Source organism: Myotis lucifugus, unplaced genomic scaffold, assembly GCF_000147115.1.
Source record: "Myotis lucifugus unplaced genomic scaffold, Myoluc2.0 scaffold_53, whole genome shotgun sequence".
NCBI classification, from domain to species: Eukaryota; Metazoa; Chordata; class Mammalia; order Chiroptera; family Vespertilionidae; genus Myotis; species Myotis lucifugus.
In genome coordinates this window covers 3,203,812-3,347,990 of record NW_005871101.1, presented here as the reverse complement: position 1 = coordinate 3,347,990, position 144,179 = coordinate 3,203,812, and the positions used below count along the sequence as shown (strand labels likewise).

The window sequence follows — 144,179 nt, the reverse complement described above, 5'->3', positions numbered from 1 at the left end:
GGGTGTGTGTTAGGGGTGGAGTGTAGTTGGAAACCCTTTCAGCTTTTATTCTAAATACAGAATTAAATTCTGATCCTGGAGTAAATGTTTCAACCCTGTTAAAAAGGGTTATACTCAAGTCTGTCCAAGACAATTCTGATATCAGGAGTGGGCCAAAATTACAGTTATTTGAAACTAAAAGAAATTCACCTCTTCTTTTTTTTCCTGATCTTTGCAAAGCATATACCTATTTCAAGGTAAAATTAAACTCTTCTGATTATATTTCCTTAGCTGCAGCCCTGAACTGAACATAATATCAGCATTTAAATAGGAATTAGTCACATTTAGAAAACAAGCAATAAAAGTATTTTAAACTATAGAAATAAACATCAATTAGAGTAGATTAGGTATAGTTAAAATCTAGTGTCTGTATAAAAAAAAAATCTGTCAGCCTACCATCATTTGAGTTTGATAATAAATATAGTGCTTAGCAGAATGTGGGAATAACATTACCATGGACTGACAAGTCTATTATGCTTTGAAAAGGTACAATACAGAAAGTGGGAAAATGAGTGTCTGTCTTCACTGTGGAGTCTGCATTGTAGAATGATCCCTACGAGGAGGAAGGAAGAGATTCAGACTCAATAGGTTATTCTCAGTGTAATGGTGTGAGTGTAGGTCCCTCTGCAAGAACATGCCCACCTTCTCTTGCAGTTGGTAATATGTCTCTGTCTGCTAGTCAACTTCTTGGTCTTTGCTTTAAAACCTGACCAAACTGAAAGACAATGGAAGGTCCCTTCAAGCCAGACAATGGAAGGGTGTCCCAGTGCAGGTAAGATTGCCACTATCCAGGCTTTCATAAGTCCTATCATTGGAATTTTCAACCTGTATTTAATAGTCTCTGCACTCTGCTACCCCATGTATTGGCTTGAGTATGAAAGGGAGGAGGAGGGGCACTGTATTTAACAAAGAGATTAATGGGAGAAGTGCCCCACACATAGGAGAACCACAATAGACCTTTATTCACTGGACATGAAAGGAAGTCTAAAAAACAGAAAAGAGAAAATGCTAGAAAAATAACTAGTCATAGGTGTGTGTGTGTGTGTGTGTGTGTGTTTAAGGGGGGAAATGCCTACTTTCAAACTTCCCTTGCACTTATCACAATTTGTGGCCACTTTTTTTCTCACCTTACTATGGAAAGGCCACATCATGAATTACATAAGCTAGAATAAAAAGAAAGAAAAAATATTTTTCCAAATTGGGATTGCTAAGGTGCTAATTAAAATAATTTATTTAAATAGCAGTCCTTCCTATATTCTTTGGTCCTAAAATCCTATTTCTTAAGGAAATAATTACAAATATGCACAGAGATTTAACTCTAAGTCTATAGAAGAATTTCAACAAAAAATTAAAGTAGGTGAATTACTAGAAATAGAATAATATATGCATATAAATAATGGAATAAAATGAGATAATTAAAATAGCATTATAAACAATTTTAATTTAGTTTGTACATACCTATTCAGTTCTTACTATGGCCCAGATCCTGACCAGGCACTGATTTACAGTGGTATCTGCTTTTGTGGACCTCACATTCTATCAGTAAGACAAAAATGGAAATAATTATTTATTTGTTCTTGAGATGAGTGTGATCATATTTTAACTGGAAAAAAACTGGTTAAAGGACATTGTGCTTCTGATTTTTAAAATATGTATATGTATGTGTATGTATATGTATATGTGTACACATAGTCACCAACACACATATGCACTTTGTATCTGTTAGCTATTGCTGCATAACAAATCACCTCCCCCCCCAAAATCACTTATTATCACTCATGCATGTGTGCATCACTGTAGGTCCATGGATTGGCTAGAACAGCTCTGCTCCAGTTTTCTCATCTGCCTTAGAATAGCATGCTAGCCTGAGCCTGTTTTTCTTATGGTAATGTCAGAGCTACATGAGAGAAAATAGAAGCAGAGGAAGTCTCTTCAGGTCTAGGCTTAAGAATATACAATGAAAAAAAAAATAGAAAAACTGCAAGTCACCTAAGTACAATATTAGTTACTTGGGTGGTAGGATTGTGTGTAATTTAATTTTTTTCTGTTTATCTTTTCTAAACTTAAACAAAAAAATGTACTTTTCATCATCAAATTACAACCAAAAGTTATTTTAAATATTTTACCAAACTGAATTTTCACAGGTTTCTATTTCTTATGTCTTAAAACCAAAGGACTTGTATGCATGCATATAAGCATAACCAATGGACATAAGACACTGGGGGGTATACCAAACTGAATTTTCACAGGTTTCTATTTCTTATGTCTTTAAAAAAATAATTATTCATATAGAAGGGAAGACAACTGGAGAAAAAGATCTAATATTTTATGATGCCTGTATATCAATTGGTCATAAGTACCTAATGTGTTCCTGGACTGCCTTTGAATATAAACTTTTTATATTAGGGGGGAAAAACAGCCTTTCTTCCTATATGTCTTCTTTACTTGTGCACAAAACACTTCACTTCTGATACTCTGGTCAGCAAATGTGTGGGGTTTTCCTCCCACCAAGCAATTCTCTGAGACACCAGCTGGGTGTGCTACAATTTAACTCATTCTGGTACTATTTACCCAGAAATAACATCAGACCCCATAGGGTAAGAGCTCAGTCCTTCAAGATTATGCCCACCCCACTTCAGATGTCAATCACATGTCCAGGTTGTCACCTGAGTATCTACTAGATCAGCTACACATCTGAGGTTCCCATGACCCCCTCCTCAGGTTTGTGTAATTTGATAGAGAAGATCAGAGAACTCAATAAAACACTTAACATTTTCCAGTTTATTAGAGGATACAGATGAATAGCCAGATGAAAAGGTACATAGGATGAGGTCTGGGAGTGTCTTGAGCACAGGAACTGTTCCCGTGCAGTTAGGGTGCATCACCCTCCTGTTACTTGGTGGTGTGCACAAACTTGGAAGCTCTCTAAGCCCTGTACTTTTGAGATTTTTATGTAGGTTTCATCACACAGGCATATCAATTATTAATTCTGTTTTCAAACCCTCTTTCCTCTAGAGAAATAGGGGGTAGGATTGAAAAATTCTAAGTTTCTGATTATGGATTGGTCTTTCTGCTGACCAGCTTCCACACAGGAATCCATCCAGAGTTGCCTCTTTTGAACAAAATAGTGCTCTTATCACTGAGGAATGTATAAGGATTTTAGGAATCCTGTGTCAGGAACTGGGGGAAGAGACCAATAGATATATTTCCTATGATCCTTCATACCCCTGATAAAGTGGTAAAGAATTAGGAAACTACTATTATCCTAGTTTATTTATTTGCTTTCCTCATTGAAGAGAAACACACACTCAAAATAAAGAATTTTAATTGGTTTACAAAGATAAAAAATCTCATTAAATTTATTTTTATTTGCATGTATACAACTCTACAATTCAGTGTTTTGACATGGAAGGAAACTAGATAACACCTTGAGATGTTGATTTGCAGAGGATGCATGGTCCTTCATCACACATCATTCCTCATAATGGAACATAAAAGGAATGCTTAATGTTCAATCTCTGATTTTTTCCCCTTCCCTTTCTCTTGTAAGTGGGTGTTTTTTTTCTTGTCCTATTGACTGGTTCAAGAAACCTTTTTTTCCTTCTTCTTCTTTTTTTTTTTTTTGGTACCATGATTAGATTGAGTGGTAGATGTTTCTAGTGAATCATTCCACCAATTAGGCTAAAATATTAAAAGACAAGTAACTTGAGAAGGAAACTTGCATTTCTATAGCACTTTGCAGCAGATGTATCCTATTTACTGCTTTATTTTATTGCTTAATGACTGGATCTGCAGTAATTGCACCATTTGACAGATATTTATTTGTAAAATGTGATTCATTCAGTCAGACACTTTTAGAATGATTTTCATGCCAAGTGTTAAAATGGTGTAGGCTTGAGTAGCTCTTTCAAAAGATGCAAACACGCATGTAAATTCCATGCACCAGGCACATCTACTTTCGGCTCTTTTTATTATAGAAATATTCCAGTTGACAAAGAGTGCTAGTGAATAGACGGCAGGGACTTCTGGACTTTAATCAACCGCAATCACTGGCAGGGTTCAGAATTAATTTCCTAATCATGAATCACCTGCAGACAATGAATCACGTTCTAGAGAACTTTGCCAAGTAAAACAAGCCATCATGCCCTGTACAACTTTTGAGGACAGGGCCATGGAAACTCATTTGACTAGCATAGTTGAAATAGTGAAAATAAAAGAATACTGGAGAAGAGTGGAACAAGCTATCCAACAGTGTCTGGTGACTTTCAGCTGTACAGAGACAAGCGAATCAAGAGTTCAGCATGAAACACGCTTCCTGAAACAGTCAACTCACTGGTTAGATTCTGTTCCTAAATTCTAGCTGATGAAAATCAAGGTAAAGGATTTTTTTGTTAATAATTTTTGGCTATGAATGTTTCTACACATTATAGCACAGACACCAAAACATTTCCACCCAATCTTTAACCAAAGTATTAGAAACGTTTTCTTCAGTTTGTGGTTCAGGCACTGTCTCTCTATGAAAAGAGAGGAATGGGGAGATTCAAACAAATATGCAATATGCAGATAGCTCCCATGAAGAAACACTTTTGAATGAAAGACTTAAGTCACTTATATATTTAAATTGTTGTTATGACTGCCTCAATTTTTTATTTATTTTCTCTTCCAGACATGCAAACAAAGGAACCAGTGACCTTTATTTGTTTCTAGACATTATAGAAAAGCTGAGATAAATTTCAGTTGCAAAACACACAACACAATGTTTAGCATTTTACATAATGTCATCAAAATAAGAACTGATCACTTAAAAATTAAATATTTGTATTGTTAAATTTGAATGACATTAATTTCAAACTACATCAATATAACATCAAGTAAACAATATATAATAGTAAAAAAGTAACAACCCCAAATATTTGATATATACTGCTCCAAATCATGCATGGTATTGCAAAGAAAAAAATAAGTAGAAAATTCTTATTTAGAAAAAATACTGATAAAAAGAATTTGTGAAGACATTATTAGACAAATATAAAACTCAACCAAAGACTAGACAACAGCTATGTTTGTAAACTGACTTGAATTTTTTTAATTGATTGATTGATCATTGAATGGGAAATATTTACCTTTATAGATTGATCCAATTTTGGTATATAAAAAAAGAAGCAAGATTCATGTCATATGGCACAGAATGAAATAATTTTCCAGACGGGCAATCAATATTTCATTTTAGACCATGAAAACAGGTAAATCGAGCTATAAAGTATCCATTGTCAGCCACTTTAGGCAGGAGAATGGAACACATTAACCATTATTATTATTGAGTGAAACTAGCTGGAATTTTTGTCTTTGACTATATACCATTCTCTGTCCTTCACAGTGTTTTGTTTTCAGACCTAATAATTCCCCCTTAGCTATTGATTGCCTTGGCACCTGAGCTTACAGTTCTTCACCCTTCCACAGGTTCTGTTATCACTGAGTGCCTGGAAAGATGTGTATTCAACCCAAACAAACCCTTGGCTCCCAGCATGTTGGCCTCATCTCCAATGGTTTTTACTTTCCTGTGCTGTGTCCTACAGGCACCCACCACCAAGTTGTAAATTTGAGACCTTACTCTCTACCTGAAGCTATTCTAGCTCTTAAATTATAAATTCAGACTCTATGATTATTTGACCCAAAATGCTTATTCTCTGACTGTTGCTTAATTATTTCCAGTAGTTTAGTCTTTACTCTCATTGTTTAGCCACTTAACAAATAGTATAAAGAGTTCTATGGGTACTTTATACTATTCTAGACACTGAATTTCCCAGAGTTAGCCCGGAAGTCACTGATGCCTGCTTTTATGGAGCTTACATTCAAACCCTGCTTCATTCTCTTGATCAACTTTTCCACACTTCTTTCCTATGCAGCTTACATCCCATAGTCTATCATTCAGTTACTGCTTCTAATATCCTAATTTCTTTGCTCCTTATTTGTCCATCATCTATTGGCAGACGACCATGCCTGGAGGACTCCAACCACCTCCCTTCTCAGTGTATTCACCTCAGTGGCTGAACATAATTTGGAGGAAATTACATAACTGTGCCGATAAATGCCACAATAAATTCATGATATCCGCAAGAGCAATGGAGCCTCACCACATCCAAGAAATCCTTTCTTCTATGTTTTCCTAGCTATTTTTCTAGATCCCTTGGTACTTACTTATTTCAAACAGACAAGCAAGCTTAATAATGTTGGCATCCAGGGCAAGCAGTTCCAAATGGACCCACAAATCAACTCTATAATTCCTGCTGTTACTAACAGATGACAGTGATTATTATCAATGATCAACATCTGGAAGCATCCTTCTTTAAGGGCTCAGAGACTAAGGCAAATAGAAAAGGTTCTGGGCTTTTGTGAAACAGCTATTTTACTATGCCTTGAAGTTAAACATTTTATTGGGTCTAACTTTAATATTCAGTTTATATTCAGCAAGAACAGTTAAAGTAGAAAAGCTTCAAGTGTTGTGAGTAGAGAAACAACAAGCATATATAACCTCCCTAGACTACCTGACCAGCATCTGAAATACAAGTTGGTTAAGGGTACACCAAAACTTAGTGACTGGCGAAGTGATTTGACATCTTTGTGCCTTGGTTTTCTATAAACTATACATAGTAAAACCAACCAGTTTAATAGGGCTGTTATGAGGATTCAGTGGGAAATATGTGTAAAGTGTTTAGAACATTACCTGGCCCCTCAGAAAATGTTAGCTATTATTACTGATCCCATTTCCATTCATAATTCTGACTCCACTCTCTCCTTCCTGCCACAGCAAATTTATTTAAAATACCATATGGCCCTAACCAATTTGGCTCAGCGTCGACCTGTGGACTGAAGGGTCCCAGGTTTGATTCTGATCAAGGGCATGTACCTTGGTTGCGGGCACATCCCCAGTGGGGGGGTGTTCAGGACTCTCTCATCGATGTTTCAAACTCTCTATCCCTCTCCCTTCCTCTCTGTAAAAAATCAATAAAATATATTTTTAAAAATAAAATAAAATAATAAAATAAAATACCATATGTTTTTAACCTCCATTTCCTCATCTCTCTGCCATCTCTTCACAACACCACTCCCCTGAATCTGTCCTCATCAGGTCACCAATGACCTTCTTGACATGAAATCTTCTAGCCTTTCCTCCTGATTCTTGCTTTGTTGACCTATTAGCATCACTTGACAGTAGTGGCCACTCTCTTCTTCCTGAAACAGTCTTTCTCAAGCTCATATGAAGAGACACATCCTTTGATTTCTTCCTGTATTTCAGGAGACAGCTTCTCACCCCTCTTTTCAGGATTGTCATCTGCCTACTTTTCAATATTGGTTCTGAAAGGTCCTATCATAGTTCTTACGTTCCCACTCTCTACTCTTTTCACTGGTGTATCTAATACACTCCCATAGAATTGTCATCTCCACTTTGTAGGGTGAAGGCTACGCTCCTATCAGAGAAAAGGAATGAGGTAAAGAATGAGGTTTCTCTCTTTCTCACCTAAAGTCCACGTGCACATGGCCCAGCATGGCAGCAGCTCTGCTCCATGCAGTCACTCAGGGACCCAGCGGCTGTCATGTGGCTGCTCTGCTTCCCTGCATCATCTGTGTCATCATTGTCTGCTGTTTGAGTCTGCGTTTCTGTTAAGTCCAGGGTTCTAAGGGAGGGAAAAGAAATGAGGAAAGTCAGGAAGAAAGTCTGAAGCCATTGTCGGCAAACCGCGGCTCGCGAGCCACATGCGGCTCTTTGGCCCCTTGAGTGTGGCTCTTCCACAAATACCACGTGCGGGTGCGCATGTACAGTGCAATTGAAACTTCGTGGCCCATGCGCAGAAGTCGATATTTTGTGGAAGAGCCGGTATTTTGTGGAAGAGCCACACTGAAGGGGCCAAAGAGCCGCATGTAGCTCGCGAGCAGCGGTTTGCCGAGCTGCAGTTTGCCGACCATTGGTCTAGGGTATTTAGTGTCAACAGGGTCATTGGTAAACCTGGTGAGGACAGATTCAGGGGAGTGAAGGTGTGAAGAAATGGCAGAGATGTGAGGAAATGGAGGATACAAACAGGTGTTATTTTATTTTATTTATTTTTTAAAGAGGTGGTATTTATAAGAAATGTGCTGTGGCATGAGGGAGAGTGAGAGCTGGGAGGGTTGGTTTTAGTGGATAACTGGCAGTCTCCACCACACCATTTAAAGCCAATAGCTAGAAATGCTGTATTTGAAGTTAAGATCTGTTTTCTTTGCTTCAGACTCAAACATGTAACTGTTTACTGGACAGGTCCACTCCAAGCTCCCATTTATACCTTAAATTCAGTTTCTCCCAAATGGAATTTATAATCTCCTACATTCCATGATTCCTTTACTTTAGTCCTCCAGAAACAACTTTTCATTCCATGTTTCCCATCACAGCATGGATTTCCCCAAGACAGAGAATTTTGTGCCATCCTTCGTTCTTTTGCCTCTGTCACTCTTGACCTCCTCTCATATCAAATTTATCCCAATGGCCTAGTGACACTCTATTCTAAATATCTCTCAAGTCCTCAGACCACTGCCATTTTACCACCTTGATTATGTGTTCAGCCTCCATTGTTATCCTGTTTAAATTTACAAATACTCTTTATTTTCTGAATCAATTTGATTCCTCAGTTTGGACAGCAAGTTCAGGTAGAGAAGGAGATTAAGTTACTGAAATCTATTTAGTATAGTGACTAGCAAAACTTTGGCGAGTGGGGGATTTATATAAAAACTAGAAGCCTGATGCACAAAATTCATGCACGGGTAGGGTCCCTAGGCCTGGCTGGTGATCAGAATGATTGAGGCCTTCAGGCTGACGGCTGGGGCCTCCCTTCCCCAGTTGCCAGCTGCCAGCCGGGGCCTTCCTTTGTTTCGTGCTGCCCTCTAGTGGTCAGCGCACATCATAGCAAGTGATAGAACTCCTGGTCTCCTGGTTGAACTCCTGTGGGGACACTTTGCATATTAGCTTTTTATATAGAGAGATGGATCTGAGCCCGGCCAGTGTAGCTCGGTGGTTGGGTGTCAATCTATGCACCAGGAGGTCATGGTTCAATTATCAGTCAGGGCACATGCCCAGGTTGCAGGCTCAATCCCCAGTTGTGGGCATGCAGGAGGCAGCTAATCAGTGATTCTCATCATTGATGTTTCTATCCCTCTTCCTTCTTCTCTGAAATCAATAAAAATACATATATTTTATAAATGTATCTGAGTCTCTTCATGCCTGAGTTGAGGCACTATGAGCTCTACTAATGACTGTGCAGATAGCGAGGAATTCTTGCATTCTCCAAAATGAAGTTCAAGTGATCTTTCTAAAATACAAATCCAGTCCTACTACATATGTAACTTTTCAATGGCTTCCTGTCACCCTTAGAATAAAGTCCAAATCCTTAACATGGTTTAGAAGTCTCACACCCTCTGGTTTCTACTTAATCTTGCCACTTTTCACCCTGGACTTTTGACTGGAGATAAATCATTCCTTCTAGTTCTTTGCATGTACCATCTCTCCCTTGTCTTGAGACCTTTGCACATGGCATTCCATTTGTCTTTAACTCTCTTCCTTAGCCTTTGACCCTTTGGCCTAATTCCTAATCATCCCTCACAGAGCAACTTAGCTATTATGTCTTCCAAGGCAGTCGTGGGACTTTCACTGGCAGATGGGATTAGGTGCATTTTACTAATTGTCCCGTTAGCACCTGGTTCTTACTCTCCATTACATTTATAAAGCTTAGTTATATTTTTAAAATCTATTTACCCATTAAAAATGTATACTCTGATGACAGTTTTTCTGTTCACTGTTGTCTCTGCAGAACTTGGATCAAGTTTAGAATGTAGTAGATGCTCAAAAATGTTTATCAAATGTTCATTTACTATTTGTATATATGGATAGTTTGAATTGAGAATAAAAGTCTTACAAAGGCATTTCATGGTAATTAAAAGTTCTTGACACAATTATTTACTCAATGATATTTTTAATTAGAAAAATAATGCAATGACATTTTGAGAGTAATGAGCTAAAGTGAATGATGTCAGGATAGACATGGAAATGTCAGAGTCTGCCCGACCTTGGTCTCCCTCCCTTGCCTGAGTCTTCTTGCACAGTCCACATGTATAGAGCTCTTGCCTTAGCCCCTCAGTCTGGGTCCCCAATAGCTGCATTTAACTATTTCAGTGAAGGAGAAACAGCGATTCCACCAGTGGTTCCAGCAAACATAAATCAAGTAATCATCTGTTACCTACAAGAAGAAATATGAATGTTGTCTTCATAGGACTAACTGGGTGTAGTCATGGATATTTTGCAAGGGTATTTGGGGGCTTGACTGCCGATGAATCAGTAGCATACTAGTGTTTTTAAATTTCATTGCTACAATTAATTACACTGCTATATTTTGAACCTAACATTGAGTCCTGCACTCAACTAGAGCTGTGTTGCAGCATCAAACTCTTAATATCAGGCCTCCAGGCTTAAATTCATTTAGAAGACAATTTATGTCCAAAGACATAAGAGAAAATCTTATTGTGAAGTATATTGACATGGAGTAAGACACTAGGCTCAAGGTCCCCTCCTAATAATACAACATATGTGTAGCTAAGAGAAAGAGAAAAAGGAGACAGCCCTCTGATACCTCTAACAGCAACTGTTCTGGAGCCCGGTCCTACCGGCATCCCTGTGGTTTTGCACTTGGAGACATCCGGGACATGGTCAGGGAAAGCCGGTCATGCTCTAGGATGCTACAGTCTGTGGAACGATGATCCCTTAGAGATGTGAAGAGAATTCCCAATAGTTGTGTATGTTCCGCATGAACAGAGTCAGATCCTTTCTTAATTGCATTATTCTTCTCTTTGATTCATTTGCTGTGTTCGTTATTGTTCTTATTTGTTTTTGTTCAGTTGAAAAGTCCATGCTTTAAAAATATATGTTAACGAGTCACATACACTTGAAGAAACTTTCAGAGGACATTGTGTAATGTCTGAAAGAGCCATGGGTCTCACTGTTTCTAAAAATTTAAACATTCTCAGACTTGCTCTGGATGAAGAATCTAGTCTATGCAGACATCGATCAGCTGTCTTTCATCTTCCTCCACTTCTTGCTCAAATTATGTGTGAAACTATAGCATTGCAGAACTGGCTGCTCCCCAGTGAATCCTAAGCTGTCCTAAAGATCATTTTCTACCACCCTGAAGGTTTCACTACAACTACATTTAATTGGCACTGGTGGGCAATTCATCGGGGGCGTTGCAGTGTGACTACTCAGGAAATGTCTGCCTGCCATAGTGCTGGCAAGCTTGTTCCTCTGAAATCTCACAAGATCACTTGTCGAAACGTTTTGTGCTGCAGCGTTGATGATATGCCCAGTTCAATCAATCAGCAAATATTTATGTTAAAGGCCTGTTCTATCACTACTGCTAGCATGAAAGCTCCCCTCTGTTGGCCAAAGTGCTCATGTGAATGGTGTTCAGGCAAGGGTCAGGGTGATCTTTGTCTGACCCCAGTGGATAGAGGCTATTGTTCCTAGCCCCTCCCACATGGAAAAATCAATTAATCCACCAACAAATAATTATTGAACATCTACTGTGTGTCCACATTTTAAGTAGGCTTGTATTTCTTCTAGTCTGGAGAAACTTTCAAACCGGGTTATTCCCTCCTTCTTTCCTTCCCGCCCTCTTTCAATAACAGTTGATGATATAAGCACTTCATATTTATATAAAATTGAGAGCCAGATGCATTTCAGACCTCCTCCCTCCTGTTCAGCTAAAGATGGCCCAAATCTGTGGAGTCTTCCACAGTTGTCTGGCCTCACACAAGTCCTACTTGTATGGCTCGAACTTGGGACTGATTCAAACTACATTTCTCAGAGCCACACCACTCAGCAGCTGCTTATTCGGCCGTGTCTCAATTTGGTATCCATTTCTCCACCCCCTGCCCCACTCACCAGCTCTATGATTCACTTCAAGGTGGCTGTTGGCCTGGCCCTACATTCCACTCAGTTCGCCGTATGATCATGACTGAACTTCTTGTCACTCACATCAAAGACATGTTTTTTCTCTATCTTTGACTTGTCAAAAGGCAGAACAGCATAATAGTACACAAACCTTGGAACTCTGAGGTCAGACAGCCTTGGGTGAATCCTAACTCTTCTACTTACTAGTTATGTGATTTCTAGAAAAGTACTCCACCTCTCTGGGCTTCACGTTCTCCTTCCATAAAATGGGAATGATAATAGTATCTGCATCATGGTATAGGTGGGAGGATTTGAGGAGTTAATATACACCCTGAGAAAATGTCTGATGCATATTAAATGCTACAGTTCTTAGCTGTTGCTACTTATTGTTACCTATACTGCTTAACAGGTTAACCATTTTTTTTCTTTAAACCCAATCTTCCATTGATCTCTATGGCATCATGTTCTTGTGTCATTCCATCCTCTTCTATAATTTTTCTCAGACTCTTTCTTCTTTTACTTAACAAATAAATGTTTTTCTCCAACTTTCACTAACAAGGTTCATTCTGTTTATCAGTTTTTTTATCTTGCAGCATTCTCGTAAAAAAAAATCCCACATTAGAATATCATGTTCACTCAAATGAATACTTTCATGGAAGGCTCTTCACCTGAATTCTTGATTGGCATATCCACTGGCCTTGACATCTCCACATGTATGTCTCACATATATATTAAATTTAATCTTTCTCCCCAAACTGGTCAGCTTCTGGTACTCCTGTCTTCATAATATAACCAGCAGTCAATTGGAATGAAGTCAAATGAATTAGACATTTGTCAGACAGTGTCATAATTTGCATGACTGACACTCATGCCTGGAAGCCTAGGCATTTCATTCCATCCGTCTTCTTTAGATTGTGAGACTGCAGGCCCTGGGTCCTGTCTACTCCTGGACAGTGCTACCTGACCCAAGTGCAACAGAGTCACTTCATTTCTTAGCTGTATCTTACTTATGCTCTGATGTGTAGCCACCCTTTGAATTATTTTTCCCCTAAAAAGAAACTGTTTTATATTATATTTACTAAACTTAGACCCTACTGAGATTCCCAAAACCACAGTAATCAAATGGGCTGGGAATTGCGTGATTTTTTTTTTTACCTTTAGAATGGTCAGAACTATTTCAAACTTCAGCCTTTTGATGATTTCATAGATGAATAACAATGTAGTTGGTTTTACTAGAAATAAATAAATAAATAAATAAATAAAATGTAGACTTTTCTATTCTGCAACCCCAATCACAGTAAATACTTAATAATTAAATAAACATTTATTTTGTGTCCTTGATGTTCAAATGTCAGAGACCCAATTTACTATAAACCCAAAATTTTGTGATTCTGCTTTAAAAGGGTTTTTTTTCATTAATATTATAGAATCTGTGTTTTTGTGTATGTGTGTGTGTGTTTTTAAAAAAGCATCTGGACAGTTCATTTGAGTGGCCACAAGAGAGCAGTAAGAAATTAAATCTTAGGAAGATGACTCATAGTCACACTTTACGTATGTGTCTTTTGCTAGTAAAAATAATTGAAAGACCCACTTCTATTTGTTCTTAAGCTTAGAAATATAGTTTAACATTTCTTGATTTTTAAAACCCTTTAGGAAGGACAATATAGATAGCATAAGTAAATTAACTGAAAAGAACCTTGATTTGGGGCTTTTACAAACCAAGTTCACATGTGAAAATAGAAAATAATCACTCTGGGCAAAGGAACATCTTGGACGCTCACCCAGCCCATCCCTTCCGATTACTCAAGCCAGAAAGAAAGGTATGTAACCCATTTACAAGGCCTCTAGAAGAAGATCTTGACATCCTGTTCCAGAAATGACCAGCACTTTAAAATGTCACTGTTGGGAAATATACTTTAGGGGACCCCTGGATCTTTTCCCAAGCCCATTCTTAATTCCTTATGTGTCCCTGCCCTTCCTTTTTCCATACAAATTTTGCCATTTTTAACTTGGAATTTTGGATGATAAATTTTAAAAATTAATTTAAAAATGGTGAATTTGCAAAATGACCAGCAATACCCTCAAAATCCAAGATACTATTAGGAACCAGTCTGAAAAAATATTAATGACCAGGGGAAAAATAGACAAAGTACATGAACAAGCAATTCACAAAAGTAGAACCTCAGATAGTCAATAAATATATGAGAAAATTGTTTATGCTTAACAGTAAACAAAAATACAAATTAAAATTGGATACTTTTATATTACTAAATTAGGCACATGTTAAAAAGAATTATAATATCCAGAAAAGCCACCCACAAACACAGGATATGTTGGAAAAACTCATGCGGGTAGTTTGGAAATATATATAAAAAATTAAAAATGTGAATTTCCATTATCCTAGCAAATTCACTGCTAGACAAATACAACTATAGGCTTTAATAATAAAAAGAATTGGGAAAGTAAAACCTTAAATTGTCTCAAAAGAAAAACGGATTCAGTAAATTAGGATAAAGACATACAAATGTACTATTATACATATAATTAAAAACCCTACAAATGTGTATTTATTGGCATCAAAAGTTCATGGTATATTTTAAGTTAAAATAAGATTGAAAGCACGATAGTAGGATTTAACTTAGGAAGAAATTCTTAGTGACTCCACTGAAAAAATGCCTGGATTGTAGTCACCAAATAACAATTATCTCAGAGTAACAGACTTATAGATAATTTTTTCTTTCTTCTATAGAGCTTTCTGTGAATTCTACATTTGTAGTTGTTTGTTTTTAATCAATTAGCACATGTCACTTATAAAATCAGTAAAAACACAAAAAGTTGCCTCTGCAATGGGAAAAAACTCCTAGAAAATCTTAAAAGTTGGTTTAGTGACAACATGGCTTAATAAACTATGATCTATGATTATCTACATTTTCTTAATAATCTGAAAGAAAAATTCATAATCATAAGCTACCAGGCTATATGCAGGTTCTGTCTATATACTGCCAATTACTGAGAATTTAAAAAACAAAAACAAAAAAATATTCAAATTGTTGATTCATTTCATAATGTAAAAAGTCTTGCTGAGGAGAAAAACAAAACAAAACAAACAAAGGAAAACCCTCCTCATTTCTTTTACTCATAAACAAGCCAGTGACTGACATCCAACCTATTTCACCTTGTCTAGATGTAAGTGATTATAATCTTGTTGATTTCTCAAGCCCATATTTAACCTACAGTTAATATAATAGAATAGCTTTCAAAAGGATTTCTATAAATGTGGCTTCTGTTGAAGCTAAAGTCTCCTCTGTAACAACAGTTTTCCAATCACTGCAGGTTGGGAAAGAAATACTGTTTTCTACTACAAGCTACTAGCAGTTCTTTATTTTTGACCCTGTTCATATTATCTCCTTGACTTCCAAAATTATCAAACTGAATATTTCCTTGGTTAGAACTCAAAACAAACTGTAAGAGAAATATTATCTTCAATGGAAGGTGGCAAACAGGGGCAGAGAGAGGCTCAGTGTGTGGTTGGTGAATGGCACAATGAAACTAGAAGGGTAACCCCTGAACCCTAGAGGCCTCACATTCTCACACCTTTTATTTTTTTTTTAAACATGGAAGAGGTCCTTCATCCCAATTGCTCACATTTTTTTCCACAGCATTTTTCCTCAGCTATTTGAGGCCCATTTTTCTCCTACCACTGACCCTTTCCAGATGAAAAAAAAAAAAGTCTATGAGAGCAAAGGTTATATTTTGTAATTTTCTCCCTGCCTATACCTGTGGGAATTGAGAGTTGGGCTGTGGTGCAAGGCAAAGCAGCCCGGTGGGGCCAGTTCAGAGGCCCCTCCCCAGTTTACCATCAATGGCCTGAGTCACCCTGAGGGAATCGCCCACTTGTACTTTATGGTTCCTAGTTTGTGAAATATGAACAGGTGTCATTGACACCCTCGTTGACACCCTGATGGTTGGTTAGCACTCCACTCCCGCACCCTTAAAAACGTATTTTATCCTTCCCAGAAAAATAAAAAATTGTGTCATGGAGATGTGAAAGCAGAAAAGGAAGTAAGTGCCTCTGTTTTATCCATCACATCTGAAAACAAGTCTTTAGCAGCCAATTAAATTGTGCTTGGTAGCCAGAGCTTTTAAATATCCTCAACTGTGTGGCTCACAGGATGGCTTAGAAGCAGGACACTGAATCTCTGCTTGCGCAATAGAGACAACATTGTCAGCAATGATGAGTACATGCAGTTGTCATGCCCAGACTTCTGGCTTCCTCTGAAAAGGAATTACTTCACTGTGCCCTGGCCTTTGTGCTCTTCAGTAAGGAGGTTTCTTGAACTTCTGAGGATCTCCTGATTCTTAGTACCATCTCTCCCCTTCCCCTTTCTTTCCTATGCCATGAACACCACGCTCTTTCCACTCCCAGGCCTTTTGTTCGTGCATCCTTTTAAACAATATGTTGAAAATAAGAAAGTAAGTTTGAACTTAAAAAAAAAGGCCAAAGGAAACCAAACAGAGCAAAGATAACAGCAAATGGGCAAGAAGGTAGAGATGAAGGAGATGAGCAGGGAAGGGCTGTGGGTGGGGTGGGGGATTAGACATGCAGGGTGCTTCCTTTACTACCAGTTTGCCGGGTCTTTGGGTGAGTCACCTAACATTAATCCCATCCCGAAAAGGAGGTGAGAGAGCACTTCCTGAAAGAAATTCCATGTGAGTAGATACAGTAATAGTTAAACCCCTTTGAAAGGCATTTCTATAAAAGCTCCAAATATTATTTTTATCTCTCAGCTTGCTTAGCCTTCACCTTTCAGGAATCCTATAGATATTCCTTGCTGACATTAAAACAGGGGGAGTGGTACTATGTTGAGAAACTTGGCATTTTTAGTAGAGATAATCAATTATATGGTGAGTATGAGGTTGTTCAACTTAATTCAAATGAAATGTCAGATTCCAATTCCACTAACATTCACGAAGTGCCTCGCATGTGTTGGGTTCTCTCTCCAGGCACTAGTAGAAACTAATGAATGTAGGGTAATAGCAACTAGGTGAATAGAAGGCTTCAGGAGGAATTAAGGCAACTATAGAAAACAACGGAATGAAAATTAAAGAACCTAGAGTTAGTTGTTGTAGATCAAGACACTGAAACCAGTCCTGAGCTTTTTCTGGCTGGTGGGCTTACATAAACTCAATAATTTGGTCTTTTACTCACCCATCCAACAAAACATATATTGATTGGTTATGCCAAGCCAGACAATGGCTCATTGGGAATAAGATAAAGTTCCTTTCCTCAGGAAGTACACATTCCCACGTAGAAAGACAAAAAAACTAAACAAGTACAAAAACGAAGCAACTAGAGAGCATTACAGTAGTGAGTGTGTAAAGGAATTAAGGAAGCTGAAGAACTCCTCAGGGGATTCCTTAGGTAAAGTGGCCCCAGGAGGAGTTGTCTGTGTCGGTGATATTATGAGTCAGCTGAGACCCAAAGGATGAAGGAGAAGTCAGTAGTGTGGTGAGGCAGGAGGAGTCTTCCAAGAAGAGGGAACAGCCAGGTCAAAGGCTTGAGGCAGAACCAGGAAGAAAGCCATTGCGCATAGAAAAGTGTCTGCAAAGAGGAGAGTAGTGGGAATTGAGGTCAGAGAAGCGGTACAGCCCAGATCATGTCAGGCTTTGGATGTCACAGAAGGGAGTTTGGATGTTGATCAGAGGGCAATGAGAAGTCATTGGAGAATTCTGGCAGGAGAGAGCAACGATCTTATTTATATTCATTTTTGGAAGAAAATTCAGGCTATTCTGAAGAATGGATTGTAGGAGAGCAAGAATAAAAGAAAGAGATGAGTTAAGGTGCTGTACAAATCAGCTTAGAAGCTTGCACAAGCTTATTTGAGAAGCTTATATAAGTTTATATAAGAAATTGTGTAAGTCAAGTGAGCAAAGATGGTGCCATGGGCCAGATTGATCATGCGACCTTGACCAGTTGGGGATTTTTGTGATACATCTAGAAATGTTTTTCAGTGTTCTTTTGAAAGATAATTATGTTGTCTCACCAAGTGACAGAATTAATGCACAAAGCAAATGAGCCACAGCTCTATACCAGAAAAATACTTTCATTTTGAGTCAGTTCATCATGAATCTCTTCTCCAACTTTAGAACATTGTACCACAACTTAGAATGTGGGTAATACTTACTTTGCCTTCACTCTCCTCACGACAACCCCTGGGATTCTCAGTCTCCCCAACCATTGCAGGCAAAGAAGAGGAAGGTAGGTCAGTAAATTGTTCATGTTAACATGGAAAATCAGAGGTAGAGCTGCTAGCAGAACACAGGTACTGTGTCTGGATGTCAATAAGGCTGTAATCAGAACCACATTGCTTTGTAACAGGAAATCTGGGCTTCTAAGAACTGCAAAGTGGAGATTTACCAACTGAGCTAATCATGCAAAGAAAATGTCAAACTGCAATAACAGATTTCCATATTCCTGTCTGCCTAAAGAGCAGAGGTTGGGGCCCCTGCCCAGCATAGATCACAAAGCACACAATTATTCAGGCTCCACATTTCAGTAAAGAGTTTTGCTTAAATGTGCCAGATATTGTTAAAAATACAAAGAACCCTGTTCATAAACACCGGGCTTTCTACTGATCCAAAAGTACATGTTTATTTGTGTGCTCAGTGGCCTGCATATTTGAAGAATCATGTAAATAATAAAGTCAAACTACTTGATTTGGAAAGAGTGAAATCGATGGCCCAGTAATCAGACACATTTGTGGGTGGTTGTATCTCTACATCTGCTATTGATGAGAAATAGTTACTCCATACATGTGAGAGAATTTATAAACACATAACGCAAAATTTATATCTTCCTTTATGGGAAAGAAGGAACCTTCTCTTCTTTGCTTCCTGAACACAATAAGGAAATATTAAAATTAAAACAACAACAACTATAACGACTATTCATTAGCTGTGCCTCCAAGTAAAAAGAAATACAACAGTTTAAGACCACTTATACCTGGAGTGGAAAATGTATCTAACCATTAAATATAATCAGAATTTTTGAAGGATTTCTAACGTTTTACTATCAGGAGAAAAAGTAAGTCAGTCTGCTTCTAAGACTGAGACAATTATAGTTTCCATTTGAACATTCACCAGAAAGAAAAATAAAGTTGAAAAAAATCTTCAGTCTCACTGAATAAAGTGTCCCATCATAACTAGTTTGCAGAATATGCAGATGTTTCCTTGAAATGCTGTAACATTTGTGTTAGACCAATAAATGACTGTCTTTCAAGCCAAGTGTTTGACTGAGTAGCCATTTTTTGTATGGCCCTGCTCTTCTATCCATGGAACCTACAACCTCGGAATACCTCTCACTACAGATAGCTGAGTCCAGCCGACCAATCACCAGCCAATTTTTTAAAAGTGCTAACAGGAATATCAACATGAATTTTTGTTTATTTATGCATGTATTTTTATAGTCTATTTTATATATTTATTTTTCTCAGATCAAGCCAGAAATATGTTGAAATTAGCATATAAACAACTCAAAATCATTTTCTGATTTTTGGCAAAGCATAGTTGGTCCTTTGCCCATCTTTGCACTTATATTTTGATGGCAGACTTGTTACTTTTGGGCCCAACAATGGGCGTCTTCAGTTTGCTCTCAGCATACTTTCTCAGAGTCTGCATGAGAACTCCCCACAGCCCACCAGGTAGTTCTTATACAGAGATGAAAGCTAGTTAACCAGATGAAAACTCCTTGCTCTTCCTGACCTATGTACAATTAGAAGTGTCTTAATTCATATGATAATAAATGTACAAGACAAGTTCTCTAGATCTCATTCATGTCACACTCAATAAACTGCCAAAGAAAAAGATGAGAGAATATCCAGGATTGAAAAATATGGAAGGTCAGAGAACCTGGACATGGTAAAAAGAAAAAAAAAAGGTAAGTAAATGTAGCTCAATTGAATCATGCATGTATTATCTAAATAAGCTAATCATCACTGCAGAGTAATTCAATGACAAGATGGTCCAAATGGAAATGTCAGGATCAAATCCACATCCCCCCAACTCAGCATGTTTCTCCTGCCAAGTCATGTGGTATGGTATGACTTTTGTCTGTGCGCTACAACATTCAGGGGCAGGGTGAGTGTGTCTAGTGGCATTGCTTTAAATTATAATTTTACGGGGAGAGCTGATTAATGTAAGTCACAGACCAGATGAAATGTTCGACTTTGATTTGAATCAACTGTACAGAGGGTCTCCTGGGTATCAGAACTAATAACAAGTAAAAGCAAGATACAATAGCTTTGATCATTAAAGGGGTAGGGGGAGAGAAAAAATAGCAATTTCAGGATGTATTCCAAGAGTTAGGACTCAAATATGACTTATGAATGGACATAGATCCAGGTTAAAACAAGGTCAATATTTAAACAGATTTCTTAATTCAGTAACGTGAATTAAGAAATCTGTTTAAACCTACTCAAAATAAACTTTCTATAGGTTCATGGTTTTAAAAAGGTCAAACATATACTCTGCTAGGAAAACTAATTGACTTACAAATTTGGAAATTTTTATTGAGTTATATAAGATAAGAATTTAGCTTTTTCCTGAATGTTACAGGTGAACAATGTGTGTTTTTCCCGATTAATTACAGGTTTAACATCACCATCACTCGATAAAAATACTTAGTGTAAATAATCTGAAAATATGAATATAAAAATTAATTTTAAGAATATATAATTTAATCTATGATGTTACTGAGTTATTTCCATAACGCATTTAGCTCACTATGATTCGTTATTTTTATTTGAGATAGTAAGGTAATTTAGATTCATCTAATACCTAAATCCACTGATAAATATATTTATAAGTATTACCTTTATGTCGGTCCAGGGAGCTAGAACAAGAGTTCCTGCCTTGAAAAGGGGGTTGGAGTAAAACCAATTTAAATAAATTGAAGATGGATGGTTCCACTTATATAATTATCGGTTGCCTCCTTTCCTAATGAGATCTTGAAGAGGAGCCTATTTTACTTGAATGCTGATCCTAAAACAGTTTTGACTGCTTTCCATTTTTCTATTTCTAAATTCACACCACTAACCTAGAGATGATGAAAAATAAATAGTTTGCTTCTACATCACTGTTCAATTTTAGAATTTTGATTGGCCTACCTGGATAAGTGGTTTTGCATCTATTGTCAAGTATCTCCAATAATCCTTATCCTAAAACTATGTCAGGATAAGGAGAATTTGTTAAATACTTGGGTGGGGCGGTGGGAGAAGCAATACCTCATCTTATTTTTGTACTTATTTTGTGAAAGGGAGACTCTGGACTACGATGCAAGGTTTGGATTTACTTTTAAAAATATAGAATCATATTATCAAGTAGTTTCTGGGAGTAGACTGGTGTTTCTTACCACTGAGTCATACTGTCTGCAAGAACTAGAAAGGATTCTTTATATACGCTGTTTGTGTGTTTTAAGTCTTCGAAATTTTCTTTTCCAAACCAATGGAAGCATACAAATGTTGCATTGTAAATGCACACAATGGTGTGAGCTAACCTGAAATAATATTACTGTTGTTGACTGTGATTCTTTTAGAAAACACCCCTCTCCCCCGCAGCTGCTTCTGACTTCAGTTTTGAAACATTATTTCTACACACATTCATGAATTATTTAGAATTCTTTAGTTTGTAACTCTCCTCTGCTCTTTTGGTTGCAATGTCAGTTTTGAACCATTGTCCTAAGAAAGACGGAGCATATATAAGACTGAATCCCACAGGCATCCCCTATTTATGTCAATAGAGTTCTCTATAAATGCTTTTACTTTCCAAATTGACTTGGGTGAATAGTTCAGTAGTTTTGATATAGACCTATGTAAAATGAGAGCTTGGGTAGGGACAGTATCTCTAAATGTAATGGAAAACTAAAGAATAAACTTGCATTACAAAATTAGATATAGAAACATAAAAGTTATCCAGCTTTTATCTAATTTAGAATCATCAAGGATAATTCAGTTCTCTCAAAAGTTTTCCACCCATATTTTTCAAGTTAAATTTTTATGTAGTATCCTTTTTAAAATATCAAAACATCTGGCTTAGAAACATGCTCTTTATTGATATAAGTGATAGTCTCAATTTTCTCAGGAAAGAAAAAGCATTAAAACATCACTGTTATCCAAAGGAAAAATAAAAAACGTAATCAACTGTCAAATATTTCCAAGAAAAATGATCACGTACCGTCTACATGTAGACTAGCTCTCCCTGTATTTGTGGGAAGAGAACATCATTTGAGTGGAAGGGCAGTAAGAAACATGTATTGGAGTCTGCCTTTCCAAATCAAACCTAGCTTTCACTGCTTTCTATTTTTATTTTTGCTTTTTTTCCTTTCCCCTCTTTCTTCTTGCTCTTTACTTCCCACAACCTTCTCCGTGAGCCATGAAAATGTTGGCCTTCTCACTACTCCACACAAATGGAGCATCTACGACCAAGCAGATTTTTCTATTTGACTTGAATTTTCATCCAGGAGATTTGCCTCCTACAGACACAACAACATTTTTCAAAATAAGAACTGGCAACACAGCTGTGGGAGACTCAACTGTGGGGCTCAATGGTAATGTCATAAATGCAAGTTGCTACGATGGAGTCTTAAAGAATCTAGTGGAAAAACTCATAAATTGAATTCTTTCTCCATCAACGTTCTTACATTAGAAGGAGCAATTTTTAAAAGCAACAGGTTTATGGAAGACTCATCAAAAACAAAGGCATACATGAATCCTCAGGGAAAAGCACCTCAGTTGAGACCCGTTTTTACAGTTTGCTTGTATTTGAAACATTTGATCATTTTACTGTGTTTGAGGGATTCAAACTGTCTCTTCTGATGTTTCTTGCAATCTCCAAAACAATGTTGTTTATTAAAAAAATCTGACCAAATATAAAAAATTACCATCCAAGAATCAAACCTAATATAATTATTTTCAAAAGTATTCAAATAAAATACAAGGTGGTAGTATTGCAGATTCTTAGTAGAAAACAGATTTTGGAAATTCATCATGATAGTTCAGCTATGGAAAAGATATTATTGATACATTTTAATACCATACCAGATTTTATGACAGACATTAGTATGTAACAATATAAAATATTTTAGGACATAATTAAAAATATATATATTATTTTTAAATTCTATTAAATTTTAATTTGCACTAAACTTTTTAAGTCAACAAATTTTAAAGAAATTTCATGTGAAACTTTAAAGAGTTTTGATATAAATATGGATTCTTTAAAGGGAATCAGATTGCCCAAATGATTTTGAAAATTGTTTTAGAAATGGTCTTAACTTTATAGTTCAGTGTTGTCAATAGTATTTTAAAAATTAAATTGAAATTTTTTAAACTTAAAGAAATATTGTTAGATATTTTAATAAGCTATTAAGTAAGAAATTATTTGTTATCTCCTTCCATTACAGAATAAAATAAAATAATATAATATACTTAGGGAAATAACATTGGCAGTTTTTTTCAATAATGTAGACCGGCATGTACTCTCTCCTCCTTCCATAGTGTAGACTCTAACAGGAAGCATAAAATATATTTTTGTAAACTAGTTTGAAATCTTTATTCAATAGCTGGAGCATACTTTGCATGTATGACTCTCAGCTATTTGTTTGTTTGTGTCTTAGACAGGATATAGTAGTAACTTCCTACAATTTAAACTCATTTGAAAAATATGCTCATTTCAAAAGCCTTAATGATAAAAGCTAAAACCAAGAATCATTGACACATTTATAGCAGAGAATATAAAAACCACATACGGTTTTTGCAAGGAAATTTTGCTTTTTCTCCCAAATATCTTTGCAAATGAGAGAGAACACAGGATAAACAAAGTATAACTCCCAATAAAGATCACATATTTAATAGGTAGTTAGTTCAAGGTGCAATATTCCCTACTTCCTCTAAATTATTTGAAAATACTTTGCAGTGTCAATGAATCGCTCATTTGTTTATATTTATGTAATGTTTATAAAACAATAATGCACTATTAACCAAGAAATTATTTAAATACAATTATATGACTTGTGACTAACACTGTGTGCTTTTATTTTTAAAGGAAAAATACAGTTATGTTCATTGTTGGGATGTATTTATAGAGCATTTTTATTGTTAAGTTATGCTTTTAGAGCTTAAGGAACATTTGAGAACAATAATAAGCAGTGTGTAATGGTATTGTTAGTGGAGTCCTTTCTATTGAATTTTCAAGATGTTGTAAAATGAGATTATGTGAGTAGCACCTCTGGACACTTTTTCCCATCATTGTGTTGGTATCAATCGCTGACTTCCACCATTTCTCCGGGTATTAAATAGAAACGCCGTTTCCCACTGCCTTAATTGGAGGGTTTATAATACCTGACAGAACTGATAACCCTGCTGAGATTAAGCATGTTAAGCTTAGGAAGCTAAATGGAACCTCCACCGCGCCAGAGAGTGTCTCTGAGACAGAACTGAGAAGATACAAGTCTTACTTTCATTTCTTATTTTCACACAGCACGTCTCTCCCGAAGCACACCTGACTCAGAGAGACAGCGAGAGACCCTCTGTCTCCTTTTAACTCCAGCCACAGTGGGGCAGCCATTCCACTGGCACAGGCAGCCTTTGCCAGATGCAGACACTAATGCCTCCCGGCAGAAAGCGCGGCTCATGATCACTTTCTGGGCACGGACATAGTGCCAGCACACACCGGATCAGTTTGCAATTGGCAGGGCTGGGCATGGCTAGAAATGGAACTATGTATGAAAAAGAGGTGTCTATTCCTGGCTCTGCTCCTGGCGTCATCTATAACTATGGAAAAAGCCTTCTCACATTTGCTTCTCAGTTTCCCACATGCACAAAAAGAAAATGAAATTTAACAATCAATCATTGACCCTCCTCCATAAAAGGTGTGGGACTCAGATATTAAAATATTACCTAATCTGATATAGTGAGGGTGGTATACCAGCTCCTGGGGCCTGGCTGGCTGCAGAAATCAATAAATCTACAGCAATTCACAGCATTTTAAAGATTTTTGCTACACTTTATTATTTTCAGTATTCATAGGCAACCATCCATGATGAGAAGCACGGGCATTGCATGCCCTCTACGTTCTACTCCCTGGGCGAATCTTAAGAAGGCCGCTATCCCAATGCAGTTCTAGAGAATGCCTGGTGACCAGAGAACTGATACCTATAACTGAATGTTTTACATCTTTCACCTGTCATTTTCTGTCCTCACTGGTACTTATCCCTCTTCCAAATCCACTCAATCCACCCAGTGTTCTCATTGACTTAGAAGCTTAGTCCCCACCCAATATCTGTGAATTGCTACATGGGTTCTGGCTCTGGAATCCTCTTTTCTCTCTCAAAATGTACAATGTATTATGTTTCATCTTTACAGGGAGATATCAGCTGACCCATTGGAAAGACTTTAAGCTAATGTTTGGGTACTGGTGACAATATCATTCCCAGTTGTACAAGAGTATTTTAATTTACCAGTTGACAGTGTCTTAACCCAAAGGAATTATGTTTATGGTATTTTTTTCTGGAAACTTATTTATGCTAAAAAAAAAAAAGCTCAAGTACATAAATGTTCTGGCAAGGGATTTAGTCAACTGCGAAGGTATAATAGTGATAGCCTTATGCTACTCTGAGCTTCTCAAATCAGATAGGAAGTGTTTCATTTAATTCTGGGCCACTTCTTCCAAAAGGATTGGCCAATCATAAGGTACTCAGAAGAATATGACAGAATAAGGAAGAGGTGTGAAAACCAAATTACACATTAGGAACAACTACAGGATTGTGGATATTTTGTGTGAAGAGAAGACTTAGAGAGGAGGCACCCCTTTGATCTTCAATAAACAAAGATATAGTAGAATTGGATTTATTCAGCATGGTTCCCAAGGTCCATAAAGTTGTAGGAAGAAAGATACAGCTCAGTGTAAAGAAAACTGTATCCACTGGATCTGTTAAAAATGAGAATCTCTTCTTCGTGAGAGTATATGAGACAGGCATAAAATGGTTGAAATGAACAAAGTCCCACTCTATCATAATTTTTAAAAGGAGATTATTAAAAGAAAAAATAATGAGATACTTCCAGAACTCAAATACAGACAGTGTGGTCAGGCTTCCCAGAAATCAAAATAGTATCAGGCATCTCCTCTCCATACCTCTTTCTCTGAGGAACCACACAGTCTCTTTTCTACCTTTATCTCCTTGAATCTGCTACATGCTTTCATCTGTAGAATGGACTGACCTTGGAAATTTCTGGTTTCTGTTCCTCCATAATTTCACTTACATGTAGCTTTGGCTTGCCATAGTAACAATTCTAGTATGTTTTCATATTCCCTGAGCATTTCAGGCCTTAATGGCATCTCTCTGCTGTTTCTGGGTCTTATAGTTCACATTCTTCCAACAGGATTTTGTTGTTTCGTCTTGAGTCCAGCTTCCAACCTGGTTCAAATTTCTGTGCTAAGTATGTTGGTTCTATCAGTTACCAACACAGTCAAGTCCTTCAATCAAGTGCAGGAACAGGGAGCAGATTCTTTCTGAAGGGAGTATGGGAAGACACATTCTAGTATCTCTAAAATAAGATAGTGAGCATCCTCCTACTGGAAGTGGAGTACATGCTGAACCCCCACCCCCCACCCCAGCATTTTTGTAGAAATATATACATTGGGAAGTTTACCTACAAAATCCTTTCAACTGTTAGATTTTGATCTTGTAAATTTCAACATAAGTAGCAGATTATAGGAGAAATCTTTGCAAGTTCTCAGGTCACACCAAGTAGGTTAGTAACCATATTCCCATTTATCCAGCCTAGTGTTTCCCGTCTTAGTATATGTGTCTACCATTCAGTCACTCAGTCATTCTTGACCTTACCCTTTGTTTCACTTCCTAAATCCAATCAATCAACAGAACCTGGCAATTCTATCTCCTAAATAACTCTTTGTTCCATAGACATTTTCATTAGACTACTAATACCACCCTAGTTCAAGTCACCATTGTCTCATATCTGAAAGGTTTCAAAAATGTCTCCTAAGTTATTTTCAACGTCATTCTCACTTCATTTCCCACACTGCCGCTCAACCAACTTTTCCAACCAATTCTGATCATGTTGACCTTGTTTAAAACAAGACTTATCAGATTCTAAGTTCAGATTCAAACACCCTTTTGAGAATAAAACCAGTCTGGGTCTTGACAATCTCTCTGGCCTCATCATATACCACCTGGCTCTTTGTTCTTAGAGCCCCAGCCATACCATTTACTTTCAAAAATGGAAATATACCAAGTTTCCTATCCCCACAAGACCTTTTGAACTTGCTAGTTTCTGTACTAGGAACACTTTGTTCTACTACCCTTAGGCTAGGTAATTGCAACTCAGCTTTCACATTACAAATTAAGTAATATGACTTTTGGGAGGTCACCCCTGTTGAATGTTTGTTCCCACAGCATATTGTTATTGCTCTTTTGCAACATTCAACTCAGTCAAATTCACTAGTTCCATGTCTGCCTTTCCCACCAAAGTATAAGATCAATGAGAACACCTGCTACTGTCTTCAAGGCAAGGACAGCACTTAATGTAAAATGTAACTCAATAAATACTGATGGAGGGAATGGCTTACTGATAATACTAGGCATTCTGAAGACTCACAATTCTAATAACGTTTTTTTACATTTTCAGAAATGGTGAAAACTTCACACTTCTTAAAACCTATGTAAACATGATTAGGGAAAGCAAGACACTTGGTGAAAACTTCTACAATCAAGAGCATATTTTTTAAACTGTTAGATTATTTCCCCACTGAAAAGAAAAGCAATAAGAATTTTATGTGGATTCTGTTTGGTATAACTAAACATTAGTATAAAGACATCTCATACAAGCTGGAAAATAACAGGTTTTAATTCTTTTAAGAAATTTATGTATCAAGTTCCTAATATATGCCATTAACTAGTCTAGATATTTTAAATATAGAGTAAAAAAAATAGAAGTTTTGCCCTTATGAAGTTTACATTCTGGTACTATGTAGTATGGTTAATCAAAAGGGGAACAAATGAAAACACTGAAGTGTTCATGCAGACTTCGCCAAATTTTGTAAAGCTTAAATTTTTCTGAAGTTGATCTAAGAAATAAGAGTTGACCTAGGCAGTAATTTTCCCTCCCATTCATTAAACATCTAGGGAATCTCTTAGATGCTGCATAGAGACACAAAGATAAGACTTTGAGTAAATGCTGAAGCATAGGTAGATAAAACCTCTTTGTAAATTTGTCTTTACAGAAATTTATATCTAAATATTATTTGAATGTGAATAACTTAAGAATTTCAAAGAACACAAAGGCGAATATTCTCATGCATCACACACTAAATAATTCTACCATCAAGGTATACAAGAAACAAGTTAATTTCTGTGACTTTGCCCTCTTTGTGCCTTCTAACAGCTAGAGTTTAAATCAAGAACAATAATAAGACTGGTAGCAGAGAGATGAAGGTGCCTGATATTCCCCAGGACAGATTGGTCGTGAGAATCTAGAGGCTGAGAGCTGAAAAGGAACCATGGAAAATGGGGTGATATGATATCCCCTTTGTTTTAAGTCCAAGGGATTCTATGTTGGTGCAAGCCAAACAATAGACTCTGTAAGAGCAAAGTTCACAGCACAATAGGTGCTCCAAAATGGATGTCAATGCTAAAGGAAATTGGGCCACTTAGAAAATAGAATATTGCCTTTTGTCTTAAAATTCCAGCCAAATTTAACTCAGAGAAGATAATTTGGAACATAAAAGAGTGCCGTGTTTTCTCGCATTGGTTCAATCAGAACCCACGACTATGTCTAACAAAAGGCATTAATGTAATATCTGATAGTACTAAAAAGTAGTCAATAATTAATTCATTCATTTGATAAATATGTATTCAGTGCCCACTGTATATCGGGCACAGTTTTAGGCACTGAGGATAAAGAATGGAATAAAGCAAATCCTGAACTTACATAGAATACAATCTAGTGTGAGAGATAAACATATAACAAGTAAACACATGGGTAATACAATGTCAGATTCCAAGTGTAAGGATATAGATAGTGCTAGGAGGTGATATTTAGGATGAGGGAAGAAGATATGGCTTGTTTAAGGTGACATTTATGTTAGATAGGAGAGAGGCAGGAGAAGTGTGTTCAGAGATGAGTTTGGAGGGGTAGCTGGGGTTCAGATCATAAGTGCACTATGGGCCATGATAAGATATTGTGGTGGCTTGGACATGAGTAATAGGAGGTGGTATACAGTCATCAAATTAGGTGGAAAGAGACAGAAAAACAAAGGGAATCTAGTTAAATTTGTTGACAAACTTCTGGGCTGGTGCTTGAAAGACAGAATTATGGTGCTTAAAATAAGCTTTTCAAGTAGATAAGGTGTATTTGAATATTCAATAGTTGATATAGACAAAGTAGAGGTGTTTGCTTTTTCTTTGTCCCTTTCATGGTGGTAGCAGAGGTAAATTGTGAGATGGTGCCAAATATTTGTAAAAACATATATATGCCCCCTAGAGAATTTTCATACGATTCAATTCCATTATTTAAAGGGGGTTTTTCTATAAACCACCCCCAGCTTGAAGCTTGACACAGTAACTAGACTAGCTATTCTATAACTGTCTTAGGACAACTTTGTCAACTGTGCTTTAATTTACAAAGGGTATTATTAAAGTGCATTCTTTTGAGGGTTATAAAGATTATATGCTCCAAAGTATTCTTTTAAAAACTTGGTGCTATATGCTTACAGATTTTCCCATTACAGATCACTTTAACTAGTAAGTTTTACCCTTTTGACAGAAAACAGATTAATGGATTCCTAGGGATCAGGGAGGAGTTGGTTGTAGAGGGGCATTTGGGATTTTTGAGGAACTATTCTACATCTTGATTATGATGGTGATGCACACTGGTCAAATTTGGAATGTGTTTTATTGCATGTCAATTATGCTTCAAAAAACAACTTTAAATACTTAAAAGGGGGTAGAGAGATAGAAATGATGAATATCTAGATTCAAAAGTAAAATTTTGGGACAGATCTCTGCTGACCAATTGGCAATGAAGACCTCATCAAGGAAGATAAGGAGATTATCAGTGACCCCTGACTTGTAGTGGCACAGTCATTAAAATGTTTGTTGGTAATATATTTGGATGGGATGTTGAAATAGGCAGCCTCCAAGATGGTCTTCAATATCCAATGCCTCATATTCATGCCCTGGTGCAGTTTCCTTTCACATTGAATCAGGCTGATCCATGTGCCTAATAGCATGCTGCCAAAATGATCATTTGTGACATATGTGGTTGAAGTTTCCACCTTAGTACCTCAGATCACTCTCTGGGGGAAGCCAGTCGCCATGTCATGAGGACTCTCAAACAACTCTATAGAGAAACCATGCAGCCTAACCTCAACAGTTAACATTAATTTGCCAGCCAGGTAGAAGTGAATATTTTAGCTTCAGTAAAACCTTTATATAAGTGTAGACCTCGCTGACATGTGACTGAACCTCATGACAAACTCAGAACCAGAGGCCACCCAGACAAACCATTCCCAAATTGGAGGCCCAAAGAAATTATGAAAGACAATAAATATTTATAGCTGTTTTATAGAACTAAATGTGGGGAGTATTTGTTATGGAGTAATAGATAACTAATACAGGTACTGATGGAAGAGAATATATTAAGAGGTGCAATATAGCAGATGTTTGAGAAGTACTGGGGAGATAGTAATTATGAGGCTATTGATATGGGCAATAGTACATTGAAGAAAGGAAATACAAGGCTTGTCAGGATTACTCACCACTTAAAGACTAAGTGTGAAAATCATTGGATCTCTTTGGCAACATATAAAGAGATTCTCAGTTCTAAGCCCCTATAATCAGAAGGCAGAAAAGGTAAGGATCAGTCCTACAGCTTAATTATAAGAGTAACAAAGCTCAAAAATAGATTAATTTTCAAACATGGAAGGTCTGCAATGCCAAGGTTGAGATCCTCGGTGAGAAGCCATGGGATGCTAAGACTTGGGATGGGATATCAAAGTTGATGTATTAAAACACATTCTACACATTCTCCTGAATCTCCCAAGTCTGCATAAGTGGCCCACTCTCTAGGTCAAAGCCGACACTTCTCTTTTATTTCAAAATCTTGCAAAAATCTCTACCTTATAGGGCAGCCTATTCCTCCTCAAGGTCTTCTAAGCCAACAAGTAAAGTTGAGCGTTGGCATAACCCAACCAAAAGAGTAAGCACAGGGCTAGATCTGGAGGATGCTGAATTAAGGAGGGTTAAGGAGGGTAGGACATAAAGTTGGATAAGAAAGAGTTTATTAATATGAGGATGCTCTATCATTACACAGGATTTAATACCCTGGCAAACAACCTCGGAAGATGGAGCTAACCTACTGCTAAGATGACTCTGGGAAGTTTGTTGACAGTGATGACTCATGCTAAGTGAGATGAGGTACATTTGCCAGGTTCTTACAGCAGGCAAGATAGAAAGAATAAACAAGGCTGGGAGAAATGGGCATGCTACAGTGAATACATCTCATAAGACTAGAAAGCTCACCAGATGGCTAGTCTATGGGAAGGCCAGGGGACAATATTTCTCAAGATGATAAATAATGGGCAGGTCAGAGGGGAACCAGCATTGCTGAGAAGCTCAGGAGTGGCTGTCATCTACAGGCCATGTTGATGATAGAAGATACGTCTATAAAATTGTGCTCCCTGATAATAATTGGGATGATAGGAGCCAGATCATAACAGAAACAAGATGGGAACATTTGTTATAATAAGAACCAACGTTAGTGACTCAGCTGCTAAGAGTGCCTCTAACAGTTATTGAAATGTTTTTTACCTTTCCAAGTGAATGATGTAGGCTCAGGTTTGGAAACTGAGAAAAACATGGATCCTGGAGGATGACCATGGTCTATTAAAAACTCAACTGAGTAGTATCCCTACTTGTACCTTCTATGCCATATATGGTATCCCTGATAGAGCAGATTAATAAAGTCTCCAGTACATTGGATATGGCCATTGATCTGGTAAATGCATTCTTTTCTAATTTTATCAGAAAGGATGATCAGGAACAGTCTACATTCACTTGAGACAGACAATAGTATATATGTATAATCTTGTTCCCTTATGTTAACTCTTCTACCCTCTGTCAGGGGATTGTCCAAAAGGATCTGGACCATATGGATATTCTGCAGAAAATCAGATCAGTCCAACATGTTGATGATGTCATGCTAATTAGACAGAATGATCAAGAAATGGCAAGTATGTTGGAGATCTCATTAAGGAACATGCATTTTAAAGGTCTAGAGATAAACCCAACAAAGACTCAGATATATGTCATGTTAGTAAATATCTTTGGGATGCAGCAACCTGGAACATGTCAGAACTTTCCATAAAATGTAAAAGACAAATTGTTGTATCTCACACCTCTCACCACTAAGAAGGAAACAAAGTGTACAGTATGACTCTTTGGGTTATAGAATATCATATTCTATCTACATTTGGGGATGCTGTTCTGATTCAAATACCAGTACACATTAAAAGTTGACAGCTTTGAGTAAATCCAGTGCAGGAAACGGTTCCATAAAGGTACAAGTTATGAAGCAAGTGGCTCTGCTCATTGGGTCACATGACACAGAAGACCTTATGAAATGAGCAATATCTGCAGAGAGCTGAGATGCTATACAGATTTTAGGCAAGCCCCAGTGAGAATATCACATCATGGATCCTTGGGTTTCTGAAGAAAAGCTATGCCATTTGCAAATGAGAATCATATACCTCTTGGCTGCTAGTTTCTGAAGCTTTCTACTAAGACATAGTAAATACCTGGCCATGGTATATCAAGTGACCATATGGCCAGAATGACCCTCACACACTGGGCTCTTCTAGATGAACCATGTAATCAGTTTGGGTGAATATAGCAGAAATCTATAATTAGATGGAGGTGATGCATCCAGGGTTGTAATGGGTATGACCAGAGGGCACTAGAAAACTTTATAAACAGGTGTCTCAGACCCCTATGGCATTCAACACTGCTGTACAAGGCGTGGCCTCAGCTCACACCTATGGCCACATGATGAGATGAGGGAGATCCCTTATAACACCATAAGGGAGGAGGGAAAGTGTTGAGAAAGTTTCACAGATAGATTGGCTCAAAATTTTTGTGTAGGCCCAAAATTAATTACAACTGTACTACTGCCTCACTAATGGGTAGCACTGAAAAAAATTAGTGATGGAAAATTCTTTTAATGAGAAGAGCTTTGGGCAGTGAACTTGATTGATCATCCTGGTCACCAGGTCACCCCCTTTATATGGATAAAAAAAGCAGTTCAGTTTAGAATGTATACAGCCTTATAACTGATTTGATTCATTACTCTAAAACCTGATGGAGAAATATTAGCAGGTCAGGGTCAGAGAGATTTATGAAAAAGGAATACGGATGGATTAACATGAGTGGTCATGGAAAATGAAGATCATTGTATCACATAATGTCACTCACAAGACAACATTTGCCTGAGAAGAAGCCCTAAAACAACCAAATAGAAAGAATGACTCAGTCTGTTAACATTGCCCTACCTGTCATTGGCAGCCCCAGGTTCTTGAATAACAGTTAGATACTTGAAAAAACAACAACAGCCTGATGGGAGGAATTAGAGGTTCTGCAGCAAACCAAAAGCATAAGCTCTCCCTCCGTATTTGATCTGATACTGCCAAATGTCTAAACTTCCATCAGTGGAGACAAACATTGAATTTTTGGAATGGTACTATATTTCAAGAACAATTTTTGGTTTCAAGAACAATGGTAACATTGGAGACCGCTTTACCTTGAAAAGAGAAGCAATTCATCTTGAGTAGAATCAACATATATTCTAGAGATGGATTTGCCTTTTAGCTTGAGGGGCTCAACCAGCACCGTTAGCTGAAGGTGTACAGAGTTTCATCACCAATATAGGATCCTACACAGAATCACATTGAGCTAAGGGACACTCTACAGCAAAGGAAGTATGACACTGGGTACATGACCACAGGATCCATTGGTCATATCAGATATTGACCACTTAGCTGTCTGATAGAATAATGGAAGAGCATAGTTAAGGAGCCAGCTTGGATATACCAGTGTATACTATGATGATGGGGCACCATCTTCCATGATGGACTATATAACCTAAATCAATGATCATTATATGGTGCTCTGTCTTCAATACACAGAATACCCAAGTCCAGGGTCTGAGGAGTAGAAGTAGAAGTGGTCCCACTGCATGACTCCCAGTGACTTGTGAAGTGAAATTTGTATTTTTCATATCTGCTTTTCCCAGAAGCAATTGTTTTCACCAGGGAACATTAAACTTTAAGTAGCTACTTTGGGCTTGTCATGTCAAGAGGCCAGCAGCAAGAAAAGAGATGTCTATGCTAGCAGGGATAATTAGCCCTAAACATTAGGAAGAGGGAGAGTTGCCATCACACAAAAACAACAAGGAAGAAGATGTTTGGCATTCATGTGATGTGTCTCTTGATATTTCCTTGCCAATTTCTATGGCAAATGGAGAAGTGAAGCATCATTGACTGAGAAAGACATGGTAACCATGAGGTCAGACCTCTAAGAGATGACAGTCTGGGTCATCCCCACAAGGTAAGTCATCTAGACCTGTCTATGTACTAACCAAGAACATTTAAAATAGGTGATAGAGGTAGGAGATTATGAGTGTCATTTGTAGCCTTAAGACCAGTTACAACAGTACCAGCTATAGTTCCTTCTGTTAATGGTTTTCTTTTAAGTTTCTCCAGGAAAATATGTCCACCAGAATCATGAAGGAGCTGCATCCAGAAAGCAAATTTGAGCAATGCTGATAGTGATCTATTTGGATGGTGTGATGTTCTGTGTATATTTCCTACTTCAGTGCTAATCACTCATTCCTTCAGCTACTGGAAATTTCCTTCTGATAAAGTAGCCACCTTTCCCCAGACCCTGCTCTCTTCCAAGGACCTGCCCTCATCCCATGACTGGTTGATGCTAGATAAAAGGACCAGCTGCCTTGCCATAACTTGGGACAATTGTAAAGCCCATTTCAGTTTCAAGCTCTCCACAAAATGGTGAAAATCTTTGTTGCAACTGAATCACAGTTCAACTTTTCTCTATTCCTAGTCCTAGAGTCTTCACTCTCAAAGGCTTTGATTCCAAAAACACTCCCCAATAAACTTTCTACGTACAAATTTCCATTTCAAAGTCTATTTCTCAGAGACCCCAATCTACACATCAGGATTAGGTGTTATTATTAGACACTTAGTATATATTAATTTAATTAATTTAATTCCCCCCAAATAAATGGTAAGGTTAATATTAAATAAAACCCATTACATTGAGAAAAGTGAGATTTAGCAAAGTTAAATATCTTACCCCATATCACACAGTCTATAACTGATAGAGTCAGGAAATCCAGTTCAGCAAACTTCCCAAGCCTGTGAAAAACTATGAATGGCTGAGTATTGCTGTCAGAAGCAATAGCATGAACAAAGATATAGATATATGATAAATAGATAATAGATTGTTAAATGGATAGATATATAATAGATAGATCTTCAGATAGGTAGATAAATAATAGATCAATAAGTAGATAGACAGATAGATAGATGACTTAAATGCTGGAGTATTCAGGATAGCAGTGAATGGTGGCTGTAGTTTGTGGACAAGAAAAGACGTAGAGGGAGACAAGCCTGAAAAAGTCAGAAGAGTTCCAATTGAGATAAGCCAATAATACTGCAGCAGACATGGACTTGACCCAAAACTGAATTAGTTCTGTAGAATTTTCAATGATATTCTAATCCTCCAAAACAAACCAAACAAAATAAAGCAAAAAACAATATGGCCTCTTGACAAAGGGAAAACTAATGGAAAATGTGCACCTTCCCCCTTAATTCTGTTACATCTTTGCCAGGTGTGAGAATAGACAGAGGGTGGAGGTAGAAGTTTATGGCAATAGCATAGAAAGAAATCCAAAACCCCCTCTCCAAGGTGTTCAGGGTAAAGGTGCCAGTCATGGAATGCTGCACTCCTCCCCTCCTGTGTTTATTCAGCCCTGGGGCTGAGGTTTGCCTTGGAGTTGTAACCTTTATAAGGGGTTTGCTTAATGACAGAATTATTCAGCTGCATACCTCACCCCAATTAGAAAAAGGCTGTTTGAATTCTAATTGGCCTTGACACAAGTCTGCTTAAAGAGATTCCCCACGAATTATAGAGCTACTTTCAGAGTTTGGCTTGGCCGGGAATAAGAAATGTAACACGGTTTTTCGAGTTTTCTGCACTTACCATGAAACGACCAAGCCACAGGTATCAAACATGCTTTGTTTTTGTGTTATAATCACATTACAAATTGAACATTTCCACATGTGAAAGTTGGCAAATCTAACATGAATGATTATGAAGATCGTAATTACATATATCAGGTATATATGGCCTACATATTTTCACTCACATGAAATTGTATTTTCTCAAGTCCCTAGACATCCATGTGTAGTGTGTTTATAGGATGGAAAACCATCATCCTATATATAAACCAAAAATGTATATTTTTAAACAGTTATTGCCAGGTCAGGTGATAAGTTGACATAATATTTGGAAGGTGCAAATACCAGGAAGGGATAGAGATTCCCAAGTTAACCATGAGGAAATGACTAACAATAATAGGTTGAAATCAAGAAGAATATAATTTGGACTAAATGTCAGGAGGAGAAAAAAAATAAGCTTCCTGGCTATAATAACTGTTAGGCTAGGAAATAATTCCCAAGGGAAACGGAGATCTCTTCCTTACCCTGGACTCTGGAAATGAGGTGTGCGTTCTTGGAGTCCCTTATAACAGGTCGTTCCGCCTGTGGAGAGGAAGGATATCTTTCTGTTTCTATGTTCTATGACTTGGCATTAAGGGGATAAATCTCAAAAAATAATCATATAATTACCCACTAAATGTTCACCAAAGCACCTTTGAGTGAGATCCTGCATTTATTTACCTTGCGATGAACATTATGTCTCCTGTTCCTTCACAGCCACGAAAAAATCCCACAGTCATGCATTTGTAGCAACCTGGAATTCTTTTACTCCAAACTCAGCTTGGTCCTGATGACCATGAGTGGTCTCTTACTCATCTCTCCTGCCATTATAATGGAGATTTTTCTCTAAAAAAAGCAACTATATAAACCAGAGGTTCTCTCCTCATCCCCTTATCGATGCCCACTGCTTTCTCTCAACAGACACTATGTCCTAGTTCACAGAGAAAATGAAAACATAAAGGATGAGCACTATCAAACTCCCTCCCCATCTACAAATTAATCTGTATTCATAATTTCCCTTCTTTCCTGTGGAAATCCTTCTTCCTGTCCCTGCTGTGTGCTACATCCTGACCCCTATTATCTCCTACAGGGACTTGTTTTGTCTGTCACTCACACTTTTTTCAACCTCTCAACAACTCCCCCAAGGTTAATTATTTCCTCAAGCATGTAATATGATTTTGTTCACATTTTGGGGGCGGGAGGGTTGTTTCCTTTGGGCCCTGATAAGCAGATCACATTGTTGTTGGGTACACCCCAAAGGCCAAGGGGTTGCCATAGGGTATATGTTGGCAGGAAAAGAGGTGTGGATGAAATTTGGACTTACAGGCTGGGTGACCACACATATGTATGTCTGCAAGGTTCCTCACAGTATGAAGATTCCAGAGGTGGAGGAAAAAAGAAGGGGCCCCTGTTGGTTGTAGGGGGCTGGGGCCAACCTCTCTAAGCCTCTACATTGCAGAGCAGAACTCTGAGGAATTCAAGAGTTCACAAATCAAGCCTGGCCTTCCCGATGGTTTTATAGATATATTTATCAAGTTAGAAGGGTAGAGGTAGAACATGTTTAACAGCTCGTTCTATTGGTTCACAGCTTTTCCATATTAGACATACAATATATTTGCCTCCACTGATATGCTTTCCTGGGCCCTGATAAGACAAAGGTTGACCAACCTCAAATTACTATAAGCTGGCTTCATATATATACCATTCTATTGCAAGATTTACTGTTAAAATAAAATAAAAAATCAATGATCCTTTTCCATTTTTTTCTATTTGACACTACTAACCAATTCCTCTGCCAGACTCTTTTCCCTCAACATCCCACAACTGTCCCCCAGTTTTCCTCCTTCTTTCTGCCCTTTCTTGTCTTCCATGGGTGCCTCAGCTGCCATTAGTCATCTAAATAGTATTATTTCCCAGAATTCTGTCCTTGGGCTTATTTTCTTCTCATTGTACATTCTCCTCTATCATTTGTAGATTTCTACTTCCAAATCTATACTTTACATCAATGAGTCTCAGCCTAGGCCCATCCTATATAATAAAAGGGTAATATGCAAATTGACCCTAACAGCAGAATGACCAGAACGATTGCTCAACCAGTCACTATGAGGCACACTGACCACCTCTCGGTCCCTCCCCCAGCCGGCAGACTCTGATCACCCAATGGCAAATGGGGAACTGGGGGTGGGTGGCAGCGGGGTACGGGGCCGGCTGCCAGCAGCTGGGGAAGATAGCCCTGATTGCAGGCCGGGCCTAGGGACCGTATCCGCACATGAATTTTGTGCATCGGGCCTCTAGTTTTCTTATGTCCAGGTAACTCTTTCAATTGGGCAATACCATATTAATGTCTCACATGCACCTCAGACTCAAAATGAACAAAATTGAACAGTTCACTCTCTACCCCCCAATATACACATTCCTTTTATTGCATTCCTTATGTCTACAAATGACACTACCATCTACCTAGTTCCCAAACAAAAACCTGGAAATTTTTCTTTAGAATTATCTTCTTTATGTCTCCTATCTAATTCTTCACCAACTACTATTGATTGACACTACTTCTTAAGTCCAATTAACTGCCAGTCCCTTCTCTTTATTATTCCAGACAGTTTTAAGATATATTTAGTTTTTAATACATACTCACCATTTCCTCAAAGATCATTACAACACCCCCTAACTTATTGTTTACCATGCTGTGAGATGAGATCCATTAGTGGTTATGAAATCATTGTAGTGGATCATGACCAGCACTTTTTTAAAAATAAAATTAATAGAATAAACTGGAGCAGAATAGAAAATGTCAGAGTGAAGTGCATGAGTTAAAGGCAATTTTTATTGAAACTTTTGATTTATTTGTATTTATGTATATACACATTCAAATGTACAGATATGTAGATTACATCTTACCTGGTATGGATTTTTTTTTAATATGTTTTATTGATTTTTTTACAGAGAGGAAGGGAGAGGGATAGAGAGCCAGAAACATTGATGAGAGAGAAACATCGATCAGCTGCCTCCAGCACGCCCCCCACCGGGGATGCACCTGCAACCAAGGCACATGCCCTTGACTGGAATCGAACCCAGGACCCTTGAGTCCACAGGCCGATGCTCTATCCACTGAGCCAAACTGGTTCTGGCTGGTATGGATTCTGATACCAATTCCAGTGTGTATACTTTGGGTTGGGGCTCGATTTCCCACATATTCAAGCGATTTTTCAACACCAGCTGGTGTGTAATTCAGTTCAACTCTGACATCTACCCAGCAATAGCATCAGATTGCACAGGTTAGGGGCTCAGTCCTATAAAACTGTCTTCCCACCCCCACTTCAGACACCAGTCACTTCTGATCAACTAGCCGTAGATTAGAGATTTCAATTACCTCCTTTTCAGGTTTGATTAATTTGTTAGAGTGGCTCACAGAACTCAGAGAAACATTTTACCTACTAGATAATTGGTTTATTATAATAAGGATATAACTCAAGAACAGCCAAACAGAAGAGATGCATAGGGCAAAGTGTAGGGGAAGGACTGATAGCTTCCATGCCCTCCCTAGCTAGTCACTGTATCTGAATCTCCAGATATTCACCAACTCAGAAGCTCTCTGAGCCCCATATTTTGGAGTTTCTTATGGAGGCTTTGTGTAGAGCAAGAGTAGAGAGGACTTTTTAGACACCTTTGACAATCCAATATGCAGTCACTGTCAGCCATGACAATTATGTCAGGTGATGTGATACAACTGAGGTAAAGGGATGTAACTGGAACACCCTTAGGAGGGCCTAAAACACCCAAAACCACAAGTCTGGACACTTGAATAAGGACTCCATCTGGACACTAATGTGTGTGGGACATCCAACTGCTGTGAGCTATAAGAACTGAGAACTGCTCGACCAGTGTGGCTCAGTGGTTGAGCATTGACTTATGAACCAGGAGGACAAGTTTGATTCCAGGTCAGGGCATATGCCCGGGTTGCGGCCCGATCCTTGATAGGGATGTGCAGGAGGCAGCCAATCAATGATTCTCTCTCATCATTGAGGTTTCTATTTCTTTCTCCCTTCCTCTCTGAAATCAATAAAAATATATTTTAAAGAACCCACAAAACTCAGAACTCTGACCACCCAATGCTTGAACTTGGCTGTACCACACCGGTCACTCTCAGATCCCTGCCAGAGTTCCACTCCATGGGACATGTGCCACGTGCCACCACTGTAACCACCTGGCTTGAGACCAACACCTGCCTCGCCACCTGTGGATGCCGCCAATGACTGGGACTTTGTGCTGGATGCTCACTTTGCTCTTTTCACTTCTATCTCATAAGCTCCCCCTCTCTATGTGTAAGCTGACCTCTCTAGAGGTCAGGAGGTAGGACTGAAAGCTCCAATTCTCTAAGCACTTGGTTGGGGTTGGCACCGTCAGCAACCAGTCTTCTTTCTTAAGTGCAGTCTGAAGGCCACCTCATTAACATAACAAAATAGACTTTTTTGCCTTTGACTCTCATCACTTAGAAAATTCCAAGGGTTTTAGGAGCTCTGTGCCAGAAATGAGGGTGAAAAGGAAATATATATTTCTTACTGTAAATCACAATATCACATTTGGGTTTCAATTTTTTTTTTTTTTTTTTTACTATGGATAGCTGTTGCAAAAGTTTGAGAACTACTCAGTTTCTAGTCTTGACCACCTCAGTTTCTAGTCTAGACCTTTCTCCTAGGGTGAGCTTTCTAGATTCTAAATCTGATCACATTCTGGCACTGATAACTCTTTTGTAGTTCCTCATAGTCACCTGTGGGATACATGCAAAGTCTTCACATAAATTTAGAGATTTGTAATCATCTGGCTTCTCTAGCCTCATCTGCTACTCCCTACCCATATGCATCCAGCTCCTTACCCAAACAGTCCTCCACAATTCCTTGAACTCAGCATTCTTCCCCATGGCTCTGGGTTTTTATACTATTGTTTCTTTTGTTCAGATGTGCCACTCTCCATTGTCTGCCTAACTAAACCACACACTCTGTAGGCTTCTGGTTATTAAAGTCCATGAAGCATTCTGACCATTCCTTGGGTATAATTTTGAATGCATGCCCATGGACAGTTTCATGGTAGTCAGCAAAAGTTCCACACTTTCCCCTCAATGCAGGGCAGGGAGAATACCTCCAAGCCTCACATACCCAATGTATATTTTGATGTATCTCCCTCCAGTGTATATGCTAACTTTTACAAAATTTTAATTACAGCTTATATTCAGTTCTGTTTTCAACATCTTACTTTAACATGGTATCCTAAAAAAATTTTTTCCCATGTCATCTCCCACTGCAAAGTAACTTGCTCCAGGCCCACTTTGCTCTAGTGTCTAGGAGATCCATCTGCCACCAGAACTATGATTCCCAGCATTCCTGGTGCTCCCCACGCTCTGGGCTTCCACTTCTGGTCCTGGTGCTGCCACCAAAACTACTATTCCCAGAATTCCTGGTGCTCCCCACGATCTTGGCTTTCCCTTCTTGCTCTGTCTCCATCCCATGGCCTCCCACTCTGCCAAGTTCTCCAAGCCGCCAGCTCTCCCTCTCTGCTCTCCGCCTGGTGCCTGATATGCTGGGTTAATTTGCATACTCACTCCTGATTGGCTGGTGAGGGTAGAGGAGGGATGGTCAATTTACATATTTCTGTTTTATTATATAGGATGAAAAACCTACATTGATTAAAATTGTTATTGGCTTCTTAATAGGTAGATTGATTACTACAAAAGAGGGAAAGTTTCAAATTATTAATAAATAATGTTGAGGAAACTAAATAGAATCCCTACCTTACAACTTACAACAAAATAAACTTTATATAAAACAAAATATATTTTAAAAATAATCAGAGTGGGGACCTTCTGTCTCTACTTGAGCAAACCAAAAAAAGAAAGAAAAGATCAATGAATTCTACTGCAAAAAATAATCTCTGCAAGGTAAAAACAGAAAACGGATAAAGATATGTTAAAATTATAATTATTATCACAAGTAAAAGGCTGTTTACTTAAGTAGGAAAACAAAACCAATAAATCAGTAAAAACACAGGCAAAAGACAGGAACAGAAAACTAAACAGATACCTTACATAAAAAAAACTGTCTTTATATACTGTATGAAAATATTCACCCAATCTCACTCATAGTGAGGTTTTATAATCTTGGATTAACAGAGATAAAAATATTGGATTATCTGTTGTGCTCCTATGGGGAAACATTCATTAATGATGGGATTATTAATTTCTGACAATAATCAGGAATTAATCTAATGCCTATACTGTTTGACCTTGCAATTCTATGGCTACTTACCAGTGTATTCATTGAAGTATTGTTCTAAATAGTAAGATATTGGAAATAGCGCTAAATTTCTATTGGTAAAGGATCAGTCAATCGAATTATGCTACAATGGAATATTATGTACTTAAAAAAGAAGAGGAGGAAGAGGAAGGAGCAAAGGAGTAAAAGAAAAAAGAGAGAACTTTATTTGAATTTATATGCAACGGTGTCCAAGATAAGTAAAAAAAATCCAGGAGATATAGTATGCTACCATTTGTGGGAGAAATAAAAGAATATGAATGTCTTCTGTAAAGATATCCAAAAATCTTACTATAGAATTTGTGTTTATGGAGAAGAACCAGGTTTCTGGGATGCAATGAAAGAAAAAAATTAATTTTTTTTTACTATTCCCCCTTTTATAATGTTTGAATATCTACTTTGAATAGACTTTACCCACACAAAAAGATAAATGAAATAACAATGAAAAGTACAAAGGAAAAAAACAAACAAACAGGAGGGAGTACAGTGAAACTCGATACTGGTAATTTGTTGCTACTCTTTGTTGCACATGGATTATGCACCAAAATCTTCATATGCATCAATGTTTGAAGACTTCATGTAGTAGTTGTTACTATGTAGTAGTTGTGAGCCTTTTCTGGCTGGGTCTGGGTCGAACTGCACATTTTGCACTATGCTTTTTCTTGATACAACACATTTTGCTGAGAGTCTTTTTAACTCAATGGTGCCACATCTCACTAGCCAACTTCTAAGCCATCTATCTTTTTACTTGCCCCTCTGCATCCCCTCTCCACCCTCTCAGGCTCACACAAACCCATGTACATACAGAAATGACTGTTTGGAAAGCAAGCACCTACCGTGAAGTGACCCAGAACTTTGTACTGTTCCATGGATAATTGTAGGAAACCAACAAATAGTTTTCATGCTCAAGACATATGTGAGTAATTGGTCAAAGTTAAGTGGCATCCATCCTACTCTGCATAGCTGGACTGTTCATGCAACCCTCAACCCTTGCATTCCTCTGCAGTGTTCTGTTTACACAGGCGAAATTCTAAGCACATGGCTATATCTTAGGCAGTCTTCATGATCGGATTCCAAATGGTCAAAAGACAAGGAGCAGGATAGAGTTCATACAAAACATGTAATTGCTGGTTAATCAGCGACAAGGTAAAATGGCGTCTTGTCATCAGGGTGGAAGAGTGTGTTCACAGCCATGGAGTCAGATACACCTAAGTGGGGTCCCAGTTCTTTCAATAACCTGCTGCTTAACTTGGGTAAGTTTCTTAACCTTTTTTAGCGTTAGTTTCCCAAATGACAAAAATGGGGAGAATAATAATACTGGCTGTCTCATGGACAGAATTGTTGTGACAATTAAAAGAAATAAAAGCATTATCCTAGATATTCAAAAGTGCTAGATAATTGTTGTTTTGGGTACTATTTGAATACCCTACCAGCCAAACCATCAGGAAGTCATATTGGTTCTTCCTCTATAACATAACCCAAAGGAGACACTTCTTCCCTCTTCTGCAACTTGCTCCCTGGGTTACCTAGTTTCCCGAATGCCATTCACTTCACATATCAGAATGTCTGAGGCTCTTTGCACACTTCTCTCTACATCTGTGTAGCAGTTCATTCAGATCATTTACTTCAGGTCCTGACATGCACATCACAAGCTCAGAGAGGCTTGCCCCAACCAAAGTAAGCTTTTGTTTCGTATATCCTCCAGCGCCTAGAACAGTGCTAAATAAATATTTTCCTTCAAAATATTCCTGTACTACATTGCGTAATGTCATGTAAGTTTAAAACAAATTTCTTAGTATATGCTGAGTAATTGCCATTCTCACGTGTTTCTCTTTCATCAAAAAGCAAAATACTTCTTATCATTGCCCTCTTTTTGTTTTTTCTTTCTTTATTTCATTTCATTTTTTCCCCATCATCATTTATCTCCTGATACCCTCTTCCACTTTCAATCCTACCCTCCCTTCCTCATTCTTGATCATTTTCTTCATAAGGGAGACTAGTATATTTCAAGACAGAGGTCACTTGAAGTACGTGAAAGAAGTTGTTCTCATTTTAATTATTTAAATTTTTTATCATAGTCAAAGAAAATCTCAATTTATAGCTAATGTTTCTCTGGCATCTCTCTAACACTTCCTAAATTTCTTCCTTTTATTCAATAAAGAGCAAGTAGACAAAGAGACCACAGTCGTAGGTGGGCAACACTATTGTATTAATTAGAATAGGCTTTGCTATGGGTTAAAAAGAAACACACACACACTCAATGTCTCAGTGTCTGAACGGAACAAAAATATATTTCTTATTCACAGTTCATATCTTAATGGGCTTGTGATCAGGATGGAAGCAATTCTATGCTACCATTCATCAAGGACCAGTGCCAAGGCTCTACCATCGTATAGCTGCATCACCTAGAACTTGCAGCTTTCTTCATCAACTCAGAGGAAGAGAATTGAGAGAACTGTTTATCGTCAATTAACTTATTTCACCCAGAAGTTACCAGGTATTTCCAGCGAGGTGCGATGGAAGGTACTGGTGGGAGATGAGAAGGCACAGGAAGGGTGACTCCATTGGCAGTAGCACCAGGTGATGTAAGCACTCAGGGGTAGAGGCGGCTTCTGAAAGGCAGCAGCAGCCATCCTTCCCCAACCCCTTGGTGAGCGGGGTGCAGGCCACTTCCTGGTCTCTGGCTTACAGGCCTTTTCTTCCTTTGGCTCTACCAGCCCTTCCAATGCTTTGGGATGCAACCCGCTGCGTTAAATCTTTCTCTGCTTAAAATATTTGGAGTGGTTTCTGGTTTCCTTTCTAGACTTCTGATTCAGGCAAACGCTTTCGTTTCCTACTGACCATGATTATGGCTTGCACCTGAAAGTCTGCAAATCCTCTTATGAGTCAATCTGCTTTCATTCCGGGTAACACGTGGCTGCTTGGCTACAATTGTATTGCCAGTCTTAGTAGAGCAGTCCTTCACTAGGAGTCATAATTGGAGCCTTTACAAAAATAATTTTTCCTTCAAGAAATTCTCCGAAACAATTACTCCTGAGAGTATTTTAGACCCTATGTTTTCTGAAACCGTTCTAATTGTGCATGTGCTGCATGCTAGTCCTCTCATTGCTCCTGATATTACTAAATCCTGTGTCCTGCCCTGAGAACACTGCCCCTTGCAAAATTCTTAGTTCTCCTATCATACAGGTGGTGTGGACATTTATTGTCTTTGAAGTCCATCATTTATTCCCACTTATTCGGGAGGAGCCTCTCAATTTGGCTCCAGGAGACCTGGCCTGTTCTGCCTCGGGCTTTTAGATGAGTTCAGTGGTGCTCTTGATCAAATAGCGTTTCAAGTAGGGCCAGTTTCATGGTTCTCACCTAGAACTTTAACCTGGACCCAGACTGACAAAGAAGCCTGAACAAAGTGTCATCTTGATGACAGCAGCCTAAGAGGCTGTCCACTGGTTCTTGCTATTGCCTACCTGCTGGCTGTGGGCCATGTTGTAGGCCTGGCCCCCCAGCTTTTCCTTTCATTTTTATGGGCTCTCCCGTATTCACTTGGTAATTTGCTTCTCTGTTTAAGTTGAATAGTATTACATTCTTTCAGCTTAATGAACCATATAAACAGAGAGGAGTTATATATTTTTTCTTTTTAATTGTGGTAAAATATCTATAGCATAACATTTAGCATCTTCACTATTTCAAGTGTACAGTCCAGTCCTGGGAAGTGCATTCACACTGATGTGCAACCAAGATCTAAAACTCTTTTCATCTTGAAAACTGAATCTCTACACCCGTTAAACAATAACTCACGTTTCCCCCCTGACCTCAGCCACTGGCAACCACCATTCCACTTCCCAGCTCTATACATTTGACTATTCGAGGTGCCTTATATGGGTGGAATCATACAGTATGTGTCCTTTGGTGACTAGCTTATTTCACTAAGCATTATGTCCTCAAGGTTTTTTCATGTTGTAGTATGTGTCAGAATTTCTTTCTTTTTAAGACTGAATAATATTCCATTGTATGTGTAGACCACATTTTGTTTATCTATTCACCCATCAATGGACACTTGGGTTTCCCCTACTTTTTGGTTATTGTGAATAATGCTGTTATAAACATGAATATACAAACATTTTTTGAGACCATGCTTTCAATTATTTTTGGTATATATTTGCAGTAGTGGAACTGCTGGATCACATAGTAATTCTGTTTTTAATTTTTTGAGTAACATAAATACTGTTTTCCATAGCGACTGCACCATTTTACATCCCATCAATAATGCACAAGGGTTCCAATTTCTCCACATTCTCACCAGTATTAGCAAACAACTTGTTATTTCCTACATTTTTTATAGTTGCCATCTCACACCCTTTTTCTAAATACATGTTGCACCAAGGACAGTCTCTTGTATTCAGAAATGAGTTATGCAGGATAAAATGAGCAATTAAATACTAGCCGAAGTCTCTTGGGGAAGACTTGGCTGGCTTTCTCGCTGGGGCTCCTGGACCCAGTCTGTTGTTGTTTTTCACACTTCCTACTTCTCCTCAGATTCCTTCCATTACTAATTCTTTAAAATTATGAAGAGAATGAAATAGTACACTTTTAACTACACTTGCTTGCACATTTGCTTCTTCTCATGATGAGTCTGTAACCGTTTTAGAAAGGGCTTAACACATGCCATGTTAGCAATTTCAAAATGAAAGTTTGAGGAAAATTTAAAAAAAAAAGTTAAGCTTGGCTGGCATGGCTCAGTGGTTGATCATTGACCTATGAACCAGGAGGTTACAGTTCGATTCAGGGTCAGGGCACATGCCCAGGTTTCAAGCTTGATCCCCACCCAGTGTGGGGCATGCTGGAGGTAGCTGATCAATGATTCTCTCTCATCCTTAATGTTTCTGTCTTTCCCTCTCCCTTCCTCTCTGAAATCAATAAAAAATATTTTTTTTAAAGTTAAGAAGGAAACTGGAAACACCTACTAGGATCATGCAAACAGGATGACTAAGGCCCTTCTCTTCTTAAGGAAGCATTTAGGATCTTTCAAAAGCACTAGTATTGCTGGTTCTGACTTGAGATAACCTGAATAAAGAAAGGTTGGAACCAGTGCTTGGCACTCACCTTTCAAACTCTTCACAGCCAAGACTCAGACGCCTAAATGTCTCCCAGGGAAGAGCTGCATCTCTGACAGCCTCACTCTCTGCCGGCACATTTCGTAGGTTTGCAACATTTTTGGATTTCTTTAGCTGTGCCTGAACCAGAAGGTCTGAAAAGCTTGGCTAAGTGTGAGCGAAGGAGCCAGGCAACCCTTAGATTCTCAGCCAGCCCGTTCCCAGCCAGATGACTTTGAACAAAGTCCTTCAGCTCGCTGAGTTCCAGTTTCCTCATCTGTGAAACAGGAGTGATTCTTCCTGCATGCAGGCCTACTGTGATGATTAACTGACACTGACTTAACAGGCTTGTTACAAATGAATAATTCATCTTATTTATTCTGTACAGAAGTAAGAATGGTTGGTGGTCATTATCTGAAAATAAAAGCAGGAGTGTGCCTAGTCTTTGATTGGGCCGTAGCTGTCCTTGAATTTTTTTTTTTTTTGAGAGCTCTCAACAACTATACTGGATGTCTCATGTTTTTCAAAAGGCTGAGAGCTTTTGGTTATTTTTTTCCAAGCCACATATTTATTCAAGAAACATCTCTAATTTTTTTCTTTTTTTAGAAAACATCCGTTTCCACTTTTGTATAGCCTACAATAGATTTCTGTTATATTCTACTTTTCCTGTTAGCATAGTGCTTGCATATGTGTGCTTATACGCTACATGCACACAAACACACACATATTCTATTCCCTTAACTATAACAATGAAAATTAGAAAATGCCTTTCATGTATAGAACTTTTACCAAATATTTCCAAAAATGTACTCTGATAGTTTATTTTTTATTTATTTCAGAGAGGGAGAGGGAGAGAGATAGAAATATCAATGATGAGAGATAACCATTGATTGGCTGCCTCCTGCATGGCCCACACTGGGGATCAAGCCCACAACCTGGGCATATGCCCTGACCAGGAATCAAACCATGACCTCTTGGATCATAGGTGGATGCTCAACCACTGAGCCAAGCTGGCCAGGCTACTTTTATATTTTTGATCTTCACAGAAACCTAATGCAGTGGCAGAAGAAGCAGGTAATATTCCCCTGGTTTCACAGATGAGGTTTTGGGAAGCATGTGACTTGCCTGAGACCTCAGAGCCAGTAGAGCTATATCCAAATCCAATATTATCTTCTCCATATCTTGCCGCCTCCCCACAGGGCCATGCAGTGGAGGGCTGCTGGTGAAATGAATGGAAAGGAAAGCAGAAATGGAAGGCTTGAAAGCCTTTTGGATTTTGGAGGGACTAGTATTAGCAAACAACTGAAAAGTCAGGCTCAAAGTCCAATAAGAATTCAGTGCATGGGGGGCATTTGAATTGCTTCAGAATTTATGGATAAATTCTTTAAAAAAAGAAAAATGTGCATGTCCCAGATCTCCACTTTCTCAAGTGTGTTGTTCTTCTGTCACAAATACTAGATTCGTCTTCTTCTTTATAGACCAGATTTACAGCTTAAATGTATTTTCTGAATACTTCTTCTGGTGCACACTTTTTATTTTTTAAAAATTGATTATTTATACCCCATATATTTAATTCCTATACTACTGACATTTAGAAAGGATGTGAGGAAGTTTATGTATCTGGCATTGTGGTTAAGAATAAATAAATAAATGAATAAAGAAAATGTGTCTGGATCTATTTCCAGGTGTCATACTTATTTATTTTTCAGGCCTTAAAACCTCTACAACTGGCCTAAATTGCAATAGCCATATTCTAAGACAATTGGCTTATATTTAAACAGAAAAATATGTTCATAATTGGCCCCCCACCAGAGAATTTATCATATGAAAACACCACTCTTCACATTCCAACCCTGTGTGTACATATATAACACACATGCAATTATGATCATAAAAATGAGAGTACTACTACTTACATAAGTGAGAAGTAGAAAACTTAAATTTTCAACAAAATTGAAATGATTGAAGAAATTATAGATCAAACCTGATGGATTATGGAGCGACTGCTAACTGATCATTTTGAAGAATTTGTAGCACTATACAAAAAATACAGGGGTGTTTTTTGCCTTAGTAAAGAAAGAAAACACAAAATTATATCTATCCTCTGTTTATAACCATGAAAACATGACAATTGCACATGGGCAGACTTAAAAAGATCACAGAAAATTTAAAGGGCTTGTTTCTTCCCCCTTGTGAATCAGTTAATAGTATTTATAGAATCAAAAGCAAAAACTCCTTTGGCATGCACTATGTGAAATTCAGTTGAAAAACTGTAAGTTGTTCTGCCCTAATTAAAACAGGTGCTGCAGACATGGAGTGATAGCAGAGAGCTGTGCATGAGCACTGATTTCGTACCACAGAGAGAAAGTTGAGAACGATGAGTAGGAGATACCCCAACTCCTATGGGCCAAGGGCTATCCCTTATGTCATCTCAAAACAATAAAAGCAGGCTCTACATTCCATGTATCTGGTAGGGCATCAGGGCCCCAGACATCGTATCTTTAAATCACTGGATCCCAAAGGGAAACTAAAATTGTACGAGAAGGGAAAATACCACACAGTGGGAAAAAGAACCATTTTTGTAAGTCTTTATTTTTTAGTTGCTCCTCCCATAGTAATGCACTGAAAGGCATAACAGTTTATATTGTACAAAGCATTTGAAGAAAGTACCTCAACTTGCCGATTATTTCAAAATGAGATTACAAACAAAAAGAAAACAAATCTGGTTCCTCAATAAAGGGCAAAATAACTGAATACAGTCTGTTATTTACGTCTCTCTTTTAACATAAGGTCTGGAACACTTCATTTTACAAATAGGATTAACATGAACATAACATCGCACAAGCTTGCAGACAACCAGCATAAAATATGGGTACAGTTTTTAATCAGAAGAATCATGCTTCCATGAAAGAAATTATAATCGTTTATACAATTGAATCGATTTCAGTATTACAAAAACTAAGTTGCATCTATTCGCATTTAGCTCATTAAGAAAGGAAAACAAAACAACAACAACAACAAAAGGAATGTTAAGAAAAGCCAAACACCGTTTGGCACTCCCCATACACAGGTCTAGTCACCTTGGTCCTTGGAAATTCGGAAAGGGGCGTGCCTCAGACTTCAGAAAGTAGTGGCTGACTGGAACAGTGCTATTTTAATCAACAAACAATAGTTTGCCAACAAATAAATACAGGATACACGCAACACACACAAAAATTAAACATTAAAAAAAAACAGTGACATGATTGTCTAAAATAAAAGATGTTATTACAAGGATTTGGCAAACATGTATTAGTGTAGTGGTACAGTGATACTGGTGATGGACAGGTTACTTAACCTTTTTTTGAGCATTGAACATCCATAGTTTACAATATACACATACCCTTTCTCCCTAATTTTAAACAATGTACGTAAGAAGGCAAAAAGTTAATGGGAAACAAGTACTCCCTGTTATCAGTTTCTCTAATAATCGAGTGTGCATTTCATCCAACTACTTCCATCTTCAAAGGGTTAAATTACAGAAAACTTTAACAAAGAAAAAAAAATTAAATCTGTAATTAAAAGCAACTGTTCCCAATCATGTGTCAGGTGATCTTGGACAAAAAAAAAAAAAAAAAAGAATTCAGTTTCTATGGAGTGTTGGTTCCTATCAATGCTGCCATCTCAACTGCCCCTCCCCCCACCCCCTCTCTGGGGCAGGGTGGACTGGAAGATGCCTTTTCCCCAGCAAGGTTTTCATGTTCATTGAATCGCTCTCAGTCGCATCGATCCTCCAGAAGTCAGCAGCTGCCTTTGCTGTGCAAAACAAAATATCGAGAATAAATAGTTTCCTTTTTTCTTTCTTTCTTTTGCTTTCTTTCTTTTATTACTCATTCAGTTTAAGGTCACCGGACTTTAAATGAGTGACCCTTTGGGTTTCTAAGGCATTCTGCTCAGCAGTCTTTTAAATAGTCCTATAGGAAAGAGCCGTGCTACTGCTGGACTTGGTCCCACTCTGTCAACCTTGGGAATGTCATACGTGGCTTATGGACTGGATGGCACTGGATTCCGCGGCAGCCCTTGCCATACTGTGCCACACGTTGGAAGAACTGTGGGATGTTGAATGGAGGGACTCCTTCTCAGACAATGACAACATCATAGCATATGCCTGGGGTAAAAAAAAAAAGGAGAGTCTCAGTAAATGGCATTTGAAATACATCACTTTTAATTTGCAGAACAGTATTGGTGAATGTCAGAGAGAGAAGGCCTGAGTAGGAGCTGCCCCATGGGAGGGTTTGAAAAAGCGTGGAACATTTTTGTATGCTTGTGTTTTAATGACATGGAATTACTGCTGGCCTTCAGTGCCTAGGGACCAAAACAGTGATATGATCTACAGAACAAAACATTAATTACCCTATCTAACATTTCAGTAGTGCCTCCATTAAGAAACAGGAGTCATCCCCCTCCAACCATAAATCAATCATGCATCCACTGTCCCTGCACACATTCAACTCACCAAAAATATCATTGTGTGCTTATGATGGAAACTGCAAATATGAATAAGACATAGTCATATTTGACAGCACTGTGGTCTAGTAGAAGAAACAGTCCATGGACTCCTGCACTTTATAACTGAGAGCACTGAAGGTGAAGTGACTTGCCCAAGGTCACTTGACCAGTTAGTGAAGAGGCATAATTTAAATTTACTCCTGCCTAACTTTTAATTCAGTGTTGTTTTTCCAGTTCCCTTCCATACTTGAAATAGTCAATGTCGACACCCAAAGACTTTGAAAGCTGAGGTAGATCAATCAGGTCTATCAAACAATAAAATAAGACGCAAGACCCAACAGCATTCTGACCCACGTGTGCTCCAGTGCCTGCCGCGCAGTAGGTGCTTGGAAGTGCTCTGTGCGGAAGTGCCATTTCTTCCCTGTTATCATGTCAAATTCTAAATAACTGTTCAGCGAATCCGCCACTTGCTGCCAAGTAAAATATTCAAATGAAATGTTTGGTCTTGACTTGGGAGTGAACTTTTCACTGTTGATTTGCTATTGTTGGTCTCATCCATTGCTAAACTTGCTTGTCAAAATGCTGCTGAAGTGGAATCATTAAAGTCCTGCCAAAGACATTCCACTGTCTGTAAACAAAGACAAAATGCCTCTGTTGTGAAGCAGAATTTCATCTCTGGGAGTCATGCTGAGACATGTGGCTGGTCTGTGGTTTCTTCCTAATCATGGCATTCAGTTAGGAAATCTGCCCTTGCAGGCTGCTTTTGATTTGCTGGGTCATCGCTCTAAATGTACACATTTGACTCTTATGTATGCAAGTTGCCTTCTGGACCTCTACAAAGTCTCAGCAGATATCTAACAAATATGTCCTAAGCCTCTACTCTATTCCAGGCACTGTGTTAGGCCTTGGGGAACCAAGGATAAACAATACCGAGTCCCTGTCCTTTGTATAGTTTAAAGTATGGATGACATGAGCATGGAAATGAAACTATCTATTCTAATTATGTACCCAGCGTTAGAGGGAAAAGATAAAAACTATTATGAAATGGTTTTTAACAAAACCTATTCTGATATTTGGAAGGCTGAGTACAGAGACAATTTTGGAATCCTGAGTTTTAGTCCTGGCTTCTCACCTCAACTAGCTGTGTGACCTTTGGCAAGTTGCTTAACCTTTCAAGGTCACTTTCCTCATATAAAATGGAATAATAACAAAATCCTGCCTCCAAGGGTTATGGGGGAATCACAAGCACTAACTTCCATACAGTGCTTAGCTCTGTGTACCTAACATCAATAGTACCTAGAATCACGAAATTCATTTTTGTAGGATAAGGTTTTTCAGAGAGGATTCCAGGTAACATGTAGCCGCTGTTGTATTAGTCAACTATCTGGGACTCGATCACTATGAAAATCACAGAGTAAATAGAGGAATGTTTTGAGTAAAGCATCTGCCTTTTGGTAATCAAAGGAAATAAACATTTTCATGCACAAGGATCAGTTTCCAGCACATAACTGAAAGCTAATAACAGTCGAATAAATGAATAAAGAGACTCATGAAAGACAGTTTGCAGAAAGGCCTGACTATTTTCAAACCAATACATATGACATTATCAAGTAACAATAAAAATATGAGCTAGGATTGCAAAATGCTATTATTTCTGGTGATGGTAATTGTTAGCTCAGCTGGGCAGTCACTTTATGTCAAAAATGCTGGTACTGAGATATATCACACCAATTATCTCTAGATTTTCAGGCCCTTCTGCTTTCCATTCACTTCTGACAGCTTAAAGGATTTTTAGATCTTATGTCTTATAATGAAAAGCATTTTTGTGGAATAATTTTTAATAATTAAAAAGACCAAAGAAAACCAGGGTCCCCACTATCTCTGATCAACTAGGAAGGAAGAATGGAGAATCGAGGGTTTAAAACAACATTGGCCACCTCTTATGGTTGCCTCAAAGTGAAAATGAGGTCTACTCTGGCTAGTTTACTTTTCATGTTATAAAAGGAACAATTCATTTGTATCCCTATTGACTCATCGAGCAGAAAGAGCTCTTAGATATCTTCTCCACTCACCCCACTTTACAATGAGGACATGGCACCTATAGCCATGGTGCTCTGTTCTCAAGTTCATGGAGTTTGGAAACTCCAGTGTTGGGGCAGGCTGCTCTTACTTCAGTTCAGAAAGAACATTTATGTTGCCTATTAGCATACATGATATCTTAGAGGTTTTACTGAATTTACTGATATGTAAAAACGTATATTATTCCGTTGGCAAAATTTTTCTTCCACCTTAGTTGATATATGACCACATTTGCTCTTAAGAGCAGCCCAAAACATCTCAGTCAAATAGAAAATTCATATGATCACCACTTCCAAAATGAATTAATAAGTCAAATACGTAGACCAAAGTGCCCAACAAATATGGTAATAATAGGAAGTGGTTTTTTTTAAATTGATCTGAATAAACAATCTGGTTGAGTGCGGATATCACACAGAAAGTGCTGACTTCCTCTTTTTGTGATAAAAGATCTGAGGCTCTTTTAATTGGTATTTAGGGATCATTAAATGGATTTATTTTAGTTACCACAGAGCTGATAGAATGCTGTAGAGTCCAACGAACTTTGGCACCACTCATTAATTCATTCAACAAAAATTGATACATTGTATTTCCAGATCTGTGTTTAAGTTGCTGCAGACTATTGGCAACTCACTTTATCTCTGATTTTCAGTTTACTCCTAAATTCTATAATTAAATGACTTGTAAATTAACTATATATAGCAAGGCACACAAAAATAGAGGATAGACTTTACTTTCTAAAATATCTTAAAATATAATTAGGTTGACAAAAATTATAGACACAAGGCAATTAGAAAACAATTCTGATGTAATATATAAGTAGGTGCAAGCAACATTATGGACCATCAATACAGGAGCAAGGGAACTGGGACATAAAGGAGCGATTATTACAGGATAGGCTTTGTCACAGAGTTTCTGTGCAGAATGCAGCCATATTAATTGCTGTGTTGGTTAACTATTCTGGATTCAGTCACAGAAAGTAAAGATTTGAACATTGTGAGTAAAGCATCTGAACCTGTTCAGATTCTAGAATACTGCAAACCAAGAATAGCTGTCTTTCGGCACCAAAGGCACGCTGTCACCAGGATGCTATACTGCCGGAAGATATATACCTGTGATTTGGACTTTCTGTGTAACGGCTGCTTAAGTTCCTCTGGCACATGGGAAGTACTAAAAGAAGAGAGCTCAGCTTCAGTATATTGATTATCTTCCATTTTCCTCATTTTGAGGCTATCTGTGAAGTGCCTTATATGATCTAGAGCAGAAAGTCCAATTTTGTATTCTTCCTCTTTATACCTAAAATGAACCAATAGGAGAGCACAGAGGATTTTTTTTTCTTTTTCAGTTTGTTATGCAACCAAATCACTTTTCATTTGAATCTATACAGTTGTCGAATGTCATATTATATTTGCAGGAAAAAGTAGCATGCATCAATTATTGGGTGCTTTAAAAGGTTCACACATATTGTATATTAAGATATATTTCTTTCAAAATTTTGTATAATTAAAGCAAGCATATATTTGACATAAAGAGGTAAAGTCAATGACATGTGGAATCAGCAATGCAGTGGAGACAGAATTCATACCTTTATCATTTCCATTTAAAATAAAGCCAGTTATGATAATATTTAGTTAGCACCCACTATCCATATGAAAATATAATATTCCTATCAATTTAACTATTTGGTTAATTTTCCATGTAAAAATCTGTCATCTATATGGATTATATATATATATATATCTCAAGTGAAGTGAAATTTATCTCAATAATATTTAAGTAATAACACCAAATTATTGAATGAATTAGATAATGTTGAAATCTCTATTTTTCTTTAAGTTTTTTAGATGGTGTCTAAATAAATGCTTGGGTACTTGTGTAATTTTCATTTACCCTTCCTACCTCAGGTTAATCAGAGTTCCACAAACACTGATATATTTATATGCTAGTGGGTTATGTTGATGGCCACATTATCCTTACTCCACTGTGTACGCTTTGCTAACTCAAATTCAATTTTTATGATTTATTACTCACAGACTGTGTATCACCTGTAGTATTGCTCTAATGCAGTGGTTCTCAACCTTGGCTGCACATTAGAATCACCTGGGAATCTTTTTAAAATCCTGATTTCTGGGCCTCATCCTCCGGAAATTCTGTGTCTTTGTTAAGGGGTGGGGCCACAACATTAGTAACAAAGAAACAGAATTTCTGGAGGATGAGGCCCAGAAATCAGGATTTTAAGAAGATTCCCACGTGATTCTAATGTGCAGCCAAGGTTGAGAACCACTGCTCTAATGGAAGAACAGAGACAGAAGAATTATAATCAGGTGTATCTACTCTTGCTTATTTATTGGTGTCATCTGAGGCACTTACCTCACTGGGGATGTCTTGCAACTCATCTCCAGGGTGCTGGTTTCCTCATAGTCATCCTCAGGGTTTCCTTCGTGTAAATTACTCGTCACTGGGTCCTTTCCTGTTTTTCCAGTAATATCATTGTCTTCATCCTCCTCATCCAACAGCACCTCATCTTCTACTTCTTCATCATCCAGTAAATCTGAATTTTGACTGGTCACTAAAGCCTTCTCATCCTTAAAGTGACTGCCATTCATTCTTTCAAAACCATAAAAAAGAAAGGGGTCCAGTTACTGGTTTCCTGTTTAAACATGCATTTAGCTTTATTATTGTGTCTTCGTAACAACAGTTTACCTTTTTAACACTTCGATAGTAATTTTATTGTTTATGCTTTATGGCAACCATGGGAAAATAATGTAACCTCACAAATAAGAAAATAAAGAAAAAAATAATTGGGTGATTATTCAGATTATAAATAGAGCCTCCAGCAGAACTGGAAAAACAATCCAGTCTCCGATTCCTTATCAGGCTTTTGCCTGATAAATGATATCGTTATATATGATATAAAAAGCACACCAATGTTTTCTCTACATAATGTTACCAAATCATCATATAAGTACCCACCAATTAAAATAATAGATTTCTGGAAAACTCATATTCCTGAGCAACATTGAAAGAAGGCCAACACACATGTCTAAAGTGAATCTAAGAGTTCCAAAAAACTGGTAAGGTTGCTGCCAAAGACCAACCAGTATTAGACATTTCTAGGTAACATTGGTGGCATATGCCACTTAGACATCTATTCACACTTTGAAATATTTGAGGGTGCACTTCTTTGTATCACTTTCAAGTTACCCTTGATGGCTTGAATGTAAAAAAGTTCCTTTATCCCACGATAACATTGAGGTGGGAAATTATCTAAAAATGTAATTGTACAAATATCTTTTGAAGCTTACTTAAGCAAGCATATCAAATATAATGATAAAAAGGAAGACTATTATATTTAAAAAGTCATTTGTAATATTTTAGGTTGTAGCTAGAAGGATTGCAATATGTGATTCAAAAGTTTAATTATAAAAAAAGTTAAATTATATAGACATCCGAATTTAATACATTTGAGAGCATTTATGAAACCAGGATAAATTTTTCCAGCTTTAAAGTAAACATTAAAATATGTGTAAATTAAAGTTAAATTTCATGGTAAAATTTAAAAGTTGAAAATAAGCTACAAAATAATTATCACTTGTTTTGCATAAGTTTTGGGAATGCTTTTGTTCATCCAACAAGGAGAGAGGGTGAGGCAGAACAGACTGGTGGCAAACGCTTGGGCTCTGGATATTTCAGAGAATGTCTTCTCCTAACTATCTCCTTTTAAAGATATATGGCCAGGGAAGTGAAGACACTTGCCCAAGTTCAGAAAGCTTTTTAAAGATTAAACTATCATAGGCATCTAAGTGTTCCGATTCCCGGGCCATTCAAAATCTTTCCATTTTGTTTTATTTACTAATTAAAAAACTTGCTGACACTGTTATGTTATTGTTACAGTCATGTGCAATTTTAACATTTAATGTAACTATTTTCCAGATTATGGAAAATCAGGTACCAGTGATAAATCCATCACTTTCCCACATTTAGAAATATAAGAGCATTTAAAATTTAGATTCCCAGGGTAAACAATAAATAAAACAATCTTGGGTGTGACAGATGCACACAGTAAAAGCCTATTTAACCAGCAAAAATCATATCATCATTAGTAAGTTTTTTATACAACTAATCTCTTAACCTCTTTTATCAGAGAATGATGAAAACATGTTTTGCACAGACATAATTATTAGTTTCCAGTTACACTGCCAACTTGCTCTTAAATGGATTGAAATTGTTATTTTAAAAAATGAAAGAAAAAGTAAAAGAACAAAAGAGTGCATGGATGAAAACCAAAATTAACAAAGCCAACATGATTAAGAAAGCCTATTTGTTAATTATGCTTTCAAATGTGGCAACTTATCGGGGATAAATTATTCATCAAAAGTAGTCTGATAGGAGATGGGGGGGGGGTAGTTAGATGACTCAATCTTCTTACTTCTGTGCTGTTTAGACATGTTGAAGCCAGATGTTGCAGCTATAAAGTTCACAAATCTCCAATTAAGGGCTAGAAAATGTGAATAGGCATCTCAGAACCCAAATTTTTTTTGTTTGTTTACTATTTCTTCTTTGCATCATGTAAATATCATTATCAAAATGCAAGATTATCTTTCTTACTTGTTACTAGTTTTTACTTTTGATTCTCCCCCTGCCCCCTCTCTCATGAGCAGAGGAAAAGATACATCCAACTGCACTTCTTAAAGGCTAAAAAAGGCCACACAATAGCAGATCTCTCCTTTTTTCCTTCGATACACTTTTATACAACTTGAAGGATAGAAGTGGTCATATATTTTTATGTTATTTTGGGAAATAATGTTTATTTGAAGCTTGCCTTAATGGAAAATTTGTCTAACATAATTAACTTTGACTTTTAATAGCATCAAAAATAGAGAAACTAACAATAATACTTGTATGGTGAAAAGTAATGGTACTTTTATTAACTAATTCCATATGACTTTAAAATTTACAATGTAGTGCCCGGGCCGGTGTGGCTCAGTTGTTGAGCATCGACCCATGAATCAGGAGGTCGCACACAGCTTGATTCCCGGTCAGGGCACATGCCCAGGTTCCAGGCTTGATCCCCAGTAGGGGGCATGCAGGAGGCAGCTGATTGATGATTCTCTTCATCATTGATGTTTCTATCTCTCTCTCCCTTTCCCATCCTCTCTAAAATCAATAAAAACATTTTCTTTTAAATTTATGATGTAGTATCTTAATTGAATAGGCTATTGGATAGTTATGTTTAGAAATATCTGGTTCTCAATATTGTATATTTAATTATAACTTACAGATAAGTTATAAGAAAAATTCAGTAGTTTTGATAAAGTCATGTTTCATTAACTTCATATAAAATGTAAAACACTAGGTAAGTGTTATTCTTATTAGCAGCATTAAAAGTTTTCTTTATGAATTAAGCCATATATGCTTAATGTTGATGATGAGACAAGAGGGATCCAGTGCACCAGGTAACTAAAAGTAAGGATGATTCTACCCACTGGAACCAACGTGACAGAATTCTAAGGGCATGCACTGATAGCATATAAGGAGGTGATGGAATCTTATTAAGAAGTCTCCATATGACACTCAATAGGTACTTTATACAATATGTACAGATATATAAATATACATATACAGATATATACAGTCATACGTATAGTCATAAAATATGTAATATATACAAAACATGACATATAATAGTAGCCACTATTGCCCAGTGATTCAAATGAATCCCTGTGGTGTTGTTATTCCCTTATCCGTGGTAATTTTTGATAAAATATTCTAGTTAGCTATCAAGAAAGGCAGAACAGACTGGTGGCAAAAGCCTGGGCTCTGGAATCAGTCAGCCCAGGTTGAATCCCACTTATCACTTATATGACCTCTGACAAGCGTTTTAACCTTAGATGTCTCCATTTCCTTCAAAGATAAAATTACATAATAATGGTCGCTATCTGGTAGTGTTACTAAGACAATTAAATGAATTAATCCATGTGAAGTGCTTAGAAGAGCATTTCGTATTTAATCTCAAAATAAGTGCCAGCCACGGGTGGTAGGAATAACAGTAGTATATTAATAACAAAAATAAACGCAGCAAATGTATCTGGAAAGATGTTCGTTTCAGAAATCACGAGTTTAAAAACCAGCTTTACCTCTCCTCTGTGTTCCTGGGAGACTGGCTGCCATGGTTGCTGTTCCCAATGAAATTTCTAATTTCTGTGAAGTAAGCATCTTCCTTGTCATCAAGAATCGCACCTGTGCTTTCCAGTTCAGAATGAGGCGAAGATGTTGCCGTACCTGAGGGGAGAGAAGGCCTTGTGTGAAAAAGACTATTATTTAGATGGCAACTTATTTTGAATTGCATTCCTTCTTCGTTTGGTCAGTGTTGTTTCCCCAAACAGGCTCTTTGAATATTAATAATGGTAAGTTTAGGAGGTCAAGGCCATCCTAATTTATCACAGTACACATGCCAATGAAAGTCCCTTGGGGAATATTTTGAACCATTGGACTCATGAGGTATAGTCCAGGGGTGGGCAAACTTTTTGACTCGAGGGCCACAGTGGGTTCTTAAACTGGACCAAAAGCATGGATGGGGTGTTTGTGTGAACTAATATAAATTCAAAGTAAACATCATTACATAAAAGGGTACGGTCTTTTTTTTTTTTAGTTTTATTCATTTCAAACGGGCCGGATCTGGCCCGCGGGCCGTAGTTTGCCCACAGCTGGGTATAGTCTCCCAAAGATGTTATTTCTCCCAGTAGCTTCCTCTTATTCCCACTGTGACATGGGAACGGTTTTGCGCACCCAATGAGGGTGAAGCAAATTATAGAGAAGTCTTAAATGGCTTCTGCCGGAAGAAACTACATCAGTCCCGGTTGCAGGCAACATGAATTTATTGCTCCAGTGCTTAAGTGTGTTACCAAAAGAGACTGACAACATGCAGAAAATTCTGCATTCTGACTTGGTGGGCTGAGCCATTGGTAGACTGTGCACGGCAGTAAGAGGACAATATTGGATGGTCTTCAGGTTCTTTACCTAAAACATTTAGAATCATAATACCTGCATCAACAGATTGCTGCAAGGCTTCCATAAATGTACACAATTATAAACACTTCATATGTGGTCAGACTCTACACTAACAATCACTTCATGCCCACAAAATATTAGCAATTTAACAGTTCATCACAATAGTCTAGATGACAAAACCAAGGGGTTTAGAACTTCCCTCAACTTAATACATTTATAATCTGGGTCAACAAGTAAGTATTCAGCTATGACACATTACATTTTTTAACTTATCTATTTTATTTCTGAAATAATTTTAACTAGAACTTTTTCATAGCATACTGTAAGGGTGCACAGTGTTGGAAAGTATAGCCAATCCTATATAATAAAGAGGTAATAAGCAAATTGACCATCATGCCCTCGCACAAGATGGCTGCCCCCATGTGATCACAAGATGGCCGCCACAAAATGGTCGGCAGGGGAGGGCAGTTGGGGGGACCAGGCCTGCAGGGGAGGGCAGTTGGGGGCAACTGGGTTGGCAGGGGAGGGCAGTTTGGGGCAATCGGGCCAGCAGGGGAGCAGTTAGGCATTGATCAAGCTGGTAGGGGAGTGGTTAGAGGGTGATCAGGCTGAAAGGGATCAGGCCTAAACCGGCAGTCGGACATCCCCTGAGGGGTCCCAGATTGGAGAGGGTGCAGGCTGGGCTGACAGACACCCCCTCCCGACCCCAGTGCACAAATTTCGTGCACTGGGCTTCTAGTATTGTATATTGGATTAGACTTCTGTCTCTAAAATCTGATATTTTAAAATCATGATCATTCGATTTCTTGTTTTGGGGGAAATGACTAAGTAGTAGTCATCCAAGATCATAAGTTATATGCCTGTACAGTGGAAGGAGAATTCATTAAAAAAATGCATTCCCTAAGTAAAGATTTATACTTTGTATAAATCCAATTCTTTTCTGTTCTTAAAAATCTCTTTTCCTGAACTCCATACTCACCCTTTCCTCCCACCCCCAAATTACTTTCTTAATTCTCTAGAAACAAATTGTGGCTGCACAGATTGGCTCCACACACATATGCCAGCAGGGAGATGTTAATGGTTTAGCACCACCTCTTCTGCTATGTGCTGACATGTCTGGGCTAAGGGAAGTTTTTTTGTGTGTGTTTTGTGTGTTTTTTGTATGTGTGTGTGTGTGTGTGTGTATGATTTTGTTTTTTTTTTTGCCACTTTTAACTTAATACTACATCAGAATTTGTGACCAAAACCACATACCACTGTCATTTGTTATGGGTGACTCTGATCGTGTCCACAATCTCCTATCACTGATCTCTAACAAAGTTACCCAGCAGAGGTTCTCCCAGCTCCAGAACTGCTGCAAAAGCAGCCACGGGTTTCTGGTCAATATTCAGAACGTGGTGTTCTGGTGCTGCGCTCCGGAAATCCTACACTCCCGGGGCACAGTCTGTGCCAATAGGTGGAAAGATTGTTCCCTGCAATTCAGGAAATCTTGATTTCTAAGTCTCCTGAGAGTCTGAGTCATGCTCCTCTTGGAGACTGCCCACTGAGATGAATCCAGGAGAAGAAAAGATCATTCAAACAAGGCTCTGAGTTGTATATTATTCAACGATCACATCATCCTAAAATCTCCAGGAAAACATGTTGCAAATTTTCCCAACAGAATCTGATTCTAGAGTCCATGTGGAATGAGAGAAGCGAGATTAACATTTTAAAAAAGCCATCGTGTCCTCACAACACAACTGATTACCTACCAGACATGTTCCCATTCTCATGTTTCTTTAGGTGTCTGTCTAAGTTGGTTTGTTGACCAAAACACCTATCACATAAATGACACTTAAAGGGCTTCTCCTTATTGTGGATGTTGCGAACATGCCGCTGCAAGTTAGAAGATATGCTAAAGGATCTGTCACAGTATTTGCACCTGAAAAATAAACACAGAGAATGTTGGCAGGCAAATCAAAAGATATTTCTCAAGAACAGTAACCCCAATATCCAGAATTATCACTTAGAAAACAACATTTTGGAGAAACGGCACAAGCAAGAACACTGTTCACACAGTCAATTTTTCAATTCCAATAGACTGATTGCTTTAAAGATTCTCATGACTTTATGAAAAACCATAATAAAAATATCGGTGATTTGATGGATCCTAAATTTACTAGCGTAATCAGTTCTAATATTTAAAATAAACCTCGTAAAATTAAGAACATTAAGAACTAGCAGTATTGTTTTATTTTCCTCTGAGAACAATTAAATCATTTTCAAACAAACATGAAGCAAATCCACAAATTCTGCACATAAAGTGAAAAGATCATTTTTTATAAAAAAAAAAGTCAGATTAATTAAATAATTTCTTAGTCAATTCACTTTCTCACTTGCTAATCCTAAAGGAAATTCTTTTATCTTCTCCAAAATAGCAATAAACTTTCCAAACTTTTAAAACTGAAAAAATGTGAATAGTTTAGTCTGATACCAAAGATACTGATTTTTATAATCTGTAGTGATTAAAATCCCCCAAACCCTTTACTCTATTAATTTTTAAACTTACAAAAGAAAGTAAGAATGCCACTACATTCTCCTTTTGGAATAAAAACAAAAAAGTCTCCCTTCACTCCCCTCCCCTCTCCACTCCCCCAATTTTCCATTTCTATTTTTGTTAAAGTGTCTGTAGCAGTTCTGAACCAGGTCAGTTTTTCAGGAAAGCACTTATTATTAGTTAGCTAATATTTGGAAGTTTTCCTTTAGACACAAGATGAAAATGCAATCTCTCTCCCACCCAGCTCTTATGGTTGAGGAAAACAAGTGGTAATTTATGGGGTATTCTCTAGCATGTTAAAGTAGAGATTACATTATGCGTTTTGTATTTTTTTGTATATATACTGCTTGAAAGAAAAATACCAAGTTTCTCCAGATAACTTTTAAGTGAAAATTTTTAACTTAGCAGCCAGAAATTTCTTCACTCATTCTTCCATGTGTGAAGGGCCCTTCTCCTCCCACTTCTGAATGCAGACTCAGTGGCTCAAGTGCTCTCCATCAAAAATCACCCCATTCCACGCCAAGTGTTTGGGCTTCTACGGCTGTCTCTAGGTGATGCCAGAAGTCTCGTTAGCTCAGTGGGGAAAAGAAATCTGTTAAACTAGTTACTTTGGCATAGTATCAATAAACCAACTCAAGGACTGATTTAATTTTCCCCTTTAAGAAACTATTCTGGCATCATGAGGTTCCTTAACTTTCCCTACTTATAATATTAATTTAAAAGTGTGTGAAACCCCACGTTGATAGTAGTTGTAATATTTTAGCCTCTGTTTTTGAAAAGAAAATATATATATATATATATATATATATATATATATATATATATAGAGAGAGAGAGAGAGAGAGAGAGAGAGAGAGAGAGACTTGGCCTTCTCCATAATAGTCAACTTCCTGGGCTCACTGAAGTTGACAGCCATGGTACAATGAGCACGACTGTGTTGTATGCTAAGCAGAACAACCTGGGAAATACTGAGAGAGAAAACGTATCTTCCCATAAAACACTTTAGAAAAACACTTTAGAAAACTTTCCACCAGAACAGTTTCTACACAAATTGTAAGGAAGAGAGATTTTGTCGTTGACATGCTTCCAACTTTCTGCCTGTATGAAAAGGGGCTTTTCCAAATTTAATAAACATCATCCACTCTAATATAAATAAAATTGGCCAATAAGGATAATAATTATCTGTTACTTTGTATCTTTCCTTTGTTAATGTCTTGGCCGAAAGGTTGAGTGCTCTTAAATAAAAAATTTTAAAAAATCATTCCATTCTCCTCAAATAAATTAGTAGGTGGTTAAAAGCCTAAGCTTCAGAAATACTTAAAATGAATAAACACATAGCACAATCATAAGCAATAAACTAGTGAGAATTTGGATGTAAACAGGGTCACGGGAGCCTTTGGGGTCAGGCATGAGATATAAACCCTGACATGAGAGCTCCAGGCCTGGGTTTTAATTCTGGGTCTATCAACACCTGACTTTATAGAAAGCAATTAGCATCCATGGATCTGAATCTGTTCACTTGTTAAACAGAGGAGCTGGGTAAATAATTAAGATCTCTAGCTATGCACATATTTTGGTTTGTGTTTTTAAAAATACACAGACAATAATAGCCCCATATTTGAGATGGAATAACACCATTGAATTGAGGTATAAAGAAAGAGTAAAATAAGCATCTATAATAAAAGTATAATATGGAAATCGACTGAATGACCGAACAGCAGAACGACCTCCCGGATGACCTTCCAGATGACCATGTTATGACACCCACTGGCACCAGGCCAGCCAAGGTGGGTGCAATGCAATTGGTTGGGGGCCTGGCCATTGCCCCACGATTGCCCTGCAGAGGGAGGCCTAGGCCACTAGCCAGCAGGATGATTGATCCATCGGGGGACTCCACAATCGCCCCAAAAAGGGAAGGCCAGGCTACTGACCAGCGGATGGCAGTGGGTGGATGAGGCCTCCCTCTGTGGGGGCGATCCATCGTGGAGTCCCAATCAGGTGGGCAGGGCCTATCTCTCTGGGACGATCAATGGCAGAGCCCTGTGATGGATTGCCCCAAAGAGGGAGGCCCAGGCTACCCAGCAGCAGCCCTGCGGCGGGTGGGCGGGCCTCCCTCTGTTGCAGAGCCCTTGCCAGGTGGGCAGGGCCTACCTCTTTGGGATGATCGATCGCAGGGCTCCCAGACTGTGAAAGGGCACAGGCTGGGCTGAGGGACTCCCCCACTCCCTCGAGTGCATGAATTCCATGCACCAGGCTTCTAGTAATATCATAGTTGCCTATGAGACCCTTGGCCATAACAAAATGTAAGTGTGGACATCTTTCGCTTAAGTACAATTTCTGGGAATCTCAATTTTTTTCCAAAAAGGAAAGTACTTAAAACTTTCCATTTATATATATCTCTGAGACCTATTATATCAAGTGTATTCTATCACATATAAAATATAAATATTACTTATGATTAGTCATTTATAAAACATGTAGGAAAGCAAAGAATCTCAGAAAACACTTCATTAATTTCTGCTTAAGTCCCTCTAGTTTTCTCCTTAAATTTCCATTATCTTCAAATAAGCATTGGTCTGCCCATTTCTTTTATTCTTTGCATGTAAAAAGACTTTGAAACCTAATAAATAATTTATTTTTAATGGAAAAAGTGAGCATTCAGACAAAAATAATTTTACACATATGCGATGCATAAGAATTTCAAAGCAGAATGAAATTACACTATCACTAAAGATAAACAACATTCATTCTTTGAAGAAATATTTATGAGTACCTAATATTATGTGCAAAGCATTGCATAGTAAATAATGTAGGTTATATTTTAAAACTGGAAGGGAGAATACTGATTACTTTCATTCTTTAGTAAACAATAATATTAAAATTAGATATGTGCTCATATGTCTTGTGGCTGATCTTGACATTTAACAGAATAAACTAAGAGGTACTTTAGAAATTGTTGGTGGAATTGCCCCTCTTCCTATAATATGTTTTATTTTACTTGTTCGACCCCTAGTTCCACATTTTTTTCCTCCCAGGTTTAAGGTTCATTCTTTTAACCTCCTAATGAGACCTGTGGACATTAACTCAACTCTACTGGGAAAGCGAAGTAATATCCCAGTTGTTAACTCCCAGCCAAAATTTAGGTTTGAAAAAAGAGACTGTAACACTGTGATTATTTTCAATTAAATAGCACTAATTATTGAGAAAAGAGAGAACTAAAATAATTTTTAAATGACCAACAGTTCTTAAACACATACCTGTAATAGATACTGCTAGAACTTTTAAACTGAGATATAAGAAGTTTTGATTAAATAAATTAGGATGCTTCTAATTTTCATCCTAGCCATTAATTAATTCTTCTTTGACTCAAACTTAAAAAGACATACATTCAGATATGTCTCAAAGTAGTTTCCTTTAAAATTGTGGCAATGCGTCCACTTTAATTACTACAATATTTATCAAGATATTGAGTAAAAATAATTGTCAAACCTGTAAGGCTGCTCTCCTGTGTGGGTTCTCAAGTGCCGTGTTAGGTTCGCAGACCTTGGAAAAATCTTGCCACAGTATCTGTTATGAAAAGATGTTTATACGAGAAAGTCAGTACAATTGACTTTGTTTCACTCAAGCCGGGTACATGCCAGATGCTTATTCCCGCTTTAATTAATCCTGCATGGAACTCACATGTCTTTGGTATTTAAAATTTGCAATAAAGCCATTCTAAAGATATAAATAACTCTACAAACGAAGGCTGCCTTACGAGATCTGGTTGAATTTGGTGATGCATAAACAAGCAGTTTATGAAAATAGACTTTCGTTTTGATGACCCCCATACGCCTCTTTTATTAACTCTGTATCTTTATATTCATGAAACTGAGCCAGACAAGGGGATAAAAAAATGACAAGAGTCTGTGATTCTGGGTTGATGTAAACAGATTTCAAATGTTTCAACTCATTTTACATGTTAACCGCAGTGACAACTCTCTGTACATTGAGTGGTATCAGAGCAGACAAGATTCTAAGACCTCATCCATCAAGGTATGTCCCTGGAAAATCTTTTCTGGAAACAGAGTGACATATTTTCCAAAGAGCAGATAAATTGATTTGCCTGAGTCAGATGCCACAAATTTCTGAAGACAATGTAGAAATTATAAGCGTAATTTATTTTTTTAAAAAAGAAACAAAAAGCAAGCTTGATGAGTAACAAGAAACTTATTAACTAGCTTTCTTCACTCATCGACCTTATTCGTCCTTCATTAATGGCCTTATTTTTCAATGCCACGACAATTAATAAATGTATGCTTGAGGACAGTAGTAGTATACTTCGGGATGAAAATAATTAACTGTGAAAGAAAATTCATAAATATCAAAGTGAAACAAGTAGATAGTATTTGGACTGCTTCCAACCTCATTTATCACAACCAAATGGCCTGTGTTAAAATTCTCATTTAATAATAATTTTTTAAAAACCACTATTTTTATATCTCACTAAATAAAGGGTACTTTGAAGTGCTCGAGATCTATCATGGTCGTGATTAATCATCCAATCAAGAATAATTTCCAAAACAAACAGCAGGGCCTTTGAAATCAGAGGGGAGATTTTTGGAAAGGCAGCCATAATGAACTTGGCAGGTACCTGCAGGTATAGCGCTCCTTGCCTTTCCTCAGGAGGTTCTCCGGCAGGGCGTTGGGAGGCGCTCTGAAGTTGAACATGGACGGAACTGACTGTAGAAGTTCACTGGCCTCAGGTTTCAGGGCGCTGAAGCTCTCCAGCTTCTCCGCCATGTTTTCAATAGCTGACATCTGAAAGGCAAAAGCACGAAACCATGAAGGACCCATCTGACGCCTTTTCTTCTGTAACAATCCCTAGCAAACCACGAGCATCATTAATTAAAAGGAAGCATCAAATCTGCTGAATGAAACGGTCTGGAGAGAGAGAGGTCGTACTGTCCCAATATTAAACAAACAGTAAGAGAATTTATTGATTTTGGAAATAATAAAGGTTATAAAGCCCATAAAATGCTGGGTATCCCTTTTCATAGGACCTTGGTGAGAGCATTTTATAATAATCTGATGTACAATTGAGCAATGAAATATATGAGAGATAATAAAGCTGAATTAGATTTTTATTAAATTAAGTGAGAGCATTGGTATCATGTTATGGATACCGACAGTAAACTGGAAATTATAGGGAAAGGTCCTGTAGGCCTGCCTAGTTAATAAAAACCATAGGAAGCATCGAGTCCCATGAAAAGAACTCACAGCATGAAAAACAGCAAGTGTTTCAAAGTTACAGCTTAAGCCAAATGTGTCTAACTCAGAAAGAAAAATTAAATGGGTAAGAGGTGTTTTGCCTAAGACTATGTTTATTAATATCTGGAATACTGCATTTTAAATGGGATCATATACAAAGAATTTTGATGACATATTCATTTGTTTTGGACAAAGACTGAGTGGGAAGGACAGTTCATAATATTATAACTTCATATTACATAACTTGGCATGGGTGTTATAAGGGGAGTAATTAGTATAATCACATTCTTAGAGAAGTATTCTTGGAAGAAATCTACGCTGCCTAATTCTTCCCCTCAAACAATCTAACTTATTTTGCTTATAATCTTCAAGTTTTTGTCCACCTGCATATGTATTTGACACAGTCACAATCAGAGGGTGGCATTGACTTTTAAAGTGACTTGATCCTTAACGTCCACAGTTAGTGGGACTATCCCCTTTCTTTCAACACTCTCAAAATGTTGAGTTTCCTCAGTGCTTACATTTTATTTGGAAGCTGCTTACTACTGAATTTTTAAGCAGAAAAAGCAAACTCTCAGGCCGTCTTGTTAAATCAACTCTCCCATTATTTATTTGGTTCTCAGGGCACTATGCCACTGGAGAGCTCAGAGAGCTGTTAAAAAGGTGTTTGCACTCTATATGCACTCTGTATGTTTCTCAAAGAGCTGGGGTGGTAGACCAGAAGACTCCAAGCAAGGATTAAAAATGGTAACAACTGCACAGTCAAGCAACTGTTCAACCCAAGAGGATGATTCTTTTGCGGATGAGATGGCAGGACAGAGCTGGAGGCCTAATTTATAAGCTCAGGTTAAAAATAAACAGCAACATGTCCTACTCAAAAGGAAAATTAAAAAAATAATTCATTCCGTGGACATGCACCTGGACAGAACACCATTGACTTCTTAAAGTAGAGCAAAATCTTCACAGAACGTCCTGAACATGATTCTCTTCTTACAAAGGGAAGATTTTATGCTCACTTCTTCAAATGACTATTCATGTTGCAGTTAGCTCTCTTTCTTTTCCCTTTATCCTGGAGCCTGCCCTCTCATTTCATGCTGGGACTCCTACAAATTGCAACGTACAGGGTTCCACTGCCAATTTGCCAAATGTCTTTCATCAAACACGGTGCAAAAAAATCTCAGAGGAAAGTCAAGATACATTTACTTGTCAGACGACAAATGTGAACGCATTGGGAGGCAGTAGGGGCTGTAAGCTCAGGGGTTTGATTCATAATCACTCAGCTGCTAAAACATTCTCCACAGATGCAAGCGGACAGCACATTTGTCACTATGAAGGATTTTGACATGTACTGATCACAGGGCAGAGATACGGAATGATGCTGCTGCTCAGAGAGGTTGGTGGAAATTCTGTCCCTGCAGAATTTGGTCATTATCCCCCTCTAGCCAGAGCATTAGCATTTTCATATTACTTAGGATTTTATTTATTAAAAATCAATCCAGAAATATTTTATGATACTAATTTATTTGCATTTATTCCTTCTAATTGTTCCTTGTAGAAAATCATTTTGATATTCCGCCCTCCATGGAATAAATTGTCTGAGTGAAAAATGACCTCTAGCCTTCAAGCTGATTAGCAGTAACAAGCCAGGGTAAGGGTCATGATCGCATATATTTATTGGGCAGAATAGAAAGTGCATGGGTGATGATTATAAATGTTTTATTTATGTACATTTAATATGTGAGTAAAGTTTCATTATCTAGTGGTTTTAAATCATTTGAGTGTCCGCCCTGCTGACACACTCGGATTCCTGTGGCAATACATCTTATAGAAACACTTTTCCTTTTATATGGAAAATAGCTTACTCATGACTATTAGTATTCTCGGCTTTCATCTATAGCTCATATAAACTACAAGTCCTTTAAGTTATTTAAGAGCAATTGGCTGTTGGGAAATGTGTCTTGCTTTAGTAGCTGCTAATAGCTCCTTTTGAAGAAAGATCACTGTGATTATTTTACCTCAAACTGTTTCGATTTGGGAAAACCATCAAGAAACAAGACAATATATTATGGGCTTGGTGACTAATAATGACATTCTTAAAGATAATAGGGGTTACCCAAGTGCCTCTGCATAAGCCACCCCCACCTTGGGCTTCTGGTATCAAAAGGAAGGAGGATTAAATTGGAGTGGGGAAATGGGAGAGACGATGGGAAGTGAGCTGAGGGTAGCTATTAACACTACACATAAACACACCACCACTTTCTGTCTGGCTAGCTACAACTGAGCAACATAAAAGCCATCACTGAATCCTTCCTTTCATCTTCATAAGATTTGTTCTCATAGCTCTTGACCTCAGCTAAAAAGGATATATTTCTCATTAGAACCGATAGAAGTAACTTAAACATTTGCCAGTTGGGTAGTTTAGCAGTTCTGTGACCAACCTCAGCCCTAGTGTCAGTATTTCAAATTAAGATGTTGGATTTAGATGAGCTTTATTTAGCGTATGTGTCAACACCCCCACTTTCTTTGTCTATAAGGTCTGACTTATAGGATGTTCCTCTTGAAATAACACCCATTTTACAGAAGTGGTAAGTTTTGACATTCATTTTTATAAAGTCTGACTTGATATTTTAAAAAGATGAATTGGCCACAGACAATGGGGCAGTGAGGGCCTGGGGCAAGGGGTGGGGGTGGGCTAGAGAAGTTAATGGGAGGGAAAGGGGGACATATGTAATACTTTCAAGAATAAAGAATTATTTTAAAAACACACAAAAATTTAAAGTTAAAAAAACGAAGAGGTAGGGGAGGCCAGGGGATTGTCAAGGGCGGGGGAAAAAAAGGACACATATGTAATACCCTTTGTAATACTTTAAGCAATAAAACAATTTAAAAAAAAAAACGATGAATTGAGACAAATGGAACAGTATTTATTTTTCAATTATGAAAAATCCAATGAAGAGGGCAACGTGTACTACTATGAATAAGCAATTTGCTGAGAGTGGGAAAACTAAAGGAGGAAAAGATAGATCATATATTTTAGAAACGTATTGCTCTATGCCCTATTAATGTCATAGGCTAATCTCTGATCTGTAAATGACAGTGATTTTTTATGGAACAGTAATTTTTATTTATATATATAATAGTTGTTGATGGTATCTGCAGCCAGATGTCAGGAAAAGGAAGTCATTTCACCCCCTTCCAGTCCCCAAGAGGCTATTAAGTTTATACTGACGCAAACTAATATTTAGATATAACTCCCTTGTTTTTAGAAAAAAAAGTAGCTATATCTCTATTCAAGTAAAGTTAGTATTTTTAAAAACATTTCAGCAGGCAAGATATCATCAACTAGGTCCTAAGTACTTAGCTTAACATTGTTATTGAAGTTTCTCTTTAAAACTATTAAAGTGACAATCTGATTAAATGAAATGATATGTCCAATGGCACCATAAATTATGTGACCTAATGTTTCACAAATTAAAGTACACATGCCTTTATCATAAAATAACTAACTTTTCATAAATAACTTCTGATGGGAAAGTTTGTAGATTTGGTAGTTTTCTATATTTATTCACTTGATAATCTTGAGAAGTCTCAAAATTATGGCCATTTGGGGGGGAAGTAAATATTCATATTTTATCATTATGTCACTCATGTATCACATTCAGCAATCATGATTATTTAGAGTTTTTTACCACTAAAAGGTAAAAGCATGTATATTTAACATTTCCCACTAATATCCATGTTTTATAATACACATATAAATCACAGCTCTGAAGAAAACCTATGAACCAATGAAATGAGAGTGTTTTCAAAGAACTGCAATAGCAGTTACTATACTGTTGCATTATCAGCAAATGGAATCTAACTTAAAATCTGAAATGGGCTTCAGAAGTTGGTAGAACCATGGCCATTTATGTAGGGGACAGCACCTTATGCTTGAAGCAGCTACCTATATAGCCACTGGAAAGTAATACTCCACCATAGAAAGTGAGGACCTGGAGGCACGAGACTCAAGACCTACCCATGCCAGGAAAGGCAGATGAGGAATACTGGAAATATAGGCCGGGATAATCAAAGAAAAACCTATACAACTTTGCCTAAGTGTCTCTCTTTCTTTCTCCATCTCTCTCTCCTCATACTTTTGAAATAAATGAACTTAATCCTTAAAAGTCTATCAGGATGAGAAAAAATCATAATTCATCACATATTCCATAAAAGAAAGAAAAAGGAGGAATTTCTGGTCAAGGAAAACCAACATCAGATAGAGGAAATAAGTGTTAAAGTGCTCCAACTTCAAATAATTTATATATAATTTTACGTGGTGACTAAAGAAAAATTGAACTACATTCCAAAATTTTACCCATACCTCAAAAATCAGAATATTTTGAGTGAACAAAGAAAAAGAAAAAGCAAAAGCACATACACGCAGAGGGAATTTTGTACTAGGTGTTATTTATATACATTTCAATGGACCCAAGGCTTCTTTGAGAGTGAAAACTAAATAAACACTATATTTTTCTTGAATAAAAAATAAAGTTGTCCCTTTATTGTTTATTAACTGACAACTGACTGGAAATGTAACTAAAAGCTAAGGAAGTGAGACCCAGTGCTAAAAGATCCATTCATTAGCTGGATATGGTTTTTAAGCATTTATTCTTCTTTCTCCATATAGCTAAAACCAAGTTCTGCCCTGGGATATATGGATGTATTTCCAAGTCAGCTTGTGTCTACACATAAGTTCATGTTTTATCCTTTTGAAGCCTTTATCAAAAGCATCTTTAACATGCAGATATGGGCTCCCCCAAATAATGGTTGTTTCCACTTTGTGACCCATCTCAAAGCCTCTTCTAATAACATGCTCCCAGGTGCTCAAAAAGAGTTCTACATCAAGGTATAATTATGTGGACTGAGTCAGATTTATAGAATAAACTTCCTAGAGCATTCTAAATGTCCAATTATAAAGGAAAATATTTCACAGCTTCACAAGTTGAAAAACTATCTACTGAAGCCATATCATTGAATGGAAAGGGGCTCAGAATTCTTTATGCCTGTAAAGCAATTTAGAGTATAAGTTGTCCTTTTAGTGCTACATTATTTTAGTCAAAAATATAAGCAGGAAACTTACCCAAGTTCTCTGATCAGGCAGTTGGAACTGGGAGCAAAATTGAAACAAAAACAAAAAATTACTTCTGTATCGGTATCTTTACCAAAATCTATCCTTTGAGAAATTAACATTTATACTAACTTAGTAATTTTGCTTATCGGGTAACTATACCTTAAGTAAAAGCTGTGGACATGAAAAATAAATATTTTATAACACTGCTGAGTTTCCTCTATTTATGTAAATTAAATTTTAGAATCGTTTATAAACTAGAATGTTCTTTTCCCAAGAAAGCTAAATGCTGTCTACTACCAACTCTTAAATAGCAAAACAGATACTTATTTTTTTTTACTCATTGTAGAACAAGATTCCTAAATTTTACTTAAATAGCTAAAAATAGCAATTTCCTGAAAAAATATAGTCTCTTGTATTTTTACAATGTTGATAACAAAGAAAACAAAATATTTACTCAAATGTAAATCACTGACTAACAAAAAGTTATGTACTTGGAAGTACACTGATTGACTTTTATTAGCATGGGACTCAGACCATCAGTAGTCAGAACACCTTAATTTAAAGAACTACAACAGTCTAGCTATTTATGACAAGAATCACTGAAGAAAACATGATGAACTTAGAAGCTCTTCCAGAAAACACAAATGTTATACCCTTAAAAATATCATTTTGAAGCTAGAGGAGTTCATCACCACCAAACCAATATTATATGAAATGCTGAAGGGTATTCTTTAAGAAGAGGAAGAAGAAGAAGAAAAAAGTAAAGATAAAAAATATGAACAACAAAGTGGCAACAAATACCTATCAACAACTGAATCTAAAAATCAAACAAATAAAAAAATCTGATGAACAGAATAAACTGGTGAATGGAATAGAATCTGGGGCATGGAGATTAACAGATTGACAATTCTCAGAGGGAAAGAGGCTGGGCGGGGGGTCGGGAAGAGATTAGACAAAGATCTTATATGCATGTATGTATTACCTATGGACACAGACAATAGGGTGGTGAGGGCCTGGGACAGGGTGGGAACCAGGTGGAGGGAAGCTATAGGAGGAAAAAAGAGGGATGTCTGTAATAATTTCAACAATAAAGATTAATTTTTTAAAAAAGTTCTGCATAAGAAAAAATATATATATCATTTTGCCTGGTTTAACGGGATATGTCTTGCTATGATAAGTTTTAGAATATTTAATAAGGAAGGCACAGTTTTTAAGGATGAAATGTTTATTACAAAAGTAATATAAAAATAAGCAACACTTGTTGAAAGCAAAGTAGAAGATGAAGGACAGAAGACTTAAGTGATTTCACATGAATATATAAATGATAACTTAGAAAAGACTAATTTTTTCTCAGTTTTTTTGGATGCAGTAACAGAATAGTGGGACATCTTACACAAAAGAAAATAAAAATGAATAAAATTCAGAAGTAGAAGTAAAACAGAATCTCTCCTGCAAGTGTACACAAAGCCAAACATCTGAAAGCAAAATGCATATTTTGTTACTAATATTAAAAATATAGGAACATCAAACCAAGGAATAATAGCCAGTTTTACAACAACGTTATTGTCCAATTGAAATTCAAATGAGCTCCCAATCTGAGTAAAGTACTCAACACAGAAATCAATGAAAAGGACATTCCAAAAGTCACACAGGATTATCACTCCCTTTATCTCACCTACTTGTAGCTGTATCTATCTCCTTTTCAAAAATAACCTCAAATAAGACTCCACAAATAATTTTCAACTACTTAGGAAGAACCTCTATTATATTAAACTAACTTATTTATAAGAAAAATATTCCACCCTGTGTGGCTCAGTGGTTGAGGATCGACCGATGAACTAGGAGGTCACAGTTCCATTCCCGGTCATGGCACATGCCTGAGTTGTGGGCTCAGTCCACAGTGTAGGGCATGCAGGAGGCAGCCAATCAATGATTCTCTCTCATCATTGATGTTCCTATCTCTTTCTCTCCCTCTCCCTTCCTCTGTGAAATCAACAAAAATATATTTTAAAAAATAGAAGTCTAAATAGTCCTCTAATGGCCCAATAGAGCAAACATACTTCTTTAAGCATTGAACCAAGAAGTTAGTTAATTATAACCAGCATTTGTTTTTTAATTTTAATGTACCTATATCTTCTAGATATTTTGACAACAATTTTAAAAATGTGTGTTATTGCCCTAACTGGTTTGGCTCAGTGGGTAGAGCGTCGGCCTGCGAACTGAAGGGTCAAGGGCATATACCTTGGTTGCGGGCACATCCCCAGTAGGGGGTGTGCAGGAGGCAGCTGATCGGTGTTTCTCTCTCATCGATGTTTCTAACTCTCTATACCTCTCCCTTCCTCTCTGCAAAAAATCAATAAATATATATTTTTAAAAAATGTGTGTTATTATTCCAAATGCAGTAAGATGGCCTAATAATCTTTCAATAAAATTCAATAAATATTTATGACGGCATTCACCTTGCACTGATTAAAAACTGTGTGAAGGGACATGTTAAGTAAAATACAAAAACATACAAAAATTGTAATTTTCAGGTTTTCCCATAAAATACCACTACCAAGCATTTATATATCTACTAGTGGCCCAGTGCACGGATTTGTGCACATTGAAAGGAAATTAATTAGAATTCCTGGGGGGGGAAGGGGCGCTGCGGCTCAAAGGGTGTCTGCAGAGTGAGCGAGTGGGGTCCCTCCAGCAGGTGGGGTTCCTTGGCCTGGCCTGTGGGGATTGGGCCAAAACTGGCTCTCTGACATCCCCCGAGGGACCCCAGAGTGAAAGAAGGCATTCTACAAAGTTGCTGTCATACAGGGTGTGGGACGCAAACACAAGTGTGCAATAAACTAGATTTGGGGCCGACAGTGCTCCAGCAACAACATAACCCACAGCCAAAGGTGGAATCATGTGGCCCTGCAAGGAATCGGGCTTCCTCCTCTCTGGTTTCGGGGTGCATCACCTGAGAACTGCCACTGCCAAGTCACCGCAGCTCGGAAGCTCCTGCGTTGAGTGTCTGTCCCCTGGTGGTCAGTGTGTGTCAAACCTACCAGCTGGTCGGATGGTTGTTTAGCCTTTTATATATATAGATTTATAGGTTTCCCCTAAAGCAGCGGTTCTCAACCTGTGGGTCGCGACCGCTTTGGGGGTCGAACGACCCTTTCACAGGGGTCACCTAAGACCATCGGAAAACACATATATAATTATATATTGTTTTTGTGATTAATCACTATGCTTTAATTATGTTCAATTTGTAACAATGAAATTGGGGGTCACCACAACATGAGGAACTGTATTAAAGGGTCGCGGCATTAGGAAGGTTGAGAACCACTGCCCTAAAGCCTTGATAATATGTGTTCTCCTCTTTATAATGGACTAGAGGCCCACTGCACGGATTCGTGCACCGGTGGGGTGCCTCGCATGGGTGCATGATTGGGGCTGGGGAGGGCTCTAGGGTGTGCCTGGCCCGTCTCGCCCAGTCCTGATTGGCCAGAGACTAGCAGCAAGCTAACCTACCGGTCGAAGCGTCTGCCCCCTGGTGGTCAGTGCACGTCATAGCTACCAGTTGAACGGTCGAACAGTCGGTTCGGGTTTTATATATATAGATGGCAGGAGGGTAGTTTACTGACATTCCTGTATATTCACAATGAAATGATACTGCATCCATTAATAATAAGATTTTCCTTAAGTCCTTCCTCATGCCAAGCACCTTGCTAACCATGTTAGTGCATGAACCTGATCCTTGCAGTCACCCTGGTGCAGCTGGAAGGAGTGTTGCCATCACACTGACAGAGAAAGCTCAGCGAGAGGAACTACACTGCTCAAAACCTAGTGAAGCCACTTGCAGATCAGTTATTTCTGGCCTCAAACTCTGGGCAGTTTTTGTTGTAATTAAATGTATATGCCTATAATATCCTTATATGCATTTAGTTATAATTATAATTTGTTTGTTTATAGGTGGGTCTTGAGGCTAGATAGAATTTCATAGAGTAGGAAAAAGAACAAAACAATTCTACTGGAACTTCAGAACATTTGAGGCTGATTTTCTGAGGTTTGATGAAAATAGGGTGACTCAAGTTTCTCCCAGGCCACAATCTCTACATCCCAGTGACATACAGCCATTCCACATGAAAACAGTCATGATGGTTAGAAATTAATGAAATACTTTTGTAGTCATTAGTAAATAGCCACTGCCCCAAACACCCTGAATATCCAACCTACCCTGTTGACCTGTTCTCCTCCCCAAAAACCCAGCAGACTGAGCCCCCTTAGAGCAACTGTAGCATGTACAGCTGGTGTGGGAAGGGCTCCAGAACCCTGCCAGAATGCAGGAGTCCATTCGGATTGGTCAGTCTTCATGACATCCAAAGTATTCAATATTTGATTATCACTCTTGGGTCCTGTTCTAATAGCAACACACAGCAATAGGCAGTCCCTCACACCAGGCATGGCACTCTGGTGTGGAAAGGAAAACCACTGCATGTGATCCCACAGGCATGTCTGCGAAGATCCGAGGGCATGACTGCCCTGCTCTCTGCACTATACAGGAACCTCATCTTTTGTGATCCTTTAATACTATGGGGATATTAAAAGACAGCATATTTTCCCACCGGTGAGGCTCAGGGCACATGCCTCGGTTGAGGGCTCAAAGCCCAGTGTTGGGTGTGTAGGAAGCAGCCAATCAATGATTCTTTTCCATCATTGATGTTTCTATCTCTCTCTCCCTCTTTCTCTCTGAAATCAATAAAAATATATAATTTTAAAAAGATAGCATATTTTCTTACATTCTTTCATTAAAAACAAGTACATACTACATTTGTGACAGTTGCATGCACATGTGAAGTTATTGGTAGACAAAGTCTCCCATCTCTTGAACCAGGAAATTTCCCTTGGCTAGCTAGAAATCTTGAACTCCAGAGAATAGGGACCCTGCATCCAACTCCCTCATCCTATCTAATAAAAGAGTAATATGCAAATTGACCATCACTCCAACACACAAGATGGCCGCCCCTATGTGGTCAAAGATGGCTGCCCCCATGTGGACATAAGATGGCTGCCACAAGAGGGCCAGCAGGGGAGGGCAGTTGGAGGCAACCAGGTCTACAGGGGAGGACAGTTGGGGGGAACCCAGGCCTGCAGGGGAGGGCAGTTAGGGACAACCAGCCCTGCAGGGGAGGACAGTTAGAGGCGATCAGGCTGGCAGGGGAGGGCAGTTGGGGGCAACCAGGCCGGCAGGGGAGGGCAGTTAGGGGCAACCTGGCTTACAGGGGAGGGCAGTTAGGGGTGACCGGGCTGGCAAGGGAAGGCAGTTAGGGGTGACCTGGCTGGCAGGGGAGGGCAGTTAGGGGTGACCGGGCTGGCAGGGGAGTAGTTAGGGGGTGATAAGCCTGGCAGGCAGAAGCAGTTAGGGGCAATCAGGCAGGCAGGCGAGTGGTTGGGAGCCAGCAGTTCTGGATTGTGAGAGGGATGTCTGACTGCCCCTTTAGGCCCGATCCCTTGAGGGGTCCCAGATTGGAGAGGGTGCAGGCTGGGCTGAGGGACACACACCACTCCCCCATGCACAAATTTTGTGCACTGGACCTCTAGTTTTACAGATAAGGAAACTAGAAGCCAGGTTCACTGGATCACTGGAAAATCCCAATAGTTTTTTCTCCATTATGCCATGTACCCATAGCATTTAATTTAGAAGTGCTTAATTACTAGATTTTAAAGATAATCAGAATAGGAAAATAATTTTATTACTGTAATTAAACATATATAACTATAATATCCTTATAAGCATTTAGTTATAATTAGAAGAGAAATTACTAAGAGAGATACATTTGGGGGGCAATATCTGACACTAAATTCATATTATACTCAGGGTAAGGCCCGCAAGCACAATTCAGATCAGCCTAAATATAATATAGTAGCAGTTCGGTGCATGAAATTCACGCACTTGTGGGGGGGTTCCTCACCCCAGCCTGCGCCCTCTTGCACTCCGGGAGCCCTCAGGGGATGTCCGATGGCTTCAGAGGCAGGAGAGGCTCCCACCACCGTCGCTACGCTTGCCAGCTATGAGCCCGGCTCCTGTGTTGAGCGTCAGGCACATCATAGCAACCGGTTATTCCACCATTTGGTCAATTTGCATTTTAGTCTTTTATTATCTATATATATAAAAGCCCAGCAACCAGAACAGCGGAACGACCAGAACGACCGGTGGCTATGATGCACACTGCAGCACCCAACCAGCCTGAACCAGGCCCTGATTTCTCCCTCCACCCCCCTCCCCTCCCGACCTGGCCAGCCCAGCCCCTTATTAGGGGCGGGGCCGGCCGGCCAACTACCCATGGCCCCTCCCCCTTGCTGGCCCGGCCCAATGGGCCCCCATTGGGGTGGGCCATCCAGACCCCACCTATGCACAAATTTGTGCACCAGGACTCTAGTATAGGATAAGTCACTGATAAAAATGTACTATTTTAGAACTTGCTTCTTTTCCATAAAGTAAATGATATCATTCCTTAGCCTTCCTATATAAAATGAATACTAACTGGAATATTTTTAACCCTTCTAATACTAAACTATACATATTTTCCCAGTTTGAAACATAGAGAATCTTTGAGCAATGATAGGTTTCTCCAGCTAACCCAGAAGATGGTATTTCAGCTCTCCTACTCTGCTATTCAAGATTTCGGGAAGGCACTTGAAAAAGTGAAGAAGAGGTAACAGACAGGGCATGGAGGGGTGGTGGAAAAGAGTCATATCCCAAGATAATATAACTTAATTACCTCTTAACTTTCTATGATATAGTGTGCATAAAATTCCACTAATTTTATTAGAGGAGCATGATTTTTGGTTTGAATATACCAAAACAACAAATTAGTTTATAGTTTGCAAGCATTTTCATAAAACTTTTGCTTACTAGCTATATAGAACAGAGCTTGTATCTTTAAAAAAATAAAATATCATTAAATTAAAAAGCCAGATTCAAGATGTTATGTATTTGTTCTTATAATTCTCCACATTTTTATTGATATGTAAACCAGTTTTTAAAAATTGACCCAATATGTAGGAACATAGAGATAACCAATTAGATAACACTACTTCGTATTTTCCTTGCAATGAGAAACTGTATAAATTTTGATAAAGGGACACAACTCCACTCAGCGAATAGCTGTGTATTGTGGTTAATTCCTGAGCAATTACAGAACTTTTCTGGAATGCCCAGTGGTCTCTAGATAAATTCCTCCACCCTGTATGGTAACAACATGTCAGGTAGACGCATTTCCTGCTTTTATCTAAGCACTAAAAGAACCTTTGTGAGTTTGGGATGAGTCACGGTGTATCCCTTTCTTACTATCAGTAACTTTTAAGCACAAAAGACAACGTCAATATTTATTCTCTTAACTGAATTTTGCTCAGTACAAAATACACTTTAGTCAATAGCAGACTATCACTGAACACCAAAAGCATGATATCTTTACACATTTTAATTACTTTTTCTTTAAAGAGTATGGATTTTAATTCTGCTAGAATTTCCTGTGTTCTTCCACACCAGCGTCATAGGAAATCCTAATGTTCTCAAGATTTCTTTTCATTTCATTGCACCTGCTTTTCAGGATCAACAAGTTAGTTTACAAGCTTCAAGTCTCCAATCCAAAATACTTACTTGTGGGTGAAATAAGAATCCTGGAGAAGGTCTCAAGTATTTCTCTTTTAAAGCTTCAAGTGGGTCAGTTAGTTTTCTTTTCTCTACTCTGAAAGGTTAAAATTAGATTTGGGATATGAATCAGACTCATATATCAATTACTACATAATCACTGACATTTAAAACAGCTCACAGTAAAGCAAATGGTAGGTTTCTGGGAAGCACACTAATAAAAATATAAAGACATCTGTTCAGTTCTTAAAGAATACTTACGGCACTTCTAGGCATGCAAAGAGAGGAGGTCCTATTTATGTGGAAAAATCCTATTGAATGACTAGTCATTCTAATGAGGAAATATTTTTAAAAAAATGAAGAGTCATGAAATCAGAGGCAACTGGTGATAAGTCTGTACCTTTCCACTCACTTTGTAGACAAGAATGCTTGGTGACTTTGAAATCGTGAGGACAGGGTTCATTTTGAAAATTAAAATTATTTTCTACCAAGAAGGTGCTCCCCCAAATATTCATAATATCTCTTCCATATTTGCCAATAATGGCAGGAGAGTTTCTAAGCATACTGTACACCCTGCTAGCCACTCTTTGAGGTGTAAGCATCTTCTTTTGGATGCCACTGCTGATAAACAGGGCAGGTGAAGGGGGGAGGGGAGTGGGAAGAGGATGAGGATCTATTTGAAGATAGACAGCGACATCCAAAACTTATATATATAGCCCTCTGCATTAGAAATGTTTGTCATTCTATTTTCTATTAAGCATATAGGAAATGACATGAGTTGAATTATTTATTTTATCAACTGTGGGTAAGTTTCTTTTAAAAGCTTGAATAAGTACACTTTTAAAATAGAATCAAAATGAATAAAAACAGCTACCACTGCTTGAAATTTTATATGTGCTAGTTCTGCATACACTATTTCACTTATTAAAATAGGAGCTCTTCTATCCTTTTGATGGGTGAAAAAATATTTAAGACAGGAAAAGATGAGATTTCAACCCAGTTTTTATACTAAAATGGGTGTAGTCCTTTCCCAAGTTTGGTAGAATGACAGGCTTAAGGTCTTAACTGAGGCAAATACCAGAGAGAAGATTGAGATAAGAGTAAGCAAAAGTAAAGTTAGGAGGTGGTAGACACGAATATAATGGGTTAATGAATGAACTGAAAGTCCATTTCATTGGGAGGGTCTAAGAAAGAGAGTGTGAGAAATTATCTTCACAAAAGATATATCACTGAGTTGAAAATACAACTCTATTGGCAATGTGTAACAGACAATCTACACACAAAACATGGCAGATCTGTTTTCCCTTCTTTTTCCTTCTCTAGTAATGGGTCTGCCACAGGAATTAAAATTAATATATAATAATTTTTAGGGGGGGGGAGGTACCCAAGCATGATATACTGATGGCTCTGATATATTTTTGATAGTCCTTTTTTATTCCCCTTGTCATGTTCAAGTAAAAGTATCCCTTAACATACTAGCAATGTTTCTTGTTTAATGTGTTGTAGATAATATAGGTTGAAAAAAGTTTTAAATAATAAATTTTGTAACTCTAGAACCTATTAAGCAAAAGGAATTCAATAAATATTATTAAATGAAAGAATAGTTTTTCTCTTGTCCTGGCTGGGTAGTTCAATTATTTAGAGCATCGTCCTGATACACCATGGTTATGGGTTCAATCCCTGGTCATGGAATATACAAGAATCAATTGATGAATGCATAGTAGAACAAAAAATTGATTCTCTCTCTCTCTCGCTCTCTCTCTCTCTCTCTCTCTCTCTCTCCATCTCTTCCTCCTTCCCTTCCTCTCTCTCTCAAATCAATTTAAAAAAGATTGCCTCTTCATAAAAGAGAACCTGACAAAAATATTCAAATACTTTCAGCTTAAATAATTCCAATAAATAAGTATCTATATCTTCCATTAACTCCTGATGATGTTCAAGATTTGGTTGAGAAAGTAAATGTGGAAGTGGTAATATTTAAAATACATAATAAACATAATTACTGTTATTCATACCTTTTAAAGAAAACTAGTATTTAAAAACTAAATCATTCTGAATGGTCAAGTGACTGTTACAGTATGCTGCATAACAAGCTTTTTATTAAGCATATATGTGTCCCCCAAAGAATTTTTGGATGCATTCAAGGAAAGTGGATAATGAAAGCATTAAACAAAGATGTGTTTTCTTAAGCCAACCACTCACATTATATACAAAACATTTTTGTGATTAATATTTCACTTACTTGGGGCTCCTAACAGATTTATTTAGAAACAGAATATGAACAGTGTTTATCAAGGATTGTTGGTAGGTTGACAAAGCGTAAACTCTTGCTGTTCTGTGTCCCATCTCATTCCAAATAACCTGACCCATTTAAGTACCCACACATATTTGCATTAATCCGTCAGGAGCCTCATTCTTCCGCCACTTGACAACTTGCTTTAAATATGACTTTCCCATATTTTCCACTTTAAAAAGAGTGTTTAAAAATAAATTTATTGTCAAGGGAAAGAACTCTGTGGGTCTATTCCAAAACCCCAAATTCAGAGTCATCCAAAAATAAGTCCAAACTTCAACTTTCTGAATAAAAACGAATTTACTCGCTCAAAAAAACTTCACTTTCTGTTTTATTATAATAATTAACATGGTTTGTTAAACACTGTAACTCCATACCGTAAACACTAGCTTTCATGCCCATGTTCACATTTAAACGCTTCCCATCTACCCTTACCTGTAGATAGGGTCCATGAAGAAAGGAGTGGGTCTCGCATGCTGCAAGGAGCCATCTGATGCAGATCTTGGTTCAATGTTGCTTCCTTTCTTTTCCCCAAACACATGGTTTTTTCGAGGCTCAGTAAGCTTTGTCCCACTGGCTCTACTCCTACTGCCCATACTTAGATCCAGGGGCTGGTCTTGACTTGTGGCTGGCGTGGCTGAAGGCTTGGAGGGCACTGGAGTCAAGGGCTTCTCATCCTTTCGCTTAGTGGTGAGATCAAAGGGAGACTCAGAGCTTCCCTTCTGCAGTTTCTTTACTTCACTTGGTGATTGGGGTTCCATTTTCAAGGGTAACGATCTCAAGTCTCTATCAGGAAATGGGTACATTGACTGAGAGAATGCTGGAAAAAACGGGAGGGGAAACATGGAAGGGTAAGGTAAAGCTCCAACTTTTTTGTCTTGCAGCCCCACCAGTCCTGTTGAACCAAAGTATTTTTCAGCAATAGAAGCAATAGCCTTTATAGAATCATTCACAGCTCCTGACACCGCAGTTTGCTCCTCTAAAGATGGTGAGAAAATGGAATGATTGCTGTATTCTTTCTTATTATGTATTGAAGCCAGATTCTGAAGAGGGCTTACTTTGTCTTTGAACATTTTACCATTTTCTTTAAATTTTTCTTTATCACTTTCAATGTCACTTTCCAGATCAGAGCCCGAGGTTGTTTCCAGGTCACTGCCACTTGGCGTACTGACATCATCAAGGTCACTACTCTCTGACTGGTCACTGATTTTCTCAAGGGGCCTCTCTCCAGAGGACCTCTCGGGCTGGAGCTCCACTGGCTTATTGTCCCCTACAGGTGGGTGTTTAGATAGTGCCTTCAAAATATCCTGTGTAGCTGGCAGTATCTGAGGATGTGTCATGAGGGGACTTTGACTTTTGTTTGTCTGTTCAGTACTTGATAGTCCTTTAACAGGAGAACTAGCAGGTATCAAAGGAGGCCTGTGGTACAAGCCGGAAGGAAACAGACCAGGGAAGCTAAAAGAAAATCCAGGAGCTGTTGGAAAGGTAAGACCAGCAGGGTGCCGATTGGCACCAAAATAGTCAGCAAGGCCCGGGTTGGCATGACTCATATTAACCATGGACGTTTTATCCATAGCTGGGGTTCCAGGAAGTGAAATGCCTTGGCCAAAAAATCCACCTGCCGCAAAGTGGTTCTTGCCCTCACAAAACCTCCTGTGCTTATTTAAGGAAGACGTAGTGCTGAACATTTGTCCACAGTCTTTGCACTTGATTTGGGTTCTGCAATCAGCATGCATGCGCTTATGACGACAAAGGTTTGAAAACTGAGTATAGGATTTATGGCAGACCTCACCTGTGTGCAAACAACAAAAAAGAATCTCAGGCTTTATGGCAATTGCTTCTGAATTTAGCAAGTATCACAAGTGGTTTACCCCAAATTTCAATTAGGAAGCCAGGACTAGATGTTGGAGGCACCAAGCTGGGTGCTCCGAACACAGAAAACCCCGTTTCACTAGATTCCAAAGCAAGGCATCCAACCTGACAAATGTCTTGAGGCAGCACAATTATTTCATATATATAAGAATATTCTTATCATCCCCATTGCATAATATGTGGCATCATATTTTTGTCTTTGAATATTCATGAAAAAGTCAAATCCCAGCAGACATTGACTTCCCACGCAATTGCTGCTCTAACAGAAGCTTTCAAATGAACGTCTTTAGGCATAACATGAAACATAACAGGAACCCCTTCAACAGTTTAGACCATTTAAAGAACTCTATATTGTAGGCACCAGAACAAAATAAAACAGCCTTCCCCTCAACCAGAAACTTCACCTTTATTCCCTCTCCCCTTGGGGGAAAAAGCCTGTGACTGCTCTACCATTATTTAATTTGAATTATATCATATGCTCTCATCATTCACACATCAAAGCCACACAACAATGCACATTGTGTATTCTGAGACATTTTTAACAATCATTTTCATGATTTCAGAAAGACTGACATAATTTACAATGGCTCTATTTTAAGCCTGCAAAGGAAACTAAATTGAATGTAGCCCATCCTGCATTGCTGGTTCCCATGAACTATGATCACGTCCTCTGACTTCCCCTCACACCAGTGGTTGTGCTAACCTTCCTGCATTTATGAAACCCCTGTGCTTGGGAAACATGTCCACTTGTTGTCATATCTTCACCGGTTATCTCAGGGCTTGCCTTCTCTGTGCTATAGCCAACTACGGTAAAGCGGGGGGGGGGGGGGGGAGGCATTGGGGAGGCACTCTGAATGCTCTGGGCCGGAAAGAACACAGCAGTGGGTGTGGCTGGGAAATAACCCTCTTCACTGAGAATTTGCAAAAACAGTAGCACATCTTCCTCCTCGAATATGGAATATGTGCGAACAGATCTCAGTATATTTTAAGACCAAACTCGGTGAGCCTTGAGAAGTAAGAATCCCACTGACTTACTTCATGGTGCAGTGGGATTATAGGATCCCATTTCCTAAGCATCCCATTTTTATTTTACTTTAGTAAAGATGAGACCACTTTATATGGGAGCTTAATGTAATGCTCCTGTGCAGGTTTAATAGATGCAGAAATATGATATGCCTCCTTGGTAATTGTTGAAACAAATTTATAGAAGAAATTAAATTGAAGACAAAACATAACATTTATGGCTTTCCTGTGATGGCTGTCCTTCAGCAGAGAGTGGCTGAGCCCCTGAGTCAAAGCAATAATAATTAAAAAAATAAAACTCACGCAAAGGAGATTTTACAGACCTTCAGTCACCTAAAACTCACCCAGAACTTGGATGATCCCACACAACACCAATAGGATGCAACCAAGTGATTCCATATCTAGCTCTTTTATTACTAACAGTTAAAATGCATGACTACATATATCAGTGTGCTTAGTAATATGAAAGGAGTTTTCAACTGTGGGATGATTCATAACATTGTTGAGAAGCATAATAAGCATCTTAACGGCAAGAGAAGTGAGTGATTACTTTTCAAATCATTATTCTGGAATATATTGACCAGAGTCTCCATTAAAAGTATATACTAGTTAACCATATACAATATGTATGTGTGTATAACAAATTCATATATATATACATATATATATATGAATTTAAATAGTATATATAATTAAATTCTTTGATATACTAATCAAAACCATATGACGTAGAGGGTAGAAGCAGGAGACTTTCACCAGTTATACTAATTCAGCTATGAGCAATAACAAGAAATAGTAAATGAAATGTTGGAATTATAAACGTACACTCATTAAGAAAGCGACACCTCCCCTCTGGCCATTAAAATGTCTTATGGGTAGTCAACCAAGGTGGAAGCTTTTGAAGGGTTTGCAACTTTTTCGCAAAGGACTGTTGCCCTGCACACTTCTTTCTGAGAGCTCAAGGCATCTAGGAAAATCAAGAGCTTCTCTCTATTGAAGTAGAAGGTGCATTCGACTGCCCTGGCTGTCCCGTGTGACCCGGATGAGCGGTGCCTGTGAGCGACCTCAAGAACACGGCATCTGGGATGTTTCCTTAGGCAGAAGCATTGCTTTTCTCACTTGAAGGCCTGGCCCACCACAAACCACCAGGCCTGCAGGTAAACGGCTCAATTGATGTTGAAATCTCTGCTCTACTGTAATTTGCTCAGTAATAACGAATTAGCCAGCAGTTAACATTGCGTTTTTCTACTTATTAAACAAATTAAGAGGTATTTTGAATATATTCAGCCTATTAGAGCATGTGGTTTCTATTTGGGAAGCTGGAGGTTTCTGTAAAGCAGTGAGTAATTACCTTAGCGATGGTGACTTTGGGCTCAAGCTTGGCGGTGCACTGTAATAAGAGACAGTTGCCATAAACACACCAGTGGGGGTACAGCGTGGTGTGTGGCCTTCTGGTGAGAAACAGATATCAACTCTAGGTGAACCTCCTCCACCCCAAAGCCTCCACACCAACTCCTCTTTTGTTCTGAAATTACATGGCTATTATTCATAATTACCCCATGGTTCTCTGTCAGATTTTGTATTTGAAGAAAGCCATCTGCTATTTAAATTTACCAATAATTACTGAAAATACATTCATGGGAAATCATTTGTGCAATCTAATTGGAAAGGGACACCCTATAGCACTTTAAAGTGAAATACTTGACTTCAGCACAATTAAAATTCCAGATCCCAGAATCTCAGATGATAGCAGGCTGTATTTTCTGACTTTTATTTTAAATAATAGAGAAAGCGTTCAATGGGGGTTGCTAATTTTTTGTGGTCTATTTCACTTCTCCCCCCACCCCACCAAAAATTAATACATTTATTAAAAATGTATTTCTGAAAAATCAGAAATAATTGAATTACTTACGCCTGTAGTATTTGCAAGGACATTGTTAGAGCATTGCAAGCTAGAGTCTTGCTTTTTTGGAGACAAGAAGTCTAAAATTTCTATTGTATACTTTATTTCCTGCAACTTTCAACAGAGCTTCCCCAAGGGAGGCCAGAGCACCCTTTTGTTTATCAGCTAGTCCTCTTCTCCCCACCCAGGGAACATGTGAGCCAAACGGGACTCTAGTGTAAGCTGGAAAAGGAAAGGAAAGCTCTGTTGGTGCTTAGAAGCACAAAAGAGGGCTGTGTCAAGGCCAAATGGAGGAGGGCTAGTCTCTGGCATCTCCACGTTGGCACTGAAAATTAGGTTTTTTTCCATTAGGTCCTGTAGTAGTGTCTCCTATACCTACTACAAACCATTGAGTATTTGTCAAAAACACTGTTTTGCAAGGGTTCCCAAGTCAGAGATGGTGCCAACAACGAAGTATGCTTCAACCAGTCCTAAGCTTATCTGGATCCAAAATCAGTCTTGACGTTTGTAGCACAGTTCAATGAGTCACTGTGTTTACATGCCCAGCCGAGCAATGGATCAAAAGGAGTCCAGAGTTGCTGCCCAGATGGACTGAGAGCCACTGGCTTTCCTGATGAAATATTTCAGCACAATACAGAGAACAGGAGTGGGTGGACTGCAGAAGAACCAAATGAAGGCTTTATTTTGCTTTATTTGAAGTGTGTTACTAAAGTGTTCAGATTGCACGAAAACACACAAACCACTGCCTTAAATCTGCTTGAGTGCAGGGAGTTACAGATGCAGGGTGTCCAGCAGCAGAGTGAAAATGTTCTGCTTTTCAAGTAACTGAGAACTACCGACCCTGGGATCAGCAGCCAGGAGCAGGTTGAAGAGCATTTTACTTCCTTCTCTCTCTCCCCACACAGACACTCACACACGTACACACCGAGCCCTAAGCCCACTCGCCAGGTGGGGCTCTTCCGGCTCTGTCTGATCCAGAACTGGTTTTTATCACTTCATCTTGGTTCCCCGTATCTGCTATTTGTGATTTACAAAGCCACAGACGTTTTCAGCGTGAGACCAATCTGGTCGTCTCTATTAAATCCTACAACCCAGGGAGGCTTCCCTCTCAATAGTTAACAACTTCTCTTTTCCCTACCTGTTATTGATTTCATCTCAAAGAAAACACCCCAGGGACCACAGGCAAAATACCATGGATCTGGTTTTAAAAGATTTGCTGGGATTAGAAAATAGCCCGACTGGAATGGACCATAAAGAGCTAATGTGGAGACCCCTCTAATGGCCATGTGTGGCCACTCTCTTGATCACAGTGCCTTTTGGACGAGAGACAGATGCAGGAAGAAGGGCTGGAGTGTTAAAAACTTACAGATAAAGGGCTTCACACTGCTGTGGATGTGCTTGTGTTGTTTGAGGCCCGATGAAGTGGCAAACGTTTTGCCACACTCAGGGCAAGCGTGGGCCCGGGCACCAACGTGCTGAGAGCGAATGTGCCGCTGAAGGTTGCTAGGGTCCGTGAAAACCTGCTAGGAAATGAGTACTGATTAATCGAGAAACTTAATTCAAGGACACAATAAAGAAGACCAGGAATGACTCAAGAAGGAATTTGGTTTATGTGTTTTTGTTTATTCCCCACCCCCTCCCCCACCCGAAGACCAAAAGCTCCTCTAGAGTCTAGGGAATGGACTGTAAGTCATTTAGCTCTATATCCTTAGCATGAAGTATCCATTGGTATCAGCTGAATGAAATAATTAATGACATTATTAGACCATATTCGGGCCTTTTTTATCCTAATCAGAGTGATTGGAGTTGAATAATAAAATGCTGGTCATGACATTACTAAAATAGTATGCTATTCCCATCCTTTACATAAAAGACACAATATGTACAAAATTGGGGAGCTTTTGACTAAAGTATCACAAATCTATCCAAGGAGTTCCCCTCACTTAAATTCTAACATTGTGTTACAGTAAATTACCATTAAGCAAAAATTATTCCTTTGGACACTTTACTAACAAAAAAATAAAGAAAAACTACCAACACATCTGGGAGCAAAACATCTCTAGAGATCATTTCAAATGTCACAATTTTCATGAGAAAAGATATTCAAATATTATGAAAAGTTTTTGCAAACTGAAATCAACTTTCATGACATTAGGATATCTTTCAGTTAACTGAGGAACATGAAAATTAAATAATTAATTAAATTAATTATTGTTCCTTTAATGGTCAAGGTGAAGTGCATTCATTTCACCCTTCCGTTGTTCTGCAACTGGGCACTCAGGAACTATGCCTTTAATTAGAATTAAGTTTAATTAGAATTTATGGTGGGGATCTGGGTGGAAAAATCTGCAAATGTGGAAGTCTCCCATTCTTTCTGAATAGGCATTCAGAAACTTTATGTGACTTCCTCACAAATTGCTATTAAAATAAATCAGTAATGTGCATTGGATAAAATTTTCATTCTCCGTAAGGCTATAAAACAACCCCATGCTGGCAAGCCAGTAGCGGAACCAGGAATTTACCGTGGATGTCTGACACCTAGTTCTGGAACTCACCATTAAGCCTCACTTCCTCCCTTACAAAAATAAAACGATACCCACTAAGTGTTTTTATACACTGCACTAATGCCTTTTAGCATACAGCACTCAGTCTACTTTTCTCAAGATATTTATAGTTTCCCCTCTCAAGGCTTGTTTTTATATATCGTAGCAAGTGATAGATTAAGAGAGAGCAGGATGACAGAGAGCCAAGTAGTCTACAAATTCACTGTACCTTGGCACAATTTTCACATTCATAGTGCTTTCCACTGTCATGTGACATCTGGTGGCGAATTAAATTGGACTTCCAGTTAAATGCCTTGGGACACTGATCACACTTGTATTCCCTCTCTTCAGTATGTGACAACATGTGTTTCTCCAGGCTGTTAAGAGAACAATTAACTTAATAAAGACACGGTGACAAAGAATACATTCATACCCAGAAGGTCATTTTATTACCAGTCCAACTGGCAATTACAGAATAAGAAAAGTTGTTGAGGTGAGGAGGAAGAAAGAAAGGAAACAGGCTTGCAACAGACAGAAGTACATTTTATGTTTCCGAGACTGTCTCCCACTAATGCAGAGAAGTGCCCCTGTTGTTAGGAAATAAATCTGCTACAGCTAGCAGGAACCAGTTGCCAATTTAGGGGCATGATAAACAAGTAGCTATTTGTCAAGCCTGGAGCCACTACACAATTCTGACAGTAACACATATTGCTAACACCCACTTAAATACAAAGACTCAAACAGAAAATGTTAAGAAAATGCTTCAGAACATGCAAGCAGGTATTCTATGTGATGTATATAATAACCTCTAGATTCAAAAAAGTACTTTTGTTTTTTACCCATGTCACCATATGGAAAGTGAGCTATAAGCCACCTATTCAATAAGCAACTTCCCAATGTAACCCTGGGATAAATGAATGGACAAGCAGATGGACTGATGGATGAATAGGTCTGTGTATAGATATAAAGGTATAAATATTGTATATAGAGAAAAATATATATATATGTATTAATGTTGGAGAAAAGAAAAGTGTGTAATATTTTAAGTGAATGAAATCTTAAAGACCTTCAAAAGAAAAACATCAGAAGTTTCTCACATAGTTTCTCTGTTTTAAAACTTAGAATACTTTTTTCTTCTCAATTGTTTTTCCCCTTCTCTAAAATTGTCTATAAAATCTGCATGAATACAATAAAAATAAATATTATAGATAATGGATTAGTGTGATATTCAGAAGGTGTTTGCAATATTTTTGCTAATTAAATACAAAAACATATAACACAGACTATCCCCGCGTAAAGTCACCAGAGCTCCATGGAGAAACAGCCTGTTTTCAAATTTGAATAGCAAAATATACAAGAAGGGCCTTGAACATGTTGTTATGGCAAAGAGCAACAAAGTTATAGATCATGTCAAAAGAATGAGGGTGCCAACTTGAAGCGATGCCCACTGAACATACATGAGGACATTTAAGCATCAATAAAAATAATGATCTCATCTTTTAACAATATCAATATTAAAAAACACACAAATAGAACCTCACTGGTCATTCTTGGAAGCTGCTGGGAAGCCAAATAAGTATTCTGAAAACTGATAAATAAAAGGAAAAAACTCATCTACAGGCCCTATATGAATTGTACCTCAGGATGAGCAAATAAAGAATGAGGGGGAGATTCACTGTATATAATTAATACAGATAATGAGTAAAGAAAGAACGATAGAACTAAAACATTCATTTTGCAGCCCCTAAAGAATGAATGAATCTAGGCAATTCATTATGTACCTCCCGATAGAAATAAATAATACCAGGAATAAGGTCTTCTTTCCAAAACTTTGAACCTGTCTGTGATCAAGGCTTGGGATGTAACTCAATTTACAGGAACTAGGGGGCTGGAGAAAGATGTTAAACAACTCCAAGGAGATACAATCAGCAGAGTTCAGACTGGAGGAAATGCTACAGGAAAACAGGCTCAGTTTCCTGTATAAATAAATTGTAACGAGAGAGAGAGAATAAATGAGAATGAGAGAACAGAAGAGAGAGAAACAGACAAACTTACTGACTTTAACTGGGGAACCTATAAATTGAAAGAGATAGAAGTAGCATGTCAGCCTGTGCAATAATGAGGCTTATTTCATCTTAATTCAAACAAACACTAACAATCATGAGATACTGGGGGAATCTGAACACTGATCGACTATTTTATAATATTAAGGAATTATTATTCTTTAAGTTTATGTTGAACTTATGTTTTAAGGAGTCCTTACTTCCTACAGATACATAATGAACTATTTATGAATAAAATTATATAATATCCAGAATTTATTTCAAACAATCCAAAATGAGTATAGCTGAGACAAGATTGGCCTTGTGTGATACTGAAACTGAGTATATGGGGTTTATTATATCATGCTCTTTAGTTTTGTATGTATTTTAAACTTTCATAAGAAAAAGTTGCTTTAAAAAACTCAGCAACAACAAAAATACTACCAAGCATACAAACACACTGTCTCTTCCATGTTTCATTTCTCTGTAAGATGACCACTGTCAATGTGAGTATCAGGTCAGACCTCTGTGCACCTAGAATACATTATCCAGGGGATATGTAGACTGAGTGTGCGAGGGTGTGTGAAATATGAAATGCCCTTTCTCATATCTTGATAAATTAGAAATACCTTTCTCCTATTTTTTTCTCTTCCTCAGCTTCCTCCCTACAATTTTTTTTCATATTGGCACACAAACTCATTTTTCCTGCCCCATGAGTCAGTTGAGCTGGAAGCGCTATTCTATTTGAGTACAAGTGGCGATATCTCTGTGAACAAAAGGTACCAGGAGAGTACAGGTGTGTGGAGTCACGAGAAAGGCCCTATCTTTATCTACACTATATAATCCTCTGTTTGTTACACAAGTTGAAATGTTCCTAAGTGAGTTAGGAGAGAGATATCCACAGCTACAGGTAACATTGAACTGAGTCAAGGGACATCTTCCAAAATCATTGTACAGATTGCTATTCTCACTGTTGTCCTTTACAACCCATGAAGGCATGCCGCTTTATGACAAACATTATATTCTAATATGTATGTCAAATCATTAGCTCTAAAATCCAGCAGTAAAAGATTGGCCTATAGAGTCTTACTCCTGGTTCCCTAACTCCTAGGGTAGGATATAGCTTTAAGAGGATACTAAATGGTACATGGCGGGGGGGGGTGGGGGGGGGCGGAGAGAAATAGCAAAGCAAGGGGAATTTTCCTTTCTTTGCTTCTTCTAATTTAGCATAAAATCCATATTGTTTCATGGAATTGTCAGCTTTCAAGTAACAAAATGATAGAAGGAATTAAAAGGCAAATCCTTCTCACCAAAGCACATGCACGTTGCTTTCATAAGCATAGAAGCAATCCAGTCAGTCATTACTGAGACTTCACTTTTTATAGAATTTTATCCTGATTCAGAAAGTTTGTGTCCCAAGTTATAGAAGTCTTTCTGGTTCTTTCCATCTTTTGTGTGTCAACCTTTGTTTTTTTTTTATCTTTTTGGGGGTGGGAAGAGAGTATTCTTTTCTCACCATTTTACAGAAAAGATACAGAACAGAATAACAGATCATGTCAAGAAAGGATTTTTCTTTTGTTTCAAGTATAAAGAAGAATACAGGATTCAATAAAGTGGAAATATTTAAAGAATGTAGGTTCCACACACGGCTAAATTATATAACCATTTGGATGCTCCACACCAGGTTCCACAATGACGTGCTGCATCCATCTGACTGAGCTACGGAAAAGTGAATTTTGAGGGCTCATCCAGTGCCAGATAATTAGGTGTCCTGATTGTTTTCCACTGACAGTGGGTTTTGGCATTAGGCAGAGTTAACTGAGGCTTAATCTTTCTTAACTGAGGCTTAGTCAGAGTTCGAAGCTTTCTCCCCTTAAGAAGTATGCACTTCTAGTAGGAAATAGGAATTACATTTTAGTGTTAGTCTGTCTATTTTTGTTTTATAACGCTGACCTTTATTTTTTTATAATGAAATTATAGGAAGTAGACGCAATCTCTGGCATCAGAAATATTGCTTTGCGGTAGAAATACGTGTTTTATCCACTGGAATTTATTATTTTTATTCTGTTTTCTAATTTGGACACAATTATACTTAAGAGACATGCTGCATCGTTTTTTGAATTACCAATCCATGTTTTAACAAACATACTGTATAACAGATCGTCTCTATGCAAATTTATGTCAAGCAGTAAAGATGAGTTTAAAGGGTACTGGGAAAGCCTTCTTATTCCCCCAAATGTTTTTTCTCTAATAACTAAATTAGGCCTAAGTTTTCAAAGCTAGAGATTCATTCTTTTGATTCAGTTTCCTCAAGGACAGACTGATGCTTGATGCCTTTTAATCATTTATTCATTAAAATGAATGACTGCTATATGAAATCGTTTCCTATAAGAGATCTCCCCAGAGAAGAAGGTGCGGGCAACCAAAGGAGGTGAAAAGGAGAGGGAAGAAGGGGAGACATTAAGGAAAGAATGGAAACAAAGTGATAAAGTGAAAGAGGAGGAGTGCCCAAGACAAACGGAGTGATTCACGCTCTTGAATAAGTCCAGTTAATATACTACCATGCTCATTTAAATACAATGGTGTATGTTCACTTGAAATTCTGATTATGGGTTCCAAGGATCATTTTCTCATTTAAAAGCAAGAGAATGAATACAATTATTAGCATTGTTCATGGACCAAGGCAAAAACAATTAGGTAGAAACAAACAAACAAAAAATCTATTAGCTGGTTTTATACATCTCTGATCTGAGAACCCATTTTGAAGCATAATTATCAGAAAGTTTTTTAGAGGGTGGGTTCCAGGGTTCTTGTTTTCTTTAATAGAAATGAAAAATATTCTTGAATGAAATTCAAAAGGCTATAAAAGTTTATATATGCCCTGACCGGTTTAGATCAGTGGATAGAGTATCGGCCTGCGGACTGAAGGGTCCCAGGTTCGATTCCGGTCAAGGGCATGTACCTTGGTTGCAGGCACATCCCCAGTGGGGGTTGTGCAGGAGGCAGCTGATAGATGTTTCTCTCTCATCAATGTTTCTAGCTCTCTATCCCTCTCCCTTCCTCTCTGTAAAAAAATCAATAAAATATATTTTAAAAAATAAGCTAACACTTTTTAAAAAAAGTTTATAATTAAAATAGGATTTTCATTTTGGTGAAAATAGAATTAAAGAATCATTTCATTTTAGACCATGTTCATTTGTTTCCTTTGGGAAATTCAACATTTTCTCCACTGAGCATGCTTTTCTTATTCTTTTATGTATGTGCAGTTTAAATAGCTGAAACTAAATCCATGGATTACATGGATCGATCAAAAGACCATCCTTAAATGAATAGCAGAAGAGATCTTTTTTATCATCTAAATGTTTCTAGAGGTAGCTTTCCTGAATAGCATATGATTGTTATAATTAGCATCATAGCTATTCCAAGCAGTCTGAGTCTTCCTCTAAGTTATATATTATGACAACATTAAGCTTTCAGTTGGCGATAACAGTGCTTAAATAAAAACAAACATTATCTATCTGGTATCCAAATAACTCATTCCAACTTCACTGTAAATATTTTACAGATGAGAATTTCCCAAAAAAGGCTATTTCCAAACATGTACTAACACACTTATCAGGTTCATTGCGGTTCCAAAGCTTCCCATCTGCATAAATTCTGAAAATTCAGCATAAGGACATTTTATCACAGAGTAAATAAATATGTTTCGTAGTGCAACATGCCATTTCTAACCTTTGCAAATCGGGAAAAACTTGGTCACATTCCTTACACTCCTGGATTGCGTGTATCTCTCGGAGATCATTTTCACTTTCAAGTTTTTGTTGAAAGTCCTCTTCCACCATTGAGAAGGCTGAGTGAGGGGTACTGCACGGGAACTTCTGGTGATCCGCTAGTTCAGCCTTGGACTCAAAGAGCTGGTCACAGTCCTCACAGCGATACTGCCGTTCTTCTGTGAATAAAATTCCAGTGTCACTAACATTGGGAGATCAGGACGTGCCACCAAAACCCAGCAGGTATTATCGGATTAGGAAAGACATCGTAAAAATTACTTGATTTTCATTTCTACCACTTCAATTTTAATGTAGAGTAGACATAGCAAGTAAGACAGGACAGAGCCCAGAACAATAAGTGATTACTGTGGCTATAAGTATAGACTTCCTATCAGATAAAACCCTTCCAGGATTTAATATTCACGGGATATTAAAAGTAGCAATGACCACTTACTGAGCATCATTTATTTCCTCAGTCTCATACGTGGATTACTGATATTCCTGAAAACCTGATTGTAAGGAATCATATGTCATATTTTAATTCCAATTTTTAGATGAGGGTATTGAAGCTCAGAGAAGTTCAGTAACCAGTCAGGGATTCTACACTAGATGGTTGTACCAGGATTGGAACCCATCACTGTTCCACACACTTCTCACTGTGCCATGCATCCTGAAGGATGCTTGAGACACACAGTCCCCATTTGAGCCATGTTTAATTAAGCCTGGTTAATATCAGCAAACTTGAAGTATTTCATCACATTCACCATGACTATAATGACACAGGATGTTTGTAGGATTCTTTTAGGCTCATTTAATGTTATCCCAGGGTCAGTGTCCATTGGCATGACTTTGTTAAATAGCAAACATAACATGAATTTGCACTTTAAATCAGCGAGATAAATAAAGTGTAGTAATGGGGACTGGCAACAACAGGTTAAAAAGTGTCAGGGAGTGAAGGTATTATTTCTATTCTTTCCACTTGAATAGCATTTGGTCCGCTCATGAGGCCATACAACTAGACCCAGATCACACAGACCCTACCCCAGAAGTCTTGGCAATAGCTCCCAATGCTGAAAGATACCCAGAGCAACAACAGGAGACACAGTCCCTGGTTTATAGACCTACCGTCAGGACCTGGAGCCAGTTGTTCATTGACTGAATGTTTTTGAGGGAACAATTCAGTCACCAACTGAATGCTAGGCATTTTGCTAGAGAATTAATATGCAAGAAACTCAAGGGGACACACATGGGGACAGAGTGTGATATATTTTATGACAGGTGCATACATGGGGCGAAGGGAGTTCAGAGGAACGGGACAAATCCATTTATCTGAGGGAGAGTTTCAGAAAATGTAATAAGCAAGAATCAGTCAGGTGAATTGGAATGAGGGTGGGCACTGCAGGCAGCAGAAACAACATGGACCAACGATGAAGGCAAGAAAGAGCATGGCGGGCTCCCAGAAGGCCAAGCTATAGTGAAGCATGACAGTTTTAGAGGGTGCGTGTTGGGGAGGAGTGGGAAATGGAGCTAGAGAGGGTAGCAGGTCAGCGGGGGCTTTTTAGGTCCCTGCTAGGAAGGGAAGAGAAAGCCACTGAAGCTGGAAAGCCCACAGAAATGGAAACGTGAGAAGCTAAGCCAGCGGTTCTCAACCTGTGGGTCACGACCCCTTTGGCAGTCGAACAACCCTTTCACAGGGGCCGCCTAAGACCATCCTGCATATCAGATATTTACATTACGATTCATAACAGTAGCAACATTACAGTTATGGAGTAGCAACGGAAATAATTTTATGGTTGGGTCACAACATGAGGAACTGTATTTAAAGGGCCAGAAGGTTGAGAACCACTGAAGCAGACAGGTCTGCTGTGATCTACATAGAGTACTAGTTTAGTTTAAACTAAACAGTAACAGGGGACTAGGAAGGTAAAGAAATTAGGATATAGATGATTAAGGAAGAAGGATGCATTCTAAAATAAATCACCTCAGCTCTAAAGACAGGTCTCTCAATGAGATTAACTAGCTAATGAAAACATTTCCTATTGTCTGTTACACTATCCACATATTTAAGATCTACATTTAGAAACTTAGCCAGCAGTCTGAACACAAACAGAACCTTCAAGCTACATAATAAGTGGGAAAGGCCTAGGTTTTAAAGACAGCAAGACTTTGTTTTGAATGCTGACTCTACCACTTTCTAGCCATGTGGTCTTTGCCACTGTAGCCTCAGTCTTCCTATCTGTATAATGGAAATAATTCCTTTCCTACAGGAATTATTTCCTACAGGTTTGAACTATGTGTAAAGATTAAATGAGATAATAAATGGAAAGCATAGAATAGCTAGCACATAATATGTGTACAATGCAAATGTTTTATTTTCTCTTTCCTAAGAAACATTAAATCCTAGAAGTATAAAATACAAATCACCATTTAAACATCACATATACTATATATGGTATATGATACTTTGAAAACAAAAGGCAACTGATGGGTTCAAAGGTATTGTAAAGGAAAGCAATGTATGAAAGGCAGCCCAGAAAGAACAGTCACTTCTCTTTAGGCCTTTTAGAATAGTAAACTAATCATTTAAGTTTCCAAACATAATTGTTTGAAAACCTTTTTTAGATCTAACATTCACCAGTGAAAGATGTCTTGTCCCAAACAAAGCCCAGATTACTTTTACCATCTAAGCACTTCCTGCTGTCCCAGAGCCCTTTCCCATCGCATTCAAACTCTACCAGGCTCATTGACAACACGTTTGTGTTTTTTAAAACCATTTGCTTGTCAGAGTTTCTAAGAAGAACACAATTTCCAAAAGGCTCCCCCAAATACAACTGGTATAATCTACAAAGAGGTGGAATGCAGCTCAGCCAAAGGGAAAATGTTCAAATAAAGAGGCAGCAAAGAGTGGGGGATCCTCCCAAGGAGCCACAGAAGCAGCGGCTGAGGTTCTCCCGGGATGCAATCGGGAGGGGTGGGAGGTGGCACAATCTCCATCCTCAGCAAAGCTGGATGGCTTACCCCTTCCCAGTGAACCTTCCAACCACAAAAGACTCTCTAAAGACACCACTGAGATTCGGTTGAACTAAATGACATTCTATTAGGAGAGAGAACTAGGAAAGAGAAAGTATCAAATTATCATCCCAATGATACAAATCAATACCAGAAGAATTTTTTCCTAATCTCCTCAAAACGTACAACATTAGTAATTGTAATTCATTTTGATACCCCTTCCTTTGATTTAGAATAGGTCTCTGGCAAATACAAATTCCTCTGGTTCTAAAATTTCCTCACTGTACTTCTCTCCCAAACCCCACACCACCCCTACCCTCTCCCCTGTGATCATGCTGGCTTAGCATTTTGCTCAAGTGGAAACACTTTTCCCCATAATAGAATATTAGATGGGAGAAACATCCCCTAGATTTACAAAGCTCAAAAGCAAGCTCCCCAGAATGACTTTTGTGCAATGAAAGGACTCTCACTGTTGTAGGAGGCATTGGCAAAAGATTTAACTATGTGATGTCCCGGTCTAAATATTCAAAATTCACCCGGCCTGCGTGGCTCAGTGGTTGAGCATCAACCTATGAACCAGGAGGTCACAGTTCCATTCCCAGTCAGGACACATGCCTGGATTGTGGGCTCGATCCCCAGTAGGGGATGTGCAGGAGACAACAGATCAATGATTCCCTATCATCATTGATGTTTCTCTCTCTCTCTTCCTCTCCCTTCCTCTCTAACATCAGTAAAAATATATTAAAAAAAAAAAGAAAAAGAAATAAGGAAATATTCAAAATTCCCTTTGACCTCCATTTCAGGAAACATTTCTGCTTACTTTAGCTTCACAGTAATATTACCCAGACAGCAAACCAAGAAACTAACCACTTCAAGAGAAGGAATATATATTATATATATTTATATATATATAATATATATATAAATATATATAATATATATTATATATATTATATATATTATATATATATATTTAATAATGATGTTCTTTTTTTAACATATTTCATTGATTTTTTTTTACAGAGAGGAAGGGAGAGGGATAGAGAGAGAGAAACATCGATCAGCTGCCTCCTGCACACCCCCTACTGGGGATGTGCCCGCAACCAAGGTACATGCCCTTGACTGGAATCGAACCTGGGACCCTTCAGTCTGCAAGCCGATGCTCTATCCACCGAGCCAAACCAGTTAGGGCAAGAAGGAATATGTTAACACTGACACTGAATAGCCAGGAAAACCAATGAACACCAAGTAGGATGGACCCTTTTGGACGCTCCGTCAGTCTCCCAGTGAGGTCAATGCAGATGGGGGCCTGGGCCACACTCACCGTGGATGTCCGGCGCCATAGTTTCATGGGGATAGTCTTCACTCTTCATGAACAGCAGGAGCTCCTCTCCCGGCGCGATGTCTGCGACTACTCTATAAAATATCTTCACGGGACCGACAAAGGGTGGGGTGGGAAGAAAAAATACTAAGAAAAGGCCAGATAGACACTAAGATGTCTGTACATGTTCTCATACCTTAACAAAAATATTCATTTCATGTTTTTGTAAAAAGACATGTGACCTCCCATGTTATAAACTGAAAATGAACCCTCCAGTGATAAATGGAAAGCTGTGACTTCCAAGCGAATTCACTAATCTTTTCCAAATCCGACTTCACAAATCAAATTTTCTTTATGCAAGGCTTGGTGTCACATATACCCTGCATAATGTTTAACACAGAACTTTTCCTTCTCTGAATTCCTCACTCTAGTGAACCACACACATACTCAGAGTTGAAAGCGCCTTGCATCAGCCAGCAATAGTCTAGCTAAGGGTGGCAAGGGGCACAATCACCTCCTTTGAGTATGTTCTCACTCAAAAGTAGCACCTTCTCAACAAGGGATGTTTAAGGTAATAGTTCGGAAAGACACGCATGACAGCGAGATCTGTAGAAAACATGGTCAAAGGAGAGCATTTTGTTTTTCAAAATGTAACCCCCCTCTCACCCATCAGGACCTGCCCTCCTGCCCTGGCTCCTGATCCCACTCTTTGAAAGCAGGCATTATGCCTTCAATTGGTTCATTTACTGGGGCTTATTCCCCCTTACTTTCTGGCAAAATGTTGAGGAGAGGAAGGATTTAATAAATCCGTTAATGACTAACTAAAATGCAGTGGGGCCAGTGTGAAAAGAACCCTGACCTATAATTTCTAGGGGATGCCCACCTTTCCCCTAACCAGCTCGGTGACCTTAGACAAGTCATTTGAACAATGTATTTGTCCTGACTTCAGGATTTTTTTCATTTACGAAAGCATTTAATTTGTGAAATATACAAACATAGAATCATTATGTTACACAGTTAAATCTAATATAATGTTATATGTTATATCTCAGTTAAAAAAGCAATTAATTGGGATAATATTTAAGGTGCTTATTCATTTTGCCATTAAAATGTTTATTCTAAGATTATTTATTAAACAACAATTCCGTAACTAGGTAGAGGCTATAGAAGAAAGAATGAAGTTATACACTTAACTGGTAAAAATGAGACCAATGACACACACACACACACACACACACACACACACACACACACACACCAAAAGCAATAGTGATAACAAAGAAATAAGGGTTCAAATCTGCTCAACCTCGATCCAATGGGGGAGAAAAATCACAACGCAAATTGGTACACTCTTCGAAGAAATGGGAAGGATTATATTTAGAAGACATCGCTCTAACTATGGTTTCTTGCAGGATCATTTGATACTTCAAACTGAGAAGAGTAAATTAACATCTTATAAGATCAACAGAAATGTGCGTCACTTTAGCTGTTATTTATTTGTTTATCTTTTGAGAAGCAGAGGACATTAGGCATCAGTACGTGCCTTTTTATTCCAGTAGGTGGCTCTAAAGGCCAATTGTTTATTTTTCTATAAAAAGACCAGAGCACAAAATTGTGCTAAATTCAAAAAAGAATAACTCCATGAGGAGTATTTTCTGCTTAGCTTCTTTCCTGTTGAAATAAAATCTTTTTTTCATTCACCAGTAATTTAACCATGTGAAGCTAATTTATATAGAAAATGATGGCAAACATAAAATGTTGTATAATATGTTCGAATATAACCTAAGATTCTTTATATATATCCATGGGCAGAATCCAGACTATATTAGGAGAATTACCTGTGCTCTTTCTAAAAAAAAAAAAAACAATAGGGAATTTACAATCTATAGCTTATTAAACTTAATTAACCTTCCTAATTTTCTTTCTTTGGAGAAAGAAAATGAGAAGAACAGTTCTGCTCAGAAAGTTACCAGATTAAAAAACAAAACAAAACAAAAAAAACATTAGTGTGCATTTGCTTTTTCTCCAAAACCTCCCAGTTAAATGCTTATGAGTACCCTGTTCAACCTGGAGTTCTATTTCCCCTTAGAAAACAATGGACTTCTCTCAACAGTTTGAATCACCTCTTTTTTGGCATCTCTCAAAGGTTTAACTTATTAGCTTCCTTTCCAACAACATGTTGACATTTGAATTGTGACATATTAGAACTTTTCAGTGGCTTCTCGGAAATAGTGAGGTTAAAGAGACAATACCCTGCAAGACCGTAAAACAGGGCAGTTGTCTCTGTTGGGGAATGCTGCTTCGACACACATGCCAGGTCATTTTAAGAAACTATTATGATATCATTATTTCTTTGTAGTCCACTATTAATCATGTCTCTTTTAATTCCATTTTAGACTTACTGGTTCCAATGTGAACAGTCCAAGAAACAAAAAAAATGATGGATACATTATAACTATATATTATAAAGACAATTCTCTTTGTGGGGACATAGATCACTATTGTAATTTCCCTTTAAGTGTCCAGATTGTCACGTGAAGAATATTGAGTACATAAAAAAAAATAAAAGACACGGAAGAGTGTTGATGTTGGCTTTATTTACTGGAGGTAAAAGGTGACATTCCAGGCCATGAAAGGCAAGGCAAAGCAGAGTGGGTTTTAACTTCAGGGTGTTCTTTTCGATTTTAAGTGAATTTTTATGGTGCTCATGAAACTGAGGTTTGAAAAGAACTGGCAAGCTCCAGACGTAATGAGGGCAAATTCTGGGCACGCTTCCTCACATAGCAATAAGAATGTGCCTCGAAGTCCCATCTACCACACCCTCACAAAGCTAGGGCTTTGTTTTCTTCAAGGTGTTGCTACCACTTGATATTTTCATTATATCTCATCTCTGAGGATCTTCCAGAGACTTAAGTAACATTATGTTTTTCCTCCTGTAATTACAATGGCCCAAGCATATAATTTGAATACTTGAATGCAGAGATGTCTACATATAAAGTTAGTTTACGTTTTAGCAATAATAATATACCAGCAGGCACTTGAGAAGTGAGGGGTGTAGTTTGAAAGAAAACAGAATGACAATTTGTTGCCTCAAAACAATTATGTGAAGGAATGATGGGATGTGATCTTGGAGAAATCAAGCCATTCAGAAAAGGAGATATCACCTTTATGCTTTTATGTTATAAAATAGGTGTTCCAGCAAATATAATACAGAGTAGAAGTGGATTATGTGGCTTTTCCTGCAGGTTTGTATATTAAGTATGCTTGACCATGCTTATAAAAATAAAATTATAATGTCTTTAAAATTACTGTAGCTTCAGAATCACAGCTATACTGCAGTCCTATGAATTATATGTCACTTGACTTATGTATCAGAAGCAGAGACACTACTAATATAACCTCTTTGGTTTTTGTGTTAGAGCAAAATGGAAGAAAATCAATTACTCTGTTAAATTCCATAGAAGAGTTAACAGGTCTCCTCTTCCATCAGGGGGTTTTATGGAAAAAGTTATTTGGATCCAAAATAAAAATGTCCTGGATCTGGGATTTTGTGATGAATTCAACTCAAGTATATAAAGAGAGGCTCAAAAGTCTCAAAGACTTGGAAAGAGTTTGAATTGTTAGAAACGAGATGTTGATTCATTATTTTGCTGTGTCTCTCTCATAATGCTCTATTAGAAGGAATATCTTAATCTCTCCCAATATAAGGTGAAAGATAAGAGGAGTGGGGCCTTATAGTAAGATAACAGGATTATACAGAAATTCCATTTTGTAAAGGCATGATAAAATATTTTAAACATTGTTAAATATGATAAAATATTTTGACTTCTCTAGAGTTTTCTTTTTGGTAACTAATATCAAATTCCAGAAACACAACAAGTTATAAACATGGCTTACCTCTCCATGCATTTAAAACTTTTGAAAGTTGAGGTGGTCATTTTACCACAGGAAAAAAATTAATTTTCCCAGTATCTTGCTAGATTCTTTTTATTTTTCCAGAAAGTTATAATTCTATTTTTAAAGTAAGGATATTATAGTTGCATCTCTGGATACTTGAATTGATAAGAATAAATATTTATAGTAAATGTTTTAATAGATCCTTTTGTATTATTTTATTTTCAAATTTTGCTAAAATAGCATATGAGTAAAGTTGCTTAGTATTCTTTAAATTCTAAATCATTCAGATACTTGAAAAATAAAACTTGAAATCTCCTAAATTGTTCACTTTTACTACTGAAAATTCACAATTTAAGGCATCAAGATAAAATTGTGTATATAGGAATTACTCTAAATATAATTATTGTATTTAATTTATTTTAATCAAAATTTGAAACCAGTTCCAAATGCCAAAAGAATATCAATTCACTTAATATTCATAAAGCTAAGCTAGGGATAAAAAGCAGTGGTGAAGAGAATTTGATTTAGCAACTTTCACACTTCCAAAAGGTATAGTTTCATACAATGTTATATATAAGTATATATGGGCTAGGATATTTCATAAATGACATATAAATGTGGCAAAGTACACATGTTGGGGAATTTAAAAATCTGCATAAAATATTAGCAATCTCATATTTTATATATTAATATAATTGAGTGTTTAATGGCATATAATTGATTCTGATTATAAATCACATAAGTTATATATAACTATATATTACATTATATATTGTATATAATTACATATTATATATATAGTTGAAATTTGAATTAAACATTTTATTGAATATCCATTTTCTTTTGCTATTTAAATTCAAGAGGATAGCCTCTAAAGAGAGTAGGAATACATAAGCTTTCTGATAGAAAAGTTAATAGGCTATAAAAGTCCTTCAGATTCTGCTTTATACTGTCAGGCCTGTGCTCAACCTAATCCTCCATCAGATTGATGATGCTACCATTTGTATTTATAAATGGTAATAATGTGGGTTCTTGTTTATTATCCCATAAAATAGAGGAATCTAGAATCTGTCAGACCAGACTTGCTGTCTAGTTTGCTATGCTTGGATCGATTTTAAGTATTATGTTTGTACTATTGAAACAGAAGAAAAATTCAGCGCACAAGAGGCAAAACAAGAAAGAAAGAAAGCACATCATTTAGTTTTAAAAAGATGAACAAGGCCTCATTGTTATGAATCCCTGTTTATTTTTCCTGGTCAAGCACTGGAAGTTTTATTTATGCTTAATAGACTGCATTTGGCATGCCTGAAAATGACAGAAGTGTGAATTATGAATGACCTTCAACCTATTCAGGAAGTTGTAATAATTGAAATAATAGAGAAATGTACTCCCTGCAAAATTTGTACTGAGAGACAACTTTTTCAGACTACTGCTGTCTTTCCACTTTGAAGTTGACAGCTGATTTCTTCCTCTTTCAGCTCCCAACATCCAGCCTGAATGCTTGATTTTCTATAGCCGCATTCAAATTACCAGTCAGAAGACTAGGAAAAACTTTAACGTTTGGAGGTCAGGTGGGAGGGAGGTAGGGGACAGTTTGCATATGTGAACAAAGTCAACATTTGATATGAACACATCTGTCAGTCTCGGTGCTGCAGAGAAGTAACACCAGGTCTACAGAGACAATGTGTGCACATATGCTGGCTTTAGGCAACGTTGTCTGCACCCCGATCTTCCCATAGCAATGTGGGAAACCCCAATTCAAGAGGGCAAAAGTGACGTCAATTTCTTAGCTTCCGGAAGAAAGACCCTTTTATACATTCTTCGCCTAATTAGTAAGAGATAACAAGAAGTGTCTTCAGCAGACAGAGAGTTGATGACAGAATATAAAGATATTTGTTCAACAGAATGGAAGCATTATCATGTCCAAGCTTATTTCCTTAGTTTCTCCAGAAAGATGGAATCCTATATTTTTCTTTAGGGTGACAGTCTAAGCTGAGAAATATCAGATATTATCTGCTATATCTGCTTCCAAAATGAAAAATATGTATTCACTGGTTATTTTCAGGACAAAAACATTGAAGGACATGCCCTCCTCCCTCCCCACACAGATTTTTAGCTCTTGTTAATAACATGAAGAGAAAGCCAAGTATAATTTATTGAATGAAACAAAACAAAGAGAACTGACTGTTGGCCCTAGTTTGCATAAATAGGACAAGTGATAAAGGTCCCTTACTATACCTGGGGTCTACAGTGTACCCAGCCTAGAAGCCTTGCAAGTTACCCATTAAATAATCTCCAAGGATCTCTCTCCAGATCCTGCAAGAAATACCTGTAGCCACCTGTCTTTAATGCAGCCATTTCCTCTGATTCTATGAAAACTGGTCACTCTGGATGGTTTCAGAATGTTTGGGATGAGTTCCATCATTACATGATGAGGAAGCTAACAATCATGTTTGGGGATTTTTCTAGGCTGGAGGCTGTGTCCTTGGCCAACAAGTTTTCCTCCTTGATGGCTTGTAAATGCCTTCTGAGGACTATCTTTTGGGCAACATTCCAGAAATAGCTGAAGTCTAGAATGGGTGTGAAGCTTTGAGATTCTCCTAAATGAAAGGTGTTGTATGCCATGCAAAGACTAACTAGTTAAAATGTGCACAGAATACTTTAGGTTATCATATGTTCCATTTATGTGGTCTGAGAATCTTAGTAACATTCCTAGTCTGTGTAGCGTTATGGCAGTGCTGTGTCCTGGGCATTAGTACGTGAGGAAAACATTTTTTTTGGGGGGAAGGGGGTTGGAGTGAGACAGTACTGTTTATTTTATCATCTAAATATCAAATGGCAAACCATGCCTGAGACAGCTTCATCTTCGGGCAAAGGAAGTAACCTATCAACTGGACAACATTCCCCCAAAGTCAGCTTGGGCATCGTTCACAAAGCCAGTCTCTCTCTGGGTATTGCCAGCTGGCATTCATCTTAAAACAGCAGAGCATAACTTTGGTATAAAAGTGCAACTTGACTTAAAAGCAAAGCAAAGAAAATGCCCAAAGCCAATAATAATTTTAACATCAAAGGAGGTCATTGAAAATGTGGACAGAAATCCTTGTAAAGGAAGAGCACATTAACAAATTACCTGACAGTCTACGCAAACAGCTTTTAAAAGTGGAAAGAGACTAACAACTTACATTTTGCTTTTTACATAGCTTACCCTCCCTTCTTTTTTTGCATAAGTTGCATTCAGTGCATGATGCAAGAAAACATACTTTTCTCAGGAAAAAGCCAAAGAAAATAACTTGATAATTGAGCCCATAATAAGCTTTCAGTAACAATATGACTAGTGTCACAGCGCTCTGATAAACCACTGGTGTGCACTGAAGGAGAGAGAAAGCGGGTGTGCCAATTCAGCCATGATTGTCCTGGAAGCAGTTAAAACTTTATAAGGTAAAGCACAAACTAGAACAATGCCTGTGCAGCTGAAATCACTGTAGAATCTTGCTGCTGTTCATTAACCACAAGAGAGCTGGCAGAATCTCCTAAGTGAATTCCAACCTGGTATTCTCTGAGGGGCACTCATTCTTCTGTATCTTATTTCTTCAAAAATAGACATCAGGCATTAGATAATCTCTTATCGACACATTTCTTTTTATTCAGAGTGGAAAGCAGACCTCGCTTATTCCACTTACAAAATACCAGCTGTCAGGGGCCCATTTAAAAATGAAAGGACTTATCACCTGTGTAAATGACAAGATTAATAATGTCTTGGGTTTCTGAGAACTTTATTCCACTTGTAGACCATGTTAGGGCAGGCCAGGAGTTTGAATGAAATCATGTTCCTTCCTATGACGCAGAATACATACACCCATATAAAATGTTACCCCAAAGCACACACCCAGATCATTCTAATTATCATGAGTGGAAAGGCAGGTCTTGTTCAAGTCTAAAAGGTCAACTTACATGAATTGTGCCTTAGTGATCTGTCTGATTACAGCCAATGTGAAGAAGTATTAGAGGGAAACTTGTATCCAGAGAGCTATTCCACAAGTACACAAAGCTTATGAACACATCGTAAATGAAAACTGGCATTGTTTGAGGTGGGTAAGGGGTCCATGGGCCATCTTTGATTTAGGTGAAGGGTATAGAAATGTGGAGATATTAGGAAACTCATCAAAGGGCGAGGCAGGAGCAGGGTGACACCGAATCTAAAGATGTGCTACAGCCATCCCTCAAATTGGTTGGTAAAAGTAAGATATCCACAAGATGTCAAAGGAAAGGCCATCAAAACATTTAGGATTAAAAAAAACAACACCCTCAGTGAATCATCTAGCTGTTTGGCCTACTGGGCCTTTAACACGTGGATGCTTCCAGAAGTAAATAAAACCTCTGAATAATTAATAAACCAGGTTCATGCTTCCTCCGCATGTTTGGTTCTCTTGAAGACTATCCTGGAAAGAGCTTGCGTCATCCAACTCTCTGCTTTTGCTCCTGCCCTGCTCTACCTCTCAGTGCCAGTTCTCGCTCCTGAAAGCAACCAGGGACCATTTGAGGTCAATATAATGTAAAACTACTGAAGCATTGTCTGTTTCAGTAAAATTTTCTAACGAGATACTGTGTGACAAGCAGTATAGCTATGTAGCACTGGACAAAAACTTTAAGGAATAAGAGAAAATATCATTAGGACTCCAGGGATAAAGACCCTTAAGTGTGTTTAATGCATCTACACTTTTACGACTTGAGTGTGGTTCTGGTCCTAATTTGCTAGTATCTTTGGTGTGGCCCTCTGTTGCAAAGATAAATTACTATAGTCAATACAATATTTTCAGGTGGGAATACGGATATCAGTTAGAAGCTGAAGCTACTTTAAAATTATGGTTTAGCAGTTACGCCAGTGTTTTCATAATTTCCATCTCTAAAAACATCGCTGCAGTAATTTTGAAAATATGAAATGAAAGAGATCTAAAAACAATAAATTGAGACTTTCTAGGCAGCATTGTCAAGAAAAAAAACAACTTCCACAAAGCTAACTTTGGTTTGAAAAAAAATAAAAGTAAAATAAAAGAACTCACAGAAATCTATTGGAAAATTTAAACTCAGAAAAAAATCCCCTCTAATAAAATCTCATACAGAGGTATTAGAAAAATGTTAATTGAATGGCCTTTGTTTTTATGATACAAAACAGATTACATCCTTTACCAACTTTACTTGAAAATCAAAATGCATGCTGTTTCTAAGTCCCTTCTCCCCCCCGCAACAAATCAAATATGTGTGTTATCCAGTACACATGTTCTACCTGTCCCACTATTATAAAACTGTATTATTATATTAGTAAGCACATTTATTCTCTTTTGTAGAACTCCTCCACATTATGATAAAACATTCAAACTGATTAAACTTGATCATTAACATTGGTATTGTTAGAAATCTGCATCTTTGCAAAGTAAACTCTAATTTACATGATCTTATTTTGTTCTGGGTCATCTTTTCCTGTCTTTTATAGATACCTTAATTATTACAGTGCTTAGAATGCAATTGAAATTCTTCTTTTTGATAGTCCAGGATTTACACCTGTCATGTTACTAAAATTCATTTTATGAATTTGAGCTCTACCTAAGAATCAGAGCAAAGAGAACCAGTTTTTACAATTAGTTGCAAAGTGCCTCATTGCTTCATTGCTTTCATGTTGTACAGGTGAGTTGGTGTTGTTCATGTTTAATAACTACTCCTGATCCAGGGTCTGTCTTTATATCTGGATAGTAAGTAATATCTCACACAATGGGGGTGTCCGTGATGAGTTCTGCTTATTCACCAGTGGGCAGCTCCTATTCCTCATGGAAGAGAGCGAAAAAACAGACCTGGGGAAGCTCTTTAGTCAGCTCTTTCATCATTGTACCTAGTCTAACATTCACATTTCAAAGCTGTCTGGAATTGCTTGTCTTAATTGGCCTTTAGAAATATGCACACATGCTTATAAGATGAATATGTTTATAAAATATGCATACACTATTTGGACATCTGTTCTCTTTTGTCTTGTCCACTGAGCTAAGTGTGGTTGTATGCTTATATGCCTATCACACACATCTGACTTTTACCTCTGCCTTTTCTCTTGTTTTCTATGGGTGAATTTACTTGACCATGTAATGTCAATTTCACAATTATGTTATCTGATACGCACTCTGTTACCATCTTAGATATCTGCCAGCATAACACATAGTTTAAAATGAGTACCTACAGAAATAATAGGTATGTGTTTAATATTAGCCTTTTATGTTTTTTCCTGATTAACCATTTTCTCTGTTCTTCAGTTAAAAAAAAAGTAAACATGCTACTCATTAAAGTATGAAACCAACATATTTTCTTTTGAAAGCAATGCATTTTACAATGTGCACCTCAAAAGAGACAATGTTAAAATTATAAATACCTACTCTAAAAAGCAATATAATTAAGGTTAGAAACAGCAAAATAGTTTCCTCATTTCATGAAATCAAAATTCCCAATGACAAGAGTATATTTATTATAAAATATTAGACACATAAATAATAAACGAAAAAATGAATTGGGCACAAGTTCGAATCTTCAATCACCTTTTCACTGATCCTACAAAAGTTTTATCTGTCTAAGGAAATAGCCCTATTGTCAGTAAATGTGGCTAGCAAATCATTATTATGATATAATTATATTATTTCATCTTACAGCTGCTTTTTGAGCTCCTTCAGTTCCTTTTTTAAGAAACACAGCACACACTCATTTACAATGCCTACGTATTTCCCACATGGACAAATAGTGGGTGCTCAAAAATTGTTTGCTGTTGATGGTGACAATAACTCATATGACGAACTTGGGATATTTTCTGCTCACAATCAATAGCTAATTTAATAATGTTTTCCTTTGTCAATAATGCCTCTTGTTTTCTTACGGCAAAGGGAAAAAAACAATTGATTGGTTTAGTATTTTTTATATATGTTGAAGATTACGATTCCCATTTAAACCTAATTTTACAATTTACTACCTCTTATACAGTTTAGTCAGTAAAAATTATCTGATAGTTGGTAAAATGCCAAAGAATAATCTCATAATGATGATTGAAATAGAGTCTTAGACTATATGACGCTAGCATTACTTAACAGCTTTCAATTGAAAACATCTAATTTAAACTTTTCTTTTTCTTGGTGGTGATTTTCATAGGAGATTTGCCAAGCAACCACTGTAATATGGTCTTTGAAACAAAATTTGATTTAGGTAACCATTGGGTTAAAAGTTATAAATAATGATAACATAATTAAATTCTAACTCAACGATGTTTATAAAACAAAAATTAACAGGCTGAACTTTTTGTTGTTTTAGGTACTGTCATACTCAGTTACAGCATTCATAACCTAACTTTATTGAGTGCAAAATATGTTTCATGATATTTTCATGATCTGATTTCATAGTTATTATTAAAGTTAAGCTCATTGCATGGCCCTCCATAAAACAATTTCCAGCAGAGATATTTTTAAACTTTTCACATGTGCAAAAAAAATATAGTATTTTGGTTAATCTAAAAGTGCTTCTCACTTATAATTAGGCAAGTCAATATAAAATGCATAATCAGATAATTTCACACATAGAGCATACAGATATATCTATCTACTATTTCTAATAAAATCTATATAACATTCCAAGTATATCACTTCCAATTTCTGCATAAATTCAGTGTTCTTGATTAGCTCAGTACTTTCTATGAATGTCTCCCTGTTATGATGGTAAAGAATAAAAGGTAAAGAATAGCTAGCCACAATTAGTACTCAGTTTTCAAATCATTCAATCCCATTCTGAAAACGAGAACATTTATGAAGTTTACTGATACAAAGTGAGTTAACGACCCCAAAAAAGTAGTAGTGAAAGAAAAGTCCTGAAAGTGACCTTATTCTGCATCTTGCTTATATTTGTGCATTACCTTTCCCCAAGTCAACAAACAGGCCACAAGGGTCTACTGCAGCTCACTGTTATTTTTATTCTTCAGGCTTCACTGATACTTTAGTGTTCTCAAAGAAAGACAAGAAAATCTTTACAACATACCTGGTCATTTATCTGGCATGCAACGAGGTTGTGCTGATCATAACAGCCAGCGAACCTGATGTACTTGACCCAGCTTCCTACATCTGGTTCACTAGCATCTATGCAGAACTTCACATTGCAAAACTCATCTAAGATCTAGAAGGAAGAAGATGAGAACAATCAATTTCTACATCAGTTCATTCATTAGAATGGTTATCTGCTTGAAAACACTTTATTCAATACACATTCCTCTTTTGAATCTTTAAAAGCAAAAACAGCATTAATATAAATAAAGGCAGAAAGTGACAAGGTACCGGTTTTTAAAGGAGCAAAGCAATTGTGAATTATTACAAAAATTTAATTGGTTTTAAAGATGCTTGTTTCCTTGTTATGCATGAGTGAGTGCTATTGACTTAATTTTACCCAATGACTTTTACAAAAAAATACTGAACAATGTATATTAATATAATATTTCTAAACTAAATAGTCAATATTTTAGGTTCAGATAGTGTTCCCATGTAAATATATACTTTCACAGTTTTGCACTGTAAATTCATTCAATTTAAAAACTTTCATTTAAATACTATGTTCATTTTCAGTGTTCATTTCACTACCATGAAATCACACCTTGAGTTGAAGAAGATAATAAGATTTGTCTCCTAGATGCTTCTGGCCCAACTAAAGAAAACCAAATGAAAGCAAATGATTGGTATAGGTTCATGCAAAATGTGGCAACTTAATGTTTTAGTTAACACATGCCAATGCATATTTCGATTTTACATTTAGTAAGCACAATAACAAAACTGGCTTGTGAACAAGTAAAAATAAATAGAAGAATGTTGTAGTAAATTGTCATCATTATATATGATTGTGTATTGTTGTTTTTCATGAGATTCTTACACCCAGCCTAACCTAAATATGAATTACTTAAGACACCTATTAAACACACGTTGAAATGGGAAATGTCCACTTTTAAGGTTTTGTGTACTTAAATGAAACTCTTCTGATTCAGCAGCAGCAACAATGCCTTAGACATCAACAACATTAAAAGCTGCAGAGTTGTTGACCTGATGGTGAATAACTAGAAAGGCTGGTAATGCTAATGTCAATCGGTGAATGCAAACTTGAGGAAGTTTCCTATCAAAGACTAAACAATACAGGCTAGATCAAAAAATTAATGCATTCAAGAAGCCCCACGGAACTCTGCTGTGCCTATACCTACATAAAAGTTAAAACTAAACCCTTGGGTATACAGATGAAAAGCAATTTTGCATAGAATTCAGGTAATCACCCAGTTGCAGATTCAAGTCATTAACTCAGCACAAACTTCAAGAAGAAGCCCAGTGCTCTGAGGGCTCTGGTCAAAAGGCATTGGGAATAAGCCTTTGGCCAGGAGGCAATTAAGGGGCAATAAGTAGTCCCACAATTTATAAAAGAAAAATTAGAACAGAAGATAGGGACAATCATTACTACACACACACACACACACACACACACACACACACACACACAACACACTTCTTTTCCAAAGACACTTCTTCACACTAAAAAACAACAAAAAGTCTACATTAAATACACTCTCTAGTGAGGACAGATGTTTAACAATTTCTTATTATCACATTACGAACTTTAAGTTGTTTTTTTCAACTCTCAATGCTGAGCAACTCAGATGGCAACTTGAGATTCCCCCCCACTCCTCAGATGTCTAGAAGGACCCTAACTAACAATAGCAATCCACATTCTAAAATAGTAAAAAGTTGGGATTGCTGTTTTGTTTGTTTGTTGGTTGGTTTGGTTTCTAGATCTTTTGTTGTTTGTTTTCTTGACTAGCAAAAAAAAAAGCAGCTCTACTGACACACTAGAGAAATATTTAATAAAGGAAATAGGATGAAGTCAGTGAAACGCAACACCAGATCCATTTCATATTTGCAGAAAGACGTGGAAAACTTGTTAATTTCAAAGTCAAGAATCATCTATCCCCTTAGCTTTCCAGTATTCCCTTCTGCGGGGGCAGGGAGTTAAGGATTGCATATACTGCACATAAAAATCCTAGGTGTAATTTTATTCCGTGTTAACATTATTGCCATTGCCACTGTCAACAGTGAAATTAATTTAAAAACAGGTTCATTTCCAAAGAATGTCTTTTCATATATATGTTACATGATTATTCAAATATTTCACCAACATATTAACTTTCTTACTCTCCATATTCCTGCCCCAGGACAAAAGCTTAACTTTCTCCAGCAACGTATCCCCCCCCTGGGCGAATTATTTACTTTTGATTTGCTAACAGAGCTGCATTTGTCTCCCCCAATGTCTTAATCATCTCAGAAATCTCGAATAAAATAAAGTCACAGCAACATCTCCCGTCATTTCATCTCACATACTCCTGTGTTTTTCAAAGCTTTCAAGTTCCAGAGATAGCTTAAAAAAAAAAAAGAATTCCCTTTAGGTGGACTTTAGAGAAAGGCCCTTTCAAAAACCCAACAGCAAAAGAGGGGGAAAGGAAAAAAAAAACCCACAATCTAGCCAAAGGGTCCGAATGTGACTTTCTCGCGGAGCAGCACACGCTGTTGGACAGCAAAGCTGTTACTTGGCAAGGTGGAACCCGACCGAAAGCCGCTCCAAAGTCGCGTGGCCGCTGCCAGGAATTCAGATTTTGGCAACCCCACCTTCTGCGTCCCAGAGACCGACGGACAGACACCCGGAGGGAGGGGAGGCCGGAGAAGAGCGCGAGAGACAGAGGCCTGCGGCCGGCAGCGAGACCCACCGAAGGCCGGCCGGTCGGCCGGGCGACCCACCCTGGAGACGCGTCCAGCCCGCAGGGTTCGCAGGAGGAACAAGGAAATCGCCGGTCCCGGCGCCGCAGATAAGCAGCCGGGCTCCCGGAGGCTGCGGACGAGGAGGAAAGGAAGGCTGGGGGCGGGGGGCGCCCCGGAGAAGGGGTGCCAAGGCAGGAAACTGTCCGAAGTTACAAACTATGCACATCGCCCAGACTTTTTTTTTTTTTAAGTGAGTTCTCTTACCTTGCGATTTCTATGGCCTCAACTCGGCAAGACAAGGCAATCACAGAAGAAGGAAAACAAACCAAATCACATCATCCGCAGCCCCCAGCTCTCCTGCAGGACAGTCCTTTCAAACGATCCCCAGCCACATTTCGAGAGGTTCAAAAAGAAAAAAAGGAAGAAAAAAAAAAAAGCCTCGCGTCTCGATTTCCGAATGGGTTTCTGATAACTTTGTCCGCCTCTAGGATCGGCTCGCCGGGACCACGCGTTTCAGATTTATTGTCCGCCAACCGTGTGTTTTTAAAAAACCAGAAAAGCAGTCTCCTCTCGCCTGGGTGACCGGGTTTGGGGATGTCTGGGCTTGCCCCCCTCCTTCCTACAAGAGCTCAGAGCTCTTCCTTCTGGTTCGCATCACCTCCCTCTTTTCTCACTTTCTCTTGCTCTTATCAGCCCGATGTGTAATGAAAGTTATCTGAGACCCACTAAAACTTCTCCACTTCTCTCTCCAGGTCCGGAGGGGGGTGGGGGGGACAGGCGGGAGGAGGAGAGTTTGCAAAGGTGGGAGGCCTGGGGAGGCGAGGGGAGCTGGAGCCCCCTTCCAGATCCTCCGCTGCGCCTTCCCAGGTCCCGGACCCTCACGGGAGCGTCCCCCTCCGCAACTCCAAGCTCAGCCGCCGGGTTTCTGTTTCGTGAACTGTCTCTTTAAAGAGAATCTGCTCGGCCATCCAGAAAGAACCCGGGGCGAGGGAGAAAGGGAGCTATCTCCCGCCGCCTAGAGTGATCGGAAGCCAGACGGGCTCCTCTTTCAGTAAATTTTTAAAGTGACAGCAGCCTCCTCTGGCGGGAGAGGTCACTAAAAGGTCGCCCAGACCTAAGTCCCGTAGGGACAGACTGATTATGGATGCACCATTCCCTTTAAACATGTAGATTTCTCTGGGTAAACAACCAATGGGGAGATCTCGCCGGGCAGGATTTCTTTCCCCAGGGAAATAGCCTCTGTTTCAATGTCCCGAAAGCACAAGTGTAAGCGTGTGTGTGTGTGTGTGTGTGTGTGTGTGTGTGTGTGTGTGTTGGGGTGGGGGATGGGGTGGAGAAGTGCTTTGGGGGGTGGTGGGGGGGCGTGAGGGTGTGTGTACCGAGGATGGGGGTGGGCTGCTGGAAGGGCAAAGATGAGGTTTTGGGTAAAGGGACCCCAGCTCCTGCTAAACATCCTTAGCTTAGAAATTCTCAGCAAACAGCCTGAGAGTGAAAAGTTGACATGCACATTTCAATGTTCTAAACATGTTATTATGGAAAGTCGGACTCATTTATCTCCTCCATTATTACAGTTAGATCAGCAGAAGAGCAGGTTACTTTTTCAAATTATATATATATATATTTTTTAGAAGGAGGAATTTAAAAATCGGAAATATTATTTGCATATAATCTACCCAAATAACGTATTACAGCCTTAGAAAGACTGATGATTGTTTGGTGAATTTTTGCCATATTCTTTGATACACTAATTAAAACACTATGAATGCCGAAAAATGAAATTAAGAAATTTGACAACTCATTGTTTTTAAACTTTTAACATTACAAATGCCGCCTTTAGTGATCAGTACTGTACGGCGATTAATAACTTTCAAATATATGTGGTCAATTTTTATCAACACATTTCAGAAACGACATGGGAAGAACTAATATAGGGAATGTGTGACAAAATAAAAGGGTCTATGGATTTATTTTAGCCACCCTCGGAAAATTTAGTAAAACCCATCGGTGAAGTGGACATAACGCTTTTTATCACAAATCTCCATTCATAAAAACAAATGGACAAAACCCAACTTCTGGACTCAACAGTGGGAAGTGCAGCCAAGTGAAGGAGTGGAGGGACGCTGGCTGGGCAGGGTGGAGGGAGAGGGGATGGAGAGAGCGCTCACGTTAAACTTCATCTGCAAACGGGGACAGGTCCCCTTTCTGTTTTCTCCAAGTGCAAATAGACATGCAAATCTAAGAGATCTATTCTTTCTCCAAAATGATCATTTAAAAACAAAAATAGTAACAAAAGGGGGGGATGTGGGGAAGGGAACATGACAAGAGGTGGTGACTAATTCGTTTCGGTGGCCTGTTATCTATGACATTGAACTGTTATTTCAGATAATGGCCATTGTTTGAGGGAAAATCGCACAGCAGTGGTAGGTGAGACAGGAAAAATCCTTTGTAAATAACCTAAAACCCGGCCACATATTCCCATGGAGTTCGGCGCTTGAGAACCTTTAAGAGCCCCCGGTTTGCTGCCATTGATTTCCTGCCCTTCCTCAACTTGCCCATTGTCAGAGCCTCCTTTGCTTTTTTTTTCTTCCTTTTTTCTTTTTTTTAATTTAGCCATAAATTGGACCGGCTCGAGCTATGAGCTGTTCTATTTTCTTCCTGTCAGGATGAGGGATTTGTTTTATGATGCATTGTGTATTAAATACAAGTAATCTGGGGAGCCGATTGCTTCAGACAGTGCGGCCTGATCAGGGGGCCTGAGAGCTCAGCGCCCCAATCCTTTTTCCCAGCCCCGCGGCCCCCCACTCCTCGCCCTTTATAAAGCTGCTCTGAAAAGGAGGAAACGTCGGTGGGTAAACCAAAGGTCGTGTGGAATCACAGGCAGGTCCTGGCTAAATTGGGATTTCGTGGAAAGGGCCTTCGAGTTTTTTTCCCTTATATTGGGTTCTGGTGGGGGAGGCGGGGCGACTTTTCAGGTCTGGGTACCTGCAGGTGCGGCGCGAGGCCGCTAGATGGCGTTGCGCCCCGAATGAAGGCGCGGCGCCCGCGGCTGCAGCCACCCAGGTGAACCCGCTGCCGCCCGCCGGGCGCGGCTAGCCGGGCTCTGCCCTCTGCCTGGCCCGGATCCCGCGCCTTCCAAGCCGGGTGAAGTGCACCAGGCAGCCCAGCCCCGCAGACACCGGGCCTGAGCGAATATGAAATTCTCTTCCCCAAACAGAGCCAAAAGATTTAACACTTCCTCTCGGAGATGTTGGGGGAAATTATCTAGAGAGATGGGGCGAGGGAGGCGGATAGCCCCCTCATTGTTTTATTAATATCAGCATCAGCCTTGTTCTCTGGTGAATAACTTGTGAGAATCTCTCTATCTCTCTCTCTCTCTCTCTCTCTCTCTCTCTCTCCCTCCCCCTTACCCAGCCCCTCTGCCCTTTGATCATATAATAATAACTTAATGTAAAGGCAAAATCAGCCCACTTTTTTCTTGACGACACAACTTGAAGTTTAAAAATAGGGTCCTGAAATCCCAGAGTAGCTAGATGGGCCTTATTTCTCAGGAAAGGAGCCTCTTGCTATTTAAATACTTAACCCGTTAGGAGGAGACCCTGACCTACCTCGCAGATGAGAAGTAAAACAGAAGAAGAAAAAGGGCTGGAGGAAAAGGTTTTTGCAGGGGGCTTGTTTTTCTCCCTGGTGAACTTGCTTTCCATCAGGAGAGTTCTAAAACAATAAATACTAGGAGCCAAATACCACCACCAATTCCCTTTATTCCTTGGGATTTCTGGTGAAATCTGTTTACAGTAGTTCCCAGTTACAAATTAATCTGCAAAAGCCGCTGTCTGCTCAGCAGTAATCAGTAACATGCGTGTTCTGCCGTTTTTAGCGCTGCCCTTGAAATGGGCTATTAAAAATAATGGTTTTACTATAATCTCAAACCAGCTTTAATTTGCAAACATGTATCAAGACAGATGATCTAAATATTAAGGGGATGGAATGGGAGAACATACTACAACAAATGTATAGCTTTGGGGAAGGCAGAAAATACAGTGATTCATCAGCAATGTTTAACAAGAGAATCATATTTTAAAAACATTTTTTTTCCAGAAGGAACGATTGTTTTTTCGGCCCTGTTCTGTTAATTGTTTACCAGGAAAAGGGAATTGGAAAATATGAGGTCTGAGTGTGAGTTGATAGATTTTCTGGGAGCTGTAAAGATCCCCCTTTGGCTCATGGCAGGGCTGGGGTGGGAGAGGTTAATGTGTTTTCTTCCCGGTTTGAAAAGGGCATAAACCCTCCTCAGGCCCCTTCCTTCCTCCCCCATCTGGGTGAATTGCAGAATCTTTAAAAGGCTCAAAGATTTCCAATAAGGCCACTGGCTCTGCCTTCATTGTGTAACTGTTTATTTAAAATAAGTCAATATATTAGTTAGAGCAGTAAGAAGTTAGTGCTCCAGTATTCAAGTGATTCCCACAAGACTGTAAGCTGATGCCTCTTTTAAGCCTTCAACTTCATGGTTGTCCCAGAAGTAAAAGTTCTGCTAATGGAGACCCTATGGGCATGGTACATTCCAGCACATCATTAAAGGAAAGAAAAGCAGTCCAGCCAAAGCCAGATGAAATGACTGCACTGTCCACTTTTAATAGGCTTCCTGTGGACAAACAGCCCTGTAACACTCTGCAGAGGACAATATTTAAAAACAAGACAACTTGCTGGCAGTTTTCAATACCATAAAGTTAATAAAGTATGTTCCCATTCACCCTGACATTATGTTTTTAGTTTATAGAGGAAAGCACTTTATAACCTCAGCCTAAGTAGAGTTCTCTTAATTCTGCAGCTTTGGGTTCCTTGAGGTGGCTACACATGCACTGAACTTCAAGCCTGACATTTTTTGTTTTAACGCTATTTTTTTGTTTGTTTTTTTGTGTGTGGTTTCTTTTTGTTTTGTTTTGTTGTTTCTTTTTAGCTTTTTGAGAACATACAAGTGCATTTTGACATTTCTCAAGTGCAGTTCTTTTTTATTCATGGACATTCTGTGAAATCCTATTTCGTATAGTTCATGTCAGGAAGCATGAAATACTCTGTGAAAGTGACATTTGGCTGAACAATAACTGCTTGCTAATTAAATTAGCTTCATGTATAGATATTGATGTGTGTTTAAAAAGAAAATCAATGCTTCCTTTTCCACGTCAGAATAGGATTTTGTAAAATCTTACCTACCCTAAGATAAGAAAAAAATATAATTATGTCTTTAGGACTCAAAAAGATTCCCATATAAATATTGCTCCCCATACAGTTAACTCCCGTTTGTCTCGCTGCTTTCTTTCCCTCCCATTCTTGACCACCTACAATTTCTTCTCCCAGGAATAAGCCTTATAATGAAACATAATGTTTAGGCAAGAGAAAGTAGGTCAGAAAGCCATGGCATCAAAGGTATTATTTTGTTTCACTTTAATTTATATGTTTTAATCAGGGGAGTCTTTCACAAGCTTGGCTCCCTGAACTTGAAGGTGAATTCTCTGATGTTGGATAGGCACACCCAGCAAAAGGGGTCCAACACAATAAGAGTTTACAGACAAAAAAAGGACTCTATATAGTCACCCATCTACACATCACCACTGTTCAGAAGAGATATTTCTGGTCTTTCTTGATGGACTCTTTTTTTTTAATTGGGTAGGGGGGGGGGGAGTGGAACTGTTTAAAAAAGAAAAGAGGAAATTAAAGGTAAAAAAAAAATGTAAATAAAAAATGTCCCTTGGTCTGGAAACGGGCCGACTGAAAGCATGTTAATCTCCACCTCCGTAATTTGGTCTCCAGGAGAAGACAGAAGCCCTGCTGCTGTGCCCTGCACTTCATAAATCACATCTTTATGTGGACAAGGTCAGGGCACCTAACAGCTCAGACATGGGCCTTTGCAGTGGCTCGAGGATTCAGGCATGTTTACTCTCCTGCTCGGCTCTCCGAGGAGTAGTCCAGCACGCTTCTAATTACTTTTGATTATTTTCATTTGCTGGGGTCAGTCTGGCTTGCCAGGACTGCTGGAGGGTTGATTTCCTACAAATCTCCATGTCTTTGTCGGACGGCACTGTGTGCGTTCAGAATTAGCACCCCGTTATTACAGCACGGGATCCCTCAGAATAGATACTGTGATACAAACGTTTCCCCAGTGCACCATTACCCACTTGCCTTATTATTAATTAACTACACAAGCATAATCACCTATCTGGTCTTTTTTAAAAATGCAGATGGATTTCTTAACAGTTGAGTCTTTTATAGTATATTTGGCCAAAATATATAAATATATTTTGCTTAGATTTTAAATATATTTAGTAATGACTAGCAGCTCTTTGGAAACTAAGATGAAATACTTTGCTGAGACAACAGCTCTAGTGAATAAATTATTATTCTCAAAGATTTATTTCCTAAACTCCAATTAAGGCTGCCATATTTAAAAATTTTTGGTTGGTCCACATTGATGTATTTCAGTTCTAAGCTATTATGCTGAGTGGTTATTTCGTGGCTAAGCATAACAACAAGAAATGTATACCAACCTTAAATGAAAATACCGTGACAAAAAAACTATAATACAAAATATTATAGTAAAACTTTGGTAGAAAAAAGAAACAAAATGTCATTATTTTTCTCTTCCTTATCCCCCCAAAGTAGATGTTAAGAGCTCTGATGTGTATGTATTAAAAGATATATTAAAGAAAAAATGATGAGCAAATAAATATCCACAAAAAACGAGAAATAGTATTCACAAAAAAAACAACCCATCACTCTGTTTAGACAATACGTATTTTTAGATCACTGAGCAAAAATTACTATTATCTTTTTATTTTATAAAAGATAACGTGTATGGTCATTACCGTTAGTCTCAAAAAGCCAAATCCCTCATTCTTCCTAACTTTAGTCAAAGAATTAAGGTACTAAATGCTTTTGGAATTAATCTCAACTATGTAAGGAATCCATTTTTTTATTGCTTACAAATTTTAATTCATTCAATCTTTCACAACAGCATGTAGCACATTTTGTAATAACCCTAGGGTTAACTTCTGCTCTAAGTGGAAATTTAGTCCCACCATCTTGTGAAGAAAATTGGTTGGAAGACTTCCCTCTACTCCTGTCTCCACTCCTAGCTGTGTGCCTTTGGGTAAGTCACTTAACCTTTGAGTTGGTTTTCCTGAAAGTTTCATAATATCAGCCTAATAGGAGTGCTGGGAAAATAAATTGGGTACAATGACTGGGAACTGCTCTGACTTCATGGGAACGGGTCAAAATACTCTAAGTTTCACAGTATTTGTGTTTGTGTAATGAGTTAGAACAGACTTACATACACACACAAGAAGGAAGATAGTCTGGTCTATACTTTGGGGAATGGCAAAGTATATGTATTTTTTTATGCTCTTTCTTCCATTGCAATGCCAGTTGCCCTAATCCTTACCCTGACCTGTGGAAGAGAAGAATTTTAAGAAAAATGTTTTTTTTCTCTCAAGCTGTGCTCCCCCCGAAGATGTCCGTCTCTGTCTGGCTTGCAGCTGAGTTTGTTCTGTCCCACCCACTGTGTTTTCTGCCAATCAGTAAGAGGGAGTTTGAGACAGAGGCAAAATGCCACTGAGATCCAAGAGCCCTCAAAACTGGGGTAAGAGGACACACACACACACAGACACACACACACACACACAGTGGGGTGGGGGAGAGGGAGAGAGAGGGAGAGAGAGAGAAAGAGAGAGAGACTAGTTTTAAAACAATATTTGCTACCAAGACCAGGAAATTTATTCTATACAATATTCTCTGGTGGACTTTAAGTGCTCAGAGCCCAACATAATGCCAGAAATATAGTAGGTATTGAGAATCATGCATGGCACATAGCATATGGTCAATAAAAAAGAGCTATTATTATGTGTTACTATTATAATTATAATTAGAGCCATTTTGTTCCTCAGCCTATAATTCATTTTGCCTCCATTATCTTGGACAAAATCTTATCTGCCCTTCAAGTCCCGTCTTATGTGTGCCCATTGATTCCTACCAACCAGGTTTGACCTTTTCATACTTCCCCTCAAATCATCTGTGCTTCTTTCCTGCTTTATAGACAGTTCTACCTTAGCTCACAGCTGTTTCTGTAATGCTCTTGTCCTCCTTAACAGCCATTGTAAGATTCTTAAGGATGGAATCAAGTTTGATTCACATTGACATCTTCAGTAGCATCTTTTCATAATGGGCTAAATTACCTTTGAACTTGCCTCGCAAGGGTGAATTAATTACGGTTAAGTGTATGAGGAATGGCTACAGTTAATGCCCAAGGAAACTAGGCCATTTAACCCTGTTTCCCCTTGAGAATCAACTGATAATTCCCTTTTAGGGAATTTAGAGATACAAATTTGTCACTGCTGCTTCCCAGGAGTAGTGGCACCTATTGCTCTCCCTCCCCACCCCTCATAATTTCTGTTTCTGTACCAACTATCTGCCCTTTACCTGGTGCCAATTCAGACAAGGTTTCGGACTCCTCCCTTTCCCTTATCCCCAGTAAATAGTTATTGGCTTGGTCAACCTGTTTGTTTCTTTCTATAGGGCCATCATCTTCACTGGCACCAGACTAACAGAGGCCCTTGTCATGGCAAGCCTGAATCTTCCCACCAAAAATTAGTCTTCCTGAAATAACAAAGTTATAACAATGTTTTGCTTTACCTAAAAACAAACAAGCAAAAAGGTACAAAACAAATAAAAAAAACATACTTATCTTCAAGAAAATAAAGCCCATAGTCCAAAATGCAGCCTCCTCTATAATTTAACATCAGATTTATCTTTCCAGATTCATTTACGGATTCTTTCCTCCACACAGATATTGAGTTCTGGTTAACAACGGGGGATATAAACAGAAGCCCGTGGCCCTTTACCTGAGTTCATGCAGGCCCTTCCCTTTTCTGACCTCTGATATTCCCAGCATCCCTATGATGGAACAATAGATCGGGCACGTGAAGTAATAGTTCTATTTATCAGGCTGATAGCCCTCCAGGCTCCCTTCTTTGAAATTCTGACAGGACACACTATTAAAATCATTCATGATGGTTAGGGTGATTTGGGTATCTCTGTTATCTGCCAATCTGTCTATAAGTTTCTTGTCTGATGGCAAGAAACGCCCTTCATACCAGAGTTTTCTAATCAGTGCATTGTTACCAGGTATTCCCTGAAAACATGTTCTGTGCTCAAACGAGGTAAAGGTAACTCCCCCTTGGAGCTGCACAATGAACACAAATGTAGTAAATGCTCTAAGACTCTCAAAGTCTAAGAAGTCCTTTTTTGGTGTGTTTAATGGGGCTTGGGGCAACAGGTAGGCAAACACATATGACAGTCCCTTTGCCCTTCTACTGGAACACCTAAGGCAGGGGTCCTCAAACTACGGCCCGTGGGCCACATGCAAATACAAATATTGTATTTGTTCCCGTTTTGTTTTTTTACTTCAAAATAAGATATGTGCAGTGTGCATAGGAATTTGTTCATAGTTTTTTTTTTAAAACTATAGTTCGGCCCTCCAACGGTCTGAGGGACAGTGAACTGGCCCCTTGTTTAAAAAGTTTGAGGACCCCTGACCTAAGGGGAACAATTTTGGAAATAAAACTTCATATCACTTTGCATCTCTTTCAATGAAGCATATAAGCATTCCCCTATATATTTTTCCATCAATGGATTGTTTTCAGTTCTTGATCAAAAATATGAACTACAAAACAGTAATACATAAACAAATAAAATCAAGCCTCAGCTTTTCACTCAACTCGAAAGGTCTGTCAAGCTCACAAAGTAGGTTATCAGTAAACTCCAGCCAGTTGGTTCTTGGTCTGTGAAATGCTGTATTTGTACTTGAGTATATGGTATGAAAACCTTCCAGAGGAATGTGTACAATCTCATTTCAAAATCAACCAACTCCTTCCTACCCTCTTCCATTACAAGCCCTTCAAAAACATAATTTTACCATGGGCATATTTATAGGCAATGTTTTATATTATTCAGGCTTTTCTTAATAAGTTATGGCATTATCTAGATATGTATTTCCCCGGGAGGAAAAAAAAAGGCAGCAAGTCAATCTCGGTCTAAAGATGCCTGAATTAAATGTTTAAGAATTTGCCTTTTCTCCAGTTTTGAGATTGGGTTCATGTGTTGTGCCTGCCGATGGCTGTCTAACCGCTAAACTAAGTGGACATGAAATCAGATGGCATACAAAATTACAGGAATTTGATCTGTAGATAAACCGCAGCCCTTGATGAACTAACATTGTTCCAGATGAATTAACTCATCATCCTGAGGAACAGAACATTTCACAGGAGCCACCACACAATCTTCCCTGTAAAGAGCACTAATGGCTGTGATTAATATGTGATCTATTGAAAGCGCTTGCTTCTAACTAAATTGGCATACACTAAATGCACTGGGGAGGCGTGGGGAGGCAGCCTGGCCCCAGAATTATTGCTCCACTCCAAAACTCTGACAGTGAGTGCTGGTTACAATGCCTCTGATACAGAATTATTAAGAAATGATCAATGTGTTAAGTTCTTATCAAAGATTTAGTAAAGCACTTATCTTTTCTCTATGTCATAACTTCATTTTATTATTTCAATGACCATAGGCAGATCCTTCAAAAACACACCTTCCAAAGTTTCCAAAATAAAAACAAATCATCATGGCCATATTATGTTATGTTGATCTAAGGAGTATGGCTTGCTATTGTTGCTTTATAATACTGTGTATAGATGTTATTCCTAAAATAATTAGGCTCAGGATAGGGTTTGTAGTCCCTGACTCCCAAGTTGTGCCTATCCAGATTTTCCATAGCCTGGAGAATCTATAGGTAGTCAGTTTCCATAGTAGATGAAAGCTACAGTTATTATCTTAAATACAGCCTTTTTCTGCACAAAAAATAATATAAATTAAAATAAAAAATGAAATCTCTGTAGAACCAGAAAACTATGCTAGTCTTACAATCCATTTAAAGGGTGTCACAGCTTTTGATAGATATTAAATGGTAAAATGTCAAAATATTCCAATAGTAGTTAAAGCACCAATAAAATCTCAGTAGCATTGCAAAACCATGGACATTGATTTTAGCTGTGACTTTAAAAATATCTTTCTATAAATTTTGTTGAGTCAATTCTTCAACTTCAAATAAAATCCTAATATAGCCTGTCTATAAACTGCAGAATTAAGTACTGGTCAATTTCCAAGATGCAGATTCTGAAAGGTATTTGTGTTTTTGGTATGTAGTTCTTGGCTGGAAAACAAACTCAAGCTTGCAAATTCTTGCAGTGCCCTACAACTGGAAGGGCAAATGCCAGAAAGGACTTGAGTGGCAATACTTAGAGAGAAAATAAAAATGTGCACCCTGATTCACCAGGTGATCTGAGCTACCAGTTCACTAATAAACCATGCAACCTAGTCGTGAGATGAAGAAAGTAAAAAATTAAGACTGAAATGACATTGATTTTTAAACTCATTCTTTTATGTCTTTTTTACATTGTCTTTCATAAGTTCATATTTCCTCTCCCCACTTCCACTCTTATGAGAACTAGCAAAGTCCATACATTCTCAAAAAATATATATTGTTCAATGAATCAAATCTGAATGATTCACCAAATACTTTAGTGAATCAACTTGTATGTATTAATTTTGTGTGTTTTTGTTGTTGTTGCCTCTGAAGAAATTATCATAATAAATGTTTATCATTCCCTATATACATATCCTTGGTAACCAATGCTGGAATATTTCAAGAAAGCCATTAAAGGTCTTTCTAAAATATATTTTGCTAAATTATAATCTTGGGAATCATATTGGAGTTATAACATATGCATATTTAAAAGGCTAATGTGAAGAGAGAGAGAGAGAGAGAGAGAGAGAGAGAGAGAGAGAATAATCCGTTACTAAGAAAAAAGTATGAGATGGAGACATGAATCATCTGTTCCCTCCACAGGAATCCATGTTCAAATGCCTTTGTATTATGAGTATGATATCTTGTGTTTAGTGTGACTCTTGGGTTTAGAGATATGTATTTTTCACACCATGCTGCCCTGAATGCAGGTATACCACTTTCTTTGATGCTCAACCAAAGCCAAGGTGATCCATTCCAACACTGGATGGTTTAAGGGCTGAACAAGACAATTTTTAATTATACTTTATTTTCAATTACTTGCTTACTGCAGAATCTAAACCCATAGTAAAATGTAAATTCACTGAATTCAGTTTAGGTTTTAAAAAATATTTCATAGCAATAAAAAGATAATAATCAAGACAAATAAATTAATGAATCTTCTACCCACAGTATTTGTGGAAGGCAGACCAACATTGCTTTTCTAATTCTTCCCTGCCCCCAATAATTTTATTTAATGTGGTCCAGGTGATCCCAGTGACTCATGACTCACATGGCCCAGCTGTCAAATCACCCACACCTAGGATGTGGTGACAACAGTCTGTTTTCACAAACGACCTGCCTCTTAGAGCCTTTAGCAGGGATGGTGACAGGCCGAATGTGGTAACCTGCCATAATGAAGTAAGGAGATCTTCTTCCCAGGGCTCAGTAGACCACAGATTTCCTCTAAAAAATATGAAATTACTGTGCTCACGAGCAATCAGTCTCATCCCAGATTCCTGCTAACCTATAGCCCTCTGATGTTAGAGCCCTCAGTGAATGGAGTCTGCTTCTAGTTTTATGATATTGAGAGAGTTCCTTAAACTTTTTTTTAAAATTAATGTACTAGAGGCCCAGTGCATGAAATTTGTGCATGGGTGTGGTCCCTAGGCCTGGCCAACAATCAAAGTGTGAGCATCTGGCATGGAAGGGCAGGTCCCCGCTGACCTCTGGGTCCTGGGCAGCACCTGGGCCCCTGGGCCCTCATGCACCCCCCTCTGCCTGAGTCACAGCACCCAAGTCCCCACATGGAGATGTGGTGAGCGCAGTTGGACACCACATGTGGGGCACAGTGTGGGCCTCTGGGCTGTCCAGCGGCGCCACAAGGAAGCCGGGTGGGCAGCGTGCTCTCTCCCAGCCGGCCTCGCAGACAGGGCTTCTGCATGAAGAGCCCAACTGGCCCCTGTGGTGCCGATGGCTACAGCGCTTGAGTCCTGTCATCCTGGGGGAGGATTGCAAGGGGAGTGAGAGCGAGCTCATTGGACACTTTGCATCCTCACAGCACCTCCATCCAGGTCACACCCGCCCCCAGGTAGCCAGCAAGAGGTGGTTGCAGTACCTCACCCACACCCACCATGTTCCGCACCACCCCCTGGTGGTCAGCGCACGTCATAGCGAGCGATCGAACTCCCTTCTCCCAGTGAAACTCCCAAGGGGACACTTTGCATATTAGCCTTTTATATAGAGAGAGTTGACATTTGTCAACATGATGCTTAAACTTCTTAAACCTTTCAGTATCTTTAAAGTGGTGATAATGGCACCTATGTCATAGGAAGTTATTAGGATTAAACAATGAAGATAATGTATATAAAGCACTTGGTACAATCCCCGGCACATAGTAGAGACTCATGAGGAAGAATCTTATAGTGATTAAAAGGACAGGCTCTGGAAAAATACAGCCTGGATCTAAATCACAGCTGAACTGTGTGTTCAGTGAGAGAAATGTGCCAAGTTACTTAGCACCTCAGTTTCCTCCTCTGTAAATGAAGATAATGATTGTATCTCACAGGGCGATTGAGGGGATTAAATACAGTAATCTGTGCACAGCACTTAGCTCAATGCCTAGCACATAATAGCACCTAATAAACATTAACTGTTATTAAATGGAGTTCTAACTCTATAAAGTAGTTGTTACCGTCTATATAAATGCCCTCTATGGTTGGTTTGTTTGTTTCCATAGACATCCTTATATCAGAAGAGAAACAAACACTTTTTTCTCCTAATGCGTTTGCTGGTCATCAAGCAGCAGTTTGTTTCTGAGAAACAGAAATGGAAACCAGAGAGCCAGAGAAGAATAACCAAAAGAAGTGATAGGAATGCAAATTCACTACGGCATCTGACAGCTGCCCTAGACACCCCAGCCATAGTGGGGAGAAATATTTTCTAAGAAAGGAATTTTGGGGAGATAGGTAAAAGAAAGCACATGAAGATAAATTTAAATCTTCATACGTCTATTGGAAGTAATGTTAAAAAAAACTTAAGAAGAAATTAAGCTTGAAGTACATATTCGTCAATATGTGAAGTAGTCTAATAAAAGATATAATTCTTCAAAATGTAGGATAAAAAATGGAAGATAAAATATTCAAGGTAAAAGGAAGAAGACACATGGAAGAAGACATTGGTGTGAATCCACAGGACCTCAGTAGAGATCGTTCCATGTTGGGTGTGTCAATTTGTTCTGTTGGGTGGGACCGGAAATGTGAATGGGCAGCCATTGATCGTACAGCACCAGTCAAATCTCTAGATGACTGTTGCCACCATCCTAACTGCCACCTGGTGAGAGCCTGGGCCAGGACCGCTCAGCTAGCTAAGTGGCTCCTGAATTCTTAAACCATAGAAATAGAGGACAATAAAAATGTTTATTTTTGTTTTTAGCCACTAAATATTGGGCTAATTTGTTATGCAGCAATAGGTACCCAATATGGCAGCCAAAAGCACTTATATGGATAGGGAGAATTCAGTCTCCTGGCCTCCTCTGATTGTTGGAGAGTTCAGGCTCCTGAAGGAGTCCTTTTCCCCCACACCTTAACCCCACTCCCTCACACCACCCCACTCCCAGCCTGCTCAAACCCTGATGTAGCTTAAAATGGGCGGGTGTTTTCACACTCGCATCCAACAATACTTGTCTCTGGTTCTGCTCATGAACTGTTGTTCAATAGAGTCATTAAGACATTCTAGGAGCCATAATATTGAGAAGCATTAGTGAATGAAACTTGATAAGGCCAAATTATGGGAAACTTTTCAAGCCTGTTGGAATTGGGGCTACTTTGGATTGAACACAGAAAAAGGCAGTGATTACAAGTTTCAGAGTGGTGACATGATGACACCAAGATTTCAGAAAGATTTGTATCTTGTTTTCAGAAGCATCACATGGTAGATCAAGAGTTCTGAGTTGGTTTTGTTATATGTACCAAATTAGGGTTAAGTTGCTTTATAAATACGGACTGATTTTTGTTATTGTTTATAAAATGGCTAAAATGTTGATCTTGGAACATACAAGTGCCCTGCTAAAGGGTTTATCAGGAGTTCCTCCAACTTCAGCCCAAATCTGGAAGAAAGGCAATTCAACTATATCAGTGACAAATGCATCAACCGAAAATACTATCAGCAAAACTCTGCTTCTCCCCCTCCCACCCTGCCATGGACTAGGACCTTGCCCCTTGCCTGTGGTAGCAGGACCTCTACTGGGAGCTGCAGCCACTTCTGATAAAGTGAGCACCTGGCTCTCATTTACACAAGCTCCCAGAGAGATTGCCAGTTTGTCTCAGTACCAACCAAACCATATCAGGTGTAACAGACAGCATAGTAGGGATAATAACATATTATCCTTTTCAATGGGGCTTTCCTTTAAGTTTATTAAGTTATTAATGATTAAAAAAAACATGAGAGGGGATGACAAGTAATATTATCACCACAATAAAAAGGAAAAAGAGATGCACACATTAGAGAACTTGCCTAAGGTCTCAGTGCCAATGAGAGGTAGACCTGTAACTAGGAGACAGAACTTCTGATGCTTAGCTAATGCTGTTCTACTGTACCAGTGGTTCTCCATCTAGTTGGGCAAACAGGGTAGATTTCTCTTTAGACGGTTGGTTGTTTCCCCCCCCCCCCCCCCGCTTACAGTGGTTCTCAACCTGTGGGTCGCGACCCCTTTGGCGGTCGAACGACCCTTTCACAGGGGTCACCTAAGACCATCTTGCATATCAGATATTTACATTACGATTCATAACAGTAGCAACATTACAGTTATGAAGTAGCAACGAAAATAATTTTATGGTTGGGTCACAACCTGAGGAACTGTATTTAAAGGGCCAGAAGGTTGAGAACCACTGAGAATCTGGTAGCTTTACTTATCCCTCCATTTCACTTTGATATTTGCTTTGCAGTTTTCATTTTCGAACATTTTCTTTGAAGTCTTTCAAATTACAAAAGCAATACATGCTTGTTTTACCAACTAAACAACACTACACAGAGGTAGTTCACCATTCTGAGGTAATTACTATTTAGTCCACTGTGGTTTTTACCTGGTAGTATTTTTTGCTCATGCAAAATAAAAACATATATATGTAATATATTATATATACTTATATAAACACATAACTATATATTAAATATATATTATATGTAAATATATATGCTTTGTTTTTTACCAAAATAGAGTGCTATACTATACACATTTTTTCTATAAGTTATTTTTAATGTGACACTATATCATAGACATGCTACAAGTTAGACATGTCTAATTTGAAGTTCTTTTTCTAATTTCTTTATGCATACATACAGCCCCATGTACATATATGTACATATACATAATTTTACACGACCTCTCTGGTGTCAAAATAACCCTGGCTCTCTCCCCAACCCCACCCCACTCTCTCTAATTCCTTGGTTCTTGACTCACAGGTTGAAAATGACCAAACTAAATATGCTACAAGATAAGGTTTAGAAGCCAGAAGGAATAAAAAATTAATGTAAACCATTGTTCCTGCTGTTAAGGCCCATGCAATCTATTTAGAGAGACAAGACTAAGCTACTTGAAAGAATAGCAAAGAGTACAAGACGGTTAAGTCATTAAGTACTAAATTATGTGGCTCGAGTGATAAGTGCTGCAGAGATTGAGGCAGGAGAGAGATGCGTAAAGGCCGGCACGGTAGGAGAAGCTTTATGGGAGAGGGGAGACTTGCGCTCATTCAAAGGCTAGGGCAAAGTGGAAAAGAATATTCCTGGGGAGCTTACCATGTGCTAGAGTCAGGCTAAATGTATTTTCAATGTTTGTTTAATTACTCTGATAAAACTCAGCACCCTGTGGTTCCTTAGGTGCATAAAGTCATCGCCACATGTTTTAAAATGTAGATTTCGGTATGTGTATATTCATGTGTGTGTGTTCTTAAACAAAAGGATTAATTTCCCTCATGGATTCTAATGTAACAGATGGATATATAGTCTATGCCGGGAGAATCTGCCAGCATAAATCAAAGGAACGTGGAAAAAATAATTGTTCTGGTAAAACTGAAAAGCAGTCAGTAAGCTCCTGAAACTTCTGGAGTAATCCTTTTTTTAAATCCGTGAATAACTAATAACCTACTAAAGGTACATATCCAGGCATAATGCTTTATAAGCAAACTAGAAACATTTTATTTAAGAGAATGGGTCTTCTTATTTTGTTTAAAAACCAAAGACACAGTCTAAGTTATAATCAACTCATTTGCAATAATAATAACCATAACAAAAAGCACTTTTAAATTCTAAGCATAATGCATGAGTACATACACCCCATTGCTGTTTTCTGTGTTATAATCTCTTGAAAATGGATCCATGGATTTAATGTTTTTTAAATTATTTGGTTTAAATTAGACATGGAGATAAAGGTATCCACTGGCTTTTTTTCAAAGCAAGTTTATAAATATTTTACTTCTAATATTAGTCAGTTTTGTTAATTTCACTCATTTACTCATTTATTCTTAAAAGAAATCAGACCCAGCCCACTGCTAAGTGCTAAGGATGTTCAGTGAGTGGAGGAAGAGAGCATTACTCTATTATACGACACACCTGACTGGCCTTAGCAAGCTATTTAAGTGACAGAATCAAGAGATAATGGTAAGATGATAAAATAAAATGATTATAAAACAATCATTCATTAAGTGCCTACTGTATGTCAAGTGATTATGCATCATTTCATTTATTAACTCACTAACAGTTGGTATTCAGGATGACTGTGAGCTGACCCATGATTGACAGGGACCCTAAGGAGTGTTAACCTCAGTTTAACAATAAATATTAGATAAGTAAAGGAGGTACCGATCTAGACTCCTGAGACATCAGTGAATCAATAATGCGTATTAGTAATTAATACAGTCATTCTGAGCATATGAAAACAGAGGCCAGAGGAGCAACATGATATTCCCAAAGCTCAATCATAATCAGAGTGAGAACAAATTTGCACCATTGCTTGGTTTGTGGCATCATACCATTTTTTCAATTACTTCCTCATTGATTAATGTGTTTTAATTACAGTGTGTCAGAAAGAAAAAAGAAAAAAACCTCAGGGAAAAGAAATCCACTACTCAACAGATAGAGAAGGGAGGCGCGTCTTAGGCGTAAAAGTCTAACCTACTGAGGTTCTCAAAAGTGATTCTGGAAAATGCTTCACCTATCCTCATCTTACATTCTCCACTTCGATTTGTACAAAAACATAAAGGTAAAAACAAAAGACAGGATGATTTGTGATTTTTCTGTCCACAACTAGAATCTCTCATAATAGGGTTGCTAATAAAAACAATGAAATCTGGTTTTTAACATTATGTCATTAAACCATAATTATGTCTCATAGCCCAAGGAAGGTCGTTTGGGGTTATTAGTAGTGGGTTCCTCCTAAATTTAGCATGTCTGCCCTTACTATCTGCTTCCTTATCTGATTATTTACACTGTTTGGAACTTCCTTGTGCTTTTATCATCAAAAACCACTTGTGGTCCGTATCCTGGGTGCAAGGCGTTGGCCCCATGTCGGATTCCTTGTCTAAGCCACGTTCCTGTTAAAGTTTCCTGACAAAAGTTTTGTCTACATAATAGCCAACATAAATTTTGACAGGAAATAAATTGGTTTATGAAAGTAACTCTTAAAGTGGGAATCGGTTCCTCTCTTTCAAGATATCTTTTGAAACTGGTTAATGAGTGTTCTCCAAGATTTCAGTGAAGACACACAGATGCATGTAATCGAAAAGCATCTAAGATTTCACCTCTTAAAACTGTTCGTTAATAGACATAAAGTGTTTATTGCACCATTAGACAACGCGTTTCCCAACTGTGACTATGTCAGTGATTGTTCATTCTAGAGAGGACTCATATGAAAATGCATTAAGAAAATAAAGTGAAGTTGTAAAACTGATGAATTTCCGTCACAAAAGGAGATCTAGTATAATCGAAATGTTGCATTTGTACCGGATGGTCAAGCCATCTACAGCATCTGAGAAGTTTGTAATTAGTCTATGTTTTTCATCACTAAGAAAAAAATATGCGGTTTTAGATATCATGTTTAAAGCACCTAAAAACCCCAAAGTTGTCATGCTAAATACAAGAGATCTAAAGATCTGCTGTTACACATCCATTACATTTAGTGAGCTGTCCTACTGGCTTTTTTGAAGTGCGGTATACACGATCTTATAAGGCGAAACACTTTATGTACCATACGAAATTTGAGGCATAATGTTTAATGTTCACAAGATAAGTTAACAAAACTGTATGCTGGTGACTTTTTTATTTCCCTGTTTTATGTCCTTCAAGTACTTTAAGGAAAGATAAACAAGAAGGTAGGAGAATAAAATGTGCCTTTTCCTTCTACCTTTTTCACTCTCTCTTTCCTAAATTAAATTATTACTGCTGATTTGCACCCAAGGAAGAAATCATGTTAAAATATACTGGTTTCTTTTTTTATTTTAATGTTTAGATAACAGCTTTCAAAACACAGCTAAGTAAAATGTGTTTTGAGATGGAAAACATTTGGTCTTTTTTCTAGCTTTCAACAGCTTAAGTGAAGGGATTTTTAATGTTCCCAAACAGCTGGGCCATACTCTGTGCATCATGAATTCCACTCTCATTGAAGGGTCCCATCTCCCTCACTGCACAGAGAGGTTCCTTTTTTCCTCCCTGTTCTTGCCACGTGTTCATCTTAATAGCTTTCCATTATTATCACAGCTTTCTCATGGGTAACGCTTAGAGCAGTGATTCCTAAAAGGACTTATCCTTGGACGAAACACAATTTTTTTCTTAAAAAATGCAGATGGTTTTCTATTTTTTGTGTGTGGCAACTGTTGAAAACAACAGGTCAATGTACATTGGAATAATAATAATAATGGCATGACAGGGAAGGACTTGCATTCCTGTTTTCAAGATCTTGCATAGCTTTCTCAAAGATGCTTCTGAACATTCAAGTACACTTTATCTAAAGGTGGGTGGGTGGGTGAGGAGAGATTAACCAAAGAATGTACATGCATATATGCATAACCCATGGACACAGATAATAGTGTGGTGAAGGCCTGGGGTGGGGGGAAGGGGGTGGGCTAGAAGGGGTCAATGGGGGGAGGAAAGGGGGACATCTGTAACACTTTTAACTATAAAGATAAATCTAAAATAAAATAAATAAAGTACCTAAATTTTTATCACTCTCTCAATATCCATCCTAACATATGCTCAAAAGGAGTTTTTTTTTCAGAACAACTAAATACTTCACAATTATTTTCAAACCCTTTCCTAGGAAAAGGTTGTACATATATGCATCTATTTATTTATGTGACTATAATAAGTAAGGTAATGAGAGGGTATGGGTGGTAATCATACATAATGTCAATTCAATGTGAAAAAAGTAATCAATATAAAAAATGCCAAAATATTGTAGAATTGTTATTTACTGCAAATGTACTCAATTAAAGTACATCTTATGCTAACTATAGGTTTACAGTTTTACAGCTAAATGAGTAAAAACAATAGTTTAGAAAATCACATACATTAAATACACAAGCCATGTAAATAAACTGTGTTCATAAATATACATAAATTATGTAAATTGGCAAGAAATAACAAAAATCTCATTGTCTATTTTTATAATCAGTTATTTATTGTTTTCTAGCCAATTCACTTGTTTATCTGTCTCAAATTTAGGGAATGAATCAATGGAAATATATCCCCAGCTGAATATTCAGTCCCTCTGCCTTCTCCTCACCTTCCAGTCCTACAGCAAACCTTGGGACCTTCTAGCCTTCTCTAGGAGTCATTGCTACGTGCTAAGGATGGGCAGGGGGTGGAAGAGCGCATTACTCCATTATACAGCACATTTGATTGGCCCAAGGAACTCAAGGTCCTACACGGTAAAACAAATGATGCTGTACTATTTATTATCAACTGTGAAGTTCTAAACAATAAGGAATTCCCCATATGCAGATGATAAATAGTCATTAGCATTGCTTCTACGAATCATCTATGATGGCTTTTCACCATGGTTAATCTCTACCTTCCAAATCCTCCTTCAAAAAAGTCAACTTGTTCTTGAATAATTGAAAATGTACTTTATACGTAGATGACCTATACTTCTAAGAATAGACATGCATCCCCAATGTGGGAAAATGTATCCTGTACGCATCACACACACACACACACACACACACACACACCTTCAAAATTGTTTTCAATAAAATATATCAGAATGGATACATGTAAATGACTTTTGAGTATTTGTCCTCCCAGTTCCCATATTTAAATTAACAGTGTTATTATTGTAACGAAGTGAAATGCTCCGTCTCTCTGGCTCCATCTTGTTCAAGCCTGCATTGTTCCCAGAGCCTCAAGCGAATAGATTCCACTTAGTCTTGCATATAGACATGCTGAGTTTTACAAAAGCAACCCCTCATCAGAAGGTGCTTCTCCTAAGGATCTAAGGGAAGTATGTACAAAAATAATGATTATTTATTAAAGATTTGCAGCAACTTCATGACCAGACTCACATCAACTAGAATCAACAGACTAAGAACAGAGAAGTTCCACAATCTTCCTCAGACCCCTGCTGGCACCCAGATACCTGCCTTGTCAATCACCTCTTACCCCTCCCATTTCCCCTTTACTTGACATAAAAGAAGCCTGAACTCTGTCCTTTCTTGAGATGTATGTGAGGCACCACTAAGTTTGCCCTCTTCTCAGTTGGTGTCTTCTTGATCAATAAACCTTTTCTGACTCCAAACTGTGATATTTAGAGTTTTGGCCTTTTGATGCATCAAGCACATGGACTTTGCTCAAGTAACATTATCTACCCAGCTGCTGATTATGATTCTCTAAAAGAATATGTCTTTAAAAAAGTCTCTGAAAAATAAATAAGTTATATAAATGAAGTAAATAAAATCCCTGAGAAATGAAAGAGAATAGTAGCTTGTTATATTAATACATGGGTAGGGAAAAAAGATATTTTAAAACAACTGCAATTCTATTGTTAAATAAGTTGATCACTTTTTGAAGAATGTTCTGAACAAGTTTTAGAGTTTTCATAATGAGTTTTTGTTGTAAATGCCTTAGATTCCAGAGCTAATGCTGAAAATTTTCCACTTTACAGTGTTACCTGGGTTTTTTTGTTGTTGTTCATGCTGCTTCAAATTAAGCTACTTGCTTTTTTATTAAATTATAGTATTGTTTTATTTTGGTTTGACTGAGAGATATTAGGTTAAATAATTGTAGCCATGAAATTGGTGAATTGCTAGTTTCTAGATTAACACACTGCTAGGTCAGATTGGTTGACATCAATTGCATTGTAGTTGGTTATGGACAAATCAAAAAGTTTCTTAATTTATTTCCTATATTGACTTAAAGGTTCTATGCTGACCTTACATCTAATCCTGTTTTGTTTTGTTTTGTCTTTCTTCTATATCAAAACTGTCTCAAAGACTTTACTAGCCCATTTTGTAAGATTCTTGGTGTTTAAACCTTATAATCAGACTGGGCTAAAAATAACCAAGTAGCACATTGGTTTTCATTGAGGGAGCTCTGCTGACTAAAGCCAGGCAATTGGCAGGTCACACAGAAAAGTTGCAATACTAGAAAAAAGTTCAAATTTCCATACAAAGAGGTAATTACTTTAACACAAATAAAAATTCAATGCCTATAGTAAAAGCAAAATGTATGATTCAGGATGGATTGTAGGTAAAATTTATTTGCATTAAATTTAGACATATCATTAATAGAAAAATTGCCATGAGGGGAAGAATAAAGAAAATTCGATTTGCTTAGATTTTGTATTTTACACTTTAAAAAGTTATAGGTAATATTTCTCCTTTATCTAGCATAAGTTCACCCCAGAAGCATAGACTAAATTAAAGTTAACAATGTACTTTAGCTGAGGAAAATAGCTGTTAAGAAGAACTGTTTTCTGTTTTATGATTTGATGTGGGAACAACCTTACACATGATCTTCAGCACAAATATAATATTTAATATCTTATCCTGGGTCACAGTTGAAATCTTTCCCTGATTAAGACATGTAAAGTGGACATGTTTCAGCACTTGAAACAACATTTATTTTTAAATTAACATCTAGATTTATCAAAAATAAGTTAAATTAATCTAATTAATTTGGGCTGAAATAATTAATAAGCTATAAAATTATTTATAAATGGATACTATGGTCATTTTACTTCCAAGTGTGTTCTGCTATGTTCTTTGCAAACATTCCAGAGCCCAAGTGGCATACTTTCTCTCATATTACTGAATGTTTGCTCTGACCTCAGAGTGTTAATACAAATAAAAATATTGACATTTTTTCACACTTATTCAATACCCATTGAAAAGAAACCTAAAGTATCATTCAAAACTTAGCACATCTTGTACTTTTACAAAAAGAAAGCTTCAAAATAGAATTCCACAATGTGAAAACAATATGTCTCAGAGAGTGAGAGCAAGAAGAAACCTTTAGTTCCCCTGAACTAGTCTAACTTCCTGCTTCACCATCTTATCAGAGGTGTATCTTAGTAAACAGAGAGGGGCAGACGATACTCTGTTCTGTTCAATTCTATAGGAGGGAAGTTCTACTTTTCTTTTTCATGGGAAAGAAGAAAATGTCAGCCAGCCAAAATACAAAGGCCAAGATGATATCTTACCACTAGCTCAATGAGTAATATTTTAGGAAAATTATATTTAGCCCCTTATGTCGTTCATACTGGAAATGAAATCCCCAGACTATCACAAAAGCTATTTCATATACATGCCTAATGTTACAAACCCTCTTCTGATCGAATTATTCTATTTTTACTTCTGTTGATTTACGTATTTGTTTTACTCATTAAAATTGTCTGTTCCAACTCAGACCTTAAATGTCAACACCAAGCCTCTCCGTTCTCTTAGAAGTAAGCCTTAAATCATATTGTTTCCCATGGTACTTAATTACACCAAGTCAAATGAAAGCACAATTCAAAGGAATACTCACTTTTGTGGGTGCCAAAAATGTGAACTTGGCCAATTTTTTCCCCATTCAGCACAGAGTAGTTAAAGCTATGATGATTCCTCTACTCTGCATCATGAGCCAGCTTGTCTAATTCTGGAAACATTCCACGGAGCTTCACAGGGAATCCCCTCGGTCATTTGCATAGGATGGGGAGAACTCAATGTTTCCTCAAATAAAAGTAGCAGCTGGATATTTTCCCCCTTCATATTATGGAATAAGGGTACAATGTTCTATTCAGCAGCTTAAGGAAACTCAAACTTACGATAGGAAGCCATTTTTAATAAACTTACTGGTGCTTTTGAGAGTGGACCGATAATGTCCCTTTCCACCAAGGAAAGAATGGGTAGCACTATAGACTTTCCATTCTTCTGAGACTACACATTCTAATGGTCAGTGTTTCATTTGTAAGTTACAGAACCGTCTTCCATACACATATGACCAAACCCCAAATGGATATTCTGCTTTCAGTATTGTATTCCTCAGATTTCTTTTTGTCTTTATATTACTGTATGCTTAAAATTCTTTGCATTATTTAAAGAATGTTTCTCTTCTCAGACTATACCCATACACAATTTAATTTTAAACATACTAGAAAAAATAAGATACATTTTTTAGCAAAGAAGAAGCAATAATAAAGATTTGAAGGAAGATGTTGCAAGTAAAATGTCACTGTATTTTTCTATTAGAAATATTTGATGAGATCTTTATGAAAGAATTAAATGGATTTGGTTCTCATGAAGAAATCTATAATAACCAATAATAATTAATGGTAGATTATTAGATTTTCATTCATTCTGAATTTCCTATTAGACTTTATTCTTCTTGAAGACCAAAGCCCTTGTAATTTTTTTCTCTTTTAGTGTGCAGTCCAGTAATTTGTACATAGTAGATACCCAATACATGTTTGATGAAATATAAGTTTGAAATATTATTTTATAACACAGTTAAGATCTTTAACATTTTATATCATGGCCATTATAATCCTTTAAAAGAGAAGTATAAAAATAATATTTTAAATTGATCTGGAAATTGACCTAAAATAAAATGAAATAATTATAAATAAAATAAATGATTATTAGAATAAATAATTTGATAGTCATTTGTCAAGCACTTACTCCATATTACTCTGAGACAGAGAAAGGAAATGATGGAAATACACAATAGCATGGAATGGAAGTTATTTACCAACTATTATGAAATAGAAAAATCCATTAAGAGAAACATAAAAGCTCCCTTGGAAGAAATATAACAGATAACTATTAAGACATTGATGAAGGGGTAGAGTAGGGAAGAACTATTGCTCTTGGGTTTTTCAAGGGAAGTCAGAGCACTGATTCCAGCAAAATAGAAAGTTACCAAAAGATAAAACATTGATAGTAAAGGATCACCAGGTCACTTCATAATGAGCAACAGGAAATTAAACCAACATTCAGTGGGCTCCATCTAAAGTGTAGTATAAAATAGAGGAAACTCAAGTGAAATCTAGATGAAATCTAACAGGTAATACTGACAAAGAAAGAGTTGAGGAATGAGAAATAAGAGGAACTAGGAACTCCTTTTGTTCTTGGATGCTATAAATTTCTACATGGTTTGATCTGACACAGAAATGCTATTCATGTTTAAGAACTGGAATGAATATATATATATATATATATATATATATATATATATATATATATATATATATGTATTCTCCTGTTCATACCATACCTATTTCTATCATTAGCAAATTCAGTTAAAAATTAGCACAGGAATAAACATAGGTGAAAATTATAGCATTTGACACTAATAACAATTTCCTCCTTGAAATTGTCTATATCCATGGCATTCATGACTCATTCTCTTCTGGATCAACTTCCACTCCTCTGCATCCATTTTCAGGATACTCTACAGGGGTCATTTTCTCCCCTTGCTGAGTCAAGGCTGGGTTTCTCTGAGAGCTTTATATTCAGCCCATTCCCCCTTTAACATTCCTCTAGCTTTTCTTCCAATCATCCTCAAAGCTTTACTCCTCCCTCTCTCCTTATGCTGGCAACTCCCTGACAATATCTCTAACCACAAATTCCCCTCTTAACTCCAGACTGTATATCCAGTTGGCCCTGAGGCATCTTACTAGTAATGTAGTGTAGACAATTCTGGAAATATTTCATGTTCACTTTTTCTCAAAATCTTAGACTCTATACCTCTCTCACATCCCAAATACAGCCAACTCTAATACTCATCATATCTTGTCTTCTTCCTCTTTAATTATTACACTCACCTCCTTGCATCCAAGCTTGCTCACATTAGACCCATTCTGCCAAATGCAACTAGTGTATTACCTTGTGTACAAATCTATGCTAATCCACTGCTTAAAGTCCCTCAATGACTGCCCATTACAGACACATGAAGGCCAAGGAACTTAACATGACACACAAAACACTCCATGTGGCATCCATCAACCATGTCAAACTCATGCCCTCTTCTCCTTACTTTATGCTTTGCAGTCTATACAAATAGACCATATTTTAAGTCTTCACATTTACCCTTGTGGCTCAGGTTCTGAGCCTTTGGTGTGACAAGACCCTCCTTCTCAACACCCTTTCTACCTTCCACTTACCCTTTCTACCCTCCATATTCACCATTTTGAAGACTTCATCTCTAGAATGGGCAACAAATTCACACACTTCCTGTGGTGGGCATTTTGCTGTGCTTCCACAGCATAACAGTCCTAAATCTGTCTATGTTTTCTTAAAAACATTTATCCTATATAATAAAAGGGTAATATGCAAATTGACTGAACAGCAGAACAACTGGTTGGTGGGGGATGGGGCCAGAGAGCAGGTGGTACCAGGCTAGCCAAGGTGCATGCCAACAGGCAGAAGGAGGCAGTGGAGTGATAGGGGGTGGGGCCGGCCACTCGCCTGCTGGCACCAGCCCTCCATCAGCCCACCCGGTCATCTCCTGCAGAGGGAGGCCAGACTGTGTCTTAAGCCATCAGTCAGACATCCCCTGAGAGCTCCCAGACTGCAAGAGGGCACAGGCCGGGCTGAAGGACGCCCCCTCCAGTGCATGAATTTTTGTGCACCCGGACTCTAGTTTATATATATTTACCACAAACTCGAAGGTTTTCAAGATCAGAAAAAAATGTCTTATGTACCTCTGTCCCTGGTTCAGATGTTCATTAAAGTGGAACTAAATTTTTAACAAATTGGTAATGGTTCTAGCAGTAAGCATTTCCTTCTAACACTGTTACACATTACTAGTATAAGGAATAGAAATGGATGCCTGGTATAAAAATTATTGAAGTTTCCTTTCTTATGTTCTGGATTACTGCAAAGGATAGGTAGAAAAATAAGAATTTCAAAGGACATACTGGCATTGCAAGAAAAAACCTTGAGTAAAAACATCGGTACTTAAAGAAAAATCTGGACTCTAACAATTTTATACCTAGATTATCAGTTACATCAACAATGTTTCAAGTATGGACTATTTTTAAGACATTCTATCAATATCAGGCTAATGCAAGGACCTTTTTACTGAAATGTGACTCACTGTACCTTCTCAGGAAAGATACTAGATCTAAGGTTCTCTAGAATTGTATCAACTGAAGATATAGTTGGAGAAAGCAATTAATCAGTGCAAGACAAAGTCATACCTTCCTTATCTTCCCTTCTCAGCCTAACAGAAGAATATGCTGCTTCCCAGGGACTTATGCAATCA

The 144,179-nt window shown here is 37.9% G+C and overlaps 1 protein-coding gene across 4 annotated transcripts; it reads right to left on the bottom strand.

The window, feature by feature from the left end:
- Positions 1 to 50,342: 50,342 nt before the first annotated feature.
- Positions 50,343 to 140,477, bottom strand: MECOM (MDS1 and EVI1 complex locus). 4 transcript variants are annotated; one of them, XM_023753907.1, is made up of 16 exons: positions 140,460 to 140,477; positions 113,601 to 113,735; positions 101,655 to 101,757; positions 97,284 to 97,500; positions 91,739 to 91,886; positions 90,333 to 90,489; positions 84,604 to 85,960; positions 81,885 to 81,972; positions 74,255 to 74,281; positions 68,516 to 68,682; positions 67,372 to 67,449; positions 63,098 to 63,267; positions 60,473 to 60,617; positions 56,706 to 56,942; positions 55,448 to 55,631; positions 50,343 to 51,918 (listed from the first exon to the last, which is right to left on the bottom strand). In XM_023753907.1, exons 3-16 carry the CDS (start codon positions 101,701 to 101,703, stop codon positions 51,784 to 51,786), a joined length of 3,159 nt encoding a protein of 1,052 aa, XP_023609675.1. In that variant the 5' UTR covers positions 101,704 to 101,757; positions 113,601 to 113,735; positions 140,460 to 140,477; the 3' UTR covers positions 50,343 to 51,783. The 4 variants fall into 4 exon arrangements, with proteins under 4 accessions (XP_023609675.1, XP_006088939.1, XP_006088941.1 ...); XM_006088877.3 differs by lacking the exon at positions 140,460 to 140,477 and adding an exon at positions 116,102 to 116,181 and having other exon boundaries at positions 90,333 to 90,486; XM_006088879.2 differs by lacking the exons at positions 74,255 to 74,281; positions 140,460 to 140,477 and adding an exon at positions 116,606 to 117,632 and having other exon boundaries at positions 90,333 to 90,486.
- Between the last annotated feature and the right edge of the window lie 3,702 nt (positions 140,478 to 144,179).

Excerpts from the sequence above, each read along its gene's own strand:
- MECOM (XM_023753907.1), bottom strand. The coding sequence starts at position 101,703 with ATGAAGAGTGAAGACTATCCCCATGAAACTATGGCGCCGGACATCCAC. Across the intron at positions 85,961-90,332 it reads CAGTGTGAAGCCCTTTATCT|GTGAGGTCTGCCATAAATCC; the intron begins GTAAGTTTTTAA and ends GTTTGCACACAG. Across the intron at positions 55,632-56,705 it reads TGCAAGACATCCCCAGTGAG|GTATAAAGAGGAAGAATACA; the intron begins GTAAGTGCCTCA and ends GGTTCATTTTAG.